At 42.4% G+C, this 144,179-nt stretch overlaps 1 protein-coding gene across 1 annotated transcript; it reads right to left on the minus strand.

Moving 5' to 3' along the window:
• Nucleotides 1-8,169: 8,169 nt before the first annotated feature.
• LOC310989486 (voltage-dependent T-type calcium channel subunit alpha-1I-like) lies at nt 8,170-117,905 on the minus strand (the record flags this gene model as incomplete). The annotated part of the gene is made up of 36 exons (XM_083976557.1): nt 8,170-8,901; nt 9,212-9,357; nt 9,821-10,007; nt 12,979-13,116; nt 18,019-18,168; nt 22,568-23,008; nt 24,320-24,441; nt 25,725-25,803; nt 29,311-29,381; nt 29,811-29,944; nt 33,555-33,664; nt 34,661-34,812; nt 35,319-35,511; nt 35,729-35,818; nt 36,674-36,799; nt 37,159-37,285; nt 37,407-37,585; nt 39,594-39,662; nt 39,885-40,008; nt 41,085-41,185; nt 41,821-42,579; nt 42,983-43,137; nt 44,075-44,165; nt 44,480-44,635; nt 44,782-44,899; nt 46,900-47,085; nt 48,483-48,634; nt 52,703-53,100; nt 53,754-54,078; nt 57,370-57,462; nt 57,803-58,151; nt 63,028-63,187; nt 68,286-68,383; nt 73,469-73,602; nt 79,029-79,174; nt 117,674-117,905. 36 exons carry the CDS (start codon nt 117,903-117,905, stop codon nt 8,170-8,172), a joined length of 7,023 nt encoding a protein of 2,340 aa, XP_083832683.1.
• Nucleotides 117,906-144,179: the final 26,274 nt, after the last annotated feature.

Genomic DNA, 144,179 nt, shown 5'->3' on the forward strand with positions numbered 1-144,179 from the left:
ACTTCATCATAAAATCCACTCAGCACCTCTGGCGTGTTTCATATACAGTACCTTAGCTTACTTGTTTCGCTTCAGCCGGCGTCGGAGAGCAGTAAACGTTTATTGATTAAGGCATCTTTGATAAAAGGACTCTTCAGTTTTACATATTTACAGCATCAAAACATGCTGAGATAAGTAGAAAGCCAGCAAAGCTAAAAGCAGCAGCCCCCTGTTCGCCCACTGCCTCACTTTGAAATAACTTTCATGTACAATTGCTTTGAAGTGCACAGAGATTTTTACAAGGTTGCCATAATTAAAGGTCCAACAAAATATCAAATAAATAGCATCAGTAAAAAAAAAAGTGCTGCCTTTGTTACTGTGGATGCTTCCTGATTTGGAGGGCAAAGCATAAATGTTTTCTATACCGTCATTTCATAGAAGAGCAAACTTTATCACAATTTCAGCAAAGTTGCGTCCGGTGCTATCCAGTAACCTTATGTAACTTTTCTTTAGAGGGCATCATTTTTCTTTGTAGTGTAAAGCCTTTTTGGAGTTATTGTGTTTCAGCCATCATGGTGCTGCAGGTATTTTAATCTGATCTTGGGTATCATATGAAGCATTAAGAGGAGCTGGGTCTTGCCGGTATAGCTACTGTCTAACTCTCACTCATAAAGGAACCACAACAAAACACTGTTCCTTAGTGAACATGCAACCTTGATAGAAAGTCTCTGGTTAATAATACAAACACAACATGCAGCTATCATTAACTTTGAAGCTAATGTGTAACCTGTTTGCGAGCAAATCTAGCAGAGAAATGTTATCATTAATTTGAAACAGTGTTCCTATTCACTTCACAATTTTAAGTCCAATATACACTTTCATCAGTTAGCTAGCTGCTAACAAACGGTGTCTGGTACTCTTTGGCCCCAAACTTGTTTAGGCCTGTTTGAGCTGGAAAAAAGCTGCTGATTGCTACGACTGAAAATGGCAACTACAGGAGCAATACAAGTAAACCAAATAATGAGTTGAAACCAGCTTTAAAACACAGGTAATACTTCTCTACTGCTTAATCTCTGAAAGTGCACCACAATCACATTTTCATACTGACACGTGACACATGACAATAACAAATTTCTTTAAGCTTTTCCCTCTTGTTTTCAGGTGAAATTGGGGTCAGCAACATTTGTTTACTGTCCTGATGCTTTCATCCACTCACTATTCAGCGGTAGCCTAAATGTAATGAGGAGATTTCTCAGAAATACCCGGGAAGTTTAGCCCACCTTCAAAATTGTTTTCACGTTAAGGAAAATTGAAGAGTTTGAAATTCAAACAAAGCAGAGATGTGACAGCTTGAACTGGGATTTTAAAAATCTCTCTGTTGAAAAAACACAGCCCAGCACATAGGAGCTGCTGGAGCTCACTTTGAATAAACCTTTGAAAGCCTAAACCAGTCGCTTGACATTGTTACCGTATTATTTTTCACTATAATCTTACAAAACAGCGGGCAAGGTGTTGAGAAAACCAGTCAATCATCCATCGTGATGAAAGCGCAGCGAGGCTGAAAACTAGCCGTGTCAGCACTGCTCCCAATCTCATGGTTTCAGCTGTCACAGCGTCTCTTTCTCTGCTAATGGCTTTATGCTGAACAGGCAAAGCAGGAGAAACACAGGGAAACCGGGGACTGAAGGAGTGGAAGGGGGGTGGGGGTCCAAAAACGTGCCTCTCAAAAAAAAAAAAACTCTGATATGCAAATAATGTAAAGTTCATAAGCCGCCAATTTGAATTAGAACCAGAGAAACGTGTTTATAACGGCTAAATTTCTCCCATATAAGTCCAAGAAAGTGGGAAGGGAAAGAAATTGAGCTTCTACGTGCAAGTGAGAGGGGAAAAGGTGAAAAAAGATTATAATGGGAAAGAGAGGAAGGGAAGGGCTGAGAGGAGGTGGAGGGGGGGTGAACAACAAAGACACACTAAAGTGAGACAGAATAAATCCTTAGAAGTAGTTTAGATTTCATTTTAAATATCACCTGGAGATTGACAGCCATTTTCCCTGATCTTATATAGTCGGCTCATTTCACTGGCACCTCATTCATCCTTTTGTTGTGCCACCTTCACAGCCTGCCTTTATCTGGCTCTCTCCCTGGAGCCCCTGATACAATCGACGGGGCTGGACAACTCCCTGGGCAGTTAGCCTTGACGGCTGACAGGAGCTGGTTTCCATGCACGGCCTTGATGTATGGTGTGTGTGTGTATGTGTGTGTGCTGGCAGAGACTCAGGTGTGCGGTAAATGTTGTGCAGACTCATGTGATTAAATAAACGAGAAAGAGATAGAGTGAGGGAAGAAGCGACGACACTCTCATTCTCACAATAATAATCCCATTAAACTGCATTAGAAAGTAGAACACAACTCGTGTGTCTTAATTTTCCAGCCCTTTAAAGTGAAGCTACATCGCTTCACAACAACATATGGGACAATTTCCTATGATGCTCACTGACCCTGGCAGAGTGTTACATCCAGATGATAGCTGCTTGAAGTCAGTGTTTGGTGGCCCATGTTCTTCACTTTAAGTGGCTCTCAGGCCACTTCTCCACACATCAAAGAAACTCTGCTAGATTAAGCGACTCATTAGGTGACTGAGCCTTAAAAACTAGCTCCTAATTTACTCACTTCCTGACTAAGAAGCTTTTCAGTTCCCCCGGGAAAAAAGGCAAAAAAAATAAAATATAAGCAACACATCTACAGTATGAAAACAAGTCGATTGTTGTCTGAAGTTTTCGCCCCACCCCCCCTCCTTTTTAGGCCTGGAGACAAACAGTAATGAGACACATCTGTTTAGATTTTGTTTATCAGACTTTTATGTTTGACAAAACTTTGACAGTTTTATGTTTCTCTTGATTTCCTAACTACCTTTTGGCCTGACATCTTTGGCAGACAAAACAGTCTTAACCCACTTCATCTCCATTCAGCCCTTTTCAGAAAAAAAATAAGAAAAGATTATGCTCTTCTGAAGTGTTATAAAACTTAGAGCTGAGTGTGACGACCCTCTCATGGATTTGCAGGCTGACCTGGCAGCCAGTTGAGGGTTGTCAGCTGATTTGCTCCACCCTATAAAAGCTGTGCTCTCTCTCCCACTTGGTTTTGGCTTTTTTCACCTTCAACACCTCCACAGCACACAGACCATTCCACACCTCATTGTACATTTGGTTCATGTATTAGTTACAATAAAGTATTTGTTCTTAGTTAAAAGGGGACATATTATTGAAATATCACTTTTTGAAGGCTCTTTGTTTGGCTTGTCTTCTGGCCCTCAAATTGTGAGAATTAAAAAAAAAAAAATCTGTAATTTGCAGGCTCCTGACGTTGAAATGAATGTGGTTTTACGAGTTGTTCCCTTAGTTGTCATACGATGATGGCATTAGTTTTCAAATTTGCATAATACCACCCCTACCTGTGAGTACCGGTACCGGTAGAGGGGGCGGGGCAAGCAGTGGCTCATTTGCATTTAAAGGGACAGGCACTGAAACCAGCCGTCATGAACAGGGCTGTTTGAGGGGATGAAAAGAGCAGTGATGTTTGATCCTTGGGATATTTTGACAGACATATCTTTAAGACACCTGGGAACTATTTGAATTTGTGGAAAATAAGAATAATATACGGGCTCCCTCCTTGTCACATTCACTGGGCCAGTTTGTGACACTGAGACACAAGCAGTAGGGTTTTCCAGGTGGGGTGAAAAAATGATTTGTAGCCTGGGGAGATGGTCGTCTCAGGGCACTGTGTTGTCATGGAGGTAATCAATCAAATCATAGCACAAGCTCCTCAGAGGCTTAATGCACATTGACCATAGGAGTTTATGTTGCAGGAGGAGGGCACTTGTACTTCAAGTGATGAAAAGCAGAGCAGAGTTAACGCCCCAAAATTTCACGACAGTACACTTCTTTAAAAAGACCTTGCAGATGACTGAAGCAATGACATATCTGCTCACACGTACTTGTTTGTGCTCGCGTCAACACTCACACAAAGTGCACTCACAGTTACCGCTCACCACCCCACATGCTCACACGCTCACGCACACACACACCTTCACCCTCCCTGTGGTGACATTTGAAGGACAAGGGGCCTGCAGGGAGAGCTGGTTTTGAGAGGTTAGATGAGGTGGAGGGCTGGCTGGCTCGCTGGTTGGGGGTGTGAGGTAAACAACACCTCGGAGTTCAGCGTGCATGCCTAATGTGCTCTCTCTCGCACCGGCGGCTCTGCTGGCCAAGGCCGCCTGATGACAAGCTGTCTGGAGAAGTCTCCTGCTCCTGCAGCATCCCGCTACCGCAGTCTCTCACACTGTTGGCTTCACTCTGTCCAGCTGTCCACGTGTCAACTACGTACACTTTACTCTTTTGTGTCTCTGTCCTGTCTTTGGCTTTCTCTTTTAAACATTTTGTCCCTGCTGTCACATCATTTAAATAACTGGTATAAAGATAAAGACAAGGGTGCAGCTTTTTAATTATGCAAAAAATGTGATATTTTATCATTTGTGAAGGATGTACTGTTTTTTTTTTCTTCTTTGTGGATTGGACAGATTATTTTCAGTGGTTTCATGGCAACAGTCAAAAAACACTGGGTCATTCCCTTTTACTTTGTACAATTTTATGAAATCCATACTAATGATATAATCATGGTCACTGGCAGCAATGCACACATGCAGATCAAATACAAAGATATGTACAAATGTGAATTGTACACTCTTAAGGTGTGTTCAGACTGAACACAGAGCAAATTTCAGAGGCGTCGTGATTGCATACAAATTCAAAGTGGATGAGGACACTGGTTTGCTCGAGGCAGGGTGGACTGAAGCGAAAGAGGCGTCTGCACAGGTTGAAAATGCTGAAAGTTGAACAGAAAAGAGGAAGAAGAAAGAAGTGTGTGCTTATCCCAAACTGTTCTTCCATTTCACAAACATACACAGACAAGGAGGGGGAAAAAATGTCTGAAAGGCAAATGATGGAAACAACTTGGGCTCTCTGTAAGTTTTGTCAGTCTGAATCAGAGCTGTAGCACACACGTACTGTACAAAGGCACGCTCTGCTCATACACACACGCACGTCACACACACATACACACACACACTCACAGTTGGGACATTGTTAGCTAGCCTCAGCTAACATCTGGTGTATTTGTAACGTATAAACACGGAGCGTGAAAACACTCCAGTACAATTTGTGTGAGTAAAGCAAGGTGAAAATTTGCTTCACGTTCAGTCTGAGCACACCTTTACAGCTATTTTTTTTCTTATTATTTTTACTAGTGGTTTTTACCCCCTGACCTGAGTTCAATAATCTCATTTGTTTACGTTGTCCAATTGCAGCCCATCTCTCTACTGATTGGTGACGGAGAGGGCAAGAGGTGCTATCTGATCGGTTTGAAGTTCACACAAGTAGAAGCAAAAAAACAAACAAACAAAAACAACCAAAAAACAGACAGTAATGAATACTGTTGTATTCTGAGGAGATAAAAATCACATTGACATCATTTACTCAGGTCATACACATAGAACATTTATTGCTGTGTATTCAGGCTTTAACCTTTGATGCCATAATCATTGACACAAGGATTTGTCTCAGAAAAGATAGGAGGATATATCTTTGAAGCTAAAACAGCCCTTGGTTGCTTCGTGTTTTCCCTCTTCAACCTTTAACCTCACCGTATCCTCACGGACGGAACAGGACACTTCAGGAAAAGGCAATCACTTCACCTGAAGTCATAAACACACACACGTGCGCACACGCGCACACACACACTCATTCATTCATTAATACCCAACACCATGTGATAAAACATAGTCATCAAAGTGATTTTGCATGATAGAAAAGGTGAAACCCTCAAATTTTCTCACATCACCTCTTTTTGAGAAAAAAAAGGTAGGTAATGATCAGAACACTAGGGGTACAACAGTCTACCTCTAGAAATCAGGCTTAAAGATGAGCATCTCCTTTATGGATGGAGCAACTAATCAAGTGGCAGAAGCCAAAATAAGTTTGCATTAAAAGATGCAAAAGTTTTGTTCATTGTTACAGTGTCAGCTTTCGATATCAAACTATGGTGTGTGAAAGGGTTGCTACAACATACTGTCTCTGTGAAGAGATGGGGAAGAGAAGATGAGTGCATCAGGGTCATTTCAAGAAAATAAAAACATACTTTGTATTGCAATCCCAGAACCATGCTCAAGGAACACTAATGTGTCCATAATCGATATGTTGTGGTGTAACTCTCAAATTAAAGCTTTGATAGAAATGGTTTACGCTATTCGTGTTTTTTTTTTTTTTCTTTTTCTTTTTTTTTAGCATAGGTGGCTAGAAAAGCAAACAAAGCTCCCTGTGTGCAGCCAGGAATGTCTGTGAGCTATAAGAGCAATCCTCATGTGCGTGAATATGGCTGTTCCCATCTCTGGTTGTCCTCTGGGACTCCAACAACTGAGGAGAAAAAAAAAAAAAAAAAAAAAAATCCAAGAGGAACCGGTGTTCCCAAAGAGAAATGTGCTGGAGGGAACAATCACTTCAGCGCAAAAAAAAGTTTGTTTGAAATTTTTTGCTTTGTTGTTTTGTACACTGTCCACACCTTAAAAAATGTTATAAAACTGGAAGCCACTGGCAGACAAAAAGTCCTAGACAACGAGTCAAAGAGACCGGATGGGTTGGATTGAACAGGGACAAGGTAAAGGCAACACTTGCACGTGCCTATTCTCTTTTCTACAAAAATAGTGGAATAGAAATCACATGGTTATCACCCAACATTGACATCTTGATACACTTCTGTATATAGATAAAAATCTTGGTTAAATGCAGTTCCATCATGCAGTCAAGGTCCCCTGCAGCTCTTGCGGTTTTGTCCGTTCACCTTAAATCCTTAAGCTTGGTGAGAGGAGGTGGTGTCAAAAGGAGTGTGCTTCAAGTCTCACTCTATTAAGCGGCTGTGAACCATGTTTTTTTGGTGCACACAAGGCTGCCCCAAGCGCACGGTAATGTTTCTTCTCATGGGTTTTTTTTTTGTTTATTTTTTTATTTTTTGTAAAGCTCCATCCACCTTCCGCTCCTTTTCATACTCATTCCTTCATGTTTGAGTGAGCGAGAGACGCCAGAGACAGAAAGAAAAATAACCAATTTCACGAATCACCCCATGCATTGCTATACCTCCGCAAATCTGTCAATTTCTTTTCATTTCCCGCTGCCACTCAAGAGCAAGTTGACGGCGCTCTGATCAGTCAATACCTATCTCCTGTTTTTGTATTTTTCTTGTTTTTTTTTTTAAATACAGAGGTGCAGTGGTGAGGGGATGACAATGATTTAATCCATGCCTTGGATACCTGAGGCAGTGCTCTCTCACACACAAACACACACTATATGAGCGCACACTCTTGAACTCTCCTCCACCTCGCATTTTACTCTGATCTCAGCAGAAGGTCCTGTGCCAGAGTGAGTAGAACCTGTTGTTTCCGTCTGCCAGAACAGATGGACATTAGATCCGCTTTCTACTTTCCCAGCCAAACAAATGACCTGCCTTCTCCTTTTTCCCAGCCTTACTTCCGCTTTGATTTATTCCGCTATCTCTGAGCCTCCGCCCACTTACTTTGCCGCACTGCCTCGGAGACATAAACGAATCAAAACAGTCTCTGTTGGCGTGGATAGCTATTCAGTTTTGGGTACTTCTATTTTTGCATTTTCGACCTCGGTCAACCCGAGATGACACGGAGAAAAGGAAACTAAGCTAGAGCAACAACAAGACTTTTACTTGCGTCTTTGAGTTTAAGCTCTTTTGTCTCTCATCCTACTGACTCCCTGATAAGAATGGGCCTCTTGGTCTTCCAGTGTGAGCAGAGCCTATTACAGCCTCCATTAACAGGTACAGCCCCTAAGAGGGTGTAAGGACCTGTCTTCATCTCTTAAACTCTGCAGGACTTTTCCTCACCAGCAGACCGTAACCAAGACCACTCCCCTAGGTAGCACAGAATAGGACATGGGCTTGTCACAAATGTATAGAAAGGGGGTTAAGGGGGCAAGATGAGGGTTTGGTTTTGGAGTACAGGACATCATGTGTCACTGAGCCTCTCTCTCACTGATGGGAGCAGAGAGAGTGAGAGGGACAGCAATGGGTTTAGATCCAAGGAATGGAGAGACTAAGGAAGAGTAAACAGTAGGTTTCATCTGTTTTTCCGACAAGGCCCTACTGTTGTTTGGCTTGAGCTCTTCCCTTTGAATCCTTGCTCTCCATCTCCTATTTCCCCTCTTCCATCCCCTCTTCTTGTATCAACCAACACCCCCGTCCAGGGGTTGGCCAGGAAGCCCTGGGGGTCCATAAGCTCCAGGCCCAGGATCTCCCTGCGGCCCTCCTTGCCCCGGGACGACAGCAGCATCCCCCCCTGGTCCAGGCTGCCTGTGCTGTTGCACTTCTTGACCGCTCCTCCCGGGTACACCAGGGAGCTGGGCGACAGCAGCGACGTCAGCGACAGGCTGCTCAGCGTCTCTGACAAGTGTTCGCTGTTGCCCGTTTGGCTGGAGCCGCAACCGCCGATGGACGATCCGATGCCTATGCCCAGGTCCTCGTCCGACGGGTCGATGGAGTCGTCGCGGGTGTAGCCCGGGCTGGTGCTGCCCCGCCCGCTGCTCTGGCTCCGCTGGTGGCCCCTGGTGGCCTGGAGGGTGAGAGCCGACGAGGGGCTCGGCCTCGGTCTCAGCGTCTGGACCGGGGAGGAGAGGATAGTCCTGTCTTCAGGCGTCGGGAGCGGGCACGCGAGCGGTAAGGGGGCTGTCGGCAACGGCAGCTCCAGGTTCTGTGGAGGAGAGACGCTGAAGCTCAGTCCCTCTTCCAGGGTGGTCTGCAGGCTGCCCTCAGAGCTGCCCGTAGCCAGGGATGAGTCACTGTGGGAGGGGTACTGGAGAGAGAGCGGAGTGGAGAAAAAAAAGAGTTGCACATAAATCCACCTCTTTTTTTTTCCATTAGGAAATGTAACATTATGCTCAGACCACACTGGCATTTATATTGCATCTTTAATGCTGCTTATAAAACAGTTTTCGTTCATAAATTATCATATTTTGTAAGATACCAAACTTCAGGCCATTTATTTTCCAGATGAGCAAAAAAATAAATACATCTACTCTTTCTACCATCATTTTGTCATGTTCACATTTCTCGCCTAACCTCTTTAGTAAATGCGATTTGCCCTTCTCCCCCCCCCCCCCTACCTGTGTACAGAGCATCTTGCTATGGGTTCCCGGGGAGCGGAGAGAAGCCCAGGAGGCCGGGGAGGTCAGCCTGAGGCCCCTCGTCAACCTCAGGCTCCTGCTGCGCGGAGGCGCTGGGATGACTGCTCCTGCAGGGTGGAAGAACTCTGCAGGGAGATGGAAGAGAGGAGAAATGCCACTGGCCCCTCCCTCTCCTCCATCTTTGTTTCTTTCCTTATTGCTGCTGCTGGACACACCACCTTCAGGAGGGAATACACACTTTCCATTTCTATTCTGATGTCAATACATGAGATATTTCCACACCTCTAGTGACAACTCCTTGCTTGAGGAGGATATTTTTCAGTATGAACTATGTATATACATAAGCTCCTTCTATATTTCCTATTTTTTGGGACTTATACATGTAGATTAACTGACATCTTTTAAAATATTTTTTTCTGAGATTTTTTTTTAAGTTGTTCCTCTTGTTTGGCAAAACCTCTCTATATGGATCACTGAATTTAATTTGTGTGCTAGCCCAAATACAGCTTAAATCTCTAAATTATTTGTGTCTTTCTTTGGAAATGGGCCTGGTAACACAGTGAATGTACCTGCTCTGGGTTTACTCACCCGGGCTGCAGTGCGGTGAGCACAAATGTGGCTGGTGTGTTTGCATCTCCATCTCCTGTAGTCTGGTCTCCATCTCCACGCCGGTGCAGAGGGCCCTGCAGGGCTGGCTCTGTACTACAGTATGAGTCTGGTGGCCTCCAACGCCTCCAGCCTCCTCAGAGCTACGAGAGTCGCTGCTGCACCTTCCCTGTAAGAGAACAGACAACCCCATATTGAAGAGAAAGTGTTTTCTGATAAATATAATAGAACAACGTTTAAAAAAAGAAGAAAATCAATTAGGAAGGCACTCTCAGACTGTAGATCTCTACCAAGGCCAATGTCAAACAACAGACTGAAAAGGGAAAAAAAAAAAAAAAAATCAGATCTGCCACAATATTTAATTGGCTCTTCCCTGGCCCATGTCCCATCCCTCCACCAAGTCCAGGGGAAATCTGAACATCAGTCACAAACAAACAGATTAAGACTTGGGCAAAAACATAACCTCCCTGACATGTATGTTAAACATTCAAAACAAGGCAAACTGTGTTGCTAGAGCTTGTTTATAATCAGTAACATATCTTCAAATTAGCCTGAAACTCTTGAAGGAACAATTAGAGTTTATGATTTGCATTGCACTGTATACTGTAATATGACAATGCCTGGTTCAGACCAAGCCTGATAGAAAATGAGGAGAGAGAAAAAAAAAAGCAGACCCCTTGGGCATCCTGCAGATATCAAACATGGCCTCTCATTCACATCATCCCTCGGGCTTTCCATTTTAGTGCTAGTGAAGGCGTGAGAGCTGATTATGGGCTAAAAGAGCCTGCTATTGTCATGTTAATGTTATATATTGTAACAATAAACGCTTGGTTATAAATTTTTGTGTGTGTGTGTGTGTGTGATGGCTGCAACAGCTGGAAGCTGGAAGCAGGCGGCGGATTAAGGCAGGAGTTCAGCTTTGTAAGCGCTTACCTCGTGTGTTTTAATTATCATCACGTCGGGACTGCAGAATCATTGAGTGTGTGTCCGTGCACGTGTGTATGTGTGGGTGGGTGGGTGAGTGTACTTTTGTGCTTTCATTAGTGTATTGTACCTCGGTCCTAGCCCCCTGAAAAGCCCCCTTTCAAACAGCCACCCACCCACCCACATTCATACAAAACCTCAAACAGCCTTGGCACACATACGTAATGCCACCCTGACGCGCACACACACACACAGCAATTTTTTAACCAAACAATTCCTGACAAATAAAATCCCTAACCTTAGATCCCCCCTCACCTTCTGTCTTTCCCTCTGTCTTTCTCTTTCCCAGCGTCTAATGAGCAGCGGTTCACAGCCATGCTTGGTGACTGGGGGCTTATCTGGCTACCCAGAACCAAGGAGCATTACCCCATTACAGAGGAGGATATCTAGGAAGGACGGATGATAAGGAACGGAGATAGAGGGGCTAGAGGGAGGTGCAGAGAAGGTGTGCAATTACCAGAGGGATAACAGTGAGAAAGGAGAAACATGAAAGATAAAGTCGAAAGGGGGTAGAGTGGGTGCAAGGGAGGGAGGCAGGAGAGCCACCTGGGATAGCAACTAGGGAGAGCCTGGTGGAAAGATTTATTCATGAGAAGGTCTACGGTGGATAGAGACTGTCGATTCTTCAAAGACAAGATAGTTACCACTGATACTCGGAGAGGAAGAGATAAAGGGGCATTTAGAACCTGAGGTTTATATCTGCAATCCACGGGAGAGCCTAAAGCAACGGCTTTAGAAAAAGATTTTATAATGGTCATTTGTTTTGTGAGTAGGCAAAAAAAAAAATCAGGAGTGAGCCTCTGCCATTGTTTGCGCTCATTCCCTTTGGGGAGTAGGAGTAGCAAAGTGCTGGTGTACGGTGCATGTCAAGTACAAAGTGGTGGGCATAGCAGAGGTTAACCACTGTGAATTTTGTGGTGCAATTGGTACTGTATTTTCTCTCAAGCTGTTTTTACACAGGCACAAATGTTAGTTTGCTATGGCTTGCAATAATTTTGTGTAAAGACGACAAATATGCAACTCAACACTGAAGCAGTTTTCCTAGTCTTTCTATCACACATACACGTACTGTCATGCCCAGGAATTCTAGTTGTGTTTAGTTGTTGTCTTGTGTCTATTTTGTGTCATGGCTTCCTGTTTCGTTTTGAAATCTCACTCTCTTCTCGTTTCAGGTGTCTTGCCCCTTCCCCGTAGATGCTCCTGATGGCCTCATTGTCTTCCCCACCCTGATCACAGAAGACCTCTCTCACTCCCTCCACCACCGCTTCCAGCTGCTGCCATCAGGCAAACATTATAAGGTTCCACTGGCTGGAAAAACATCTATACAAAATCTGTCTGCAATAACCACCCTCCTTTTTAGCATGATTGCACTTAAATGTTGTTTTTTAATGCTTGTTTTAAATGTTTTCTATGAGCCTGTCATCTACCTACCTACCTCCCTACCTACCTCCCTACCTACCTCCCTACCTACCTCCCTACCTACCTATCTATCTATCTATCTATCTATCTATCTATCTATCTATCTATCTATCTATCTATCTATCTATCTATCTATCTATCTATCTATCTATCTATCTATCTATCTATCTATCTATCTATCTATCTATCTATCTATCTATCTATCTATCTATCTATCTATCTATCTATCTATCTATCTATCTATCTACCCACCCACCCACCCACCTTGGTCTTTTATCATTTTGACACCTTGTTGGAAGTTTTTTCCCTCGAAAGAGTGTTTTTGATGTGATTGATGTTTGAGTGATTTTCCTTTGGTTATTTGTTTATAAAATATTCTTTATTTTGCACTTTGCCCTCCGAGTTGTGCATTTGGTTCCAGTCCTAGAGTCGTTGTGACACATACACAGGCCCACACTGTTTCTCTGAAATCAAGACCAATTTCCAAATCAAACCTCACATCCAACTTTTCTGACAAGTAAACCAGAAGCTAGAACATGCACGCTGTCATTCATATACTTGGTGTTCCCTTAAATACCTGGCTGCCAGTGTCTGACTTGTGAATCACAATATCTGTGACAACTACATTTTTATTCCTCACTCTGTCTTTCACCTTGGCCTCAAGGAACACACACTTCTGAGGAGTTTTCCAAACCTCCCCTTCCCCTTCCCACTCTTCCCGCTCTGCTTACACCCACCTTGCCCTCCCGTTCCAGCAGCTGGTAGGCCGTATGTTCGTCCAGGCTGAGGTCATCCGGCAGGACAGGGGATGAGGACTTATCTGACAGTTGTTCCGACTTCAGCGACGCCTGCTCAATCTCTGCCATCTTGATCTGCTGCAAGGGATCGGCCTCAGTTATTCATGTCTCAAAACAACATGAATAGTTAAAGGGAACAGCAACAGTTCCTGAACAGTAGTTGAATTAATAGAGCGTGGTCTCATCATTGCTCAGTTTAATGATGTGTGACATTTTCTAGGGCTCATAACAACCATGATTTATGTAGTGCACATATTTGTTAACATGTATAAAACACATAAAAATGAATGATGGATCAGTCTGGTTTGAGCACGTTTATAGGCCAACATGAGCTACACAGACAAGATAAGTAAAACCTCCACCAAGCTTCGATACGCTTCACCAGATGTTGACAATTCAAAGTGGCCATAATGCCGTGGCACCTGTCTGTGAAGAGAGCAGGGTGAGAGATTTCAAGAAGTAATAACATTGCTTTGTCATCATCATCAACTGAACACACGTTTCCCAGTGCCACAAAAAATATGTGAGGAGAGAGGCTGAACGGGAGGCGAGAGGCAGATATCCAAGCAGTGTGCGTGTACAGTGGGTGTATGTGTGAATGTTTTCGTGTATGTGCTGCACACCTGCGGTATCTGTATGTGTGTGTATGTATGTATAAGGCAGAGTGGAGAGATGCTTTTTGTTTCCATCAGGAGACGGAGCTGTAGTGGCACCAGAACCTCATAATTCTGCCCCTATAGAAAACTGTACTTTACATTGAGATGTTGCTGCTGCTGCTGTGTGTGTGTGTGGTAATGCTGTCTCACAGTGCTCGTCATAATCTCACATCCATACACCGACGCTAAAGAGACAACATTACCCAACACAATAATTGGGAACATTTACTTTTAGCAGCTCCCCCTCACATTTGCTCAAGCTATGTTTATTTTCATCACGGCTGCAGGTAACTCAGCCCATATGGTTATTGAAATGGTTTTTAAATTGTCTCTGCATGCAAGCCTCTTCGCTGATGCTCGTTTCTACCCCCCCTAACAGTGCAACACCTTTTTTTCTTTCTTTCTTTCTTTCTTTCTTTCTTTCTTCTTCTTTTTTTTTTTTTTTAGCAAAATTTCAAAACATAGTGCAATCAGTGAGCCGGAGTGGAATTTCAGGGTTCTGGGGCTGCTATGAGGTGCTAAAGCAGCGTGTCTGGAAAGAGACACAGCGATAAATAGCCGGAGAGAGAGACAGAGAGAGAGAGAGGGTGTGTGTTTGTGTGTGTGTGTGTGAGAGAGAGAGAGGAATTAAAAAGGCTACTTAAAAAGAGGCCAAATGAAATTCAATGGAGTGAGGCCTGGTAGCGATACATTAACACATGCCTGTAGATGAGAAAGACAAAGAGATTCATGGCTGATATGCAGCGGTAAATTACCACTGCCAAAGCCCCCGAGGAAGGAGAGAGAGAAAGAGAGAAAGAGAGAGAGAGAGAGAGAGAGAGAGAGAGAGAGAGAGAGAGAGAGAGAGAGAGAAGTGGAGTGAGGCAAGGCAAGGGAGCAAGGCAGAAGCAGAGCAATGCAACTGTTCAACTTAAAGGAACACTTTACAGTTTTTTTCTGTTTCATCGGAAGCTACTGCTGTGTGAGAAAGCGCCATATTTGCTAACTTGTTCTGTGTCTTAGAGGTGAGCTAGTCCTTATGTAAAGGAAACTGCAGCCCCTTTTCCTCCTGTATTCATGGCTGTGCCTTCTGAGACAATATGAAAAAAAAGGCACAGTGGTTACAGAAGAGTTGCTACCCATTTGCTTTCAAGGTAAATGTAGAAACGGTGAAAGCTTCACTAACAAAAAAAGAGATGACTCAGACAAGAACCAACTGAAAGTGTCCTCTGCGGTGAGTTATTCAGCGTCGCTGGGCGGCCACGAGGGGACCGCGCTGGGAGACTGTGCAAAGAAAACAAGCATGACTAGTAGTATGTCATGGCCACATTGCATATGATTCATGCTAGCCAGGAGATTAGTTAGCATGTGCAATATCATTTACGCTAAACATGTGAAGCGGTAGTACCGACAGTCAGATGATAATCTTCAACAAAACTCTCATGCACAAACAGGCACACCTCCTGCCACAGCTTCTTCTTTTTTTTCTCAATACAACCACTAAATCTCTGCCTCCAGAGTCAGAAACACTGTGCTTTGATTTGATAGATATCTTAATGAATGTGTGCATCAAAGCAGTCGCCTTTGCTTGCTACATTATACAACATCAACAAAGCTTAACCTCTGTATCAACCTTCTTCTTCTTCTTCTTCTTAAACTTTCTTAGAAATGTTTTTTGTTGTAATAGATATTATATATACAGTATATACCATGCAGTGAGAAAGACTAGTATGGAATCACAAAAAAAGGTTGCACTTCAACAAAAAGGCTCATTCAAATCAGAATCAAAGACTTAATATGAATCAAAAAACTTGCAAAAAACTTGCAGTGGTAGCACTGCAACACTTGTTTTGTCCTCAAATTTACTAATTAATATGTGCTACCATTGCAAGCTTTTTGACTAGCATGAATGACAAACACCATCTTTGACCACAGTATTTACTGATGCCCATGGATCAACATCACTACCGGTCCTTACTAACTACCGTAAAATATTTTTAATATTATTATGACCTGGTGATTTAGCCTGTTACTCCTCAGGTATCCTTCAGAGCTTTACTTTTAAAATACCATCTAAGACTCTGATGCTGCCTTTCAAGATGGTGCCCTTCCAAAACCACTCTTCTTGCATGCTTGAGGATTGACTGTTTGCTAGAGGCTGAACGAATGCTACAGGCCTCCGCTGCTCCACTGAACTGCTCCCTGCAGATTCACTTGTAGTCGAGCTCAAGCTGCGGCTGATCCCAAAGTCCTTATTCGGCAGTTACTTGATGAATATTTCCACTGTCACACACACACACACACACACACACGCTGTCACACACTGCACCCAGGTGTCCCGCCGTGCTCTCCCGTCCCTTTAAACATAATAACATTGTACGTTAATTCTCGGCACTCAAAGGCTCATCTGTCTGAAAATGGCACACACCCACACACGCACTCTCTCTCTCGCTCGCACACACGCACCCAAACAAACTCACACACGCGTGTCTGAGAACATGGGAAATTAAAAGGAGAACAGCACTGGATCAGATACAGTAAATCAGAAAGAGGTAGTTACATTCGGAGGAGTGGAGGGACAGATGGAAAGAGGAAGCATGTAAAAGAGGGAGGAGAGACTGATGGTTTGACAGCATCTGCAGACAGGCAGAAAGCAAGACTGACAGGTGAGGAGGTGTCGAGCCCAGTTATTGCTTCTTCTGAGCTGACCCGCTGCACTTTGTCACTCTGACTGACAACGCTGGCACAAGACGGTAGATTTGTGAGCGTGTGTTTTTATTCACTATCTCTTGTGTACAAAACAACCCCCCCAAAATACGAGCACAAGTAAAGGCGAGTGTCGCTGCTTGCCTGCATGCATGGATATCGGGAAGGGTGACATTTGTGTAAGCATGCAGAGGGCCTCATTAATCCACAGTTATGCACATATGGAATGTTGACATTATATTGTGTTGATGCTGTGTTTAATTAAGGGCTGAAATTCCCCGTTAGACTGCAACACAATAGCACATACAGTGGTTGAGATGCTTTATAAAGCATCAACAGCACTTTCCATTGAGAGTGCTTTGTGTGATGAATGAAGCCCTGTATGTGTGTGTGTGTGTGTGTGTGTGTGTGTGTGTGTGCAAATGCATGTCCTTGTGTGTGTCCCTGTTCCAAATCTGCATGCATGTAATCTAGTCTGAAACGTCGTGGTTGTGTTCTTGTGTGAGTCTGTGTGCATGAACGTGTTTGTGTGTGTTATAGCTTTAGATGATTTTTCTAATAAAACTAAAAATAAGTGTGTCACCGCTGCACACTCACTAAACAAATAGTCAGACCCAAATGACTGGGGTCTGCATCTAGTGTGAATTTAGCACCAGGGGCCATATTTACCAATCACCTCAAGGAGTCACTCCCACCTTACCTGTTGGGATGTCCAGCAGATGGACAAGGACCAAAAAAAAAGCATGTGATCCAAACCTACACTTTTAAATGTTTTGTCCTCGCTTCTTCTACAAAACTGCGCCTCCACACAAACTGTGTAAAATTGATATGACAACAGCAACAGCAAGGATTTCAATCCCTCATTTCTGTGACTGCGCTGATGCATCTCAAAGTCTCAAAGCTAAACTGTTCCTTCCCCCCTCCGCTACACATGGCGCTGAATCAAGCCTCGGGAAGAAGCCTTGGTTTGCTGAATCATGATGATGAGCACAGCAGGTAAAGCGTGGCATTTTCAAATACCCTATAGATATCCTACCATTTGATTTGTACAGTATTTCAGTGTGGCCAAACGTCACTCACTGAACACAGCTGTCGGCCCACGGAGCCGCAGCAGCAGCAGCAGCAAGCGAGAGAGCGAGAGAGCGAGGAGGACTGCAAATTCACCTGTGACTCTCTTCAAGGGGAAAGCACTCCGCTTGCCCAAAAAATGATTAGATTTGTTGCTACGTTTAGTTTTGCTCAAGGGGTCATAAAAGTGTCACAGTTGCTAAATTAGCAACACTAAGGAGGTGTCTCTTCATAAATAGCTTTTCTACTCTGAGGGAGGAATATCCTTAACTCTAGAAAATACTCTGTGTGGTTAATAGAAGTGATTCTGACATGTTTGATAAATATGGACCTGAGTGGGTACAGCCTGTCACTAATGCTCATTTGAAAAGTGTATCTATGCCTGGTATCCATGGTAATACGTCTGCCTGTGATACTGAAAGGTAGGACAACAAAAAAATGGATCTACGTGGTTCTGTTTGTGTTGTTTTTGAATTTATAGTCTGTGGCTTCTGTTTGTATCAGGCGTGAGTGTGTGTGTGTGTGTGAATTGCATGTATATGTGGGTGCTTATGTGTGTTCAGGGTGGTACCTCTTGTGGGTGGCCCTTGCAGTCTTTGCATATGGGTGGAGGAGAGGAGTAGTGGTGGAAGACAGAACCGGACAGGTTGTCGATCATCAGCATCTCCCCCTCTAATGTATCCTTGATCAGGAGAGATACACTGTCCAGCCACTGGCTCTCCTGGAACACATACACACACGCACGCACGCCACGCACACACACACGTACGCACACACACACGTACGCACGCGCACAGACACATACACACAGGACGCAGGCCGGCAGACCGGTATTGCACGCAGGCGCAAACATGTGCACATGCGGACATGCGAGGACAGAGAACACGCAGGGAAATGCATACACCATTGTGAGGGTTATTAAAAATGCCTGAGTGCACACGCAGGTATGCTTTTACACTTTCTCATCATGTACTCACACACACAACAGTCACATGTGCATATTCACTCACACACGTGTAGACTTTTAACTTTACACAAGTCTTCATTTATAAAAGTTCTCCACAAATAGTAAAAAACAGCATCTCAAACACTTTCACCTTGTCAGAGATCATGTACAAGTAAACCATAACAACCCCCCCCAATACTTTGTCGGCCTTTAGGGCTAAACAGAGTTCTCTTTTGCAAAAAGGCTCCTCAATAATATGACTCCAAACCCTCATTAGCCAAGTAACACATAATTTTACTATCAAAGCCTTGAGAGCACTGAGAGTGCTGCAATTACATTTGATGTATCACCTCAATTAGACTGTTCAATACCTTGTTGAAACAATTTAAGATTTAAGCATTTGCTTTGTGCTCTGGGTATTATTAGGTTTAAAGCAATTTAGACTGAATCAGTCAGGACTTTTTCTTCGACTTAAATGATACCCCCCCACCCCCATTTTTTTTTTTTTTTTTTTTCTTGAATCTCATCTGCCAGATTGGTTTTCCCAGAAACCAATCTGGCAGAAAAAGGAAACTACTGTCAGAAGAAGGAAACTACTTTAAAAATGATTTCTGTGTTTCTTGGCAGGGCGCTGTATTTCACAATGAATTGGATGCATTGTGCCTGTAGCACATTCATAACGGCCAAAATAACTGTATTACATCAGCTAGATATATCCCAAAAGATACTGTGAAACAAGGTCACTCCTCTTCAATCCCCACACAAGCCTATCTTCATAAAACATTTCCACAACATTGCTTATAGCACTATACTTAGGTCAGTTATGCAAACACACATTCCTGACTCACGCTGTTATATTAAAGTCACTCATGGCTCATGTTTTGAAAAACGAGGGGGCTGAGAATTAAAGAAGCAGGTTACTGTACTCCCAGCAATATAAGTGTACCTACATGATGGTGCTTTATGAAACAAGTGTTGCAGTGCCACGTTTTGGCTCAGAGACTGACTGTGCCATGTCCAGCGCTTTGAATACATGCACTTATAAAAACCTGCACTTCTTCTCCTCCCTCTCTCTCTCACACTTTCGCAGGCAGCCCAGTCCCAAGATAGTTCATACCATGTAGGTGGAGAGCTTGATATAAAAATAATGTTTGATTGACTGTGGTGGCCTATGTGCTGGCCTCCATTAATAACTGTATTAGTGGACAACAATAGGGCCCGTCTACAGGGAATGGAAGTTGAGAGAGAAGAGGAGACTGCTGAAATTAATTACTACCTCTATCTGACTGTCACTGGCTCAGCTATTATCTCTCCTCTCGTATTCCTTTACTCTCTCTCTCTCTCCCACTGTATGTGTGTGCGTGTGTGTGTATGTCGACCTTCTACAGTGTCTCCACAAGCCCCTATGCAATACATTACTATCACCAAGTCTTTCACCAGACAGTCAAACATGACTGCTCCGTTGTGTAACATTACAGAATATACTAGTTGTAGCTGCATAATGTCCAGAGTGCAGTCTCTCTACATCATCAAATCTCCACTCCATCCATTTTAAGGACGACTAAAACATTTGTGTGAAGATGTTTCAATATTGTTTTTTTCCTTCCTGACACTGATTCCAATACCTGAACTTGTGTATTGGTCGATACGGAGTACTGATCTGACAAATTTGTTTTAAAATCTGTTATCTTACTGGTGCCACCCCTTGAAATTAAAATGATAAATACTTAATATGTTGCTTTCATTTGGGTAACATTTTGCTAATGACTAACTTTATACCATTTGCCGGTAATTACTTCTTCATTGCTGTAAAAGATTTGTGGCAAATTCCTGTGTAGGCTACGGTGTTAGAACCGCAAGAAGAATTCATTCTGGCTAATTAGAAGGTACTTCATCTCAGAAACATCTGGATATGAAACAATAATGTTTCTCAGTAAATAATGCAGTATTCGATTGGTGCATAGACTCAATGGCTCACCGATGGCAGTATTCTACGTTTCAAATCATATAATTCATGTTTTTATGTTTTTGTTTTTGTTTGTGAATATACAACAGGAAATATAATTACAAGAAAATTAACTGGTAATATCATGGAAATGTATGGAGATTTAGTTTGGAGCTGAAGTCACAGTCTTTGAGTTTGTACAGTTTTTAACATGATCTTTGTTCATTTGCACACACACACACACACACACACACACACACACACACAGACACACAGACACACACACACACACACACACACACACACACACACAGGAACCTGTGTTCTGAATAAATTGCACCGGTCTGCCAGATCCCTTATTGCATCACTTGAGAGGCATAGCATGAGAGAGAGAGAGGCAGATTGAGATGGATAGCGATGGAGGGAGAGAGAGAGAGAGAGAGAGAGAAAGAGAGGGGGAGGATGCTGCCAGTGTGTTCTCCCTGGTCTGCATTAAGTTCCTTTGTCAGCCAACACTGAGCTAAAAATGGCTCCATGAAGCCAAGTTTAGCTCCACAAAGGTGAAACTCCTCATGGCTGCCGATGACTCATCTTCATGTGTATCTCTGCATAGATATCTCAGACTATCATTAGCGATTTCATAATGGAAGCGTGTTGCTCTGCTGTCAGACTCGGAGGGACCATCTACTCTCACACACAGATCGTAGGCAGCGCAATTATCATCTAAAAAATGTAACCTGTGCACTAACTTACACAGTCTCGAGCGAGAAAGGTGAATAAGGCTTAAATTAAAAAAAGGCTAAGTGAGTAAACAATGGAAGGTGCCATTTCGTTGCTGATAACATGGGTTGCCATGACTACAGTAAGAGGAGACTAAAACATAATTCCAAAAGGTAAAATTAAATGACTTTGAATGACTTTCATCAGTCTCATATCACTCTGGCAGTTTGGTTTCATTCTAGAAAATTCCTTTAATTCCACCCCATTGTTATTATATTCATTAGTAATTGGCTTCTTGTTGCCATTAAGGCACAGTTTAGTGTCTCACAAAGAACGAGTGAGTGATGACTCTCTCTGTGTCAGCAGCGCCATTCAAACCCTACTCAGAAATCACTGCCATATTGTTTAACGCCTTTGTAATCTTTGTGGCTTGAGCATCAAATACATGATTTTCTCTGCTTGAGCTGATGCACTGATGCGGCACAAAGAGAAGCAAACTGACAGGCAGCCAGAGCCAGAGGAAGATTCTTTGCAAGTACTTGGATTTCTCCATCTGCATTACATTTTTTTTCTCCCTAATCCCTTAAATATGGTATCTGCTCTGCTGGTTCTGCTGTCCAGTCCAGATTCATATTTACCTGCATAAAGCCTCAGCCTCAGGTATGTTTATGTTAAACTCTTAATTACTGCAACAAATTATATACAGAGGGTTTAGATATGAATCACTATGTAAATGATAATAGGGCCTGCATCCTACATTGCCTGATTTGATCTATATCTTGTTAGGCGCCCTACAGTGTGTTATATAATGATTTTGGAGGGAGGAAGAGAGAAGGAGAGAAAGAGAAAGAGAAAGAGAAAGAGAAAGAGAAAGAGAAAGAGAAAGAGAAAGAGAAAGAGAAAGAGAAAGAGAAACACTACAAATTTGTCTTGCTCCCAATTGCAGAAAAAATACAGAAACTCAATTGCAGATTCCAACTGACAGCAGAACTTTAGAGGCACCACACACCTGGAAATTGAGGTCAAAATGGATGGAAACCATTAAAAAAAAAATTGTTTTTTTCATTTAATTTCGGTGCAACTTTACCAGAAAGTGTTGACCACTGTTGCTCACTCTGTTGTGCATTTGCTTACTGTGCACAACTCGAGGCAAATGGTTCAGTTACACAATGCACAATAAAGAATTAGAGCTAATCCACAGCTTGGTTACATCTAAGATATATATATATGTGTATAAAAAAGGATTAGAAATAGATCTGAATGAATGTGATTGTTTATGTAAACATTTACCAAAAAAAAGAGGAAAAAAAGCCTTGATCCTGCAGACTGGCTCAAGACATCCCAACTTGCAGACACAAACAAACACACAAATCCCACCCACGCACACACAATCAAACACCAATCATACAAAACAGGCCCTTCACTCTACCAGCAAACAAACTTAACAATACACGTGCTCTCTCTCTCTCTCTCTCTTATACACTCACACACAGAAATACAAATACTCACTTGTGCTGGTGAGTACAGGGTCCGACTGGAGTTGCGGGAGCTGTACGGTCCTTGGAGTGCAGTGGCTGCCGCGTGTCGCATCCGTCTCACCCCTTCCCCCCTCTCTCCCCTGGCGTCCACCATGCCTCCGGGCCCGGATCCAGCGGCCGTGACCAGTCCCTTCTCCGCCCCCCCACCCCCGCAACCGGGGGCGCCCATGCAACAGAGGGTGCCCTGGGCCAGCTCCAGCTCAATTTCTGCATCCATCTCCGCCTCCTCTGCGGCCTCCTTGTTGGAGTCGTCCAGGTGCTTCATCAGCACGGCCACCACCACATTGATGAGCACGAACTGGGCGGTGAGCACGAAGGAGACAAAGTACATGGGCGAGATAAACTGAAGGCTCGGATTGCAGGCATAGTCCACATCAGTGCCGTGATCTGGTGGGCATTCCCGCAATGTGTCCTGGTGTCGGAGGAAGGCAGATTTAGGAGGACGGAGGTCAGAACAGTGCAAAAGAAGACGTTTGAAAGACAAAAACAAATCATGGATGCCACATTATTTGTACAACTGTCACTTTATCTGTACATTACACCACTGCACCAACATCTGTATTCACATGAAAATAAGAATAAAATTGATTCGGCTGTCTGCACTTAATTTTTTTTGCCTCTGTGCGAAACAACAGGAAGAGTTATTACAGTGCATTTCCACCTTGGTTAACTTGGTCACAGTGGAGTTCAGTGAGAGCAGAACCAAAGTGACAAGTGTTTTCTGGAGGAAGTACACACATATCTCACCCAGGCTGTGACCACACGTAACCGTTTCAGCCCTCTGAGCTGAAGCTGGTCTTTTCCATAATTTGGCATGACATTTACACACTGTGCTCCTTCACACATCTCCCTTCCCTGCCTTCACTCCCCTTCCACCGTTTTATACACAGTACGTCTGTATATATATATAATTTCTTCTGTTGTTACCCAAATCTCCATTTTTGTCTCAAGCTAAATAAATAACTTTTTACTCCTTCACTGTCCTCTCATCCTTCACTTATCACAGCCAGTGCCTCCTGCCCCCCCCGCTCCCATTGTTTTCTCTCATTCCCATCATCACTGCATGACTAATTACCACTCTGCCTCACCTGCTTCAGACTAAACCAAACCGGGCCCACCTCCCTCACAGCCCAGTTTCTAATTTGACAGCTAACGTGACAGAGATTTACTCAGGAAGGTAGCATCTGTGGCCCTCTGGCTTGCTTCATGGCCCGCTACCATCCACACTGCCTGAGCCCAGCGCATGTGTAATGGTCCACGCCCGACACGCTCCAGCATAATCTCTATTCCCCCTCGCAGCCTAGCTGTTGCGGAGGAGTGGTGATAGCTGCTGGTGGTAGCGAGATGTGTGTTCAGGGGAAAATTGGTGCTTTGTGTATGTGTTTGCACAACGGGGCGCAGTCATTCCCCCACGCAACAGTAAAGAAATCTGTACTGCTGGTGCTGAGCGAGCACATTTCCTTGACATCAGCAGCAACTATCACCGGACTGAAGGATAGGATGCACGAGAAGCAGGAAGAGTCTATCTCATCTCTCTCAGATGTCCTTTCAGTGTTCAATCTTTGCTTTACTTTCAGTTCCTATTTGTGCTCTCTGCGCTATAAAATAAACACCAAACTAAAGCTATGCAGCACACTAAATAGGATTTCTACCTAAGAGGGTGAAACCTTCAAAATGCATTAAATCTGAGTGAGTGAGGATCCAGATGGGTGCAGCTCTGTACCTTCATGATGCCATTCCAGTTGTCGCCCGTGGAGACTTGAAATAAGGTAAGGAAGGCCATGCCAAAGTTCTCAAAAGTAGCGTGACGACTCATACCCTCACATGGGTAGTCTTCATTGCAAACTGAGGATGACAGTGAGGGAGTGGATGGAGCCAGCGAGTGAGTGAGTGAGTGAGTGAGTGAGAGAGCGAGAGAGAGAAAGTTATCAGGTCACAGATAAGAGAGAGGTGAGAGGGTAATAGAGAGAGAAAATGGTACAGAAAGGGCGCAGGGATAAGAAAAGAAGAGGAGACTTGTGAATATGAACACTCAACACTTAACATGTCATCGCTCCAAAAAAGCGCAGAAGCAAGTGCCTTTTCTGTCGCTAAGCTGCTTGGAAGAATTGTCCAAACAAGCCAACTCGGTGTAGACACAGTTTGTTGTCAAATAAGAGGCAACGTGACCAAACACTATTTATCTTTGAGCTTCTATATCCCAAGATAATCTTTGAAATGGCCTCAAGAAGAGCGACACTTGCTTTTGCCACTAATCCGCTCTCCTGCCAAGCTCCAATAGGAAGCGATGTTGCCACTGGCTGCAGCTGCAACACACAAGCGAGATGTGACAGTTTGGGAAGATATCGCCCAACTTCAATGTGGGTATTTTTGGGGACAGTGGTTATGTATCAGAATACTGGAGAGAGTGGGTTGATTCCCTATTGGCTGTCTGGCTGCAGGAGGGAGCTGATGAAAAAGAATTCAGGATATTATTTTCACAATAAAAGTGAAGCAACTCCTTGTGCTTATATGTGCACAAGATAGTGAGTGCACCTAAACTTTAACCCACATTTTTATTCATCTACATTGACACATGCTGATTTTTCATTGCACCCACCGCATAGTTATATGGTCTGTCCACTGTGGACAATATGGTCTTTGATTAGTTGGCATAATCCTTTCATCGTATTACAACATGTATATGATAAAAAAATTAATCCAACTAGTGGAGGAGCGTATGTGCATGACTACATATATGTTGCATATTAAGTTCCATGCCAGAAACATGATAATACGCAGTTCCTCAAAGGTTTTAAGATAAGCTTTGAGATCAAAGAGTAATCCATCCTATGCCAGAGGAAAATCTGTCCAAAACTAAAAAATCTTTGAAGAGATTCTTCTTAGGACAATTCCCTTTGAAGACCTGCCGGAAACTGAGAGTTATGGCTTAACAGAAGTCCCTTTTGTCCTGTATCCAGTTATGTTGGATAAATATTCATAAATTACTCAATATAACGACGTTCATATGTTGAGTCTCTGTAAAGAATTGTATTTAAATAAAAAAAGAAAACCAAAAATATCCAAGAAAAATTTGTTTCATGTGTCATAATCCTTTGTAGCATCACAAGTGGATTTCATGCACTCACCAAGTTCTCCAAAAAGCTCCACTCCTAAGGCGGCGTAGATGAAAAACAGCAGCATGAAGAGCAGGCCCAGGTTACCCACCTGCAACACACACACACACACAGACACACAAGAGGACAACCTCTTATTCTAGCACAAGACTAGTTCCTTTCTGAGTGGGTCACAGAGTTACTGTGTCTTTGCTTTTAAACTCTGCTATTAACAACAAGGAATATATGGTAATATATAATGTAATGTATAATGTGTGGATTAAAGTGGTCACACAGGACTCCAACCTGTTTGTACTGTGCTGCTCCCACATTATGCGGCTCTACAAACTATGGCATAACTCCCTCCCTCTGAGACTCTGATACAATGGAACCCCTGTTGTGAGTTTTTAAGTTTGGGGACATGGCTCGGTTCCACCACAAAACAGCCGTCTGTTAAAACAACTTAATGGCGATGATAATACTGCACGGTAAACAGCCGGGGCAAAATCTAATCCCATTCCAGGGAAACAGAACCTTGTCTCCTATTCACTGTCTTTAACACTCTGCTAACAGCACTGCTCCACTGGGAATGAGGATATGCACTGATAAGTAGTTACTATAAATACAATGTGTTCTACGGAGAGCTTCAGATCACTTCACCTCTCTATTCGGGGAAGCACATGTAGAGTTTTGTATACACTGTATATATCTATGTGAGAGATTACACACAACCCCACATATACACATATAAAGTTTATTAAATGATATTTTGCTGAGATACTTGTGGCTCTATTTGAAGGTGGGATTGGCAGGGCTATAAAGACGTCTTAACCTGACGCACCAGATGGTTTGTTACACAGAACATCTGGGAGGGTTTCATTGGAAACTGTTTGGAAACGGGCAGGTGCTGTTGATGAACCAACCGTCAATCACATGACGTAGTAGAAGACAGCTAAGGAAGAGACACAGCATGTCAGTAGACGTCTCTTTCTGTGTTTTTAAGGACAATCTGTGCTTAAACGTGCTTTCATAGCTCTCTGATTGCTGCCAGAAGTTGCTCCCTCGTAGGAGGCGGATTGGTCCGAGCCACTGTGGTTCAGCTACAACTGAAAAGCTTAAGCCTGGCAAGATGGATTCTTGAATTGAGCTTCTTCAACCTCTCAAGGTTAAAGATGCCTACTTGTACAGGAAAAATCACAGTAAAAAGGAGTTTGAAGGGAAAGCTCTCAGTAAGAAGGAGCCAAGTAAAAAAAAAGGGGGACTGTAATTTAATTTTGGATAAATGAAGCGCTTTTGTTTCTGTGTTGCCCTTCGTAAAACCTCACTGCAGTGATTACTGAGGAGGAACTGATGTCGGCATTTTAAGGCCGCTAAAGACTTTTCCATAAATGGACTAATATTATTCACCTGGTTAGTTTATATTCATACATTCATTAAAATATTAAAATGTACAAACAAAGCCCATTTCATGAAGGACAGCGTGATGAGTCTCTGCAGACTGGAGGTAATGGAGGTCAATGACAAACAATGGCGTGCTGTAATTGTTACAAATGTGACTGTTTTCGGGGATTAACTCAAATCTGTCTCTAAGTTTGTTCTGTCCTACATCTGTGCATCATAATGGCCCCAGTTTTACAGGGAGGTGGCAAATAGTGTATTCTATTCAAATTTATACAACAACTGTTCAGTTGGCTTTACTTATACTGTAAGATTTAATTCACAATTGAAGGTTTGATTTAATTTGGCAAGTGACCACCATTATCTTCTAAACTCTATACAGATTTCATGAGATACTGTACAGCCCTGATTGCCAAAGCCTACTCTGGAGGTTTCTAAGCTTTTCCCAGAGAAATATATAAAACAACTGGCTTGTCTTTAGTACCAACAGGATAGCTATTAGTGTTAGTGAATAGTGTGCTGTAGCCATCTTGCGTCAGTTAGGGAGAAGAGGATAATGGAGGATGCTTGTGGCTAAAATGACTTTGTCTTGCTGTGTTTTTGTAAAGACAAGCCATGAAAATGCACTTCTCTTAGTGTTTCAATGATCTATTAAGCTTACCCATCCGTTTAGTGTAAGTATATGGCTCTCTCATTACATCCCCATGTCCTGCTATGGCCTATTAGATATCTAAACTGCTTATGAAACTTGCAAAGCATCCTCATCAAGTTGAATCTTGTAAGTTATCATTCTAGCCGACATCTGCCCCTGCGAGGCCTGAAAGCACAATTCATACTCCTCGCCTTCTTAAACCTATATGCTTGTTCTTTTGTTCAGTTGTATCCTGAAGCCTTTGTTGAAATGTCAATACTGTCTCGATATCCTATGTGATGTAATGACGAAAAGTTGGCAGCTTGCCATTTCATTTTCACAGTGAAATAAGAGTGCAATATTGCCGCAGGTTAAATCTCTCGCCAGGTGTAACACTTTTGTTCTCACTCGTTCGGTACCTCAATGAGCGCACACACCCATACACACAGTCAGGAACCTCATGGAACTGTTTAATTAGCCCCAGTTTTAATTACCTCCCCTGATGCCCTTGGGATAGAGCAAAGGGCTCAGTGTTAATGAGGGGGGGGATCAATAGAAAAGAAAGACAAGGAATCTGTTCTTCCTCACCTCTGCCTGCCCTCCCTTCACCACACCACCTGTTTCCCTCTGTTTGCTTCATCTTACCTTTGATGGTCAATGGGTCAAACCGTGTGTGTGTGTGTGTGTGTGTGTCTAAGTGCTGTATGTCCATAAATAAGGCTGCACACCTGTTATGCACCAAACCTGTCTGCCAATAAAGCCATCTTTTGTTAAAGGATTTTTTTTAAAAACATTTTAGGAAACACACATATTTCTAAATAGACTGACACCACACTCATGTCTGTATGGAATATACTGAGGCTACATACAGTAGATGTTTGTGCAGATTGAACCCACACACCACAGAGCCACATATCAACACCTTCATCTAAATATTACATATACATAACTTTACATTTGTTTTGTTGTGTCCTATTTTATGTCTTATACATAAAATGATGCAGCAAAGTATAAAGAGAATACTTCCTGTTAGAAAGAACAGCAACCAGAGATGCATTCTGGGATTTTTCATTGTGTCAAATAACTCTCAGTGCACCGGAATGACAGTGACACTGGGACGGTGCGGAGACTGTCTGCCTCTGTGGACAGTTCACCACCAAATGAACTGCAGTCTGGTTTAAGAAGCCCCCGCTGTTTCTAGCACACTGTGGTCGCAGTGGGAGTCTGGGTACTCTCCATGGTACTGAAAGTGAAAATAAGCCAAAGTGTGTGTGTGCTTGTGTATGTGTGTGTGCGCGCATGTGTATGCATGTGTGTGTGCACGTGTGAGCGCCAGTCTACCAGTCTGTGGTATGAATGAGTCATCTCTTAGAACTGCCTACAGGCCAACAGAGGAAGGGAAGGGGAGGGGGGCTCGTACCCCCCTGACTATTGACTGAGATTGGCCAACACTCTCTCTCTGGGAGTGTGCAGTGTGTGTACATGAGGTAAAAAGTGTGTGTGTGTGTGTGTGCATCTGTGTGTGTGCATCTGTGTGTGTGTGTGTGTGTGTGTGTGTGTGTGTGTGTGTGTGTGTGTGTGTGTGCATACCTGAGGCAGGGCTTGGACCACTGTATCCAACAGGGCTCTCATTCCTGTCGCCATCTTCAGTAGCTTCAGCACTGTGTGTGTGTATGTGTGTGATAGTGATGGAGAGAGAGAGAGAGAAAGAAAGAGAGAAAGAGAGAGAGAAAGAAAGAGAGAGAGAGAGAGAGAGAGAGAGAGAGAGAGAGAGAGAGAGAGAGAGAGAGATTTTAAGTGTGGGCATTTAGGGGGAAATCCCTCAGGTTCAATTACAGACTAAATGAGAAACATTAAACTGTGGAAAGGTCAGTGCTTAATTTACACCCTGTGTATCACACACACTCACACATATATACGCATTTGTACATACATGTACACACACTTTAGCCATTAGCTGCTATGCTACATCATATTTTGACAGACAGTAAGACAAAAATCAATGTTTTATTTCACTGAAAGGAAGTGTGGTTGTAAAGGGTGTGTGTGTGCATGTGTATGCGTGTCACACACTAATGTGGCTAATGTACCTCGTGCAATCCTCAAAACTCTCATGATCCTGATGATAGTGGGGTTGATAGGCAGGGCAGCACTGATCTCAATCTCCTCCAAGGTGATGCCCATCACCGACAGAAGCACAATGGCCAAGTCCAACTGGTTCCACCTAGCACAAGCACACACATACAGGATACACACACTCGTATGATGGAGCAAGGCACACGGAGGAATTGACCAGCACGCGCATATTAGGCCTACACACGCACACACACACATAAAGCAAACGTACACACAAAAAATGATGAAAAGACGTAGTGACACTTACAAAGCTGTAGCCGTTCACATGTTGGCGTCGACTGTAAGTACTGCACTAAGGGTTGTTTGAAAAGTTCTCAGCCTCAGGAGGTATGCAGCTAATTATTAGTTACCTCTCAACAAGTTACTCTCATCCTCCTGCGACAGTGCCTCAGCCCCAAAAGCCCTTAATTAATCCATCATGTGTAGCAAAATGGTTGGCAGACAATTTCTCTCTAAGGCTTGAGGACAGATGAGAAACAGATGAAACCAAACCAGATAAGTATAGTTGGAATTCAGTGAGTTCGCAGCCACCATACTCCTTCTGTCCAGTTTTTCAAACTTCCCCACAGTCGTTTATCCTTTTTTACCTCATGCGGTTGCTTCAGGGGGGTCGCGCAGTCCTCATTTATCTGCTGATATTTTGGAAGATGGTCAACAAGTACATGTCTTTCGTGAAATCATCAAGGAGAGCTGGAAATTGCGCAGGTTTTTATGGGAATTGGAAAAATGAGGTGTCACATCTGATCTGGGATCACACAGAAAGGCACCCACAGTAAATATTTGGCACTGCCATTTTATTTGTCAGAATGCTTGCCAAACTCTGTGATTCAAAATGACAGTGACAGCAGTGTATCAATCACGGCCTGTGACTCACTATCACACCCACATGATCCTGTTTCCTTCTATTGTCAGGGCCTGAACGACTGAGGGACTACTCCTTTTTTTGTTGTTCCTGGCTACAAAAGGTTTTGTCAAGTCCCGTCCAAGGTTATGTTTTCTGTTTTCTTCATATTTGCTTTTTTACCTCCCTTCTTATTTTTACTTTTGCCTAATGGTGCATCCCATTCACCTTGGAAGTTGGAATTCAAAGCTGGGAAGGACGCAACATCCACAATTACATTACATAAGTTATGAGCTTGTCAGAAGAAGCAATCATTTTATTAGCTCTTGTTGTTGTTAGCACTGTGAGCTAATACCAGCCGCTAACAACACACTACATGATAGTTTGACCATAAAACAACACAACAACATGTCTACAGGTGTATATTGCACAGTACTGCCGGAACAACTAATTAAATGCCACAAAAAACTAAACTAAGTGGCTGATAAACCGTGTAATATGCCTTTTTTTTTTGCTGTTGACGGATGAAGCAGCCATCTTGGATTGTGAGCTCAGGCTCCTCGAAGTTTCCGAGTTGAAATTCCAACTTGAGGCAACGTTTCTGATGACGTAATCGACTTCATGGGAGCTTGGAAAATCTGACTTTCGGGTCCCAATGGAACAAACCGTTACCTTTTCAGTTGTTTCAGATTTACACTTCCTGCCATCATGTTTCCCTCTCTTGTGACTGTCGACCCTGCACCTGTGTCTCATTGTCTTTCCCTCCTAGCGTCAGGTGTGAGCTCCCTGTCTTCTGTGTCACTTTGTCTTCATTACCAGTATCAAGTGTCCTGGCATTTACTGTGTTTAGCCTGTGTGTATACTTACTTACACTTACTTCACTTATCAAGCCTTTTGCCTCACCCCTTGGATTTGTTTGCCACACCAGACTGACTTCCTGTGTACTGAGTTTATATATGAGAGACTCTGCCTCTGATTGCTGTTTCTTGCATCGTCCTCTGTGGTTTAAGATTGAGGACAGCAGCACAAACAGTAAGGCATCCTGTTCCTCAATCGCTTAAATGCATCAAAGCCACGGAGGCAATCTCAAGCATACAACACAGGGGCAAGTTACACATCTAAAGGTTGAATTAAATGAGTTGGGTAATTTTACAGCAAATGTAGTTCGGCTGGTGGAACACGTGGAAGTGTGTTTGTGTTACCTGCTACTCCAGTGGCCCAGTTGTAAAGCTGGACTGAGACTCAACCCGGATTATAAATCACACTATGCACAACGCCTGCTCATGGCTGTTGCTGACACTACATAAAAAGAGACAAAGTGCCAGCTGATAACTGTGTGATAAATTCTGTCTCTATCCGTCCATCTCTTTCTCTTTCTCCATTCATCACTCATTTGTCCGCTTCCTTTTTTGTCTTCCATCAGCCCAACTTTCCCTTTTATATTTTATCTTTCTCTTTCCTGTGTGTCTCTATTTCCCACCGCTCTAACCCTTTCTCTGTATCCCATCTCTCTCCTCTTTTGCTTCACCAACTAAAATAGGTCAATTACATTATAGTACCATCAGTGTATAATAAGACACTAAATCTGTTTCTGCCTTTAATTACTCACCACGTGTCCCTGAAAAGAATAAGACATCAGTCTCATCACCGCACACACGATGAGTGACAAATCAATTAATCTGAGCTCTGAATGAATTAATGTGGGAGTGAGTGTGGGAGTGAACCCACCGGTGATAAGGTGTGTTCCCTGCAGAGGTCACATAAAGGTCTTTACAGTAGGTTGGAGAAATGGGAAGTGCAGCATCACATGCATAGAACTAATAGACAATTAGGTTCTGTTGAGCAGAATAATGGAGTATTTAAATATTTTTTTTCTCTAATTAGATGGACATTAGTTCACTCAAATTAATACAATGAAAAACTCTCATTATGGAAGGACTGTCATATTGAGATGAAATTAAAGTTTTAATTAAATAACTGAGTTACTGTTAATATTAGCATTGTGGAAAAACTTGATGGAATAAGGGAGCCAAAGATTGATTGGTTGATGTCCAAAAAAAAAGAGAGAGAGAAAAAATACTATTATATATATATATGTATATATATATATATATATATATATATATATATATATATATATATATATATATATATATATATATATATATATATATATAACTATAAATAGTTGCAAACTAATACAGGACATTCCTGTTTATTCATTCATAACAGTGATGATGTGTGATAATTGTCATGAAATCAGTATCTGCACCACAGTGTGGCTTAGTCAACTTAACAACAGAACACATCAGAGCCAGCTGACATATTTAAACATATTTCATAATCCTCTATCACGTTAAAGCTGCTATTCGTTCTTCCATTTATAATGATCAAAGCAAAAGGCGGATTTGTTCAGCTATTACACTTTGAACTAAATAACTGTTATTGTGGCACTATTTATATTATATGTTAATTCAAGAGATTATCGCATGTGTCTAGAGCCATGTTAGACACTTTCATGTTTTTTTTCACATCAAATATGTGATAAGTGACTTAGCTGAATAGACAAAAACACTATTCAGCACTGTGACACTGTCATTCCCCGGGGAGTGAAATCTCCACTTTAAAAGATGATTGACAGTCACCATACCACTCTCCTTCAGGTACAGTACAGATCGGACCAGTCTATTTCAAAAAAGAAAAGAAAGGAGGAGCCAGTCTATGGTAAGCACAGAAGATGAACAAATCTACATGTGTACAAAGAGGGACGGATAAGTTGACAGATAGACTTAGATGCAGACAGAAGAGGAAACACTCTCATATACAACCACACATAAGGCACGAATATAAACTGTACCTTTCTTTGAAGAAGCGGCGAACGCCAAAGGCAATGAGTTTGAGTATGGATTCCAGCACAAAAGTGGAGGTAAAGAAATAGTTGCAGTACTTCAGGGCAAGATCCAGAGACTGGAAAGAAAGAGTAAAAAACATGTGTGTGTGTTTTTTTTGTGTGTGTCTGAAGCTGTAGAACTGAAATTGCTCCCATTGTTTGCAGAGTAAAATCAAGCACGCCAGAGGAAAAACAGAGCATCCTCCATTCACAGCACCATAGATACACACAGTACGTCCCCTGACAAACATATTTTTTAAGCTAAAGAACATTCGCCCAGTATTCAAATATTCCACAGGCAAGCATGTTTTAATTGTCTTAACATCAAGTCCACTGCAGAGACTGGAAATTACTTTGCTCACTGTTTCCTCTTTCCATCAATACAGTCGTAGCTTCTAGCAAGTGGGAGGCTGCCAAATGTCAGGAGCAACAGCTGACAAATACAACCAAGACCTGTGATATTTATCTGATGCTCGGTCAGTTTGAGAAAGCTTGCTCCATTTTAAAGGTCAGATGGGCATCTTATCTCAAGGATAATCACTTTTCTCTCCCTCACAAAAAAAACGCTATCAGGCTTTTGAACCTCTGTTCATCGCACAGGTGCTGACAGATATACGCGCTGGGAAGCTAACAGCACTCTGACAGCTGGCCGACGTCAAATCAGCCGTGCAATCACAGCTCTTTGTATGAACTGCAGCTATACTCACAACACACGCTACAGCTTCAGAGCCTGGATACAGTTTCAAGGTGGCAGACCAGTCAGTGTCTTTTTAAGATGCTGATTGATGTAGTGCAGAAAAACAACTACAAAATTGATAGAAGCTAGTAGTCTGCATAAAAAAACAAGTGTTAGTTTGTCCTCCTGAGAATTGAGCTTGTAGGAAAACGCAGATTTTTTTGTCCATATTTTGTGGAAAATGTGCTTTAGGCGAAGTGAGAGTAAAGCTAACGTAACTCCACATTTTTACATGAATGCGACAACAAGAACAAAACACGACTGGAGATGCGCCCCTGTGCAAACTTTTAAAGGCACATATTTGCACACACAGGTAATGTAAACATGTTCTTCTTACACGAGGTTGGTTGTAGTGCTCTAGGGACATGGTGATGACGTTGATGCAGATGATGAAGGTGATGATGAGGTCCAGGTAGTGGTTTGTGCACAGTGTGTGGATCATCAGGCGCATGTGACCGTAGCTGGAATAGTAGGGCAGCTTCTGGGCTTCTGTTGGTAGAAACACATGTTAAGTTTTTAAAAGGTCTGTCTCAGATGTGATAGCAAAAAAAAAAAAGAGTATAATGCGTCCTCTGCAGTGATTTAAAAATACTTCCTTAATGATATATGTTTAAATGCGTATGCTATTAGAATTTGTATTTACATAGATATTTATGTGAATGCTAAACAACGTGTTTGCAGAATCAGATGATTTCTATCATATGGTGGAGAGGTATTTTCCACAGAAGACTTGATCCACACTGAGCGCTTTGAAATGCAAAATTCATGAGCTTTGATCAAGCTGGTATTACTATCAACAGGAAATAAATCTTTTACTTTCTGGCTCTTTGTATGTAGCTTCAATGTGTCCTGTATTTTTTAGGCCATTAAGCTCCTTCCTGCATCTACTTTTTTTTTATCAGTCCCCTTGTTTCTATCCTCTGTCACTCTACTGCTGTCTCCTCCTCCTCCTCCTCTCTGTTTGTGGCCTCTCTCTTGTCAGTTCTCCCCCTTACTCCTCCTTTTCTTTTCCATGCGCCGCTGACGCTTCTCCTCTCGCCTCTTGGCCTCCTCCACCTCCTGGTGCTGGCGGCACTTGTGGAAGTTCTCCACCACCACACCGACAAACATGTTGAGGACGAAGAAGCTGACGATGAGAAGGAAGGAGATGAAATAGAGCAGCATCCACGGGTTGTTGTTGATCACCGGCTGGGATTGAGATGGCGTGTTTGTACGTGAAGTTGATTTTTGATATAAAACAACATGATGTGAGATGAGGAGGTGAGAAACAAATTGGAGATGAGAGAGAAGGAGAAAAAGGAGTTAGTCAGGGGAAAATGTAAGATTTCCTTTTTAGATGAGGAATAAAAGATGAATATTTTTTTGTTTATGAAGAACTATAGTTGCACAGCTTATATGTGGGTACCTGTTGGTCCACAGCCACAGCATCCAGGCCGTGATACATGATGTTAACCCAGCCATCTTTAGAGGCGAGAACAAACAGGGACATCAGAGCCTGGATAACAAAAGGTAGAGGACAGAAAGGAAAGATGGTATGTTTATTTTATGGATTAAAAAAAAATGGCAACACTTTATTTGACGCCTATCTCTATAACACATTATAACCATACTTATAATGAATTATAAGGCAGTTATAACACTGTAAAACTATAGTTATAAACATTCATAAATGATCATAATGCAGTTATAACACTGTAAAACTATAGTTATAAACATTCATAAATGATCATAATGCTTTATAACAATAATCATAACACACTATAAAGCATTTTATCATGACTTATAAGGTCAGGTATTATAATACGTTATAATTGTTAGTGACTTGCTGACAATGCCCACATCAATAATGCAGTATAAATATAGTTAGAATGTGTTATAATTGTTTTATAACAATAAGCATAGCACATCATAGAGCATTTTATAATTGCTTATAATGTCAAGTTTTATAATAGAGTTATAGTGCTCTATAATGTTTATGAGTGTTTATAATGATAGTTATAAACGTTCATAAGACAATTATAACACATTATAACTATATTTATAATGCATTATTGATGTAGCCATTGTCATCGAGTTACTAACAATTATAACGTATTACCTGATCTTGAAAGTCATGATAAAATGCTTTATAGTGTGTTATTATTGTTATAAGGAATTACGATAAATTATGAGTGTTTATAACTATAGTTATACGGTGCTATAACTGCATTATAACTCATTATAAGTATGGTTATAATGCGTTATAGAGATAGGCGTCAAATAAAGTGTTACCAAAAATGTAATTACTCTCTGTTTTGCATTCCTATAAGAAACCTCTTGCACATGTCAAGAAAACACAAGTGACACTTACCTGCCCCAGGTTGTCAAAGTTGTACTTATGGTGAACCCACTTGTAGTTGGCTTGCAGACAGTCAGACTTGTTGGTGATGTTTTTGACATCAGGGCCCAAGCAGTAGAAGAACTTGCCTTTAAAGAGCTGTCAGGAGAAGAACAGTCACACAGAGTTTTTGATGCAGTCCAGCTTACTCAGAAGAAGACAGATAAGTAAGCTTTCACAGAGGCGTCTGATGAGATGAAAGGATGCTCGAGTGAAATAATGAGCTGGTCAAAGATCCCAACAACTGAAAATGTTGCGCAGTGATGAAAGGAGTGGGGAGACAATGGGCGTTTACTTAAGAGAAAGAAATATAAAAATACATGAGCATATGTGCTTCAAAGTTGTTACGACTGAAGGGAAGGGAGAGGAACAGACTTGAAAAAAAATCATGCTAATGGGGAGAGTACGCAAATGGGTTATTTAAAAACACATCTGTGCAAATAATATGCGCTTCCTACCTGTACCCCAAGAATGCCAAATATGATGAAGAAAGCGCAGCAGATGAGGACAATGTTGCCGATGGGTTTGAGAGAAGTGATGAGCGTCTCCACCACCAGCTTCAGACCCGGAGCTCTGCTGATCACCCTGGAGAAAAGAGAGGAGCAAGAAAAAAAAACAAGTACATGAAGCAGCAGGAATGAAAACTGAAAAAGATAACGACTGCCAAGGGATTGCTTGTCTGCTTAACTCAACTTAAAGCTTATACCTGAGGGGGCGCAATGTTCTCAGTAGTCTGAGCACTCGAAGAACGCCCAGGATCTTGGCCCCTCCCGCCATGGACACGACGATGTCAATCAAAGACACAAAAACCAGGAAGCCATCCAGAATGTTCCAGCTGCTCCGGAGATAAGAATGTTCGCCCACGTACAGACCCATGGACACCACCTGAGGATGAGAGGGGGAAAAGCGGTGAAGCAGCATATTAGAGCATGGACTACACTTGTAGTTACAAGACATTAGTACACTGAGAGTGTCTCTACCAGCTCTGCAACATTGGGAAACAGTGAAAAGAACAATGTGCTGCACCGAAGGATATCAGAGTGAAACCAAAGGATGAGAGATGATGTGAAGGTAAAAAAAATAAAAAGCAATCAGCAGGTGTAGGACTAACACATTAAAAACATGTTCTCACCTGGCAGAAATAACAATGTGCCTGACAAGCAGACACACACACACACACACACAAACACACACACACACACACACACACACACACACACACACACACACACACACACACACACACACACACACACACACACACACACACACACACACACACACACACACACACACACACACACACACACACACACACACACACACACACACACATTTATTCAGATGTATGTACACACCTCTTCAAACAACACCTGCTTTGCCTAGAGAGCAGCCAGAGCGGATGGTGACTTTATCTGTCACACATACACTATTCACACACACACTCACATGACTAATTAGAAAAATTAAAAGAGACCACTCTCACACACACTGGCGCAACTGACACACACTCTGGCGCACACACACACATGCACAGGTACCAGTGTGTTTGATATCCAGGGCTACAGGAATAAAGCCCCAATGCCCCCTGCCTTCGCCTTGTAAAACAATTACTTGACATATAATGGTGCTTTACTCCTCTGTGAGTTCAACACAGGGAGGTGTATGCTGTGTAGACATTGCATTACACATGCACAGAGCTGGATTCAGTGTTTGGCTAAGCGGCAGCAGCAGCAGCAGCAGTGGGAGCACAGGGCCTGTGAAAAAAAAAAAAAAAAAAATCTGCCACTGACATTTGAGAATGTTTGCCAAGTGTCCGGCAAATCTTCAGAGGAAGTGTGTGTGTGGGTGTGGGTGGAGGGAGTGGGGGTGTTTGGCGTGCAAACATATCAAGATGGTTGACAGATCAGTGCCTGGAAAACATTTTAAGCCTAAATGCCAAATTGTAGACTGAATGTACAATAGTCCAAAACAAACACAAAAAGTGTAATCTTTGTGTTTGTGTTGAGAAATAGTACAGGAAACAGCATTTCTTATTATAGCAGCATACAACTACGGCCATTAGACCTTGAAGATGTATTTCGGAGCATGCTTCGCTGGGCTTGAAGCTGCTTCGTGAAATAACTCTCTGAAAAGTTGAGCATCGCTCCGACCCATCCCTGAGTCCCGCTGTGCCGTGCTTTTTATTTGGCCACATCTTGTACACAGCATCAAACCCGCTGGTGGAAACTCCTATAGAGAGATTGATGCTACACAATCAAGCGCACACCGACACAAATTATGCAGCCACACAAGGCCGAGACAGACAGAGACATGGAGGGAGACATGTACGGCTCGGCCAGGGGGCTGACAAGTCTGTGGCTCATTGACGGGCTGAGATTGGTTAATAATTGATTGTGGGAGTGCATAATTGATGGCCCACTTGTGCCAGAGCCTTTCGCAGAGCACACAGAGACAGTGGCAGAGGGAGGGAGGGAGGAAGGCAGGGAGGGAGAGCAAATAAAATAAAGGAAGGACCGAGACACAAGACAGGCCGAGAGCCTGAAAAGGGACTTGATGAGAACAGAGGGACCCTAAGGAAGTGGAAACACAGACTTTAAAAAAAGAAGCAGTCAACATCGGAGTGCTGAAGATAGACCACGTCCATAAGAGAGGACCAGCCACTAATTAATGACATTGGTTAATTGCTCTATTCTCCAAAGGAACATGGGAACTGCCATGAAAGAAGGGAAAGGGAAGGGAAGGGAAGGGGTCAAACCGTGGGAGGACTGAGGCAAAGTCAATTCAGCGATAGAGACGAACAGGAGGAGACAGACGGACAGAAAAAGATGCCTCTGTGCGCGGCCACAAACTCACAGGCAGATACAGAGACAGACAGGCTGTAAAACGTTACCTTGAGTGTCATCTCGCTCACAAAGATCGCAGTAAAGATGTAGTTGGAGATGGTTAGAAAGACTCTCTCCTGGACAGAAACAAACAGGAGGAGGGGGCAGAGAGAGGTTGGCAGTCAGGAAGAGGAGATGGGGGCAATTAGGGGCAGTAAAAGCTTACTTACTGCACCTTTTAGATAATAAAACTGAATTTATCCTCAGAGAATACAAGAGAGCTACCACACAGAAACTGCAGAGAGGAGCTGCAGCTTCTCACACACACACACACACACACACACATCAGATGGATTTACCAAGCTGCCCTGTAATATCTTGGGTCTCTCCAGAGCTACCGTGATGCAGTTGGAGAAGATGAAGGCCAGCACCACATAGTCAAACAGCTTATGAGCGATGATGGACTGACAGATCTGTCTGAACCTGGAACAAGAGGAGAGAGACGTGAGGAGGGGTTGGGGGACGGGGGACGCCACACTCTGTCCAAAACACAATTTAAAAACAAAGTCTCCTTCCATCCAATCAGAGCCGGAGCCAAGTTCCCTGACAGTGCACGGGAGCTCCCTCGAATCTTGGTGAGTAAATAGCCTCGTTCAGCCCCCTGTTTACATCACTCCTAATTCAAAACAAATTACATTAACAACACTCTCTGAAGCACTAGACTCCTGAGTACAGTGCTCTGCTGGGAAAACAGAAGAGAGAGATGAGAGAGAGAAACAAACAGAAAGCAAAAAGAGAGAGAGAGAGAGAGAGAGAGAGAGAGAGAGAGAGAGAGAGAGAGAGAGAGAGAGAGAGAGAGACAGGACATACAAATACTGAATATGCATTTCAAAACTTAGCATGTGACACTGTGTACTGCCAAAAAGCAATTAAATATCTTCGCCGCAGTGTTTATTGGAACGGATGAAAAGAAGCAGAATGAATCAACTGGGAGAGGGATCGAATTTATTCTAAACTATTTTGGAACACACATTGAGACATTTTAAATGCCTTTTATTTGAACACACGACTGTGTCTATTCGAACCTTTCCTCCGCAGATTGCGACACAACGTCACCAAATGTTAATGCCAGCTGTAATGAATGAGCAGCCTATGGTATTAAATTTACCCCCCAGCGCCACCGTTTCTTTTGTCCGACAGAAGGGGACAGGGTGGGAAATGTTGTTTTGTTATTTGCAAGGTGCGGCGATCAATACTCTAATGTAGTCTCTCTCTCTGTGGAAGCTTGGCAACCTGTCCCTTCCTATTGATGAGGTGGGGGAACAGAAATCTTTCCACCACCACATCCTTGATATTGCTTTGGTGAGATATGTCCTGCGGCCAGGTCATAATGTGTGTGTGCAAGAGAGAGAGAGAGACACTGTCCACATTTTGAGTCAAGGCACTTTTGATGCAGTCAATCACTCCAGCACTAAAAGCGCCGCGCTGCGATACAACGCATTAGATTAAAAAAGAAAAGAAAAAAAGAAAAAGCAGAGCCGGGGATAACGGTGACTCACTTGTTCTGTGGGGAGAAAAGGAAGATAGACCAATCCTCTCTGCTCTCGCACCAGTCGGGTCTATACGCCTCTAACATCTTCTGGATGCGGAAGCACAGGCTCTGCAGTGAAAACATACATCGGCACACGTCAAGCAGAGCCTGTAAAAAAGCATGGCACCGGCAGCAAACACTAAAAGACACACGGAGAAACTTCCTGTTTTCGACTCCCTGTCTGAATTATTTACGAAATTGCAACACTTCTATAGCAATAGCTGCGAGCATCTTCCAGCATTACCATCTGTATAGCTCTCTCCCCCGCTGTCTAAATAGTCCTTTCTAATTAACCTTGTTTCTCTCGCACACAGGCTTGTTTACAATGAAAACAATTGGACTCCCATGAGGCCCAGGTGATGGAGAGAGCAGGCTTTGCACAAAGTATTTGAGGATACTACACGAGAGAGCCGGAGATTACTGCATGTGTAAACTCTTCTACTTTAACACAAAAGCTAATGATTCGGTTATTGAGAATCACAAGGCTAGATTGTGCGTCTTTGTTCTTTTATTTTCCCCCCCGTTACACACAGTTTTACTTATGTTTATCTGTATCTCTGGAAGTAGACTGCGTGTCATAGGAAAGTAGTAGGATTACATAACCTTACTTCACTTACTCACCAGGCTTGTCCTAATGCTGTAACTGTTTAATTCCCTCCCTCCCACACACACACACACACACATACAGTAACAGAGTAACCTACATAGTCAATGTCGTCATCCAGGTCCTCCCTGTCCTTGCTGCGTGGGTTCACTTGAGGGAAGACGTCGGCCATCAGCTGGCTCTGGGGATTGGCCCCCCCTCCAGCCTGCTCAGTCTGTGGTCTAGGAGGGGGCTGGAGGAGCTGAGACAGGGGGGTCTTTCCATTACAGTCTTGGTGGACTCCTCCTAAGACGCCCAGACTGTCCAGTCCTCCACCTCCACCACCGATCACCACCCCTCCAGAGAAGCTCTTCTTCCTGTGGTGAGCGGCGTGGAGCGTCATGGGGGGCACCGGGTGAAGCGGCGGCGGCGGAGGGTGGGGGAGTCCGGGGACCTGCAGCAGGTGGGGCAGCTCTAGCGACAGAGCTCTGCGGTCCCTCCTGGGCACGAAGTGACCCGGGAGCATGGGATGGGGAAGGTGGAGCTGGGCGATGGGGGGAGGAGGGGTGACGACGGCAGGAGGGGAGAGAAGAGACTCCTCCTCGTCCGGGTGGACGTGCTGGAGGTGCCGGTGCGGGGACGAGGAGGCACGGGGGCCGCGGATACGGAGGCTTCCTCCAACCACCCCTCCCAGACTGCCCAGGCCGTAACCGTAGAAGGGCCTGGCGGAGGCGGGGTGGAAGGCCGGACTCGCGGAGGGAGAGGAGGAAGAGCAGGGGCGGCCGCTTCCCAGGCTGTTCCAGCTGGAACGACGAGCCCACAAGGCCTGAGGGTGGGGAGACACTGGACGTCCCCAGTTGTGGTAACCCCGACCTGGAAACTGAGTGAGACAGAGATGGAGATTTTATTCATGTCCTGTCATTCTGACTGATATCCTGTCTGGTTTACTAACAAATATCCCATGATAATGAAATGAAGAAGGATAAATGTAATCATCTGCTACTGATTATATAATACACGTGGCGCTTCTGTGAAAGGATCCCCTCCTTAAAGTTGCAGAAAATATTAGCATATCATTGTCCTTGAAATCAAAGGGACAAGGAAAATTGATTCAATGTCATTATGGTATCTATGAATGTAGTTATGACCTGACACATGATTTTCAGAGCCATAATATTCCTGTCTCTCTGTCAGCAGCGGGCCAGCCAGTCAACCAACAAGGAGCAAACAGCCCAGCAGCTATGTACTTTCCAGCCTCTCTCATTACAGTTATTTCCACTTACCACAGCCCTCTGCTCCAGGTTGGCCCTGCCAAGAGAAATAACACTGTTCTTCCTGGAGCCAAGAGCAAAGGTTAACCTCTCTCCTGGAAACAGACCAGCGGGCAGCGAGGAGAGGTCCAGGTGCCCATTTGGGGTCAGTGTGCAGATCTTTGGATCTGTAGGAAACAGGGAGTGGAGAGAGGGAGATATAAGAAAGGGGGAGAATTAAGATGGATGGATGGATGAAAGAACATCAGACAAGACTCTCTTTGTTTGCTCATTTTCTGGCGATGCTATTTTCCATCGAAGTACGCCATAAATGTCCTGAAACAACGTTAAGGGCTCAGACAGAGGAAGGTTTGATTTACACTAAATTGCCTCGCAGAAGCCGGAGAGGAGCTTGTAAAAAATGAAGAATTTCTGCCAGGGGTGTGTGTGTGTGTGTGTGTGACCATTCTTACACATATATTTTAGTTAGAACAGGCCTGAAGAAACAATACCAATTTCAAAGTTTCATTCAAGTAAACTGACATTTAAAAAGGGAGAGCTACGGTCAGACGCAATCAGAGGCCTCCCTAATGTGCTGCTAAATGCTGCTCTATACTGCACGATGCTTTGGCCGGGTTCTGATGAATTCACGTTTGTTATGCCCACAGGGAGAAGGAGGGGAGAGGAGTGGATGCACAAGTGGCGTCGGACATGCATCATTTAAACTTTGCTCTGGTTACATCTCAGACGGATGCTTAGAAATGTTTGTTATGGAAATCGTACAACGCCCTGCCCGGGGCGGAACGAAACAGCTGATAACTCTCCGTGACGCTGAAAGGTCAGGAGATCGGTTACACGGTGGCACCTCAGCCAATCAGATCGAAGTATTTACTAAGGTAATGGTGTGGGCTAATGGCAACTCCAGGGTAAAATTTAAAAGCATGCAATTTTCTTTTATAATGCAGTTGTAAAGTTTTAATTATTGTAATTGTCAAGTCATAAATATACATTAGTACACACTTGCCATGCCACAAACCACTTCTAGGGGTGAGGCGGTCATATAATTTCAGAGGTGAGAAAATCAATCTTTATCAGAGAGAACATGCTGTTAATGGCGTTTAATACCTGAGAGATGCAGGGAGTCTTTCTGTTTATCATTCTCCTCGAAATTACAGGAAGACCTGTCATCGTCTGAGTAAGAACGGTTTGCATCACCCTGTATTGGGGATAGTAAAAGAAAATTAATGGGGGAGAAAGAGAGCGAGAGAGCAAGAGAGAGAAGGACAGGGCGGGCATGGTAAGATATTAGAAGAGGGGAAGAAGCAAAATAAAAAAAAGAGTGAAAATCATAGAGAATCATCTCCTTAACATCAACCATACTGTATGATTTTGATCACATTTGATTTTGCTGATTTGCTGTTTGAAAAGTGTAAAAACTGTCCAGAGCTGCACAACATCTACAATGAATGACAATACATCAATCAGGAAATCAATCAGGAAATCAAACCAGGATTGTTACCCACGTCTTACCTCAGCTTGAAAACCCTCAACCAAGATGGCAACCAGTAAATTGAAGAGCACATAGTTTCCAAATGTCATTAGAGCCACAAAATAGAGCGCAGCAAAGGGCGATGTGGAGGCCATGCCGTTGTACAGAACCATGTTCCAGTCCTCCTGAGTCAGAATCTGCAGCACAAAGACACATACATATGATACAGACACACACAGATGTGGATAGAGGTATGATACTGTAAATGTGTACAGTCACAATCACATCTGTTCAGGCTGAGGTTGTTGAAAGTGAGCGCGTGGTTTAAATCTAATATTTGTACCTGAAAGACGGTGACGATGGCCCAGAGCAGGGAGTCAAAGTTCTTCCTGTCGGGCACCGTGTCTCCTGCCTCTGTTTTCAGACTGAACTTACAACCAAATATGTGCATCCCCAGGATACTGCAACACACACACACACACACACATACACTGTCACACATACACTGCCACATACACTGTCATTGAAAAACACAATGTGATTGTTTGTGTGACTGAATTGTGCACTGAAATGACTCGGGGGGCTTAAGTGTGTCAAGGGCTCTGAGTGAAGATTCACTGACAATATGCTCAAAGTTGAAATAAAAAAGAATTACTATTCATTTAGTAAAGCAGATGCAAACACAAAATTGCAAACACGGTGAGCTGTCAGAGATTGAAATACACAACAGATACACAACTATGGTCTAAACCTGCAACATACGTTTATACATTCAGATCTGACACATGTAAGGATGGACACATATACAAAAACATATCACCGTTACAATCCTTTATCATCCCTGTTTCATTTCAAAGTCTACTTTCTTTCACTCTGTTCTTCCATTAGCTGCCGTCACAACACTGTATACACAGTCAGTCTCATTCGTTCTCTCATTCATCACTGGCTTCTTCAGAGCAATTACAGAGAGGTTTTAAAAGTTAGAGTCTCACTGAGTGGCGCTGTACATTAACTGGCTACATGTACAAACCAAATGCCACTGGCTCAGGATGGCATTAGCTGACTAAAAGCTCTGAAGCCATCTGTCTGGCCAGTGGCCACACTTGTTTTCGATTGCTGTGCTGCGAGGTTTGGCCAGTGCAGGTAAACACACACACGAGGGGGGGGGTGATACAGTAGTATTATGCTGCTGCAGAACTCATTTACTGTGTAAAAATGATTTAACTTGGAACAATTAGGACAAATTATTCACATAACAATAATTGTGTTAATATCATCTAGAGAGGTGAATTTAGAAGGAAAACAGAGCAGTGACATGTGTGTTTGGGGGTTTATGTGTGTCTATCTGTGTGTGTTTGTGTGTGTCCTGGGGAATATTACCAAGAGGTGCGATTAGGCCGAATCATAATGTTTCTGAAAATTACCGTTTTCAGTATCCACATCGCAATGGTGCAATGTAAATGCTGCATTTCATATTGAATTGTTAAGTGGATAATTTTGAAAATTATTAGGACTCAACCTTTCCATTACTTAGATTTTACACTCGGCCTAGTGAAATGATTGGTATGATTGTGGGCTGAATTCATGTAAAGGAAAAGTGCTGCTAATGGAGCACTACCAACAATTTTTTTTACAGTTTTGAATTAAAGCAATATTACTGTGTAATAATTTCAAAATTAGTCTCTAGCTGTTAGTTTAAGAGTTACAGTTTATTGTTATCACTGCTCTTTGGCCCAAGGTCTGTCGGTCTTATTTTAATGGAATTTCAAATGTTGTGCAGGGACATGCACAGCTGACTGACAACTGAGGTGAGGTAGCTACTCGTAACCGTCATGGTGATGGTGGAGGTAATGCTGGAGAGGGAGGCAGGTCAAAAGAAAATCATTGATGCTATGGTTTGGGCAGAAATGGGGTAGATTATAATAATTGGAAGATAATCCTATTATTTTAAACACACTGTGCAGGCTTTAGGCTATGGCTGCCTGGACTGTGCTTAACTATTATATTTTCTGTGAGCATCCAAAACAAACTGTCTTTGGCTCACAGTGCATCCTGTACACCAGTGGTTCTGAAACTTTTTTACATCAAGGACCCCTAAACTGACACAAATTAGACTACGGACCCCCCCCTCATTGAACAAAATTTTGAAACAAACACCAGAAATACACAAATATTTGTTCTGAGACTGAATAACGCCACTTTTTTAGTCAATGTAAGTTCAAGTAGGGCCAATGGCTTGAATTTTTGGAAACATTATAGAGAAATTTCTGGAAAAAAATGAAATATTTCTAGAATTTTTTTTTGTAATTCTAGAAAAAAGTGGAAGTGGAAAAACTGTACACACACTCGCCTCTTCTCACATTCTTATTTACACTTGTCTTCCCCCCGACGGAATTTTTTTCTATTTCTTTTGTGTGTCGTATACAGTGTACAAGTGCACACCCCTCTGCCCCTGTGTTACCTGAAGATGAAGATGAAGAGCATGAGCAGCATGCAGAAAGTGGCCACGTTGTCCATCGTCTTCATCAGTACCACCAGCTGCCGCCTCAACGCAGGCATGAACCTCACCAGCTTAATGACCCTCAGCAGCCTGAAGGTCCTCAGCACTGACAGACCGCCGTCTGCCTGGCCGATTATCTCGCACACACTGGGGTGTGTCGGACACACGTGCACATGTGTGTATGACAGTGTGAAATGGAGAGGAAGTGAGGAATTAAGAGGATAAGGAGAAATGTAGAGGGGAAATATGTGTATTACCATAATGAAGGAATGTAGGGAGAGTTGAAAATAATACAACACAAAGGAGAGACCAGAAAAAAGAAGATTAGATAAGAGAACAGGTTAGTGTTTTGTACTTAACAACACTACTGCACATTTTCAAGATACAGAAAGCCTGTGACAATACATAATCCATACTGGTGTGATAAAGAATATTGCTGTATTTAACATAGTTTATCCCTGAGGTGCTGAATAGTTCCTATATTAAACATTTGTCACATAAAAGAAACTGTGTAGCTTCGCGACAGGGCCTGATAGCAAAAAAAAGCCTTTATGGATTTTTTGAATGGATGCAACAGCCCGCAAGGAATTGTCCTGTTTTGACCAGTGGCCATTTCAACTGTGTCTGTTCTTGTTCTAGCAGCGCTGCAGAGACTGGGTGCTCAGTACATCAAGGTTTACAGCTACAGTACTGTCTCCAAATTCCCTGATGCTGGGGACCAGTGTGGGAGAGGTCAACTGAGGCCCTGCAGGAGTAAGCACACTGGCAGAAACCCTGGACGAGAAGAGGCATTACATGTTTGTTTTGAGGCAAACAGTGGAACTATGAATGCCAGGCTCTGAATTTGATTAAGGATATACTTTTTATAGATCAGAAATGATGGGTTGGTTAGGTGATCAACAGGGTTAGGGTTAAGGTTAAAACTAATTTGTGAAAAGATATATTTTGGCCATTCATGTCTTACTGAGAGATAGACAGGAAGTGAGAGAGAGAGGGGATGAAGGACGGTGAGTCAGACTGGAGCATATGGCCGCTGTGGTTAGGACCATGTCCATATGGTGCACACTCTACCAGGTGAGCCGCTGAGGCACAGCTGATCTACGGTCATTCTGATAAGAGAGGTTATCATATCCCTGTATTTCTCATGCGGGGATTTTGAAATATCTTCAGAGTTTGGACTGTTGATCCACCATTTTTCGCTGGTTTCTAATATTTTATGGCTGCACCCATAATTAAAAATGCAATAAGCTCAAGTGCAATATCCAAATCAAGTGTAATGTTGCTATGAAGACACTCCGGCTAACAAATCATAATCTATACGTAGATATAAAAGGGACATGTTTGTTTGGTACAAGACCAAACAAAAAAATCACATCATTAATTTAACATTTGTAAGTGAGTAAGAAAGATAAGAAATGACCACTCCAATTGAAAATGAATTGAGATTTCTACCCATATAATCACAATATGATATTTATCACATTTCATGGACAAATTTCATTGATCAAATTCTATTTTATATATTATATATATAGATCACAGACCTAATGATGACGATGATGCCATCAAAGATGTTGTAGGGGTTCCTCAGGTATTCAAAGAAGCCAAAAGCAGTCAGCTTGAGGATCATCTCCAGCGTGAACATGCTGGTGAAGACAATGTTGCAGATCTCCAGGACGTTGGTCAGCTCCTCGGGCTGGGTAGAGAAGGAGTCGCAGAAAAAAAAGAAGGGGAAATTAGAAGAGTGTGTAAGATGTGGGAGCGGGTGTATAGAGAGCGGCACAAAGAACGGTAGGTAAAAGATAAGAGAGGTTAAAAACAGAGCAGTGATAGACAGAGGGAGGCAGGTGCAGACAAAAAGATAAAAACCTGGTTGATATTAAACCACTGCTTTGCAATCACAGCTACCTCAACAAAAGATACCGCGCTGCACTGCAAAAGGAAACAACCGCGCACAGATCACTTTCCTCCGCCTGTGTGGAAAGCGCTGTCACTCAACCTGTCAGTCACTTGAAGAGAGAGCTCTCCCTACATGGCAAATAAAATTAAAGCACACGCCTTATCTTAGATAGGCAGCAGACAGAGAGGCAGGGAGGAGACTGCATGGGAACAAATTGTTGTTGTTTTTTTTATCTCTATCTTCAACGATTTAAGTGAAACTGTAAAGAAAAAAAAACTTACATCAGCAAATATGAACAAGGGGAATGAAGAGTGTGTAGTGTCTTATCTAGTGTGTGTTATCTGGAACAGGAAAAGGAACACAGACAAATAGGAACTGTAAAAAAATAAATCCATACTCATGCTCCAGTCAGCCCTGAGTTTATTTGCATTTCTATGTACATGTGCATAAGCAGACTCACATTATACAAGTACAGAGTGTATTTTTGTATGTGCTGTCCTGTGTGTGTATTATGCACAATATAGATCAGATGCCTTTCTGATACCCCCTGTGATTTTCACTCTCAAGGCCAGCAGAGAAATAGCCAGCTAGCCCTGCCAAAGTTAGCAAACCGTGGCAGAGAAAAACACACTCTCAAGCCACCCAACCCCTCCGCCCCCACCCCCACCTCCTCTAATCCGCTTTCTCTCCCAATCTATCTCCCCCCTAGTTCTCCATCCCTCTGTCTTTCTCTTTCGGAGTCTCATTATCAGGCAGACCCATCTCTTCCCAATCAATATCCTCCCGTCAATCAGAGGAGGGTAGAGAGCGGGAGAGGGAGAGCACTGGCTGGAGGAGAGAGGGAACAGGGAGGGGGGAGGGAGGGGGCAGCAGAGGGGTTGTTTGGGAGTAGATGATGACATGATGGGTGAGGAGGAGAAGAGTGGGGAGAATAATATTTGATCAGAGGCGAGGAAGAGAACGAATGATAAAAGGAAAACGGGAACAAAGGAAATAAGCTGAAAAAACCAGCCTTAAATCTCATGAGCTGGGTTTTAACTACGACATGCCAGTCTGCTGAGACTCATTTGAGTTCAGTATCAGGAAACGGGACCAATCACAGGACTGGAGACTGGTTTTACATTTAGTTTTACCTTGAAAGGAGTCGGAATAGGATGAAACAATGGTAATAAAAGCACAAGAGCAACTTTTATCTCTTCACAGTAAGCTCTAACCTTGACCTATGGCTCCCTCGCTGGTCCAAAATCCAAACGCAGGATATGAGATTTATTGCTATTGACAGAACCATCACATCCCTTGACATCACAGTTTAACTCAGACAAAATACCATCACTCCACCCTCTCCTCGCCTCCTCCCACCTCTCTGCTTGCTTTCTTCTTGCTCCAATACCTTTCAGTCCCTAACCATGTCTCTCCTCATATTCCTCTGCCCGTGTTCTCCCATGTTACTTGTCCTGGTACAGTATTTCTTTTCTTTTTTTCCCCAGCTCCACACAAACGTGTCCTCTTTCTGTTTCTTTCTCCAAATATGACCTCAGTCAGCCTCTGAGTGCTGCTCAAACATGAATGAAAAGAGCTACAACTTCCAAGCCTGAATTCTAATGTGCCATTTTCCCCCCCCCCCCCCGCTCCACTTCCCCCCAAAAAAACATCCAGACAAGCACGCACATAAAATGAATGCAAATAGGCAGATTGGCTTTTTAACTTGCTAATGTGCCATGTCACCCATCATCACAAGATCACAATCAAAAATTGCAAGGTCATGTATTTATATAACGATATGCATTTTGTGATGTGAATGTTTTTCCCTAACTGCGGCACGGTGCAAACAAGGCAGCTTTGTTGTTTATCGTCGGTTTTCAGGGAGAGACGCGCATCAGCTCCACAGTTCCTGTTTTAGAATCAAATTGCATGAGGTAAGACTTTTCTACTGCGGAACAGAGACACACACACTTGTGCTGCTGCTGCTGCTGCTGCCTGTGTGCCAGCCTGTGGAAATTGCAGAGGGAGAAAGACTCAAAAGACAGACAGACAAAACCTCTGCGAGTTTGTGCATGCAAATGTGTACTTGTGTTTCTCAATACACGCCCACTTTGAAACGCACACACACACACACACACACACACACACTCACACTCCTGCACAGAATCACACAGGGAATTGAGCTGAAAACTGCTGTGTAACCGGCGTCTGCCTCGCTCTTCCTCTCGCACTCTCCCTCCAACCCCCCCACCACCACCACCACCACCATCACCATCTCCCCCCCCCCCTGCAACCCTCGTTTATTTTTAGAGTCTTTGGAGAAGAGAGAAAGCAGCTACTCTGTACACTGTCAAAGACTGCGTGGGTGGATGAGAGAAGAGAGAGAGACACACGGAGGGGAAAGTGGGGAGACGGCGATGGAGGTAAAAACCGAGGCACAGAATGTAGATGAGACACTTGGGGTAAAGGGGGAAAGATGGGAGGAAGGGAGAAGGGGGGGGGGGGGGAAGGCAGCGGGGGAACAGAGGAACAAGTGGGGGTACATACATGCAAAAGGAGAGGTGCGCAAAGGGATTTACGGAGAAAATAAGGAGAGAGAAGTGGAAGTAAAATTAGCAGGGGAGAGGAGGGGGGAGAAAGTGAGGAGAGGAAACAGAATGACAAGAGTTGAGAGACGGAGAGAGAGAGATGAAGAAATAAGAAAAAGCTGTTTTATGTAACAGCTTGTGAGTGTATGTTCCTGCATGTGTTCCTGCTGCTGCATGCGCAAAATAAAAACAAAACAAAAACAAAACAGTATTTGCTTATGTGCATGCACACACACACAGGACACAAATGAATGTGTATTGCGTGCGTGTGTGTGTTTGCGTGCATGCATGTGTTTGTGTGTGCGTGTGCACTCTTGGCATGCCTCTCCCACTCTCGCTCCCAGACACCTGCCTTGTCTGCCTCTGAGGAGCCTGGCCAATGTTAAAAGCCAGCTCGGTTTTGTCTACCGCTAGGCTAAATGTTTACACCTCTGTCAGGGAGCTGCATGGCAGCGATGCTCCACTCCCACTCTCATCCCTCTGAACGTCATCTGCTATTAGAACATTTCTAGCAGCGATGCTTCATCAGCGGTGATGCTGCTTCATCTGCTGAGGCTGTGGTGATTTGTGGGAGTGAGAGGGGAGAGAGAAATGATTATGCCAGCACACACCACTGACACTGTCGTATGGCAAGCAATGCAACGCTACACAACGATGATAACGATCATTACCAATTTACAAAATAATCACTATAATAAGCACACACACACATACGCACACATTTATTTATATTGTATAGAATTACTGCCACCATAGATTTGTTTCAGGTTACATCCCTGTTTATCCACATGTGTGATATTAACCATTTGTGTGAAATGATATTTAGTCTTATATTGTATACATTTACATAAAAGTATTTTAGGTCTGATTTTCTCTTAATAGGTGTTTTTCCACTCCCTTTGATTATCGCTGAAAATCGATCGTTTCTGCTGTTCTTTCTAGGTATGAACCTGACGGGAATGAAATGCAGCGCTCTGCGGCAATTTCAAAATAAACTTAAGAAGATTACAGCTTCTGAATCACTGGTATGCTTTTATGAAACACGTGGATGACGTGAGTTTGGTTTTCAGCCCTGAACAACACAGCAACAGACAGAAAGTCAGGCACAAATCGAAGCACACACTCAAATGTGATCAAATACATTTCCAAAAAATAATCAAACGTCGTTATTAGTATATCAAACAGTTAGGCCTAGATCTCTGCTATTTGAAATATGTATGTACAGTATTGGTGGTATACAAACAAAAATTGATTTGACTTGAAACAATATTTGTGTGATAGCCTGTGACTTTACCTGGTTATGATGCTCGATGCCCATGCTGATGGTGTTGATGAGAATAGCGATCATGATGCCCCTGCTGAAGTACTTGCTCTCCACGATGCCCCAGAGCTTCCTCCTCATGTCGGTCCAAAAATCCCGGCACTGACCGAAACACGACCTCTTCTTCTTCTTCTTCTTCCTCTCCCCATCCTCCTTCTCCTCCAGGTGGTTCTCCTCCTTGCCCGTCTCCTTGACGGCATCCTCCTCGTCCTCCTCCTCGTTGGCAGGATCCCCCGCGGCTCTTGCCCCCTCTTTCAGTGACAGTTTACATATGGGGCAGTCCTCGGGATTCTGAGGGACGGACAGGCTGATGGAGTTGGCCAGCGGCTGAGGGCCGTGGTCTTGCTTGTTTTGGTGCGGACAGTGAGACACTGGAGAGGTGCAGAGACAGGGGAGTAGGAAGAATATGAGATGCACTTGAGTTTCAGATTTAATGTTTTTTCCCATGATGAAAAATGTATAAGATTAAAGTAGACATTTAGAAACTGAATTAGAAGATACACAAAATATCTGTTTGTGGATGAATTGCACCATTTCAAGCTGTTAAAGGGATAGTTTAACAGCTTGGCCCATTGCCATAATCGCTATAGTCATAGCAGTAGGTTCGTTACCTTTACTATACCTTATACTGTACCTTAAACTCATCAAATACACAATCCAACAACTCTCGTGGACAAGTTGTGACCTGCACATTCACCACGCTATGAGATAATAACAGAACGTTACAAGAGTTGTTTTCGAGGTAAACTCATGCAAAACCACTCATGCGCGTTCCTGACGAGGGCAGTTTTTCAGCAAGCAGTCTCTGCATTTTGTTCACGGCTCGGCTCCACCGTTCTAAAAATAGCTCACACCAACAATTAAAGGTAACAAACCTACTGCTATGACTATAGAGATTATGGCAATGGGCCAATTTGCCAAAATGTTGAACTATCCCTTTAAACGACATTCAATCCTGATTGTTCCACAAATGTTACATAATAAGACACATTCAGATGTCATCTTCGGAGGCCCTCTTACTCACATTTCGTGCGCCTTGAATGATGTCGCTCTCCGTTCACATTCCCACCAGCGCGCCTGTTCCCCCTGCCTCCACCAGCTGGCGGGGGCTTGCCCCTCAGCGTGTAGTAGAGAGCCGCCGATCTCCTCTTAGCCTTGCGGAGGACATGGCAGACCAGCTGGAAGAGCTCCTCGTAGCAGTCTCCCGGCTCAGCCATGCTGGCCAGGGTGGAGGAGGATAGGCACTGTGCCCTCTGCTCCTGCATCAGCTGGTGCTCCCGCTGTTTGGTCTCTGAGAACTGGGTGGCTATGACCACCAGGCACAGGTTGATCATGAAGAATGATCCAATCTGGGTGGACGTGGAACACCAGTCAGAAAAGTTAGAAAAATGGGCGAGTGAGTTGAGATATACAGTACATGAAGTCAGATTAAGCTGGTGCAACTAATGGGAAATTACTGCAGGGAACACAGAGTTAATCTTGCATGTATTTTGCCCCAAAGAATAAACTGTGCTGTGGAAAATAAAAGGGACTAAAGAAGCAAAACCTAAATAAAACAAGAGACAGCACAACGATCAGCAAAACTTGTCAATTGGTGAGGAGGAAGTTGCTCATTTAGGGAGAAATCCTATGCGTGCAGATGTGTCTATCCAGACTTGTTTCTCATCAAGCTCACACACTTGCAGATTCTCATAACGTGTGCCATTCTCCCTGTAGAAATGTTAGCCTGCATGCTAAAGGTCTCCGAGTGCTGGCGTCCTACCAAACCAAGGCTGATTGGAGCAGACAGACAGAGCCAACATATGCCCAGAGCACACTTCAGCATCTGGCTATCTTTCTTTTTCTCTTCTTTTCAACGCAGGCTCTGACCTGACTTAATTATCCCTCCCACCCCTACTCCAACTCAATATCTCTCTTTACTTTTCACTTTTCTCATGCAACATGTGCCCATCATTTACAGCACATGGCCACATTGTATATTTCCTCACCAATCACTACCTATTTTTTTATTTTATTCTATTTTTTCCCCCACAAAAGAGCTTTCATTTTCTTATCAGGCGTCAAAAAGTGAGGGTTCGAGCGGGGGGAGTGCATTGTGAATGATACGTGCTGGCTGACCCTTTTAGTGGCAGTAATGGGAATCACTACAGGACTGCTGAAATGGCTTTTATTGGACTACTCCGAGCTGGTTACGGAACAATGATCAGATCAATAATGGCTAATGCTGAACAACTCAAAAACCAGACTGCTGGATGGATAGAGCAGCTTGTAGCAGAGCGTTGGTTTTGTTCATTACAAATCTGAACATGTATCGCTCTCTCTCCTTGGATAAGGCTCTGAGACAGATAGAAAAACACACACAGACATCCATACACACACACACACACACACACACAAATAAGGCTAAAACATCAAGAGGAGGAACACTCACAGAACATCCACAGATATATGAAAAATCCAAACTTCTACCTATAGACCTTCATCTACAGTGATTAAAGATGCAGGACGAGGTGAAGGAGAGAGATGAAGTGGGGAGGAAGGAAAAAGGAGACACCACAGAGACGTTCACTCATAGAAAGAGAGGGGAAACATGTACAGGATGTACCTGTGTGTGTGTGTGTGTGTGTGTGTGTGTGTGTGTGTGTGTGTGTGTGTGTGTGTGTGTGTGTGTGTGTGTGTGTGTGTGTGTGTGTGTGTGTGTCTATGGGAGGAGAAGGAGGAGAGATGCCCATCTGTGGCCTGTGGGTCAAAGCAGGTCTGCAGGTGTGTGAGGCTTTGATTTCCCTCCCGGCTTGCATCTCTATGTGTGTGTGTGTGTGTGTGTGTGTGTGTGTGTGTGTGTGTCTATTCGGTGATTCTGATCAGTAGACAGCTTTCTGCATAATCAGGGATGGCAGCCCAGTATCACGCATTCAGACACACAAATTAACATGGCAGACTGAGCTCACAAATGATTGTATGTGTCTATGTGCCTCAGCGCAGCAGCTGTCGCAGACTGCACATCTATGTGTTTACATGGTCTCCCAATAATCACCCCCTTGGTAGCCTTTTGCTCTAAGACACACGATCCATTACCTCATATACACTTCAATGTCACACAGATGGACACTTAGGTGAAGCACATGACAGTAGTCCCGTATGAAGTAGCAAGCAGGTAGAGGTGAGATTCAAACACGTGTTAAAGGACATGGTGCTTAAGAGCTTAATGACAACAAACACACACACACTAAAAAAACTGGAAAAGTAAAGAAAAGAAAAAGGAAAGAAGAAAAGAACAAGAGAGAGGACTGCAGCTGTAAAGAAAGAGAGCGTCAAGGTGACCCTGAGTGTGTGAACAGCACCTTAGGGGCCAATAAAAGTGCCTAACTGCAAACTTCTCCTAGTGTCAACACCACTCCCGAGGCATCCATTAGAAGCTCTCACGTACTAACAAGGTGCCAATCAATCATGTACCACGATGTGATTGTCTAGCTGTTAGGCGTCGCATAAGCCTCTGAGCTCTACAGTGTGTATTGAACCTGAGAGCGAATTAGCTTGTTTGTTTTTTTGTGCGGTCACTTTCTTTAGCGGAAGCTTGTTGAGTCGCATTGGAAGTAGTATAATACGGTCTATATGGCTGCGGGCTGTGATCCGTGGAGCAGCATATACCGGGCTAAAGTGATTACACTGTAATGTGACACCATGTCAACTATCTTCCAAAAGGTGCTTACACTCACAGAGCCAACCTCAGGTCAAATCTGCCAAAAAACAGGATGAGATTTACAGCCAGTGTGTGTGTGTGTGTGTGTGTGTGTGTGTGAAGCGAAGCAGCAGACAAACGCTTTGTAAGGTCGTCCTTACACTCTTAAGTCGTGCAGAAGTGAGTGTGATTGTGACTGATTGGTGTTTGTGTTTGCGTCTTCATTTCTATCCTCTCTTGCAGCTGTCCTCTCTCGTCTCCTTTCATCTCCTCTGTTGTTTTCTTGATATCGCGTTCCAGCTTTTGCAAAAGCCTGTGTGCGTCTGTGTTTTATTGTGTTCACCTGCTGGTGGGAAAGTGCAACATCTGGGACTTCTGTCGTTTCACGTCTGCTGCTATACTCTGAGTGACTGAATGCGGTTTGCCAGCGGCACATGAATGCGGAAATCAAACATCATTCTTTGCGCTGCCACCTGGCAGCACATGCTGAAAAGCTGACCCAGCTCCTGCACGCAGTGTACATTCAGTACTTTTTCACTTTTGGAAAGACTGGTCTAGTTCAGCTGTCTTTGCTCCTCTCCTCTCCCCTTTCTCTTCCTCACCACCAAAAGATAAATTTATGTAACATCCACCTCCTTCCATCCCTCCTGCAGATATTGATTGTTGACGGCCCTTTATGCGACTATTGATTTTCACAAGTCTATTAACACAATTCACCACTCAGGAAAATATCCACCTTCAATGTATCGACAGCAGGAGACCCCTGATGTCCACATACAGTATATTGAAAATGTTATTAAGGATTTTTTTCTTTTCTTTTTTATCTACAGCACCCCTGCTACATTTCACTCTTTAGTTATTCATGGTTTAATCAACAAATCACACTTCACAGTGAATGAGTCAGCTGGAAGGAATGAAGAGTAGTAATAATTCAGTGAAAGTAATAATAAATGTTACTTACAATGATGAGTAATATGAAGTAGATGAAGTTGTAGAAGGAATGGGCGTCCATTACATAATACATGATCTCTACCCAGCCCTCCAGTGTGATCACCTAAGGAAACATTAGACTGAAATTTACCATTTACAGGTTAACAACAGCTTTACTTGCAACCAAATATTTACCTATAGTGCAGCATGGTTCATGTAAGACGCTTTAATCCAATGCACTCTTCTGAGTTTGTCAATATAACATAACTAAAACTTAACATATAAAAGAGTATAAAATACAGATTTAGATAAATAGCATTGGATAAACCAGATTTGCATTGTTCAAAGTAGAACCAGCCTAAATTTAACATATCAACAAATATAAATACATCTTTTAGTAACAAAAACACTATAATATCTATTTAGAAAAATAATTTTAAAGGATTGACAGATCACACTCATACCTGAAAAATTACGATCCAGGCGTAGACGATGTTGTCAAAGTTGATGGCACCTTTGTGGGGGTTGCTATTTCCCGTGTGGCAGCGGGTGTAATACTGGTTCCAGTTGATGCACAGACCCATCGCTTCACCAGCCCCGCTCCCGTTGGCCAGTGGCTCGGGACTCAGGCCCAGAGCCTGTCTGTGGAGCGCGTCCTCTCTGTCCAGGCAGCACGTGCGGCCTCCTTCGCGTCTCGCCGGCACGTCGGTACACGACATGATTCCGTTATCGGACGCCAGGGAGCAGATGAAGGGCCGCTCGTCGTCCTCCTCCGGCTGATAGTACGGAGCCGGCAGCGCCATACCTGAAGATCTGGATGGATGAGACGGTAAGAAACTCAGTTAATTGGTTATGGAACAGAAACTGCGCACATGATGTAGGTCATAATGGATTTCCATCATGTTTCATTACCTCAATTGGGGGAATTTTTCACGAGGATTTCAATGAAAGAGGGAGAGTCAAGAGGGAGTAAGAGGCGAGAATGTAAAATGAGAGATGTTATATAGCGCAGTCATTTAAGTAAATCCCTGGAAGTACTCCACCAAACCTGCAGGATAAACGCATCATTGAAAGCATGCAAGAGCATAAGGAAATGCAAATGATCCTCCATGTACAGGCAGCATAGCACCCTCTCTTCTCTTCTCAGTCTCACATATACACAAGTACTATATCCTTAGATTACACAGCATACTGTATATACATACACTCCTTTTTAATTTTCTCCTACATGCCTCTCTCTTCTTTAACCCCTTTTTCACCAATATAGTATAAATGAAGCAGTTTAAGTTACGAGGAAAATAAAGTATGACGCTGTAGGTCAGGGGTGTCAAACTCATTTTAGTTCAGGGGCCACAAACAGTGTAATTTGATCTCAAGTGGGCCGGACCAGTGAAATAATAAGACAATAACCTATAAATTAAAAGAACTTAGGAACTTTGTTTTAGTACATTATTAAGATGTTTACAGTTAATGAACTATTACAATACATTATGAACAACCTGACATTTCTTGATAAAAAAAAAAAGTACAACTTCAGGCAATATTATGCCTCTTCTGTCTTCTGTAATTTTTTCCTGAGGGCCGGATCGGACCCTCTGCCGCAACGGCTTCGGCCTGTGGGCCGCACGTTTGACACCCCTGCTGTAGGTGGTGTGTGTGTGCGTGTGTGTGCGTGTGTGTGAGAAAAGCCTGATCTAGCAGTGAACTAGCGAACACTGCCTAGAGCTAGTGAAGACAGGTGTGGAAAACAGGGTGGGGTCATGAGTTGGTCAGGACACGACATAATGAGAGTCCTGAGGAGAAATCAAGCAGCGCCCGACACATCACATTCACTCACAGGTGATCCTTCATGTATCTGTGTGAGGAAGAAAAGCAGGGGACTCGGGAGTTTGGGAACTACTCTGTTTAGTGTGAGTCAGACATCCATGGAGTTAGAATTAATTTAGTGCTATTTGCTGTCGTCCTTGCCAAAGAGGAGGCTCCATGAATCCTACAGCTTAGTTTGTATTTTGTTTGCTCTCGTCTAGTTTCAGGTCACAGGTTAAAAACACGGAGGAGCCCTGGTGAGAGAGTTCCAAACAGCAACAAGAGCTTTATGGGAGTTATTTTACTCCATTTACATTCAAATCTTTGCCTTTAAGGTCTGAAAACAACTAAAACAAGATGGAAAGAACTACATCCCAACAAACTCTACCAATGTTTCTCTCAGTGCTGCTCCATTTCCCTAAAAAGTAAAACTAAATGAAGGCAACAATTTGCTAGAAGCTGGCAGCAGCACTGACCGTGATCCGAGTTTTCAACTGGGGAATCAGGGTTAGGTTTGTTATTTGGCAGCAACAAGCTCCACTCCTACAAGGCCTTGCAAGTAAATAATTGGTCTGGTCTTGACAAAGCAGAAATAACAGGTGTGTTCTGCCATTTGAAACAGGGGCAGTTCCGCGCCGCTGCCCTGATTACCCTGCTGAAAGCTGGGCCTAATTTGACTGGGACTGTGATAGGTGAAGATAATCCTGCATCACAATCTGAGATGCAACACGTTCAGAAGTGTAGGATTTTAATGAGAGCCGAGAGGTCAGTGGAGGGCAGATGAACTGATAGATGAACATCCGTATATTTCCTAAAGGAGAAACAACATGTATTGTAATCTCGACACTGTTTTTGTTATTCTCATAAAAAATGAAGCTCATCACGATCTTTATTAAATGTCCTGATATAGAAGCAACGATTATATCATTTGCCATGAAACATGCAGGCAAAACAAAATGATTTCCTAAGCTAACTAACCAACTGACAGGCACATCATTGGAGATAAGTGTGTTGAGCGCCAGACAACAACTTTAATCATGTAAACGAAGTCATGTGGAAAGTGTATGTGAGATAATGTGCATGTGTGTGTCCTAGCATGAAATCATTAGAAAAACAGATCACGCTCTCTTCATGCACGTCGTACACACACACACACACCTTCAATTAAATAACTCCTTCCTTATTGGTGGGTGGGTGAGAGTGAGCGGTGTCTTTGGCTGATTCCCACCGATCTTGATGACACATGTGAATCCAACTGATTGCCACTATCTTGAAGCACCTTATCATTTCCAGAGATGTCAACCACACGTCTCAGTTTTAATGGAAGCGTGCCAAAGAGTCTGGTTTTTCACTTTGTGTCCACCTGGGAGCGACTCACACTTATCAGTCACTGTGCATTTTTAGGTGAGTGCAGGGTGTGTGTGTGGATGCTCATCTCGAGGTCTGGGGCTCGGAGTAAACAAAACTAGACCCTCTCTATCAACAGACCCATTACTGAGCACGTACATTCAGGGTCACTCGACCTACAGGATTTACTCATTGTATGCTGTTGTTATGCTTTTCCCCACATTTCGACACAAAACCATCTCTCTGTTTTTATCAGTGTTTCTTATTTTCTGCATGGGGACAGGCTAGACAAATGATATGTAATGCACACACTGCTCAGCCAAATCTACTCACACACACCTCAAAGAATATACATTAGATGTCCGAAGTACAGCCTTGCTTTAAAGTGCATTTAACACCTGAGCTTGTTCGCTCCCTCTTTATTTATCTTGTGTTTCTCTTATATCCTCTTTGATTCTCTCTTTCGCTGCCTTCTCTCTCTTCTGCTCCTTTGCCCTCCTTTCCAGTCTACTTTGCCCCTCCTTTAATTCCCCGTCTTCTTTCTTCTCTCTTTAAGATTGACCCAACTCATCCCCCCCTTCTTCTCCTCTCTAAATCTCTTGATGCTACCCCGTCTCCTCCAGTCAATATCGTTATAGATAGTGCTGACATATATAGCAGGAGAATTTCTCCTTTTTCCTCGACCACAAAGCCATCACACAACACACACGCATGAGCACTAATTCCAGGATCAATAGTTACAGTGACTGTATCAGTCTATACTGTCTTCCATTGAGAGTGGCTTGGAAAAACCATGCATTGACTTGATGGCACAACAAAGTTTGCAGGTACGCACAGATGCTCACAGCACATCAGAGTTTATCCAGTTCAATGGAGGACACAAAGGATCGACAACAGAGATGGTCATAAAGAGTATGGAGAGAGGCCGTGGGTGGCGTTCAAACCTGCGCTTTACTCACAGCGTTAAAGCGGAGAGAAGGGTAAAAACTTAGGAAACAGACAGAGTGAAAGAAAGTTAAAAGAGATGGGGGAAAAAAACGACCCCTGTCAGAGTAGTGGAGCATGAATGAAGGCTGTTGCCCCCCCCTGCTGATGACTTGGCATTGCACAGCGTGGCACAGCAAAACCTGGCATCACACTGAGAAAACACCTGCCAATGGAGAGCAAGATGGAGGGAAGAATCAAGGCTCACAGAGCAGAAGAGAAAAGAGACGCTTCGCCGCAACGTTACCAAGTGAGATTCTGGGACAGCTGCGGAGGGAAGACTGGTTTTGAAGGAGCACAGATAACATATTAAAATAGACCAACCCACATGATCTTGCTTTGAAAGTGCATGGGATAAATTCTCCTTCATAATAAAAATGTCCTTTGAAGCACTGTTGGGCTGCTCTCTGGAGGCAACAGTGCAGGATGTGTGCAGCTTAGAGGTGCTAATGTGTCTCTACCGCAAATTGCCCAAGGTCTTCATGTAATATTTTCACCTTGATGCGCAGAAACAAATAAGGATTAGAAGAAAAGGAAAGGGGGCTGCATAGGGTTAAATTATTGAGAGGGGCAGTAGGCGGGATAATTGGAGACTTGGTTAGAAATAAAATAATAAAACATGAAGACAAGAATAAGGTGGATTAAGGCATGAGAAAGAGATCAAAAGAGAGAGGGTGTAAAATGCCAAAGCGAATGCTGCACTTGACTGCGACACTTAGCCCACTCCATTATAACCTCTCAGAGAGCTAATGTTAGCCCTTTACTTAGCATAATAGTCCTCAAGCGCTAACTCACAGGACCTTCCTAATTAACTACTCAAGCACCTTTACTAACCTGCATGAAATGTTAACACAATGCTTTAGAATAATATGCAACAATACTACTTTGCTTAAATAACAAGCAACACTCAATTTTGATGTGGGATCACAGCTGAAAGCCTACAGCTGCACTGATCAGCAAATGTGGGAGTTGAGAGTGTACATGGCAGGAAATTGTTTTTCTAAAGTTAGATTAAAACACAGTAAAACTCTGATCCCTCAGATACAGTAGAAAATGAAATCTAAACAGGAAATCTTAGTGTGTAGTGGTCCTCAGTTTGTCCTGCTATTTGCTCTTTCATTTAAGATCTAAGCTGCTGAAGATAGAGTAAGGTATTTAAAAAAAAAAAAGCATAGCCAAAGTAACTTTGTGATTAATGTAGAGGTTGTTAGGGTAAATGTTTCTGAAGTTTAAGAGGAGGACAAAGCAGACAGGACATGTGTCCCCTTTCATCCGGCCATTAGATCTGTCATTAGTATACGCTGTGTCAGCACAACCAATGCACAGAGGCACAGAGTGGTATATATGACTCATTTACATAGACACACATCAGAGGCTTGTGTCTTTCCAGCCGGCTGACGCCAGCATAAAAACTGTAAGTAAAACTGAGACAACATCATGAAACCAAACACTGAACACTGAATGTTACTCTCACTCTCTCTCTCTCTAACACACACACCAACAACTTTCAATCTGTGGCCCGTTAACTTCACGTTTACACTGATTAACTCACAGGGTGAAGTTCTCCTCAAGATAGCAGCGGTTCCTCAGTAGCCCCGCCCACAGCTGCACGCCGATAATGCCGAAGATGAAGAAGACGAAGAAGCAGAGCAGCAGCACATTGCCCAGCATGGGAAGAGTGTCCAGCAGCAGGTTCACCAGGATTCGCATACCTGTATATTCCAGCAGGTCAATCAATCAGTAACAGATTATCACAGGTTTACACTATTGATTAAAAAAAGACAACAACAAGGGATTTACTATTTGCATACAGATTGCTTCAGTGACTGATCGTTTACCTCATGAATACTTCTACTGAATATAGTAATACGCCTACTAATGAAAAGTGTCCCTGTCTCACAAAAAAACACTTTGTTAAAGGAAAAAACGATCAATGTCTTTATTATGTTCATCACATCTTGTTTTGAGTTCAGGATGCACATTTTTATTCCATTAAGGGAGGTGATCAGGGTGCATCGTAGGCTTTTAAATAGAAGGACTATAGTTGTGACCTGAGTTTTACGTTTCTAAATGATGTTGGTTAATGTCAGAGAAAGATTGTGTTTTTGGTAGATAATGAAAAAAGTAGGGATTGACCGTTATGTTTATTTGTTTTAGGGCCGATACCGATACCGATTATCAGTAGTGAAGGAAACTGATATTTAGAACCAATATTCATTTGCAGTAAAATTGAAAATTTAGAATAACACGCCTGACTGAATACTGTACTGTATCACTTGTGCTGTGTTAGTGGGGACTGTGGGGGGGGGGGGGGGGGGGACACTGTTACACAGCCAAGAGTGGTGAACTATGCAAGTCGGGTCGCTTTTCCACAGTTTTGCTAACCCTCCTCCTGACCACGTGCATTTGTTTACAACGAAGTCAGCGAGAAATCAATCAATAGAGTGATAGATAACGTTATATATCATATATGATGTTACGTTGTGTATATTTGTGTAGTTTAATCTGTCATAAACAAGAGATTACGGGTTACGGGGCGCATTCGTGTCGCATTGCGCACAGACGAGAGATGACTCTGGGTGGAAGGTAGAGAGCCTCCATTCAGGAGTTACATGTCATTTACTAAACCATGAAATACATTTATTTGATCAGTTATTGGTGAAAAAATAAAACGGCCGAAAAAATGCTGAATATCAGCCTATATTATTGGCCATGCCGATAATCAGTGGACCCCCTAGAATGAAGTAAACACATTCTATCAGTCCTGAGATTTTCAATACTTAACCAAACCCTTCATTGTTGTCATATTTCAGCCAATTTCATTGCTAAATATTATATGATCTGAGAGTGACCCTTTCAAATATATTAATAGTAATTGTGCATCACTTTCAGAAGACAGAAGAGTTGCTTCAAAGCATTCCCACCACTGTTGGGTATTTATGTGTAACAACCACAACAGTGGTTCAATTTCTGCTTTTGACAGCAAAATGACTTGACAGCACAGCTCAAGAACAACGTAGAAGTGGAGGGAAAAGACACATGGAGTTGCACACACACATACATACAGGCAAAGAGTTCAGCAGTGGAAGTGTGGAGCAGTAAGATACAAATCTGAGGCAGTAGTGGGAGATCAAATTAGGCGTGTTGTACAATTACTGTTCTCAAACACATCAAGAGCTCTAAAGGTAGAATATCACAAAAACAGCCACATGCACAGACACAAATCTGTTAACCACCGTCCACCACATGAACGCACAAGCATAGTTGGGCTACGTGAGGCCCCATTCATGATTAGATGAAACCGAACTGCAGAAACACAAGCTTGTCCCCTGTCGAATAATGATGACCTCATCCCCCGTGGCTGGGTCTGTCCCGCAGTGATGACATATTGAGACGGTGATTAGCGGAACATGATGACAGCTGATTGGGCTAACGAGAGAGAGAAGTGAGACCCACTGATGAGATCACAGCAACCCTGAACAACTGAGAGGTGTGTGTGTGTGTGTGTGTGTAAGTGTGATTATCACTGTGTGTGTGTGTGGGTGTCTACTCTACTTATCTGATGCTGTGTTTTGCAGTGCCACACTGGGATCCGTGAATGACAACTCACCAGTAGGTTAATGTGTCATAAACACAACAGTGCGTCTAAACTGCCAACAGACTGAATGACAGGAGAGAGGCTGACAGAGAGAGAGAGAGAGTAATGAGGATGATGTTCCTACATGCAGACAGTATTTACGGGTGAGGGGGCAAATACCTGTAGTTTGCAATTGCTACCAAAACACAAAATCATGTTAACACAAATATTGGCAGTAAAGAAATCAAATATTAAACCTCATTAAAGAAGGTTTTTCTATTCTCTAATGGCTGATCACTGTCTCTTTTGATTTCTACTCAGTCTAAATTATGTTTGTACTCATATATGCCTGTCTGCATGTGGAATTAACTTTGATTCAATTGATTTCCTGTCCCGCGGTAAGAAAAGTTCAACAGGACAATTATGTGTGGATTTAATCTTTATTACATAAGAAAGTTTGAAAAAAAAAGTGTGGGTATTTTATCTCAACACTGCAAAAGGAAAGACTTTCTCCAGAGGTGGTTGTGCTCTTTTCTTCTCCTCTGTTAATTCATCTCGTCAACTGGTATTAAATGGAAAGCAGTCGCGTTGCTGGTGAGTATGTGTCTCTGGTGGCGACTGGAGGCGAGTCTAAATGTGTTTGTTCCCCAGGGTTCTTGTCATTAGGCCACCGTTCCATTAGGCCTAATTGGGTGAAGAGAGGGAGATGGATGGAGGGAGGGAGGGACGGGGGTAGAACAAGGATGAGACAGGGCCCGAGGGCATGCTGAAAAATAGGGAGTGCCAAAATAAGAAAGAACAGAAAGAAAGAAAGAAAGAAAGTCAGGAAGACAGAAACTAAGAAAGAAAGAAAGTCAGGAAGAAAGAAAGAAAAAAGAAAGAAAGAAATAACACATATATTCAAAGGGAAGAAAATGAAACGGACTACAGAGAAAAGAAACAATATGGTATCACAGTCTTTTTCTCATTCTCTCTCTCCCCCTCTACCTGCCTCCATCGCTCTCCCCTCCTGGTGGCTCTACCAGTTTGCCAGCTCCTGCTGTACCCAGATAAAGATGGATGCCTCCCCTTGGGCCACAGAGGAAACACATTTACAGCTACCTGCCTGTGCTATTCACCACAGACCAGAGGAGTCCTCTTGTCTTTCCCTCTCCTCTTTTTTCCTTGTTTAAGTTTCCATGCTGTTTATTCCTCTTTCCCACCCCGGCTCTGTGTAGCGTTTCCTCTATCTCGATCCAATTTCATCAAAAAGTCTAAACACAACAGCACACACACACGCAGACACACACAGCAGAGGGCTATTATCTGCCATTTTGTCGGAGGGTTACAAATTGAGATGTGTGAGGGGTCAGGATGCGCCCGTGCTCCCTGTGTATCGCAGCGATCCAACAAAACAAGGAACAAATAGCTTCCTCCCCATGTTTCCTCACCTCTAATGGGGTCGGGGATAGGGGGACGTAATCAGGGCACCACACACTCATTACACACTCCTGACTGAAAACAACATAAACAACACACAACTGAAAACCACCGTATGGACAACTATTTAAAAAAACATATACGCATACATCTGCTGTATCAAATATGCATATGCTAACAAACCCGTGGATAAGGAGACTCTTGCTATGATGCATAATCACCTCCAGAAAAAGCTGATTTGTTTACAATCTGTGCACTTGTCCCTGAAACACATACACACACATACACACTGGGCTGTACACAATATCTTCTAATCACACCACTTGAAGAGTAATGCAGTTAAAACATCCACATTCTCAGACTGAAATATGAGGCTGAGTGGGCTCCTTGATGACGGCTCCACCTGAAATGTAACTTGTCCTTGTCCAAAACATTGAAAACTGAAGGCAATTCAGGCAGGAGACTTTTTTTTTCAGGTAATTACACTAAACACGAAGAATCTGCCGTGATGGGACGTTTAGAGGGATGAGCAAAAGTTGCTCAGGGGTGGAGGGAGAGCTATCATTTTAGATTTGTGTGCATGTATCTGCTTTTAAAAAAACAACAACAACAAAAGAGGAGTTTCAGAGTGAGTTGTTGGAAGCAGAGAAATAAACTAGAGGATTTATGAGCTACAAAGGTTGCATAATACATTGGGGTGAAAAAGACGATGTAAACACTGTAGAGATAACGCAAAGGAGGCTAACCTTGTGGGCAGAAGTGTTGTGGTAGCGTGTGGACGTGCAGTCGCCACAGCAACAGTTCATGTGTATATCGCATGCACACAAAAAGATATCTATTCTATCGGCCGTCCACAGCGTGGTACCCTTATACAGTATCTTTAAAAAGATTTAAAATTCGCTGTCCAAAGTCACTGGAAACGTTTCTTTCTCCTACAGTATCTGTCCCCAAGGTCCAAACTGAATCAGGCAACAGGGCTTTTATGAAATCAGCTCCATCTGCTGCAGACTCATTTCATGCTTATTTAAAAGTGGAAGAGACAGTCTCTCTCAGTGAGCTTTAGATACTGAGGGAAAAGTTTCTACATTTACGTGCTTTGTTTATCCAAAGGTTTTCTGCAGGGTGGACAAACTGCAGGCCGTTCGATAAGGACAGGAGCCAACTGTCCTGTATATTCTGTATTTATTTAATGAGAAAAGGACAAGGCAGCATGTGTTATTTGCCACTTATAGTACTTTTAAGACAAAGATAAAAAATAATAATAAAAAAAAGTAAATATTTTTCATCAGCACATTGAAGGGGTTTCTAAATACAATTCTTAAACTTACCTACAATAAGCACTAGCTGATAATACTAAAACCAAGGGAGACCAGTCTGAGTTTAGCTCAGCAGGCTAATTGGTGCTTACAATGATTAAAAGCTGGCTCATATAGCAGCGACACGAAGAAATCAATAGAAGTTAAAAAGTTTGGCCAAGAGCTGAGTTTTAGATGAAAGAGATGTGGTTATGGTCACGGACTGATCAGTGAAGCAGCATTAATGGATGGTTTGTAAATCTGATAAAGCTGTGACTCAGGGCCTGAATGGGCTGTGTGATTAAGCATAAGATGAATGTTTAATGATTCCCGTAGGGAACAGGTGGCATGAGGATCCACAAAAAAGCCAGCGATGCAGACGCATTATGTGGACTGACAGAAGCACATAGGCACAAAGAGGAACGTCAAGCGCAGGCAGACAGGAAGCGGGCTACGCTGTCACTTACTTACAAATGTGACACACATACAAAAACACACAAACATTTTAAACGTTCTCACTTGGCACTCTGTTGATGGCTTTGAGAGGTCGGAGGACCCGCACCGTCCGGATGGCCGACAGGTTGATGTTCTGCAAGTCCAGTGAGTATTCTACCATCCTGAATAAACAGACAGAGAGAGGAGGAGAGAATGATAATTCAGAAAGAGGGAAAAACTATAATTTGACGTTGCTGTAGTTACATGGAGGGCCACATGTTCAAAATCTAACAGAAAAAGGGCTTCAGCTGGACGACAGAGAGCCCTGATCACGATTCAACAACAGTGGTCATTTTCTGTGTGTGTGTGTTTCTAGTCTCACCTGTCCCCTCCTGGAGCTGTGTGAGCATCGACAGAAAAAAAAAAAAGCACTGCACAGAGTGGAAGGGATAAAGTAACAAAGCATCAAAAGGGGAGAATAACATGAAAAAGAGGCGAGGAAGAGAAAGAGAGAAAGGGGAAAAAAAAGAGGGATTCATTCTATTCTAAGTGTTGCCTGCAGGATGTTGTGGCTCAGTCAGAGCCTGGCATCTGTTAGCAAGTCATTTCCACAGCATGGCTAAGCTGTTTGTGCCCCCAAACCCAAACCACTTTCACAGGAGAATGGCCACATTTTGCCATACAGTGTATGTGTGTGTGTGTGTATGTTCGAATGTGCCAAGGTGCGTGACCGTGATCGTTGACACAGAGAAAGCTCAAGTGAGTGAACGGGTGTGAAAATGTATGTGTGATAAATGAAAGCATAAAGGCGACTGTGCAAATGGTGTACATTATGTAATAGCAGTTAAGTGAGTTTGTGTTCAAATTGATGAGCCCTGGGCTACAGCAGTGTTGGGACAGCATGACATCTACACCACCACCACTACCGCCGTCACCGCAAGCTACAGTAACAACACCCAAAGCTACAGCTACTGGCTTCGACAAAACAAGCCAAAGTTCACAGTCTCTCTCTGGCGTAGACAGACTTACGAATCACTATTTACAATAATGTACTTTATTGATCCCACAGGGAAGCTCTCTCCATTCGCCCTTCACCACAGCACAGAGTTGTCAACACGGCTCACACTTGAGTGGGATGACTTGTTCTAACAAGGGTTTGAACTGCTCTACAGCTGTCATGCTCTAACCGCTGACAATTTATTCATGAAGTAGTAAAATATTCAAAACCACTATACATTTGTAGGCACATGAGGGTGCTGGATCACGCTTTGAGGTGAAATGCTGCTTACCTCACTTTTTTCAATGTGTGGTAACTGTCTAATTCTATTGTTCTTATACTGTTAAAGCTCAGGAGTACCACACTGGGAAAGAAAAGTGCACGTCTTTGTGAGGATGTATGGGCTGCCTGTCGCAGACCAATTTTCTATTCCCAGTGTAGTCGAAAGTGCACAAATGCCACACAGCAGCTTGATGAAAATGTCACAGTATAGAGAAGAGCAGAACAGCTGTTTTTGGGGCCAGAGTTAGTTTTTTTTCTCTCCAAGAATGGTAATAATGGTGTTATTACAACCTGTTTCAAACATAATAGTGGTAAAAGCAATTAAAACATACATCATGCTCCCTTCCTAGTGAGCTTTAGGGCACAAACTTGATGTTTTTTTTATGTTTCTTGATCATGTTTGAAGGGTGAGTGATAACTGCTGTGATACACCTACAAATAACATCATCATTAATGGATACGGCACAGGCGCTGTTTCATTTGCATCTGGATGATAGACAGAGCAGCAAATCCAGTGAAAGAGAGAACACAGGACCACAGATGTGCCTGCACAAGTGTGTGTGTGTGTGTGTGTGTGTGTGTGTGTGCGTCTTTGGACATGTGTGTCTTTGTGAGCGTCTGGCACGCGCATACGCATGTGCGCGCTCTACACAAGTGACTCCTCCTCTACACATCAATCAGGACGCTGTGTTTGGGAGGGTAATTAGTGGACCGCCGCAAGCATCCTTTCTATGATTGTTTTCTATTTTTTCCACATTCCCTTTTTTGCTCGTGACACCTTCATCTCATTCAGGCTTTTATGTGAGTAGTGTGTTTGTGTGCGTGTGTGCATCTGTTTTACCAGTCTGCACGGCACCTAGCAGATCACTCTCAGTCCAAACAGAGAGACAGTTGGCAAACTTGCATGGGGGAGGGGGCACGTCAGGGCAGCCCGGCATGGACTGCTGCCCCTGTGACCCATACATGGAGAGGCTATAGAATATGGAGGGGTGGAACATTTTGATACAAGCCTAATCAGTCTCTCAGACCAAAGAGTGTGTCCTGTCTCGCTCGACACTTTCCTTGGAGTGCTTTTACACTTTTTCTGACTATGCATAAGTGTCATCACAAGTGGAGCATTAATTAATTCACAATATTCACTCTCAGTCAGCAGGAGGAGGCGTGGAGAAACAGCAGTTTATTTCAGCTCCGTCTCGCTTTCTCTGTCTGACTGTCCTAGAATTTTTATTTACAATCTTAAAAAGCAGCAGGCGAAGAACCAAACTAAGTGTTCTGTCGTCTGTCGATCTCCTCTGCTCTCATTAAACACAGCAGCGCTTCATTGACAATCAGCGGGTCGGAGTGTTTGCGTGCGTGTGTGCGCGTGTTTTATATGGAGCGGTGGCAAACATTGATGAAACCTTACTTTTAAAATCCTGTTTTCATTTCTCATTATGTGCAGTACTTGGGAATTATCCTTGAAATCATTGAGTAACAGGCTTCCAACAGTCATTTTTGTCCTCTAGTGTCCAGCTGCTATTGTCTTCACATGTTCTGCAATGTTGTGAAATATCTCATTTTGACATCTTGTGTGGCTCTTTGTGATTTGGACAAACTCACAGTCACGCCCCCTTCTCACACACCCACTTACAGTTACAAATCTTTCCTGCAGTCTCTAGGTAAACGCTATTTTTTAAAATTATTTTTATTTTATTTCTCGTTATATTTGCGCATATTTTATTGACTTGTTCATTATTTAATTCATTTCTATTTATTTTCTTATTCTTTCACAGACTTTTTATTTTCTATGACTCCATAGTGAGGACCTGCTGAAATTCAACACCTGCAGTGCTGTCTTGTTCAGTCCTGTTTAATTATGTATTACAGCCAAGCTACTGGAAGGGCAGGTCCACAAACTGCAATCAGCTCTTTGTTTCTTTGCATACAGGATGCCTGAAAAGATGTTTCAGGTATGTCAGCCAGGTTGAGGAGAGATATTCTCATTAATTTTGATATAAACTTCAGTTGGTCTTTCTCAGCAGCAGAAACTCTTTTATCATTTTTTTTGGACCTGGTAGATTTTTCCAGCTGTCGTAGGCATGCATTAGAATAAATATGAAAGGCAAGACTGGATTCATGGCTGGATCAAGAAGCGCAATGGACAAACACAAGGGGATGTCCTGCGATTTTTCCGTTTACTGCGGCAGATACCAGGAGATAAGCCTCAGTGCAGTGGATTTGGAGAAAATAAAATATATACAGCATATAAACTCCAGACAGCTAGGCACTTTATGTGTGTGGCAGCGTTATGGAGCAGAGGAACGAAGCCCCCTTTCACAGCCTGCTCATTCGAGCGTGCGGAAAAGAAAAGAAAGAGAGAGGGAGGGCGGAGGAAGGTGAGAGAGCAACGCGGTGCCCGTGGGTAAGAGACATGGAGCTTATAGCAGACTGTCGGCTGTGATTTGGCCTGGCAAGGCTGGCACTGCCCTCTGCAATTAGCCTCGACGCTAATCTAATGGATGCTGCCAGGAGGAAAAGGAAGACCGAGGCGTTCACACAAATGCCTACACAAGCACAGATTGCGCACATACACAGATTAAACAAACTCTAAATGCAGAAGCCGACAGACTGTAATCTCTGTGTGAGATTCTGTGTTTCACACACACACACATGCCCGCACACACACAGACTATGAGCTTCCACTGGGTATAAACTGCTTCAGCTCAAATGAAGATAAATGTCCCAGCACCTACTCTGGCAAGTCTGTTGCTCTACCTTTCTTTGTATGCTATTATACCAGCCACTCTCCCTATCCATCTCTCTCACACACAGTCTCACACACACACACACACACACACACTTTTTTTTATCACCCACGTCTGAGCCTCTCATTTCACTTTGTTCACAGCAGGTGTTGGAGCAGGTGTGCTTTGCTTTTGTTTGCATCCATCCATCGTGTGTGAATGTGTGCATGTGTGTGTCTATATAGATGTGAAAGCTTTTGTGGGCATGTGTTACAAATGTTGTTGTAAGTTGACAGTGTCTCTCACAAACCCGTCTGTCTACCAAACTATTTACTTGGCAGATTAGCCACATATGCAAGAGTCACCCCATAAACAACTGTGTGAACAGCAAAGGCCTAGATTTGTATTGTATGAACTTTCTTGTAGATTTGTATTGTATGAATGCAAATTAGCGGATTAAGAATGTGAGTGACAATGTGTTATTCTCTTCTGTAGCTCACTTCCCCCAGCTTTTCACTTCTAGCCTGTTTAGTGTTCACACTCATGTTCTCCAACCTTGAAACATGTTACAAACATGTTGCATGGACTGACAGGTTACTCATACATTAGACAGTTTTCGTGACCTGTCATCCTGCATCACCAGCACCGCCCAGACTCGCAAGGAGAAAATGTTAAAATGTCCGGAGTGAATGAAAATCATGTTGCATTTAACAGCACTTGACAGCGTTTTGGAGGTTAGAAAACCAATGCACGAATAGTCGTCGATGATATGCTTCAGATTGTTTCAGAGCAGGTAAAAAAACAACTCATTATAGAAAAGTTCACATACAGAACTCAAAGGGTCTTTCAGACGGACACGGTTCTGGTTCTGGCTCTGGCTCCGTTCTGAAGTCTCAGAACCTTGGTGCTTTCTGACGACGCAGCCTAGAATATCACACGCCCACTGATGATGTCACAGTTCGCAGGGAAGAACCAACTATTTCTTGGTTCCCTTGAGAATCGACTTTTCAGGTTAGGAACCTGTTATTTTTTCGGCCTGAACATGCTGGCTGGTTCAAAATTGGGTTTGGGAACCGGAACTGGCATGGAGCCCTGCCAGTGTGCAACTCTAACCAAAAGTTAACCAATTCAGTGACAAACTTTAGTTTATGATGGCACAAAGTAAAATGTTCACTTATTTTACCCCCACGCCTTCATTTTGACAAACTTCCCTGAAGCTTATGACATAGAAGCTTTGCCTGATTCACATTGGTAACGTAGCTTACCCAGCCATGACGATGAAGAAGTCCAGCCTGTTCCAGGTGTCCCCCAGGTAACAGCGTTGGCCAAATATCCCAAGAGCCACCATCTTGACCACCATCTCCAATGCAAAGAAGATGTAGATGAAAGCATCAAATGCCTGCAGGAAGACAGAGGGAGATAAAGATGCAAGAAAGTGTGAGCAAAAGAAGATGCATTTGATATATTTTTGCTTGAAACACATGAGCCAGACATCTGTTCTCTCTCGTGTGCTCATGAAATTAGTAGGCTCAAGATGTTGCATATTTTTCCACCCAACTCAGTTTCTTAGTGAATGAGAAGAACTTGTAATCTCTGCTGAAAACATGTTGCCTTGACAAAAAATAAAACTATTTAGTTGTTAACAGTAGGGCTTTAGATAAAGGAAAAAAACTATTACGTACTGTACCGCACCGCAGCACACACTGAGAGACGGCCTGAAGCACACACGCAAGCTTCTCAAATCTAAAGCCAACTTTTGAGTCTGACCTTGAATGTATTATAAAACCTGTATCCATTCAAACACCTTTAACCAATCATTGAACTATTTTTCATATTTAAAAAGACAGTCTTTCACATGTTAAATTAATTAGCAAATTAGTTATTTTCCAACATTTTACAGGAAACAAGTGAAGTTTGCTGTTAAAAGCACACCATCATAAGGACATGTGGAGTTCAAGGCCAATTTGTGTGCTTGTGTGTGTGCCTGCGTGAAGTTTGCTGTTGTGATATGAAAGGCTTAAAACAAGCAAATGTCTCCTTGTGCACAGCCACATTATTTGTAACTTTGCCAAAGTAACACCACACAAAACCACACGGTGTTCAATGTGAACCGACCCACAATTCAGCAGTTGAATCAAAGGAGAAGTAAGACGTGAACAGATACTGTAAAAAAAAAAGAAAAGAAAAGAAAAAAAAGAAGGTAAGATAGATCCAGGTCAAACCTCAGAGAAAACAAAAAGATGGAGAGAGACGAGACAGTGAGAGATAAATGAAGAGAGAGTCATATAAGCCAAAATCTCTGCCATGTCCTGCTTGCGTTATTATGTTCAGATCACTAGCTAAACCTCCAATTGTATTTTGGGAACAAAACTCTTTCCCAGTGCTTTGCCCTAGGCTGTATGACTGCGTTCGCTCGCCTTGTTACGGATTCCTACCACATATAACTCAAGCTGCTTCCTCTTGACACAGAGACTTTCAAGGTCTGGAAATTCAAAATGAAGCTATGGCTGCTGATTAATAAGTCGTTGGTCATAATTTGGCTTTTTGATGATGACAAGGGTTCTTTGCTCTAAAACTGTCAACCAGTGTGATATCCCTGCACTAACATGGTGCTTCACTCTTCCAAATTGGATACTGTCATATCTCCGAGTGGAGCAAGTATGAAACGAATGAAAGAATGTTCACCCATGTAAATTACTTTTCAAACAATATGTGGTAGAGGTTAAAGCCCTGTTAAAGTCTCAAGGCTACAATGTATTATAAGGCAAACATGCCATGGCATTCAACTAGAGTTGTCAAAGTTAACACAATAAACACAGATTCCTTTTAACACAGCTATTTTTTGGACACACAGTTAAGAGTCTGTTCTGTTACTTCAGCCATAGTTTTAATCAGTTGTCAGTGTTACACCAAGATGTATGTAGTCTGACATATGACCACAAATGCCCCGTTGGACATTTGTTTGGTCGACAGCGAGCCAGAAGAAGAGCCTGTACGTAATCGGTGTAAACTACTCTAACTCAGGTCGACATGTTGGTGGTGCATGAAAACTCACCTCCTGAGTCAGCCGTCTGGAGAGGGAGCTAATGACCACAAGAAGCGCCACCCTCGAGTTATTCACATTAGCCGGTTGTAGGGATTCGGTCTGTCAGCTACATGGACGCTGAGGCTCATGGTTCTCTTGCATTTGTTTCACAGTAGAATTGACTTATGATTTTAGTGTCCACCAAGGCTGAATAATGAATGAATCAGCTCGCATTCACAAGATAAACCATCTCTCGTTAACATCCAGATGGCACCATCATGTTTTTTTTAATGCCAAATACAGTGAGGCATTTGAGTGTTTCTGGACAATATCTGTCGTTGTTTTCGGTTAATGTATAATGAACTTACATTTGCATGATGCAAGCATATCTGTCCATCATTAAACACCTAAAAAATACAAATTTAAGGTACAATTTGAACAAATTAAATGGACACTATGACCATGGACACCCATGCAATTGATCACAATTAAATATTCCAGTAGATTGATAGCCCTAATTCAAATATAACTGGTTCAAGCAACTGAATTCACAGATAAATAAGAAGCAGGTTTTCACTAGGACTCTCGAGCTGAATGGTGCTCTAAGCTGCTAAAACACAGTAACTATGCCCTGACAATAAGAGTCTGTGCACTCACACAAATCACATACCACCAACCAATACACATACTGCAATGGGAAAACAATTCTCCACAAGTGCTTTAAGGTTATTACCTTTTTCGGGTTTCAGGCAAAAGTTAAATGTCAAACTAGAGACTCAACAATAACCCACAGCAGGCTAGAAAACACTGATATGTGGTGCGTTTGGGGCAACCAGGAGTAATAAACGTCAGCTAGAGAGGAGCACTGATGAACAATTGTGGGATGCTGCTTTCATCTATAGACCACATTCAATGAGACAAATGGTGTGTGAAATTTTGGGGATTTATTCATGCACTAGCACCTTTTTTGTTCAGAAATAGCTTGAGTAAAGAGATGGATGTTCCACACCATTTGTTATCTGTAGGGATTGAATCTTTAACAGCAGAAAGCAAATTTGTGCACTTGTGACGGTGTGAGGAAAAACTGTAAATGTATAAAACTGTGATTTGTGGGTTTTTTTTTTTCTAAAGTGCGCATGTGTGGACATGACCCTGTGCTGTAATGTACTGTATTTGAAGGAGACATACAGACACACACACACACACACACACACACACACACACACACACACACACACACACACACAAGCATGAGTTCACACACAGCCAGCATACAGTGCTGGCAGCGGGCAAAGGGAACCGTGAGACGATCAGTCTCACATGCTGTTTAAATGATGTTTTGATAAATAATGCAGGCTGCACGCTTCACATGTAATCCGACATTGGCTGCACCAGTCGGATCCCTGTTGCGCTCTGCGCTGACTGAAAGGGGAATGAATTCATCATTGTTATTTGTCACCACCGCCAGCTTGCTCTTCAGTCAGCCTATCAGGTTTCATCGTCAACATGATTTGTAAAGAGGTTGAGGCCGTCTTGTGATGGGCCCTTTCATGATTTGAAATAGGAGCTGTGGTGGAAACTACTTCATATGCTGTCACCGTGCTGCTTATTTGGCAGGAGGAGAGGACGTGGTAAGTAGGCCATCAGGATTGTAATGGTACCATTTAAAATAAAATAATGCATGTGCCTCCTCCTCTACTTGTGGAACCACTGACTGACGTGATTAATCAGTGTATCAAACTGAAGGCAGCGCGAGGACAAATGTTCATTTCCCAGTGAGAGACAAATACGACAGAAGAAATACCTGACAGAGTCTTTCTACAAAGTGTCAGTGAGTTTTCTGAAGCTCTGTTAAGAGGCTTGAACAGCTCCTGATTTAAAGGTATAATAAGTCCCATCCCATCCGAGTCCAGTTCAGGTAGAATAACAACTTTCCATTTGCAAGAAATGACTATGCAAATACAGACAGGAAGTAAATTGGGGCCGACTGGAGAGGACCTTCACTGCCTTAGGTACAATTTCCATCCTAAACCGCAGCTTCTGGCAGTAAGTTTAACTTTGATTGTATTTTAAATTATTGACCAAGGTGTAGCAAATCATGGTCTACCACATGGACCCAAGTCCCCTGCACCCCTAGGCTTTTAATCCCTGAGGTCCAGGGCTCCAAATCCCAATTTAACTCCTGCAAGATTCCTTGACAGCCATCTGAGCTGATCCTGCAGTGGATGTATACATTGTTTGTGGTTATTACTGCGTCTCTTTTTGCTCCAGGAAGTGAGGCGGGGGTTCTGTATTTCAAAGAGGGCCAGGGAGGCATGTGAGGGCCACTCTAACTATCTAAGCCCTGTCAGCAAAATCCCTCCTGTTACCATTAGCAACCACCAGAACAGGACCCCTCACACTACCTGGGGAGACAATATGCTTGTTAGAGAGACAAAGAGTGGAGGAAGGGAAAGAGAGAGAGAAAGAGAGAGAGAATGTGTAGGATTGGAGAACAGGAACATAGGGAGGAGGAAGATGGTGCTGGAAAAGAAGGTAGGATGAGAGACAGAGACGAAGAAGACATGTCACACAGTTTTTTTTAAGAGCACCGAGTCCTTTTTTGAAATCTCTGCACAGTCAAGAGAAAATCTGAGATAAATAAACCTATTATAGTTTGGTCTAAGGGGATTTATTTGATATTATAATCCACCCTAATGTGCTGTAGGCAAGTGAGATACAGCAGCACAGTGAGTCAACACAGCGACAGCACATGAGGAAAAAAACTATAGCGACAGAAACCTCCCATGCAGGTAGGTAGCCGTAGAGTCGGACTTTCAATGTCAGCGGACATTAAACAAATCACAAACAAAAAGCGTGGGAGGCAGAATTAGGTCATTCTTGTCACACCTGGAATTGAGCCTGCCAAATTTTCCTTCAATGAAAAATAATTACAATCCCAGAGGTACACACCACGTCCTCGGCCAGTTGGCAAATCACCCAGTCAGCAACACATAACCCACATCAGCCCAACACGGCTTACAAACAGAAACAAAGGGAAAACATTAGCAATTTGGCAAAAAAAAATTGGTAATGTTTACTATTATATGTATAGGCGCAGATTGTAAAAAGAGCTCAACTTGTTATGGTAATAACACCTTTGGATCAATCAACTCCACAAGCAGCTGGTGAAATTTGAAAAGATGGACCTGAGAAGATTTTGTCACCTTCTAAACAAGGTGCACTGTTTCCTCTTATATGAAAGCTTTGATAATGAGAAATATCACACCTATGCGCAGATACAGTATAGAGCTAATTGTCTGGGGACAGCTATGGGGAAGGGAGGAATATTGAATGAATTCAAAATGAAATTCTTCATCGACACATAACCAGAGTCGGTGATTTAAATCACAAATTGCAGCTAAATTAGCATAAAGAGCCTGTGGGTGAAGCTTCAGTGGCCATCATGACCACAGTTTAATCTGCTGGCACCTGTCAAATGCATTCTCATCATCAAGTGGGAACATCACATGTGGCTCTGCTAGACTGTATTAAAACAAACTTAGTCTCAATTCCCTGTTCAGAGAGCAGGAGGAAATATAAACCTTCCAGGAGGGATATAATGGAGCCGCAGTGCGCCTGCATCGCAGCTTGAGGAACAGTGACAAGAAGAGTGGTGAGCCGCTCTGAGTTTGTGTCATATAATTGATCATTCTGTCCTATCTTTTCATCAGTGCACTGACATGTTGTTGCACACACACACACACACACACACACACACACACACACACGCGCGCGCGCGTGCACCGACACACACTTACCTGCAGTATCTGGCAGCGGTCTGAGGTGCAGTCGATGTTCTCACAGGGCTGGTACATGCCCAGTGTCACACAGTTGAGCAGGATCACCATGATGCTAATCCTCTCGAACCACGTAGAAACAGGATCGGGGTTAAGGAGCAATGCAGCTGAGAAGAAATACACAGCTATACAACAAACACTGTATGTGTTTCAAAAAGAGCCACAGAGACCTGAGTTTACCTCCGCTGATGAACACATCTGGATTAAACCAAACACAATTAGCATGGTTTTCACTTTACATCAATGTTTGGAATAAAACTGAACCCACACTATGTTTAAACCCAAAGGGATTTGACTCATACTCATTTTATCGAAACGGACACCTGTCAATTTTGCTGTATTGTTTTAAACTGATGTAAAAAAATAAAATAAACTGTTTAAGTACTAAATAATTTTTCAATCATTCCCTTTGAATTAGTTTAGTTCAACACTTCAGTCTCAGCGTGTCTCTGCATCACTCCTGGGGATCAGCTCCTGCGTTGGCACTGAATCGTTTCTTTTCTTTATCTTTTTTTGTATCTCTTTTCCACCTTTATCTTTCTTCTTTAAATCTTAAAATCAGTTGTGAAGACAGAAACATCTCCACTCTGGTGGCCCTGGATTTTCCTTCACTTTCACCCATCTATCATTTTCCTCACCCTGCCTTCACTCTGGAAAAAAAAAGATCTTAAAATTCTGATGGCACATGGAGCAGTGCTTTAACTTTAAGACCGATAACAGTCGTTGAAAAGCAGGTGCCTGACATAGTGTTTACAGTTGGCATTCAAGGTAACATTAAAGACAGGATTTGGGTAAAGTAACTGCACTGTAAAACACCTTTAAACTCAACTCAACTTACTGTATTCTGTGGTCTTAACATTTACTTGATAACAGGGCCGTTGCTAGGAATTCTGGGCCCCTGAAAGAATACTAAAGTGGGCCCCTACCCCCTAACTTTTCCAGTTTTTTTTCTTAGACTACATATGTATTATCATTTTTTATTTAGCCTACTTTGTTTTGATGCTAATGCAGCATTACTATGAGTATTAGTCAGGGTCTTATGCAGAATAAATCAGTCATACAAAGATTAGACTGGGGTTTTTTGTGGGCCCCACTGGGTACTGGGCCCCAATAATTATCATCACCTTTCTCCCCTATACTGTACAACGGCCCTGCTTGATTAATAAGATTTGAATGCAGCATGTTTCACGGTGTTACTCAGTTACTGTATGTTCCTGAATCTCTGATACTTACAGGACCCTTTGCAAATGACTTCAACCTGTGTTAATGTCTGCCAAAAAGTGTGTGTGTGTGTGTGTGTGTGTGTGTGTGTGTGTGTGTGTGTGTGTGTGTGTGTGTGTGTGTGTGTGTGTGTGTGTGTGTGTGTGTGTGTGTGTGTGTGTGTGTGTGTGTGTGTGTAAATTCCATGGGGACAGTGAGAGAGTGACAGGAGAGCTGGGAGGAGAGAGAGTAGATGACAAGCAGTTCGAGAACCCACGACCGCTGCAGTAATGACTGAGTCTGGGTGTGATCACTTGTGACACGCGCACACAGCATGTGTAGTGTTAACAGGACACAGTGGCGCTAACATGAATATAACGTCCCAGTACAGAGTTAATAAACTTGTAAAATCGGTAAACAGCTCTGTAACGCCGTATTATGTAATAATGACGCATTATGTAATAATGTAATAAATCTTCACGTCATTATGTAATAACGCCGCATTTTGTAATAATCTGCCGCATTTTGTAATAAAAATCTTGAACGCAATATGTAATAAACTTTGCCGCATTTTGTAATAAGTTGTTACATTTTGCATCACTTATTACATATTGCGGGTGTTACACTTTTTTATGAAAAAAATGTAATAATTTGGTGCATTATGTAATAAACCACCAAAATGGATGTCTTAATTAGAAAAAAACATTAACAATAATACACGCTGCTCCTCCTCCCCGCTGAGCAGAGCGGTCGGGGTCCGCCCGCTATTCAGACATCCCGCTATTCCGACATGTCACTATTTAGACATCCCGCTATTACGACATCCCTCTATCTAGACATGCCGGTAGTCCGACACTTTTTGATACCGCTATTCCGACACGTCTTTTTTTTTTTTTTTTTTTTACATCTGCGATACCCAGGCGCGTCTCTCTCTCTCTTTTCTTTTCAGCATGTCTATCACCGGTTTGATGAGGGAGTGATGTTCTTAATCTCAACAACTAAACTATCAAGTCGCAAACAAAACTGACACATATGATAAACAAACAGAACTATGCTGCAGTTTGTTTGTCAAGTTAACCTGTCACCTTCAGCACCACGGACAGCGCCGCGGATGAGCCGCGGAGCTGCAGCTGTGAGCGTCTGGGCTCTGGGCTTATGGCCTGGGGCCTCATTTATCAAAACTGTAAGTTAGCAGTGTAAAACTGCTGCTACTAAATGTTTTGCTTAGGCCTACGGCGAAAAGACACCCAACATATTTACACCTTTTTCAGATCTATCAAACTGTGCGTGCACAACTCTGCACCTCAACTTTGATAACTGGATCCAAGAATGGTGCGCAGTTGCGCACGTGAACACACCTCCGTCCCCGGAATGCCTACACAACCATATATGGTCAGCACGTGCATATTAATTAGCCATGTGCGCTCTGTGGAGCGACAACAAAGTGACAACGAAGACAACGGGCGGAGGGAGGGGGAAAGAAAGCGAGATACATGGCATCGGGCAATAAATCAGGCAAAAACCTCCCAAATCTCAACAAAAGGGAGCAGAAAAAAGAATACTCTTATGTAATCTGCCCCTTTATTCCAGACAATCTTTTTTTTCTTCTTTTACCTATGTTAAAACAATGTAAAGCAGCAGGATAAACTCAGGTGACTGAATAATAACAGTCTCAGTAGCTGCAGATCAGTGTGCGCTGCCGCCGGTGTGTTTTTAAACTTGGAGGGTTTGTTTTTTCTTCTCTAATAGGCCAATGTATTTGTGTATGAGAAACAGTGTCTCAGATGAAAAAATAAAAATAAATCAGAAGGACACGTCTGACTATAACGTAATCAATCAATGTCGGAAAAGCGGAATGTTTGAAAAATAGTAAAGTGCCGCTACTCCGACAATGAAAAAAAAAATGTCGGAATAGTGGGACGCTTAAAAAATAATGTTAATGCCGCTATTCCGACAATTAGAAGTCAATGTCGAAATAGCGGCATGTCTGAATAGCAGCATGTAACCAGAGCGGTCTCCTCCGACAGCGGGTCCCACGCGGATGGTAACCGCTCCGCGTCTCTCCCTCCCCCCTTGTCCACCGACAATAATACGCCCGGGTCATGTTCGTCTGTGGAGGGATGACATGGACCACGGTCCGACTGGAGCTCCAGGCCGGGTCCAGCTCTGCTCCAGCAGCGGCAGGGGCGGCTGGGATCGCCGCCCCCGGAGCCGCAGCTGGGGCGAGCTGGGGGGGGTCGAGCTGTGGGATTTCATCGGGCTGATGATGCTGGAAGTGATTTTGCCTCTGATTTTCACCAGATTTAACATTTTATCAAAATTTGCCCAGCTGATCCAGGCTGTGCCAGGCTCGTGCTCTGCAGCGATTTGTTTATTCATCTTAACAGAGCGCGAGCGAGATTTAACACACACATTCACACAGGCGACACACACATACGGGCTACACATGATACACATACCCACACACACACACATCTGAGGGGCCGAGGCGCCTGCCGAGCGGCACGGAGAAAAGCGCATCTGGTGGCGTGCCCCTCAGGGAGCACCCAGAGCGGAGCGGTGGGATAGATAGATAGATAGTTAGATTTGACCGTCCTACTGGTTTTAGAAATTAATTCATATTTATGATTCATGCATGCTGGTATGCTTAAAGTCAGTGTTATTCTGATGGTCCTAATGTCTTTTTTTTCTAATTAAGACATCCATTTTGGTGGTTTATTACATAATGCACCAAATTATTACATTTTTTTCATAAAAAAGTGTAACACCCGCAATATGTAATAAGTGATGCAAAATGTAACAACTTATTACAAAATGCGGCAAAGTTTATTACATATTGCGTTCAAGATTTTTATTACAAAATGCGGCAGATTATTACAAAATGCGGCGTTATTACATAATGACGTGAAGATTTATTACATTATTACATAATGCGTCATTATTACATAATACGGCGTTACAAGCTCCAAACACGGCCGTGGTTTCAAACAAATGCAGACGTTCCCACTGTGTGAACCCTGTCATGAGTTTAAACACATGTTCCCTAATTAGTACTTCTAAAAAATAAGAGTGTACAGTCAGCACAACAGTTATTTTGCTAGTCAACAACTTAATTATGGTTTCTATTCTATTATCCAATAATAATAATAATAAATAACAATAATAAATACAAATTTTGATATGACTTTGATTGTTTTAAAAAGGTTTGTCCTCACACGACCGCAGGGTTTTTTTCTACAACAATTTTGAATTTCAAAATGGGAAAAATCAATCATCACCATGTTCAAAAATACTGTGAATTTATGGCTCTGCACCAAACTATGAATAAGTAGAGAAGCAGACATTCATATCACTATCAGGATCAGTCTATGCTTACAGTATCTGACTCACTCATACTGCATGTACGCTACACATCATGCAAGCCAAGAGGTCAGGCAGCTGCAACATAGCCTGTGAACAATTTATCAATGAAAAGGAAGATCAGAATTAGTTTTACTAGTTTTCCAAGCTATTTCTGTTGCATGGCTGTGTGAGTCACAAAAACAGCCTCAGAGATGCTGAAGCCTCAGTGCGCCAAGGGATAGAACAACTTTTTCATGTTTATTTGAAAAGATGAAAGGTACAATGGGTAGAGAAAGATATTACCAAATTCAAAACAGTGCCAATGAAAGCTTAAGCCTTTATTTTCGCAAGAATAATGTTTGATTTACAACCCGTTCATCTTAAAAGATTAAGATTAAAATTAAAAAGTAAAAAACAAACAAATGTTTTTTTGAAAATAAATATAAACTTTGGTAAAATCCCCATAAAAGATAATTTCAGTCTGTTCATCCGTTCAATTCAATTCAACATTTAAGAAATGACTGATGTTTTTTACTTAAATGTACTATACGAAATAATATGAAGCGATAACCTGTATTACTTTTTTACTGCCAATGTGTGAATGGATTGTAGTGTATCTATAATGAGAGCTTCCACTGATTTCCTCAGTCGCCTGGAACAGCCTGTGGGTTGTTCTTTGTGCAAAGGACACACTCTCTGGCAAAATCCCAAGAATTGATGTTTATGTGCGATCCCGAGTGCCTTGCCTCTCTGACTCCCTCCGCTCCCCGACAGCGCTAATAGTGTGCAACACTGGCTAACGTTAGATCAGAAATGGACTCCATTAACATCAGCAATCGACTGGCTCCCAGCACAAGACGGATGTCGGCATGAACTTGTATTAACGTGTAAGCACAAGAAAAATAACAACGGATAGAAAACAACACTGGGGAAAACATGAGTAACATCAGCTGTAAATGATTTTATACTTTATGAATCCTATTACAAAAACACATGTTAGTTGGTCAAACTACAGTCCTGCCAGGCCAGACCTATCTACACACTATTTGAGTCATTGTCAAACATCCAGCAGGTCTGACTGCTGCTCCTGCATGGTGACCTTTCCATACATCCATACAGTCATACAGACTGCAGTTTCCCAACAGCTAATCATGTGATCAATAACAAGGGTTTTCTGAATGTTACATACAGTACATGTACAAACACTTTAAATGTCATGAGATCTCTAAGTATTGTTACGTTTTTAAATAACTAGACACTTCGAAACATTAGTTAATTCATAATCTATTATGCTATACTATAACTGCAGCATGAATGTACATATACGAATGAAAATATAATCCTAATTATAAACCATATTATACATGTCCATATTAATTGAGTCAAACATTTATGTTTTATCCTATTAAATACAATTTCTGAATGAATGGATGTGTTTATAAATTACATACCAATTTGTATGAAAGAATGCACTATAAATAATGAATTTAAGTATTTAATATTGATTAACTAATGCTTTGTTCGTATAGTATTTATTTTTAAGTGTTACACTGAGTTCCTTTCAAAATTAAAAAAGAGGGATGAAATGCCACTGAATCCCACTACAACTATATAATAATAACAACATTGAGGAGACAGTTCACTGTCAGCTGTATGACATCCTTGTGGGTAACCTCTCGCTGAACCTGCCATGTGCTAAGACACACTTAATTTATAACTCAACCCAAGTCATGAGGAGAAAAAAATCAAAACCAAAGTTATTTGAAGTGATTTTCTGCAGCTCATGTATCTTCTAAAGAAATCTTAAAGTGTACTTTTAAGAAGGTCGATGCCTGTGCAATACACACACACACACACAAACATTTAAAATTTCCTTTCATTCAGGGATTATGTGGTTGCAAACATCTTTGTTATTCTATGTCTCTCTCCTGCACACACAGAGGGTCTGTACTCTCTATTAATCTGTATGTCTCTCCACTGTGACTGCCATCTCTTTAGCACTGCTCTCTGAGGGTAAGGCAGTGAAATGGGGAGAAATAATGTCACAGTGATGAGTGGAGAAAATACTTTTATTAAGTCTCTCTGCCTTCTCTTATTTTCCTTATCTAAGCACAAACCCTCTTCTTTGAAATGAGGGCCTTACCCCCTTTGGGTTAGTGTTTTTTCTTTCTTTCTTTTTTTCTGTGACTCTTTTACCTCAGTACCATTTCAATTTCCCAGGTGTCACCTCTCCTACCTTCTCCTTCTATCTCAGCCTTTCATTCATTCCCAGGTGCGATAGCACAAACGATGGACAGTTTTGCCCTCCAAGCAAAAACAAACGCAAACACTTTGGGACACATTATGCCTCAACAGGCAATGGAAAATCAATCAGGCCATTGTGCGTATGTGTGTGTGTGTGTGTGTGTGTGTGTGTAAACCTGTGTGCCTGAGTGTGTGTAAAGCCCTGCTGTTGTACAACTAGAGAACCTGCCCTGAGGTTCTGTCTTAGCAAAGCAGAGAGCCAAGAACAGAGGCACGGCGTGAACTCATAGAGAAAGGAGTGACACAGACAGGCTGAGAGAAAGAAGAAAAGAGAGAGAATAGATAAACACGCATGACCCCAAAGTGTGGCGGAAAATGTGTTTGAGACTTAGCTATGAACGCAATTGACAGATGCTTTCGCAGTTGAACGGTGCACGTTTAGAACGTTACATTCAAAACACTGCCTGCCCTCCTCCTTCCCCTCGCTCCCCCAATGGACTCCTCACTCACCTCCAACCCATCAAAGACAACAAAACAAAAACCGTGTTAACGCCGTCTGCGCTGACATGTGAAGTGAATCAGTGCTGGTTTGAGTTCAGTTTCTCTGTCATACTGACCCCCAAACCCTTCCCTCCGCAGGGGGAAGCAGCAGCAGGCGGCTGACTCACGCACAGCTGATTCCAGAGCGCTAGCTGATGGAGGGTCATGTCACTCCCCAGTCATGTCGGGAGGATGCTAACCGAATCTGACACTAAGGATGCTTTGAGGAGAAAGGAAGGCCAGTCGTGCTGTTACAGAGATTTGGTATTTAATTTGATTGTTCTTTTAGAGGGATTTCTAGTGGCATATTTACTGTTAAAATAAGCTTCCTTTTCTCTCTCTCTCTCTCTCTCTCTGCCTCTTCCCTCCTCTCTACACTCCTGTTTGTCTAATCTTCTTAGGATGCGGACAGGGTCTCCTCTTTTCATCTTTTCCCTCTTCCTCCTCTCTACCTCTACCTCTATCTCTTTATGCCTGTCCCTCCGCATCAATGCAGATTTGGTCAGACACTTGCCCTCCTCTTTCTTTCCTATTTGTGGCTTTTCAACTTTATCAAGCTCTCCGTTTCCCTCTGCAACAAAACATTTAAGGATCTTCCCCTTGAGTCACTGATTTCTCTTTTCATCTACTTACGTATCTGCGTCTGCGATGCATGCAAGTAGTGAGAGCTGAGGAGCCCCACTTTGACCTTATTTTCCACACCTTCACTTGGAAAACATCCTCAGAAAATAAACAAATTATTCCAATCATTAAAATGTAAAAATTGAGGGCTCCGGTGCAAAAACCAATTTATTACCTGAGTGCTTTTTTATTTATTTATTTTGTCCAAACACAAACTGCAGTCCCTGCTGAATGCAGCACAGAAACATTTTACAGGAGACGTCTTAGAACTGAGATTTAGTATAATGTGCTTAGTATTTAACCTTTGCACCCCAATTTTGCTTGTTTTGCCCCCTTTAAGTTCCCGGCTCATTGGGCTGACATGGCCAGCTACTGTATACAGTACATGAGTAAATGGCAGTGCCGTTGTATAGGGGAGAAAGGTGATGATAATTCTAGGGGCCCAGCGCCCAGTGGGGCCCACAAAAAACCCCAGTCTAATCTTTTTATGACTGATTTATTCTGCATAAGACCTGACTAATACTCATAGTAATGCTGCATTAGCATCAAAACAAAGTAGGCTAAATAATAAATGATAATACATACGTAGTCTAAGAAAAAAAAACTGGATAAGTTAGGGGGTAGGGGTCCACTTTAATATTCTTTAAGGGGGCCCAGAATTCCTGTCAACGGCCCTGGTAAATGGTGTAGCCTTAATATGTGGTAGCTAATAATACAAGTAACTAAGATCTTAATCAGAAATTACATAATTTCTTGGTAATAGTTCACTAAATATTATCATAAGACATAGCACAGTGCACAGCATAAAGCACAAACATTATTGGCTCCATTTCAGCAGACATCCAGAAGCAGCTGACTACGCATACCGACTGCTAGTCGGTTAAGTTAAGGACTTCTAACTTACAGTTCTTTCAGTCTCAGCTTCTATTCCTTTCTTTTTTCCGTCACGTGTAATGATGACTGCTCCACATAGACTGAGCCGGAGGATGAGAACCATCACAAGTCGACTGCAAAACAAAAAATTGGCTCCCTATTTGTGTAAATAATTTAAGAACCAAAATCTATTTCGGTATGATTCTTTTCGCTTCTGTAAAATAGCAAAAGGAGTGTGTGTGTGTGCGTGCGTGCATGTGTGTGTGTGTGGTAGGTGGTTGGGGGGGGGGGGGGGGGGGGGGGCATTTATGTAATCCATGGAAAATGTAGGACTGACTCTATTAAATGGATGCGCCAAATCAACAACTGTGTGTCTGTGTGTTTGTTAAGAACAGGATGACTCATGACTGAATGAGATCTCTGTACTTTACAATGAGGATTTTCGACAGAGCTCGTCTCCTTAGCGCCCGCACGTGCGTGTGTGCGTCCATATGTGTAAGTGTATGTGTGTGTGCATGCGTGTGTGACTTCTTGTGAAAACCCTCAGGATCAGTCTCATTCAGAGTGAATCAAAATGATATTGTGGCACTGTCTCCTCTCCCAGTGAGAACACACCACGATAGGTCACACACTGTTGCACATACACACACACACACACGCATGTTTAGTCCTAGTAAACTAGAGCAGTGTTCCTATCCTTACCAACACACACACACACACACAAACACACACCCTGCTGCCTGCAATGCCAATTTTGTGACAACCGCTGTCCCATCTAGTTGGTTGTGTTTTCGGCTTCTCTGTCTTGAGGAAGATGCACAGTTGTGGCGTGTGTCACGGTGTCAGCTGTTGAGCGTGACACGGAGAGAAAGGTCCCAGCTGCCGGAGGAAGGGATCCGTCAGTGTGACTGAGTGACGTCCAGGTGAATCCGTGTTGGAGCCGATGCAGAGCGTGTCTCTGCGCCGTCCTTGGCATCGGACAGTCACATTTTTGTTTTGACTCTGTAACTGCTGCACTGTGCCCTTGCTTCTCGCCCTGTCAGTCCCCGTCTCCCTGTCCCTCTCTCCACGATAAAGGAGTGTGGCGTGCTGCCAGGGATCTCCCCATCTACCTACCCTTGCTCGCATTATACCTCTTCTCATCCCGCCTAATTTCCCTCATACCTTGTGGGAAAACTGATCAATGAGTCTCTTTGGGTGGCTCATATAGCTTTGCTCTGTCTGGCCTCATTTTCCGTTGGTCCACCAAGGCTTCTCTGTCCATCCTCTCATAATATCCACCCACTCTAATATTCCCCAATATGCCTGATCTCTATCATTTCATGTTTCATACACTCCGGATTTCACCTTTTCATAGCGTGAATAGTCATTTGCTAAAATACAACTGAGAAACTTGTGGGCCAATTAAAATGTGCCGACCTCTCACTATCTATGCAACCAGCTGTGCAAGTACCTCGAGTTAACCTTTAATAATGACGGAAGGCGATGCCAAAGCGTTCATAATGTTCTCAACAAAGCCTTCGCCTCTACAGGAGAGGAGCAAAAGCTCTCCAGCCAAAGGAACACACACACACACGCGATGGAAAACCTAGTGTAACAAGTAAACCAGCGCCTTAAAAGCCTCAAGCAGACTCTTATACAGTATGTTCTATAAGTGCAGCAATGCTTGTCTCAGCAAATGTAACTTTCACTTTTCCAGCTCCAGAATATGTTGTGTTATAAGAATATACTCGCCCCTCCCATCCACAACACTATTTCAAATTTGAGGGATTATGTTTTTGCATATTTCCGCGGCACTAAAATCCGTCTTTGCTCAATAACAATGTTGGCAGTGTTTAAGATAAGACCTTCCTCAAAATATAAGGGCTTTTTTGAAAAGAGTGTGTCATGCTATGGCTAAAATGTTGAAGAAATACATACAGTATTTGCCTTTCAATGCTATTAAAATAATAGTAGATACTGTATGCACATTATAAATGTAGTGCCATGTAGTGTCATACAACATAACAGGGTGCAGAGTGCATGGCATGACTCTTACTGAATGTAACATTAAAAAAAACTAAAATTAAGAGGCATTTTTGGTGTGATTGCCATAATTGCTAAGATCAAACAATACACTCCCTTTTCAGTATGGAGCAATCAAAGCTGACAAGTGCACTGCCAACAGCCTGACACCTGTCACATCACACAGCGGAAACAGCTTTTTAACTATTAGCACTTGGAGTCACAAATTACAGTACATGATAAAAACTGTTGTATTATTGAATATTGAAAAATGAGGGGAGAAATTTACACAATAAAGGTAAAGGAGGAGTGAACCAATTCAAACGTTTTGCTAAAAAGTCGCTTGATTTCATTGTGTGAGCATTTACACTGGCACATTATGTGAATAATAGCATAGAGCCAAGCATCTGTGTAACTTGATAGACTCTCCTCTTTTGGTTGGTTTAACACTGGTTTAAAGTGGTTTCTCTCATTACTCCTTTAGACCCTCTAGCTGTTAAAACTGAATGAAAAGCCAGTCAATGCCATTACTCACGATAGAGCGCGAGTGCTATACCTGAAGACATTAATGATTAGAGTCACTTCTGGGTTGTTGATTTTTTTTGTCTGGCACAAAAATAAATGAATGATACGATGAAAGAACGACTAAGTGCAGAGTTGTGACGAAAAGTTTAATCAAGGCAGTTTTTTTTATTAGATTCTGCCTTTATCAACTTAAGTTTGCATTTCATTAAATTACCCAAGTCTTCAAAACAAGATAAAACTTAAGAAAGTTAATCAAGTCAATTTACTTTGATCAGTGTTCTCTGTAATGTAATTTATCTGAGTTCCACCTCTCACACAAGGACTTGTGAAGATTAGTATTCAGTATAAATTCCTAAAAGATAAATGAAAGCATCAGTGGGCTGCTCACTCTGCAGTAAAACAGCGCACACAATGCCGTGTCAGCCCGTGCTCAGCATTATGGAGACATGTAAGCTGTGTGTGTGTGTGTGTGTGTGTTTGTCAATTTAAATATAAAAGTGGAACACAAAGTTTGGTTTAATCTTGGCATTGATGGCGGTCAATATAGGACAACAAAGGAGGGGAGATGTATGTTCTTTATCATTTTCTGTGAATGGTCCACTGACAACACTGGTCTGATTGGAGATTGGGAAAGGCTGCAAATATTCATTGTTTTCAATAGCTCCAAGTGCTGTGCACAAAAATCTGGCCCCAATTTAGTCTTACAAATGATAAACACTTTCAACAGCATTCCTGCCTGTAAGACAATTTCAGCATCCTCTTGAAAGCTGCACATAATGGAGTGGTCTCATTACACAATCCAAGAAACTGCTGCGTAATTTGATAACGGCAATCCCTTATACTCGAGTGCACAGATGCGCACGCAGACGCACATATGGCAACAACAGAAAGAGACAGAGACAGACGGACACACACTGCCAACCACACAGCCTGACATGGCAGGCAGAGACCTGGAGCACCTCTCAAGACAAGCCTACAGTATGGCCTGTAACCAAGGCAACGGGAGCAGACGGGTTGCCTCCAGCCACCGAGACAACGCAAACTGTGTGTGTCAATACTCGTGTATTAGACAACACATTTATATGTGGGTAAATGTGAAAACACAGGACTATGTAGTTTGTAATTGTGTAAGTTTCTAGTTATGTACAGCGCCTGCATTCACAGACAGAGGGTTATTACATTTCCCATCCATATTTGAGCCTTTGAAGGCTCATGGTGTGTGTGTGTGTGTGTGTGTGTGTGTGTGTGTGTGCTTGTGTGCGGCTGTGTATCTGTCGTTCTTCTCATATCAGCTCAGCACAGCAGGTGCCTTGCTCCAGTACATTGCTGCCGCTAGTGAAGCTGAATGTATTGCAGACACCATGGGAAATATAAGCCAATACTTTCTGACTTTCTGCACTTGTGTGTGTGTGTGTGTGTGCGTGCGTGTGAGGAAGAGAGAGAGAGACAGAGAGAGAACGACATGACTCAGTGAGACGGAAAGGAGGAAACTGAAAGACAGACAGAAGGAGACCAATATAAACTGAGCGTGCAGAGGCGAGTCGGGGGTGAAAAAAGGAAGTCGGTAAAAATGAGCGTGAAAAAATGCGAAAAAAGGCATTGCACGGGGAAAAATAGAAAGGTGGGAAGGGGATGGGAAATAGATAAAGACTAGAGAGTTTTTTGGGGGGTTAGTGGATAGCAGCACATGCAGTGTACTCAAAAACCATTAGGTCAGAGTATCGGAAACGGGCGTGAGGAGGGGGAGAGGAGGAGAAAGAGACGCGATGACAGGACTATGCTGCTGACATCTGCAGTGACCAGTCAGACTCTGATGTGACAAGCGACCATCCTCACCAGCTCTCAGCCAACTGCCCCCCCTCTCTCTGTCCGTAATCTATTCTCATCTCTTGTCATAAGTAAAAACATCGCCTTAGTAAAAACCACAAAAAGAAAAAAACAACAACTAAAAGTCAGCCATTACACTGTGAGTGCTCATCAAGGAACACTAATGACAATCGTGTGCGCCTCCAAATGCGAGAACTATCGGGGCCCCTATTGGTGCTTCATCGCAACTCGACTGGTGGCATGTGGTGACGCCATCTGCTCCGTGATCTCTCCGCCGAGTTCCCACCTCCTTGCAGCCGCTATAGGACAAGCGAGGGGATGTCAAGAGAGGAGCAAAGCTGGACATTGTCTGCTCCAAAAAGTACTTGGTTGTCTTCAGCACTATTAGCGCTCAGAGAGAGAGAGAGAGAGAGAGAGAGAGAGAGAGAGAGGGCAAACAAGAAAAAAGCATTTCCAACGGGTCAATTGTTGCCATTAAATGGACTGACAATCCTATTAGAGCTTGGCACATATCTCCCACCGCCTCTCACCCCCTTTTTTCGTCTGTGGGTCTCTGCGCTCGACTAATTTGGTCGCAGCATGTGGAGCACGGCCACAGATTGACTAGAAGCTTTTGTCCCAAATCAGCGGCTGGATAAAAAAAAAGAAAAGGAAACTCACCTCAGGATGTAAATAACTTCACTGTGGTTTTCAGCAGTTCTAGCAGAAGTTATATGGATGAAGTATTTATGCATTAAGCTACAGTTTCCCAAACCCCATCCCATAATACAAGCTATCTCTACCATTGTTATTCCTACTATGTCTGCATTTATTTATTTATTATAATTATAATAATATTTATTATAATAATAATTTGTTGTTGTTCTTGACATATTTCTGATTTTATAGTGCTGTTATGGAAACTCAACATCTGTGCTTCTTCTGTCTAGCACCTTTTAATTCATCTTTTGCTCGACGGCTACATTGTACATGAGGTCTCTGTCTCAACAATATGTATTCTTGTGTTAAAATAAAGGTTGAATGAAATATTGAATCCATCCATCCATTCATTGTCTATAGATTCCTCTTATCCGCAGGGTCTGGACAGGTCCCCAGTCTATTGCAGGACCACATATAGAGACAAACAGTCCACACCAAAATCGCATTCACACCCTATGGGCAATCAACCTAGTGTGAATGTGTTGGACTGTGGGAGGAGGAAGCGAGGAGACCAGGTGTGAACCCACACAGACATGGGGAGAACATGAATACTCCACCCAGGGAGGACCCAGGCCCAGGAATCAAACCCAGAAGCTTCTTGCTGAGAGGCGGGTGTAACCACTGTGCCACTGAGAAAATGACAAAATTTGGGTTATAACAGTTAAGGATTAACAGCAAGATATGATACCATCACCTATATGTGTATGACAGTTATTATCTCCACTATTACAATTAACAATCCTTTGTATGTACTGCAATTTGTAGTCTCTTCCTCTCCTGCCTCTTTCTCCTCTGGTTGAGGCAGACGTCCGGCCACACTGAGCCTGATCCTTTTGGAGGTTTCTCTCAATTAACAGGGAGTTCTTCCTCCTCTGTCACAAAGTGCTTGCTTTCTATGGGAACTGTGCGGTTTCGCTCTATAAAAAAGCAAGGACTTGATCTTACCCTGTAAAGGCCCCTGAGCTACAGTAATGCATATAATGATTTGGTGCGATGCAAATAAAATTGATTTGAATTGAATAGGTAGCCTTTAGGTGTTTTGTTGATTGTAAGAAACCTCCTGACATTTGTTTTTGGAGAGTGATGCCTCATTGCACAAAACAGTGATTTTCTTGAGGCTCATTTGATAAAAGAGGTGAAAGTTCACCTGCTTTTCTGCACATTATAATTACCTGCGCTATGCAATTAACAAAAAAAAGGACGGAAAACAGCCTGATAGAAGATGATACAAACGGAGGAGTGACCAGTCAAACAGTTGATCTGCTGCGCCTGCATCTGTTCCAACATCTTTACATGTAAATCAGCCCCTTTTCCATTTGTTCTATTCACAACAATGCAAGTAGCACAGCCACGGCAGTGATTCTGGATGAGTAGCGGAAAGTCTTTCTGGGAAGCTTGTCGCTTACACATCTCCTCGGGGGCCACATAATGCGACACAAGTCAGTGTGGAAATCTGCCCATATGGTATCATAATCTCTGCTCTCAGTTTTGAAAGCTGTGATTAATTTACTCGCCTGTGTTCTTTCACTGACTGCCTGCAGCACATTTTCATCATATTACTCAAGATGGACTGGACAAACCAGAACTAAGATATTGTAATTAAATAATCCAAGTCTGAGCCGGGGCGATCTCGCTTTATTTACAACGTCTGATGAAAGAAAGGAACATCTTAACGGGGGGGGAGGATGCATGTATGGAGTCAGCACGTTAGGAAATTAATTAGATGTTTCCTTGGGAGAACGCATGCGATATGTGAACCATGTTGAATTTCAGGTTTCCCCCCCTGGGTAGTACACAAACAACACCCTCATCACTCTCTGAACCGACAGAGGGAAGTGAGGATAACAGAGATCAGAGGGAGGAGACGGGGATGAGGGGGATCTGGTTGAGAAGAGAACTATAAGCCCTCATCTCTCTCTCATCTCTTCATCCATATTTCAACAGGGGTCTAATGGGCTGACATGATCCCTTGTTACAGAGGGAGGAAGGGGACTGAGGGCTCAGTAAGAGAAGGAAACAAGAGAGATGGGTTCAGCTGATAGCGGCGGGATATGACATCTTGTTCTTTTCTTTGCAAATTTCACCCGATTTTGATATTTACATGCGTTACACACAATTGTGCCACACCTCACATGATGAAATGTAATTGTAGGAAACGTATTTTGACTAAAAAAGTCTTTCGGAGCAAGTCTGCATGAGCTCTCTCATTCATACACGGGCGCGGTTGCCTGCTCTTCAGACCACAGGGATACACTTGAACTTTCAGATTTTTCTCGTCACTTTTCACTTTACCGTTTTATCTCTCTGACAATCGATTTCCTCATGATTGGTTGCAGGCTCCCCGAGCGTATGCCTCTAATTGCAGGCATGGCGAGTGGATCCCAGAGCTTCACAGGTGTTTCATGAAAGGGGAACAAACAAGCCGAGAGTAGCACGGCGGATGAATGAGGCGACGCAGAGTGGGAGTGGAGTGTGAGAGTCAGTGAGACAGAGGCAGAAGAGACACTAAGAACAAAAAGAATTATTAATAGGCTGTGATCCAGCCATTTGCCATGCTAATTTTCCAGCAGAAAAGGTGAAGGTCTCTCTGTCTTTATTTGTCTCTCACCCATTCTTTGTTTACTGTTTTTTTTTTTACATGCGGGTATTGCAGATGCATAAATAGCTTCTTGTAGTATCACATAAGTTTTAGGTGAACTTGAATCAAGTTGTGACCAGAATAGAAAATGATATGGATCCCTGATGTTATGTTAAGCTTTAGTCCCCACAGTTTTTATTATAGTAAAGGTATGCCAACCAAAGGTATGTCAAAATAAATGGCACTATATGTCTTCAACGCAGATTGGAGGCTACAGTGACTTCCTGGACAGGCTGAGCCCAGCTAGCATGCTAATATCAAAAGAGGAAAAGACGTGAAAGAGTTGACATTGGTGCGGCTTTCCACTGCTGGAAACAGGTCTTGGAAAGTACAATAGATGAAGCTGAATATTTCTTCTAGACTGGCAAGTAAATATCTGATAATGCTAATGTTCACTATGTAGCAATAGCAAAACTGACTAAATCTCTTTTAAGTTTTGTTTTTATCGTGACCATATAAACCTCAGTTTGCCCTTGAGCCTATGTTACAGATTTAGTGAGTTTCCTCTTGCCATTAAATAATGCAAAATGTGTCCAGAGGACGATTCTGTCTTTGACAGTCTGGCACAGCTCGTACTGGCTCTGAGAAGATGTTCAAGATGTGCAAACATGTTTTGTCAAAGCCACATCCCGGAGGCGGAGATGAATGACTTGCCAAAAAAAAGGGTGGGATTTAACAGCAGGTTGGTTTCTCTGCATGAACTATGTGTATACAAAAGTATGATAATTAATTGCTTTTCACTTGAATATCTAAGTTTCCTCTCAAATAAGTAACCCCTGAGAATAGTGTACTCTATCACAGTCTCACACACACAAATGCTGGCATGTACAGTTGTGTGCTCCACATGCTTTATTGTAAACCAACAGAGGCTACTGTGGACTCTAGCTGATGCCAAAGCACTGAGGTTCGATGGCCTAAATTTCATCCCAGGTTCAGTAGAGCTGCTGTGACAGCTTTCTCTCTGCTGCCGTTCTTGCAGTAGTTTTCTCCACCAGCCCCCCTCCCTCAAAAAAAAAAAAAAAAAACCCAAAACAAAGCAGTCAGTTCCGTCTCCCAAAGTATAAGCCACGAGGCACGCTGGCTCTGGGATACAGAGTGACTGACAGCTATCATGACTGACAGGAACAACGCCTTCATAGCTGAATGGAATAAAGCTCCTCAGTCCTGGGAAATATACAGTAACATGAAAGTAGCTTTAACTTTGAAACTGCAGAAGTGAGACGTTTGTTTATCCCCCAACATGATCTGATAAGAAAAGCCACTATTCATTCACTCATTCATACATTATGCGTTGTGCCTCAGTTTATCTAAGTTTGAAAGCTACTGTGCAGGTTTTCAGTCATTATTGCTAAAAGTGTCTGCAGCCGATGTAAAATCTTCAAATTGAATATTAAAGGATGAAGGACAAGGAGGAAGAGAAATGATGCACACATAAACAAAAGGCAGTACATCATTTCTAATTTCCCTGTCCTTGTTTTCTTTGCCCTTGTTTTTCTGTTCTCTATTTTCTTTCTCACTGTGTGTGAAGGGGTGACTCTGTGACCTTATAATCTGTCTGTAAAGGATGTGGAAACAAACATTTTGAGAAACCTTTTTCCTCAGTCTTCAACCAGACATCCTTTACCTGCTATTTAGTAGAGAAAATAGTGTGTGAAAATTTAAAACACACATACAAACAGCCATGTTTATCTATTTAAAACACAAAGGGAATACCGCATGATAGTAGTACAACATAGTGTTTGATTGTACATTGGCTCAGTGTTTCATGTTATCAAAACAATGAGGGGAAAAAATGAATTGCTATAGCCGCAAACTCCACATTACAACTAAATGAAAAGAAAACCCTAATCTTTATTTCCTCACTGTGAAATGTTATTGCTGCTTCTTCTTCTACAAGACACAACAAGGATATCTGGTCCGTTGAAAGCAGGTGTATGCACTCACACACACACACACACATATATACAGAAACACCGATTTCCTCACCACCTGTATCACCAAAAAACAGAATTTTCTATTATATTTTCCTCAGTTTGTTCACTTCAGAGAATTCTGATTGCTTCTGTTGCAGCGAGTGTGCGGCAAACACAGCCGGGTCAGTGGTTAGTTCACGGGAAGCGCTGAACCCTGCAAGTTCACGTCCCGTTAAGTGGTTTCGCCCTGACGCGCCTTTCTAATTTGTTTGCAAGGTAACTTTCTTGAGAAAGAGCTCATGGGGGGGGTGAGTAAAGTATTTCACCCATTTTTTAAGTCGACACACCCTATTCTCTCTGGCTCTCTCCGGGCAAATCCTTCATTTTTTTTTTGTCCTTATCAGACTACTACAATATTAATTCACATGTGCTGAAAGACTGAAATGAAGTAGAAGAAGGGACTCAATAATGCATAGCACCCTCTTCAGTACCGCTAGCTTCAGGTGAAGCTTGTACAAAATTAGGACATTGAAATGAAGAGCAAGCTTGACTGGCTATGAGGTCCAAGTTTACGCATTAACTGCAGGAGAAAGTTTTAAGCTTGGCGCACTTGGTCGGAATAACTTTGTCTTTATCTGCAGCGTGTGTGTATGTGTGTGAATGTTTGCACTGGTGGCAGGGCCCTTGTAGGCATGTCAGCACAGCAGGAAAGCCAATGTTCCTGTCTTTATTAATTACTACCTGACACACACACACATACTTTGCTCACACAAACACACACAGTGGCCTGCGCGTACATACCCAGACCTCAAAACACACGCAAGTACACAGATTCAAAACACACACCTGTCACCAACAGCATCTCACACACACATACATTCATAGTAGCAAAAGGAACCTAGTAATTTGTCCCATATCCCCCCCTGCACTTCTACTTACTCATGCCTGGTTAGGCCAAAAAGGGCACTGAAGAAGCAGATGAAGCAGAATGACGAGCCAAGCTGCTAGCCGCAACTGGAGGCTGCTAGCATGACCCAGCAAAAAAAACCTCAGAGAGCTAAAACCAATGACAATACACGACATGCAATATTCATACGAATCAGATTTGTTCCTCTTTTTTTTTTCTCTGTGGGGCCACAAAGCAACATTTCTGTGCCAAAGGAAGCAAAAATACATGTCAAACGGTTGTTTAGCTCTGCATTATTCATCCGCCTTGCTTAGCGATGGCATTGCCCACTGTATGTTGCTCCCAGCTCTCATAACTACCATTTGTAATGCGTCCAAAGCTTCTCCACAGGGCTGACCCATACTCTCATTTTCATTGCCATCATTATAAGAGTCAAACAGTCATTCCCTCATTTTAATGTGCCACATAATCAGCCTACTTGTGAAGGGCACAATGTGAGCACAGCTGCCAAGTCTCGCCGCCAGAATGCTAACTAAAACAATATGATAAAAAATAAAAAAAAAAGAGGAGGGCAGGACACTCGCCAATGGGTTTACATACCAAATATTAAGACTAAACATTATGGTGCAATAACAATGAGTCATTTCAACATCAGTGGTTTGTCAGCGAGTCCTTGGGGCAGGCAGGGAAGGCTTGGCAGGGAACGTGGATGCAAGATGCTCTAAAGTCTCTGAGCCATCAAGGTGCCCTTGTACAAGGCATGTAAACCTCAACAGCTCCAGTGGTCCTGTTAGTTATTGGCACAAGAGTGTGTTTGTGCTGGGCAACGCAAATGTGTGAGTATGCAGCTTTCAAATTATAAAGTAAAACAATACTGACAAATGCCTGCATGCTCCAAAAACTGACATAATAAACATGTTCTATTTATTATTAATCTTCTGTGATGATTATTCCACCACTGATGTCAAAAATCACCTGTCTGATATTAAAAACGATAAAAAAAAAGATGAGGGATTGTTGTAAGGCGTGACAAAAATTGGTTGGAAATGAGAGGGTCCACCTTTTGCCAACCATTTCAATGAGAATAACAAGGCTCATCTTTAATCTCATATTGCAGCTTCAAATGTGGCATCAAGTGCGAAAAGCCCATTGAAGTTCAAAACGCAGTGACACAAAAATGAACATGAAGGAATAAAAGAACTTTTTGCTTCTCGTCTTCTCATTCCATTTGTTTAAACAGGAGCAGTTTTCAGTCGTGGTATTGCTTTATGTTTCTTTCTTTCTCTCTCCCCCTCTCTCAGGAAGTTTCGTCTTTCTCTCACTGTGCCGGGGCTAAAGTCTCCCTTGAGGGGATGTCAGAGTTCAGTCTAGAGACAAGCTGTGTGTGCGTGGGTGTGTGTCAGCATCTAAAAATGAAACGATGGTAAATTTTGAAAAGCAGTCATTTGCGACCATCATTTTTCAGGTCTCATTGGGTAAATGATGTGGAGCAATGGTGAGGCCAGAAACGCTGTCCTGCTTTCAACTAGTTTTAAGGAGTTAATACAAATATAATACACATGCACATGAAAAGTAAGAGTTGTCATTTGCATTACAAATCAGTGATATGTGAATAAAATTAAAAGAGTGGACAACTCCTAGACGAAGAAAAGATAGCACTGTTGTAAAGGTGACGTTACCTCACTGGTTAGCTACAGAAAAACTAAGACATTCATTGCAGCTCAACTGGTTACAATTGATATTAATAGGCGCTGGCAGTGACTGCACCCTGTGGGATTACATCTCTGCAGGTTTACAGTCTCAAGTATGGGCGAGCACACACACACGCACACCAAGACATGCACATGTATTAGTGCACAATGTGGCAGACATGCACGGACTTTAAGCTTATGTACTATGTCAGTTCATACATGTTTCCATGTGCAAACACAGGCAAAAGATGCAATAAGTCATTTAACCATCACAATTACTCCGAAGCTGTTCAATTAAGGTAAAAGTCTTGCGTAGTTCTTCTTTAATTTATATTTTTAACAAAGTTTATTTATTTTGTTCACACAAACTACCACTTGACTCTAGATTCTCACAGAAAGTGAGTTAGAAAATACTCCACACCTTCTCCAGTTTGATTCCAGTAACACTGCAAACACTATATCACCAATACCCAGAGCAAAAGAAGAATTTCATCATGTTTATGAAGCAAAAAATGTAAAAGTGATCTAAAAAAAGAAAGAAAGAAAAAAGAAATCGGTTTTAGAAACGACATTAAAATTCAGTCACAAGTTCACCACATGTTTTACATTGTTATTCTAATGAGGAGCTCCCTGAAATTAACTGACAAGTCTAAACCTCAGGTGTGTTGGCAAGAGTGACGAGAGAAAAAAAAGCAACTTTAAAGGCAAATGTTGCTGAAATAATCTGACAGCTACAAATTAAAGGCAGCTCAGTGTAGCTCTTCGCCACCAAGGCGGTTACAGCCGAATGAGGATTGGCAGCGTGTTGTTAACCTTCAACTGAGCAGCGGTCTGAGTGGACAAATAAACTCTGCCTCATCATGTTGACTTTGCTTACTTGTTATCATTTGTGCATAGTAGTTCTGGTTTCTAATCTTAGCACAATTTCACTCATGCTAACAACCTTTCCAACCCTGTCCTAAAATTGCCTATATGACATGACGGAAATGGAGGAAATTACACCCACTCAATACCAGTGTTGGCCCAATTTACCATGACATCTGCTCGCTGACTTGCCTACGGCTCTGTGAATGATGTCTGTCACACTGACACTCTCTGTCCCTTTTTTTCCTGTTATACTCTATTCCATCTGCTTAACTTTGTCTTACAGATCAGTTGATGAAACTGTAACTCAAAGAAGCACAGAGAGAAAGAGAGAAAGAGAGAGAGAGAGCCAGGATAGAAGAGTGACAAACCTGGGCGAGCGATAAAGAAGAGATAGGAACACTATTAATCACATGTGGCAAGGAAGCAGATTCAGCACATTCCTGGGAGTAACTGGCACATCAGCAGCAACTCGATCCTCTAATTAATGTCCGACTAAAGAAATATCTCCATTACTGAATCCTTTGTGTTGAGGCTTCAGAGCGAAATTACACCAATACTATTGATTACGTTACCTTATTATACCATCAATGTGCATTTTTTGTTTGGGTAGCTCATATGGATGAGACAAAATATGTATAGATGAAGGGTAAAGGAACACAAAATGCTTGAAAATCAATGGGAATTCTATCAGATCAAAAATAATGCACACAAACCAGCAGAGGCATACAATAAAAACACACAATAGTACACCCTGAGTAGGAAACCTGTCTATGGTCCATTGTAACAGGCACTCACACACCAGTGCCGGCCTTGGGACTGTACAGGTTCCTGTAGTACTGTAGGCATATTCTGATCAATAAATTATTGAAGATGAGGGGCATTGCCTGAGTGATGTTAGATAGGATGTAGGTGTGTATGTGGTTAAGCGTCATAGTTTCTTTCATGCAAATTATAAAGTGCTTTTCTATCTTTACAACCACTAAAAGTGCTTTACCCTACAGTCACATTCACATACATATCCATATTCTATATATCTATCTAACCATTTACACATCGGGGGCAAACTGGGGGTTTAGTATCTTGCCCAAGGGTACATCAACACGTGGAATGGAGGAGCTGGGGATCAAACCACCGACCTTCTGGTTAATGGAAAACCTGCTCTACCTCGTGAATCACAGCCGCCCAACAATAAATACATGTGGATGAAATGAGTACAAGAGTGGCCACAATTACACATAAGAAATAAATAATAGCCAGTGCAATATTTATAGTGACATATTGAGTGAGAAAAATAATAATAATGAAGAGGGTGAGGGAGAGGAAGTGAGAGAATGCACGGGTGAAAAAAAGATGGAGTGGAAACAAATGTTTTGTGATAACGTCATTTAAACAGTGCTTGGCTCTCTGCGGGCCCTGGCTGTCTTTACACTCGCGCTCACACTCGTTTGACTGGGAAAATGGCCAAAAGGATGGGCCAAAAGGACACGCACTCTTTCTCTCTCCCTCTCTCTCTTTCTCTCTCTCTCTCTCTCTCACACACACACACACACTTCACTCCCCCCCCCCCCCCCCCCCCCCCCCCCCCCCACTTCCCCCTCTCTTGCCCCTGCCAAGAGACTAAATTGTACAAAATTGTGCTGTCAAGTCTTATTTGTGGGAGAACTAGCGCGCTGGGTATTACTTGAAGACAGCAGGTTGTTTGGTGAGTTCTGACGAATCATCTTATTTCTGTGTATGTAGGTTCAGTTCATAATGTGTGCAGTCTTAGTTGAAGGGCGGTGGGAGAATGTGTGTGAATGTGGTTGCCCTGAAACATCATGTGTGGAAAGATGTGCTGGAGGTCGGTATGTGCGTATCTGCGCATGATACAGCACCAATATGAAGCACTCAACCAAACATAATTGACCCGAATAGGAACTCTAATTGAGGCCATCAGTGGTCTTTATACAGTAGGTTGCAATGCGAATAGAAAGAAGAGATGTGTTGGCCATTTTGCCCTCACTAAAATGTTCTTTCTTTAATATTTATTAGCTTCCGCACTGTCCACACCAGTCTTCCTTTAGTCCACGCATAATAACAGCAAATAAAACAATCATTACATTAACACTAACTATATACAGACAAAACATCACCTCTTCCTCTTTTAGTGTCATAAACATTCACAAAATGGTTTGAAACGACAGGGTATGCCACCAGTCTATACTGTAGTGGAACCAGTGTGCGAAATACGGGGGGGGTCCGACCCCCCCGATTAACCCATGAGACACCCTGAAATCCCCCCGAATATTGACGGGCATTTCGCACTTTGTGCTATTGACAATGAACCATCATCTATCCTCATCTATATCACTATGTTAATAACACATAAATATGAACAACAACAACAAAAAAAAAGTTTTTAAAATTGAATTTGAATTTTGTTCAAGTAGTGTCTTGAAAAAATAAAATCTGCTCTTGAAAACTGTTTTACTAGTTTTCCGACAAATAATTTAACTTTTACTGTTATGCTATGATACTGCTATGATGATCAGTAATGTGAATCTAATCTAACCCAACTAAAGTTAATGTGCATTTCCTCTCAAGCTTGTGGTTCACAGTTTCACATTTCTGTCATGGAGCTCATGGCTGCCAACTCCTCTGTTGGCCTGGGGAGGGTGTAAAATGCCTTGTGTTCACCCCCTACCAAACAAACACACACACACACACACTCCCCAGACAAGGAGAATTATCACCATGAGAGTTTAACACAGCAATTTCCCTCCTTCCCTTAGGAGGTGCCCTGGCAATATAGGAATCTGGTGTAAAGACATGATCCCCTGCTGGCTTCCCACCTGCAGCTGTAGATTGATCCCCCTCATCTGCTTCTCAAGCATTTTTTTTTTCCAATTTGTTGACTAGCCATTTTATCTAGACAGCAGGTGAAAATGGCAGCATTTCCCATGTTACCACATTGCTGCATCTATTACTCCTCTATACCTCCTCTAACTCCCCCTATTTCCCCCCACTCCCTCCTCCTCCTCCTCCTCCTCCTCCCCCTCTGAACAGCGTGTCCCTCTGTGGGCTGATATCACTTCAGCTTGTTGAGGTAATGTCAGTGACTCCGGCGCTGATTCTGTTACATGACACTCTATAGAGTTTTAGAGGAAACTTACCAACTCAGCTTCTTGGGGAGAACATCAAAACGGTTGTGCGTGTGTGTGTGTGTCTGTATGTGTGTGTGTGTGTGTCTGCTAGTAAGTTTAAAGCTGATATTTAATGACCTAAGCCCCAAGGCTCATTTGAGCTGCAGATACCAGCAGTCAACTTATGTCCAAACATCTGGGTGGTCAGACACACAAATACGCAAGTGTACGCACACACTCATACACGAGGGCTGAGCTTTTATCATTGGCCAGAGGAAGGGTTTTAGTATCCGCCCTGACAGATGCCGCCCACACATCAACAAATACACCACAGCCGGTGGAAAAACACTGGAGAAGGATTGAGGCAGAGTATGATCCATACATGTGTAACATATATCTGACAGCTGGGATTATGTGTATATATGAGAGAGGGCAAAGTGGGAGAGAGTTGTACGTGTTTGTGTGTTTATGTGTGTGTGAATGCGAGACAGTGACAAAGCAGGGCCATTTCGGTAGGTCCCTGGTGGTCACTAACTCTTTCCTCTCCCTTTGTCACCTCTCTCTGTCTTTTTTTTTCTCCCTCTGTCTTAAGCTCCACTCTGTTTTTGTATCTCGCCTTCTCTGCAGTCAACCATCCCCCTCTTCCCATCCTGTTTCTGTCTCTCTCTCTCTCTCCTTCTAGAGCTGACAGAGCGATAAAGGAACGCGCCCAGGAGACAGAGAGGGTCACTGGACGGAAGTCAGGGAAATGTCGTGGGTCAGTGTTGAAACAGAGGCGGTATGGATCTATCATCTTTCCACCAGTTCAAGGTGCGCAAAAATAAAAACCACTACATCACCGCTCAGCACGCTCTCTACAAAACACAACATCCGCCCCTTCTACGAAACACACATCTCATCTCACTTCAAGGCAGGGAAGGAGGTGTAGATGAGCCGGGGAGGGGGGGGGGGTCGGACATATTCAAAAATGTTAATTTGCTGAATATTTTTGCATTTTCATTACTTTTGTTCCAGTAGTCATTCACGCTTTGGCATTGCACTGCACCTCATTTTTTTTCCACTGTAATGCCTGCGAAGTTTGGTCAGAGACACTTTTCATCAAGGAACCAACCAGTTATATAACGACAGAAACTAGTTCCTCTCTCCATATAAATAATAAAGATATAAAGATATTGCTATTATCAGCCAATATAACATGTTTTTCCCACAATTTTTGGATCAGGCCTTGTGCCCCACCACCACTGACTTTGCTGGCAGGTGGAACACAACAGTGCATGCCAAGACATTTAGCATCGGAAGAAACAGTGGATCAGACACAGGTGAGTCTGTTGTGACCGTACTAATGGGAATGGTTAGCTTACTTTGCAACTTTGAATTGTTTACGCTATTTTTTGGGTTTGTAACCGGCTGCGGCTAAACACAGTGTTATGCTAATGCAAACTTCAACGCTTTCTGCACACAACTTGATGGGGTTCATTGGGTTACACAGCATAAACATTGGCTGCCTGTATTAGGGCTGCACAATACGCCAAACCCATCATATTGTGATTATATGGGCAGATTGCAATTTTGATATGCATCGCAATTTCAGTTGGAAAGGTCATTTTAGCTTTTCATAATCACTTAAAAAAAAAAAATAGAATTTATGATGTGATTTTGGATACTGCACTGGACTGCTATATTACAAGACTATCTTCACTGCTTATTTTACCCACAATACTGTATGTATTGTATTGTATACAAAAAAAACTCTAAAACTCTAAATGGATATGTTAACAAGGTCAAATACTTCCATCATTGTGTTTGGTGTCCCTTGCTGAAGTCTACTTGACCTCCTCACTCTGCAGAATTTGACACTCTGTTATAACATTACCTTTCTTCCTCGTATTTCTCTCATCATAAAACAGCGGCTGGGTGAGGCTTTGTTACGACGACTCGTGTTGTCGTTCTTCGAGGGAGAGTCTCATTTTATGTCTTTGTGCCCTGTGCGATTTCCGTTATCCGTCTGAGGATTTCCGCGCACTGCTCAGTTAAAACTTCATTTAGTCTCTCTTCCTGTTACGAAGACCTTTTGTCTTTTTTTTGTCCTGATGTCAGTGTTACTCTGCTCTCCCTCCCACTCTCCGTCTCTCTCCCCCTTTCACTGTGGAAGGGGTCTGAAGTTGCAGTCACCAGAGCAATTAGAGACTTCATGTTCCTCCTCACTGTCAAGAGAAGGCAAGGATACACACATACACACATGACACACACTCACGCACACGCACGCACGCACGCACACGCTGTCCTCTGTCGTCCTCTGTACTGACATACACTGGGCAAAAGTTCACTCTGGCACAGTGCTAACTATCTCCCTTTCTTTTCCTCCTTCCTTTTCCTCCTTCACACTGTCTCCTTCTCACACTCTGCCTTTTCAAGAAAAGTGCTAACTAGCAATCTCTCACTTCTTCCCCTTCTCTCACTGCCCGCCTCTCCAAGGGCTACCATCCTTTTTCTTTCGTCTCCATCTCTTTTCTTCCTCCTTTCATCTGCCTCTCAGAGAAACGTTACAAGCCTGTCCTTCACTCAGCGTTTCACTTTTGTGCCTCCAACTAATTTCCAGTCCCTCCCTGGGAATCAGCACAATAATTACCCCTTCCCATCGAACCAGCTCCATCTTCCTCTCCCCTCTCAGCTAGTTATTTGCTTATTGATCATACTTATTTTCCTTCGTTTTCAGAGGGTTTCATACAGTATGTTTACAGTGAAACGGCATGCATCTGCACAGCCGTCTTGGCAAACTCTAACATCTTGTGACATGGAGTTGAGTCAGTGCACAAATATATGCAATATCCAGCATACATGTATATATATATCTACTCTGTAAAAAAAAAAAAAAAAAAAAAGACTTTACAAGAGTACAAACTTTGAAAGGGAAGATGATGGTACATGTCAAGGAAAATTCAGAATAAACTATTTTATTAAGGCATATTACTGTAGATCAACAACAACGGCCTCATCCTCCTCCTTCAAAAAAATAAAAATCTCCTTGACTTGAGTGGTCATCTTCAACTTTTCTCCACCTATTAAGCCGTGCCACATTGTAATATCTGAGTGCCTTGGAGAAATGAAATTCCTCCATCTGTCTGCCGGTGAAACTCACTTTGATCTCTCCCAGGTGAACACCGGCTTGGCCATAAGCCTCCTTCTCTCTTTTCATCAGGGGAGACTTCCAGTGCCAATCTTAGAGCACGGCCATTGTGGTCTTGTGGGCAGTTGTATGTCATCCATCTTCTGTGAAGTGCACTAAGGAGACCATACACACCAGCTTTTTTTTTTGTTTTTTTTGCGTGTGTGTCCAGATACTACGTCACGCAAACTGCGTCCCAGACTGTGTGCAGTGACGCAGCCAGGATCTAGTGAATGAAACTCAGCGTTTGACCACCTGAGAGGTTTCTACGACTTTACCTCCGATGTATAAAGGACACGTCCGTGGGGGTGAGGGTTGGGGAGGGCACATCTGAGCTTGGTATAATTGTGACCCATGAATTTGCAACGCGACGCTCACGCCTCATATAGCATGGGCACAAAGACAGAACCTCTACTCAAAGGCACTAAAAGGGCATGTGATCTGCTGCTCTCCTTGATATTGTAATGAATCTTCTTGGTCTGCTAATGTGCTCATAAGTATTCATTACCGAGGGGTAGACCTCAAAGCCTGCACAGCAAGTGGGCAAATGGTTCATGTGGAAACATACTGACGATCAATCAAAAAGCAGAATATTCATAAACATCCCTTAGTGACTCACGCCATCCTCACACTTCCTACAAACATACTAAACCGGACTGGAAATGTTCTCTTGGTTCATAATAGCTGTTCCTTTCTGAAACATTATGTTCTTTGACACAATCTCTACAGAGCCACCTTCATAATTATCTCAAGTTATTCTACCTTCCAAAGTAAGAGTCAAAAATGAACTCACATTACTTCCTCACATGTCATGAATCATTGCGGTTGGAGGTTTTGCTCCCGCTATATAAATCCTGGATGTCTCATCCAAGAACAAATCTCCTCAAATATAAGTAAGATGTACATATATATGTATACCAGCAGCCTGTTTAAACATGCAGCTAGAATTTGTTTTTACAGCATTCACCATTGGCAAAACACAGTAGAACATGTAATGAAAAGATAAAATGTATTCTGTAAAAAAAACTTTGAGCTGTCATATAATTTATTAGTAATTCTGTCTGCTGGCTCTTTAGCTTTCTCCAATAATAAGACAAGAATATTTGGACTACAATAATTATTGCTTTGCTTATCTGTAGCTGTCTTTCCAGCTGCCTCTGGTAATAACTATGGATTTCATATTCAGACTAATAACATGTGAGCTTTTGTTGCTGTTTCCTTCTGTTTTAAGGACAGTGCCATGGAGAGTTGCGCTTCTGTTCTGACGAAGCACAAGAAGCAAAATACAAGTCAGAGTGCTTATTACATATTTCATTTTAAGACATGGAGCATCTTTAACTCGAGGCTGAGCACTGGCCTGTGACTTCTCTATTTCCATATTGCAGTTAGTAAATTCTACCGTAGCATTCATTTTTACCAGAAAAAATGCACTTGCATATAACATTTTGTTTGTTATCAGTGTATGAAATTTAGCATTCAGTGCGGTTCATCCGCGCTTTTGTATACACACACGCACACACACAGTCATTCTCATTCTGCACCAGTACTCCTGAATCTCCACCGAGGAACCAGACTCCAAACTAAGAGTACCAGAGGTTCAATTTTTGCTAGACTGATTTATTTTATTGTGAAAAGGAAGAAATATATGATAGTTTTGAGAGCTATAACAGTAGATTTAAAGCAAATATGCAGGCATGACTGGAGAGCAGCTCATTTTAGGAACATTAAACTGTTCTCCTCACATTTTTCTGTCTGCATGCTCACTTTTTCATCACGGGTTCATGTTGTGATGGATGGGATGTGGAGCTATATACGCACAGTCCAAAACATCATGAAGATGCAGACTGATAAACATGCGTTTGAACAGAGGTTGGGTGGTGGGCGTGTGTTGACTTACATTAGCAGAGATATGGAGAAGTTGTTGGCCTCATATTGAACTTCTGAGCTTCTTCGTGACTGACGACCAGTGATGGTCTGGTTCCTAACTTGATCAGGCACCGTTGCTTCATTTGATTATTGGGCACACTTTCATTTTTGTAAATCATATATTCATGTTTTTTAAGAAAAACTGTATCTGAAAAATTCACATCTGTTCAAGAGAGTTTTAGGTAGGTCGGAAGCAAAGAACAGACTCACTGCAGTGCAGAATGACTCATACAATTTATATAGCACTTTGTGGATAATAGATGAGAAATAGCAAACTACAAAGCACTCACTTGGATAAAATGTACCCTGCAGTTAGTGGTGATGGAGCCATTAAATGACTTATTAAATTCTCTCAAGAGTCCCAGTTTGTGTAAAGCAATACTTCTGAGTTGAGCTGACATAAAAAGGAAGACATGATTCTTTTATAAGTTAAAAAAATAAGGCAACGAGGATGCGATGATGACAGGCGGAAAACAAAAAGATGGTAAAAAAAAAAAAGTATTTGTTCATGCTTGTGTGCGTGTAAGTGTATGTTTACATGTTTGTGAGTGTGTGTGTGTTCGAGTGCCAGTACGCGTACGCCTTTTCTTTTTATGCACCTCTGACATTTATCTGTGCGGTTTATCCAAAAGCAATCTGCCCTGCTGTTACTGAGTTCAGACAAACAGCCGCTGCTGTTTAAAGTATTGCTGCCATAGAAAGCAGACTGTATAGCTCAACACAATGCCATAGCAGTTTGTGGATAATGTTGGCCAGTCATCCGGATGTAATTCTCTTCAAAGAATGTGACACTGAACTAAACCATAACACAGTTATGGGCTGCAATTCAAGAATAGCGTGTACATAATCCATAATCCAATAGTGGCGGATTGCGATAACACACACAAGCCCGTTTGTACATATGGATGTATGCATATGTACACACAAACACCAGCAAAACTATTAAACACATGTAAATAACAATCATATACCCGCCCGCTTTTCTATATAAACAGCAAGACTAAGATTAGAAATAAGATTCGTCGGAGGCATCTGAGGCTAACTGTTCACATACACACCAACAAGTTTCCTCAATAGCATTACTAGCAAATCTGAAAAGTGGATGAGGCCTAAACCACACACATACTAATTCTCCATTTCCATGACAGCGGATGCACAGAGCTGCAGATGACTGTGACTGTTCACAAATGCACTGCATGTCAATGAGGGATCACACCCATGATGACAAAATATTGTCAGAAGGCGGCAGGTTAAGAAAATGTTATGAGCAGTCCAATCTACTCTTGAATTTAATTCAGAGATTCTTGGAAAATCATTGCTTCATTTCTGAGAAATGTTTGTGTCCTTCAGAATAAAAAGCAATTAAACAAACAAAGTGGGATGTGTGAGTAACATAATGTGGCGTTGCACATCGTCTGTTAGTGTTTCTCCTTATCTTTTAACATTTAAAAAAAACATGAACCTCAAGCTGCAGTCATATAAAAAGCACATGTTCAGTGCAACCTAACTACTATGGAAGAGTAATGCATGTGAAAGAGGTCACACAGAGTGTGTATGCACCGAGGTTTGGTACTACAGTAGTCATTAGAGTCACTTTAAGCCCTTCATCTCTTCCTCTCTCATCTCTTCTTCCTCTCTCAGACAGCACAGGCACTAATGGAGTTTAGACTAGACCTGAGGGAGAAGAGGGAGGAGGAGGAGGGGAAAGAAGGAAAGAAGGAGGGAGGAAAGACAAAGTGAGAAGGAGTGATGAGTGGGTGGATCGGTAGAATCAGTATTGGTGGTTACACTGTGATTTATGTTACGAAGCATAAGCATTCTAATACGTTTTAATTTATCCTTAATGGAGGTATGTCTCATTAACGTTTGCTACTCTTTTATAAAGGAGACTTACCCTGTGGTAAAAGGACAACAGTTCATATCTGAAGCACAGTCTCATTAAAATAAGTGGAACACTCTTATTATCTACAAGACTAACGTATAAATGGAAATTATAAGACAGATGACATCTTAAGGAAGGTGTGGGGGGGGGGAGTTGCAAGTCGAAAGGACTGAATGAATCTGAGAGAAGGAAGAAGCGAGAGAAAGCAAAAAAAGAGAAAAGAGACAGGAGAACAAGCATAAGATAAAAGAGAGACACAACGACACAGTTGTCGTAGTGAATTAAAGACAGGATCTTGATGTCCTTTAATAAAACATTTGTCAAAACATGAGACACAACCATTCAACATCTACACACACACACCCATCAAGTGGCACACCTCACAGCGTTGTGTCACCGTGAGAGAAAATACAAAAGAAAAAAGAAAAAATCCACGACGTAGCCCCGCTGCAACTTTTTCTAACTAGATCTGCAAAACGCAGAAAGACAAAGAGCAAAAGTTGGGAGAGAGCAAAAAAAAAAAAAAAACACTAAGAAAACCACAGAGAGAGAAAGTGAGAAGGTGAGGAAGAGAAGGTGATGTGTCCCAGGTGTGTGCTCTATCCTCAGCAGTAGTTAAGAACAAGGCACGGCAACGCCTCTGCCATCCGTCACCATGGAGATAACAAGCTGTCAGGGCCAGAGAGGATCATGGGCCACAGAGGCCGGTCACTCTGCCTGAACACCACAGGAGCCAATCAGAGCAGAAGAGGAGAGGGGGAGATAAAGTGAAGAGAAGCGTAGTTACTGGTGTTGGGTGGGTGGGTGGGTGGCGGGACCAACTGCAAAGAATTGACAGTCAGAGAAGAGGATGACAAGAGAGGTCAAAAAAGCAAAGAAAAGGCTAATTTCAGAGAGAGAGAAAGGCAGAGTGGAAGGGAAGCGAACGTCTAGTGAAGTGCATGCAAGTGTTATGATGTTTGGATGTGTAAAAGACAAAGCACGATGCCCATAGCCATAATGTACATCAATCAATGCTTTGCTTTGAAACAACTCATCCGCACATCCCGGCACATGCACTCTCTCTCAGAAATGCTGTATACTGCAAGTAATTACCTATTTCACTTTGGAAGTAGAGCCTAAAAAAAATCACTATTCAGTGTGCCTACTTTGCAATTATAACTGCAGTTTAGGAGTCTGGAACAAGCAGTGCATAAAAAAAAACACACAACAGTAGATCCTATTTGTCCTATCCTATTAGAAAAGAAAAAATAGAGATTATTGCTCTTAAAGATGCAGCATGTTATCATTTGTGTTTATCATCTATGCAGGTTTAAACTCAACAGAAGGCACTGTACCTTCAGGTAAGTCAGTACATGACATTTGCTATGAACTGCTACTGTCTGTGCTCCTCTGTGTTTCCAGCATGAGCAAGCGTCGACAGGTCAGGCTTCGCTGAATGCAGCTGATTGCGGAGTGTGACTGACCTGACATGATCTCATCTTGATCTGAAGAATAAAGCATTAATGAGAGTTAATCTTCCCTATGGGTAACTGAGACGCACAGTGCAGCCGACTGACTGGGTATAATCCACTGCCTGTATGGAATTATGGCATGTTCTTTCTACTCGGGACAATGACCAAGTAAAAGCAATGACCCCTTAATTATTTTGCCGGTTAAATCCACTGCAGCCCAGGGGAGATGCTGAGGAGGTGAGGAGAGCTGAAGAACAGCTTGAGCTATACAGATTCTTTAAATGCGTATAGTGTAACATTGAGAAGGGTTAGGGTTGCTAGTGTCACCTTTTTAGGACTGGATGTGCTTCTCTCCCTGTGCATATCTATCTCAGTGGAAGAATCTCTATCTCAGTGGAATAATTACTCAGCTCCTTTGGTAAATTTAGTTCATTAAAAGTAGACACTTCATTATAGAAACAGTGTTGCAAGTCCTGCATTTAAAATGTTGGTTCAATAAAAGTGTTTTCATCAACTTGCCTCAATATACTCAAATTATAAAAAAAAAAAAAAAAAAACACTGCATGGAATGGCTCATTTCAGAATAAAAATATAGAACAAAATAATACTGGCTAGAATATCAGTACTAGTAATTCGAGCTCAGAGCTGTGTCAGCTGTGACTGGCCCCGGCCCCTTGTGACCCTGCATGGATAAGCAGTATAGCTGATGGGTGGGAAACAATATGAACTTGCAGAGTAGCCTGTAACCCATAACCCATGGTGTAGCGCGGGGTCTATGCAAGCATTCAGCGCATAGCAATGTATTTTTCAGCCCACACTGTGTATCCATAGGTTTAACCGTGAGTAGTGATGATTGGAAACACCGTGCCTTGCTTTAAGTTAAACATGTCTTCATAGGCATGTGGCGGGTCACTACTGTTTGTGAACTGCCAATTGCAAAATACATGTTTTAATGCTGGCACACTTGCAGCACTATATAGCTGTTCCAAGAGACAGTTCATTAGAGAAACCACTGGGGAACTGAGTACTTGCTATAGGTGAGAGAACATCGTGTTTTTGTGAATGAATAATTACGTAATTGGTTCAGCAGCCTATAGTCTGTTCGTCAGCAACAACTGCAGAATCTCTTCTGTGGCTGCTGTTAAAGAAGTCTGAAGCACCTTACAATCAAATTAATTCTGTAAAGACCAAGTACCTCACAACAGTCCTTCAGTGCATGCATTTGGTTGTTGACATGTACAATATAAAATGTCCTCAAATGCACTATAAACAAGACGAGTAGGACTGGACTGGATCATACATCTGATCTGCTCAATCACAGTACATGAGCTTGCAGAGGAGATTTAGCACACATTCATACATGTGTCCATCTGTGTTACTGTAATACGTATGTAAAAAGAGAGAGAAGGTGATGTGAATAAAAGAGTTTAAAAACAATGAGAGAGGAAGTAGGCTTTATCTATATTGTATGATAAATACAGAGTGGAAGTGTGCACTCTGAAGAGAAAGAAAAACAGAGAGAGGCAGAAGAAGTGTGTGGGGTGCAATATAGAGAGGTGCTCTAGGCTCTCTGCTGCAGGCAAGCGTGGGAAAACATCATTGTGTGTGCGTGCGTGTATGCGTGTGTGCGTGTGTGTGTGTGTCACTGAAGGCCTTTTCCCAGCTGCTGAGTGCTGGACAGGATTATTGATCTGAAAAGAGATGGTGAAACAACTACTTCTTGCCCCCACTACACACACACACATACACACAGAGGAAAAAACACACACACCAAAATTCACTTCAGGTACACCCATGACGTGAAATGAGGCCATCACTAGTGTGTATTTCATGTTCAAACAAACAGAAATGTGCTGTCTTTTTTATCATCTCAGCACATGAGCAAACCAAAATCATCTAGATATAAACCATCCACAAAACATCGTTCCGCTGCATCACACATCAAACATCCAAACCCTCCAGTTCAAGTCCCACACACACACACACAAACACACACACACTCATCCTTGTAAATCTATCTTTCTGAGGACATGTCATTGACATAATGTATTCCCTAGCCCCTTACCCTAACCTTAACCATCCAAAACAAATTCCTAAACTTAACCATTACTCTAAACCTAATTTAAGCCTAATTATAACCTAAAGTCTTAACCCTCAAACAGCCCGGCCGGCCAAAATGTCCTCACTTCCCAAAAATGTCCTCACTCTGTGGGTTAAAAACTTGTTCCAGTCCTCACAATGTAGCATGTACAAGAACACACACACACACACACACACACACACACACACACACACACACACACACACACACACACACACACACACACACAAACACACACACACACACACACACACACACACACACACACACACACACACACACACACACACACACACACACACACACACACACACACACACAGATCCTCCTAGTTCTATAAAGTAAAGGCACAAAGCCTGTGCACACATCAGCACCATCACACGTGCGCTTCAGCAAGCTTCAAAACTGTCAATACTCACACAGTCACAGTGGGCAAAAGTTACACCTCGCAAGCCGCCATGGTCAGCGAGGCGTGTGCATACGTGTGTGTGTGTGTGTGTTTTGTAGTCTCTTTATCTGATTCCATCTGAGGAAACTCACCTCAACTGCACCAAATACAACATTCCCTGCAACCACCACACACACTTCACTTTATATTTTTCTCACACATTCTACTTTTCTCTCGAGCACGCACACACACACTAACACACGCGGATGTGTCTCACTGTGTTATAACATGCTTACAGTTTCAGCCACCATGGGTGTCCAGCGACCAATGAGCTGCGATAGAAGCTCAGGCGATGTGAAATAAGATTTGGAGTGTATGCGTGGGGGGAGGGTGTGTGTGTGTGTGTGTGTATGCACCTGCATGTTTGTACCCTGTGGCATGGGGCCAACTGAGAGTAGCAGAGCTCAGCCATTAGTAAGCAGTGTAAAATCCTTCTGAAGCCTGTTTTCCCTCCAACATCAAAGATGGAGTCTGAAAGGCAAACAGAAAGTCTTGCTGTCTAGTTTTGTACATGTGACTGGAACACTCTCCCTGTTACTCCTGATTTCTCTGGTCACCCACCACAACCACAATCTGTCTCGGCCTGACCTTTGGTTCGGGTGAAAACTTTGGCGTCACCACTTCAAAATACTTACATATATCAGGAAGAAAAGTGACCTAAATCAAACTATTGACTACGAATTATCAGTTATGTTAAACACAAAGTGAGTCAAGTGGAAATTGTGAACATATGCATTAGGGGTGGGAATCTTTTACTATCTCACGATTAGATTCGATTCTGATTTTTGGGGCTACGATTAGATTCAAAATTGATTTTCGATTCAAAATGATTTGATTCGTAATGATTTCTGCTTCAGTCTATCGGTGTGCAAAGGATCGTCATGATCTACTCCAGTCTGCTTTGCAAGACAGAATGACTAAAATGTCTTTTTCACATTTATTGAGTTTTAAACATTTATCCATGCTTGCTTAGATGGAATTGTTGAAACTGTTGCATAAAAGCAATATCTTGCTTAAGTAACAAAATTAAAAGTGCCTCTTTATTAAAAAAAAAATAGTGCAGTTAAACATGCTGTTCTCAAATTCTAAGGAAATGGAGGCCGACAGCCAGCAGATTTGTTTCATTTTTAATGTTTTTAAATCGATTTTGGGACATTTTATATCGATTCTGAATCGTATTAAATGAGAATAGTGATTCTTATGTGAATCGATTTTTTGGCACACCCCTAGTATGCATACATTATTTCATTCACTAAATTCCCAATATATATCTATGGGGGGTTAACAATATACAGTATTATCATGGGGGTGCAGCTCGTGGCTAACGGGCCTAACTGCAGTAGCCCACTTCTATTCTGACCCGCAGCCCTTTGCTGCATATCATCCTGCCTCACTCTCTCCCAGCCATCCTGTCTATTTGTCTTTTTATTAAAAAGAAGAAAAAAAGAAAGCCATATGTTTACAGTGCGTACATTAGTGTAATAGAGAAACCAGAAAACCAGACATTTTCTAAGTATGACTCAAGTGGTATGCTTGAAGCTACTGACAGTATAATATGTAAATAAAATCATCTGGATGCTGCTGAATGACCTGAGGCCAAACATTAAACACTACAGCTGATTAATATAAAAAAAAAAACAGTCTGCAGGGCAGAGTTGTTTGAAAAGAACACATCTGCTCAATAAAGTCGTTTAAAGTGAAAAAATACCTTTTAAAATGCACCATTATCTTAATGGCAGTGAAGGAAAAGGTGGTGTAAACGCCTGGCCTATAAACATATTGCAGTCGAATGTACACACTCACACACACATTTGTGCAGCAGTGTGGTCTTGTCTGTCCCTGTTGTGAAAGGATCATCCTTAGTCCCACTGCCACTGTCAGTGTAGTCAGCAAACATACAACTGCTTGTTCTGGACACAAGCATACATACACAATACAGACACACGCACACACACATACAAATGTATGCGTTCAATTGCTCAAGCAGTAAAATGCTGATCACTGCAGTCATGGTTGTATAAGGATGTCAAACACACTTACTTTGAGAAGATTCTGGGTTGTCTGCTGCACTGTGGTAGCAAATCCACCAGATAAAGAAGCGAGGGTGGATGGGAGGAGGATGAGGAGGAGGAGGAGGGGGCGTCGGAGTCAAGATGGATGAAAATGTATCAAAAGAACACAAAACAGAGACGGAATATATCACAAAGAAGAGAAATTGTGACTGTGCAAAAGAGGGAGCAGGATAGCCAGAGAAAAAAAGGCTATACAGAAAGAAAAGGCTGGATACAGAGGGAGAGGGAGAAGCAGTTTTGGATAAAGAGATGAAAGGAGAAGGTGGAGGAATGAGAGGGAATAAATGCTGTGTGAAAGGTGTACCAACGAACAGAAGACGCTATGAATGATGGGTGTGATTTAAAGGAGATGGGGATTAATGAAGCTTAGGGACTTTAAAGAAGAAAAAAAACTGAGGGAAGCGCTGATGTTTTTGATAACAGATGAGGACAGGTGAATAATTGAGGTGATTGATGAAAATTACGGGATAAAGCGAAGGTTATCTTTAAAGCCAGAGGAGCCACTTCTACCAGTGAATGAAAGGATATGGGCTGGAGACCATACGGATGCACCAGCTGCGAGGACAGGTGGTCTGCTTAAGGCAGAAAAAGACCACGGGCGCCAGCTCCGGGAAGGGCACCACCAGAGTGCTCAGGTCACTGCCGATGCTGACATCGTCGCCCGGACCCACTTCCTCGATGATGTCATCAGCCTGCGCCGAGCCGTACTCCTCGCTCTGCCCTGGCACTGCTGAGGAGATGCTCCCCAGCCGCACAGGACACTCCTCGCTCGTCATGGCAACCCAGCCGAGATCTGAAAAACAACATGAGTGGACACTGGGATTAGAGACAAACAACAAAACACGCCTGGGCACAAAAAAAAATGTGCATTTGTTTATTGGTAGAAATTGAGGAGGGCACGTTTACCAATTGTATGGTAAACTGTGTTATAAACTGTTTTCTTGTTGTTACGGTCACTTTCGTAGGTGAGAAGGGGGGCTGCCATATTGTGTAATGTTTTGATTGGTTGCCTGGTTACCTGTCCGCTTAAGTCTGACGTGAGCGGAAGGAGCAAGGAATGCTGGGAAAACGCCAAAGTGAGAGCCGTGTGGAGACGAGGCTGCAGCCCCGCTGAGTAGTCAAGAGAAGTTGACGATGAGAAAGGACCCGTTTCACCTCAAGATTCCTTAACTGTAAAACTTAACTTGCCAGGGTGGCGTATGGTCGTGACATTGTCTGTAACAACATCTATTGCACGTCTGCCCGTCCTGGGTGAAGGATCCCTCCTCTGTTGCTCACCCTGAGGTTTCTCCAATTTTTCCCTGTTAAAAGGGTTTTCTATGGAGTTTTTCCTCAGTCGATGTGAGGGTCTAAGGGCAGAGGATGTTATGATGTCATGTAAAGCCCTTTGAGACAAACTGTTTGTAAAAACAGGCTATACAAATATAATTGCCTTGCCTTGCCTATGGTGTTGAATAGGAAAGTAAAGTGAAATCCCCAACTGTGAGCACTTTTAAATCCAGGTTAAAACATTTCTCTTTTCATGTGCTTATAGCTGAGCTCTTTTTAAGAACTTTAAACTTGATTTTCTTTTATTCTACTTTTTTTTATTCTTCTTTGCTCCTGCTTTTAACTCTGTTTAATGTTAACATTTTTTTTTTTCATTTTTAAAAAATGGTTTGTTTTTATGCTGTTTTTGCTGTTCTTTTTAAATGTTTTGTCTTTATGTAAAGCACATTGAGTTGCCTTGGTATGAAATGTGCTACATGAATAAAGATGCCTTGTCTTGCCTGTATATGCCTGTTTTGATTTGTGTTTAGTATGTGTTTTTTTTTTTTTTTGCATGAAAGTTGCCCTAACAGCTTTTGGCTACTCAGTCACTCCCAAAGACAGCTTAATCACCCCTGTGTCATAACATCAACTCACATCTCACAGATACATGTATTAAATAGTTGTTGTTTTCCAGCCCCGAAGGCCCATTAGTCTGCTGCTCTCTCTTTTTCCCCCCGCGGAATCAAATGTTCTTATCGTAAACTCACTTGTCTGCATAACAGAACGCCGAGCTCACTGATAGCAATCACCTCTCACAATCAAAGACACACACAGAGGGTTACGACAGCCGAGAGTAAATCAATGTCAACAGTCATTGCAGATTCATTGATGATTCATTTAGCCCTATCGCAGCGTTGAGGGAGAGGAAATGGCTTTCCATCTCCTAACACTTAGCTCATGAATAGATTCACTTTTATCTTGGAATATGGAAACACACACACACACACACATAAAATTAAGACTGCATCACTGGAATCATTGTCTAAGTTAGACCCCCTTTCCACCAAAACTAGGAGGCGGAAGAGGGTTTTCTAAAATGCAAGTAAACCCACTAATAAAATCCAATTGACCCCTTTTCCACTGGCAGCTTCCTCTTTCTGTTCAGATTGAGGACACACACAACTGCTGCTAGCCAGCATGCAAACTGGTAAAAAGGTTATGTCATATTGTCTGCAAGGAGCCTTGAAGACTTTATGATGGGATGCTTCTGTTTTTCATGCTTCCACACTCTTTCATGCCAGTTAAAATTAGCAGGTTCACCCTGGTATTGTGTTAACATCGACACTACCCGGGTTTGAACAGTGACTGGATACTTTTCCATTGGTGGCAAAAGCCTAAACGTCAGCAGGTCTTAAGCTGTATGTTTTTTTTGACCAGTGAAAGAGCTTTACTGTTTCAAAACATACTACCTGCCTGTTTGATCTTGTATCTAAAGCTCAAGCTAGCTAGCTGAAGTCGTTTTCTGGGAGAATTTAACTCTTAACACACCTCACACCACAGGATAATCTCATAGGATAATCTCATAGGATAATCTTGAGAGCCATAAAATAATTGGACGATTTTTGTCCTTGGTCGGAAGGGGGAAAATCGGGGCAAAGTCAGACAGATTATCTTTATTTGTGTGGCAGGCTTTAGTAATGAAACTCATTTCCACTGATACACTGATGATACATTTCTTAAACTGTATAATTAGCAGCCTGTTTGACTCAATGTTTAAAAATGTCCTGCTCCTCAGTAGAGATTAAACTGAGGTGCTGGTCACTGGCCAGGCCTGACATAGACACCAATCTAATCAAGCAAGAAAAACCCTAACAAGTGTGATTTCTCAAAGTATGACAGCCAGGAACCTCGCTGGTCTGTTTGATCCTTTCATGTATGTAAAATGATTAATATTCTGTCTTTTCTGTCTGTGGCAGATGCTGATTCTGACCCGAATTCACACTTTTGTGTTAGCCACACTATTTTTCTGCTTGAACTGAGACCACTTGAATGTTTTTGAATGCTGTAACAAAAAATGTGACCACATTACATCAACATCTTTCTATCTGTTTCACATCAGGCGGTAGGGTGCTTTAAATCAGTGGCAAAATTATATATGGGTAGGCCTGGTCATTCCTGTCCGATCTCCTTAAACCATGCACTGTATTTCATCCTGTGCTCTCCATTCTCAGACTGCAGGGCTCCTGCTGACACCAGACTGTCTGACTGTGCAGAGGAATTTTAATCCATACTTAAACCTCATCTTTCAGCCTTAACATTTAGTTAGCAGATTATTCTTTGATTACTCATAATACCTGCTATATTGTCCATGTTGTCCTGCACATGCTCTCACTGCAAACTATCTCTCTGAGCCACAGTTTGTTTATTCACAAACACAAGTGTCCGAGCTGTGTCCGAGCAGTCTCTCCCTCTCTCTCTGTCCTCTCTTTTCAGTCAGGCTCTCTGCGCTGGACCATGAATCGTCTAGGGACTTCTCTCCCTCTCTTGGCTGTCCGTGCCTCATTCCTGATGTTTTGGATCTGGATCGCCATCCTCGGGGGGGGGGGGGTCTCTGCCTTCTGCTTCTGTGTTGATTTCCTTCTCCTGGACTTGTCAATGATGTGCTTGGTTTTGCCTCTGTGTGTGCAGTATGTCCTATTTTCACGATGCAGCTCAGGTCTTGTCTGTTGGCAGCACCTGGAAGTGTCGTCCCAGATCAGATCATATCCTTCATTAAAATCTATACTCTTGTCACCCCAAATGTCCATACAGCTCATCTACCCCGTTGCTCTATTCTGTACGCATGACATCTATTGCATGTCCTGGAGGATGGATCGCTCCTCTGCTGCTCTTGATGAGGTTCCTTCCCTGTGCCTGTTAAGGTGTTTTCAAGTGTTTTTCAAGTGTTTTCTATTATGATAAGTGGGTCTAAGGAAAGATCTGCTGTACATCTCTTATGTGATATTTGTGATATTGTCAAAATATAAAATTAACCCTCCTGTTGTCCTTCTGGGTCAAATTGACCCAATCTGTTTCCTTCCTTCTTTTCCTTCCTGGCCTTCTCCCTTCCTTCTTTCCACAATCCTTTTTCCCTTCCTTCCCTTCGTCCTTATTTCTACTTCCTCTTTTGATTCAATTGACATGATGTGTTCCCTATATACCTCCTTCTTTCTTTCCTTCCCTTTTCCCTTCCTTCTTACCTCCCTTCTTCCTTCCTCCTTATTCCTTCCTTGAACAAATCTGTTCCCTCCCTCCAACTTGCTTTACTTCCCTTTTCCCTTCCTTCTTTCCACAATCCTTTTTCCCTCCCTTCCTTCCCTCTTCCTTGAACGAATCTGTTCCCTTCCTCTATCTTTCTTTACTTCCTTTTTCCGTTCCTTCTTTCCACAATCCTTTTTCCCTTCCTTCCTTCCTTCTCTTCGTCCTTACTTCTTCCTTCCTTTTTGACTCAATTGACCCAATCTGTTCCCTCCCTGCTTCTATCTTTCCTTCCTTTTTCCCTACAGTAAGTTCCTTCTTTCCTTCCTTCCTTCTTTCCCTTCGTCCTTCCTTCCTTGACCCAGGAGGACAACAGGAGGGTTAAATTTGACACACAGAAGCAAAAAGTCCAAATCCAAATCTACAGGTTTACATCTACGTATATATATTTCTTCAAAGTTACAATTCTTTACAGCAGCTCCCCACTGCATATAACTTATTTATTGTAATGAAAGGCTTGGAGTCAATCAGCTCATGTTAAAAACAGGGAAACAAAAATAATTGAGGATTTAAAGGCAAACTGAAAACAAACAAACAATGCATGACAGCCAGCTTTCATCAAGCATGTATCAAATTAGTAAACTAGCCAACAAGTAGCAGTAGCAGCCAAAGTGAACGGAGAATATCAAATGGATTTAGGAGGACATTCACACAGCCCTGCGTACCTCCTCCCTCCTTCCCACCTCCACACATACACACACACACACACACACACACACACACACACACACACACACACACACACACACACACACACACACACACACACACACACACACACACACACACACACACACACACACACACACACAAAACCTCTGCCCTTTATATCCACATAGGCCGTAAACTACGCAAAGTATGAGTGTAAATGTTCGTCTTTAATATCACTAATGCGATTTTTTCATGTATGTCTACACAACAAACATAAGAAAATGACAACAAACATGCATGTGTAGGTGTGGTTTCCTTTATGTATGTGTGTGTGTGCCTGTGTGTGTGTGTGGACTAGTGTTTGTTTGCACTAAATCCTCCAGGATTAAGAGCCAGTGGGAGAGCAGACTTTATTTTTACAGGGTAACGATATTAAAGGCTATTCATTACAAGCTAAGAAAATAGGGCACTGGTGATTTAGTAGCTGGTATCTCTCACAGCTCTGAAGCTAATCCTCTGACAAGGTGTTAAACCAGGTGGAGATATCAAAAAACATTAGAATGAAGAACGACACCCACCACACACACACAGCTACGCACAGATATGTTCTAAGTCTCTCTCTCTCTCTCTCTCTCTGTGTAATAATCATCTATTAGTGTGCTGATGTATCCATTTATTATCCCAGTACGTACAAATAGATACTGTCTCTAAAACCAGGCCATTGTGCGTTGCTTTTCCATAACTGGCCTTTTAAATTAGCTTTACCATAGCAACAGCAGCTTCCTGTGGAGGCAGGAAGTTTATTCTTACTCTGCTGTGTTTTATTTCCCATGACAAAGCTTCTTAGAGAGACCCTGCAGCTATTACCGGCGACTACAATTAAGCAGGAGACAGCTTTGCAGAAATGGTTGGAAGGAGTGTGCTCTTTGCATTCTGTGTAGGACTATTGTCTGTGTGTATGTGTGTGTCTGTGTGTGTGTGTGTGTGTGTGTGTGTGTGTGTGTGTGTGTGTGTGTGTGTGTGTGTGTGTGTGTGTGTGTGTGTGTGTGTGTGTGTGTGTGTAGTTCATTCTCTGCACCATAATATCTGCTCCTTTTCCTTACTCTCTTTTCGCAATATTCTTGTATAATGGTTAAGCTTCCTCTGAATGTTTTTATTTTATCATTATTATTTTCTTGTTTCATGATGATGATTGATTAATGTGTGTGAGTGAAAGAGAGAGAGAGGCTATCCACAAGGCTCTCACTTCGGTTTTACCAGTGACAAACAAACACATCGACAAACACACACACATCACACTATCTCAACATGCACACTCTCCTCACACATTAACACCTTTAATTGGGGGAGCGGATACACAGTCACCCATTTAGCTGCACTATGAGCTAAAGGCTGTGATGAGCCATGGAAAAAACTTGCTTTGCCCCTCCCACACACACTCACTGCGACAGTCTGAGACAGACATAGGAAGAGGCTGGACTGTGTGTGTGTGTGTGTGTGTGTGTGTGTGCGTGCGTGTCAGAGAGAGAGAGGGAGGCTTTCAATGAGATCAAAAATCTGACATATCTTAACGAAGGGAAACAAGTAACGACTGCTCGCCTCCATGAAGCCAAAAGCAATCCTTTTGGCACATTAAAATTACAGCATAGATGATGGTGCATCAAGTGCATCTGTGAAGTGTATTAAAATGTAATTGGCTGATCAGGAATGTGAATAAATCATTGATCTGATGAAGTTGGGCAGAGGTGGCACTGTGCCTTGGCCGAGGTGAAGCACATGTGCACATGGTTTACAGCTTCCTTCCCCTTTTAGCTGCTTCAGCGTCACGGTCATTTTAACTGTCCATCCCAGCTGATTGTCACAAGATCACAGCTCATACACAGGTTTTGTGTTCTCAAATAAGTGAGGACAAAGATGTAGAATAATCACTATGATGTCATTCTAGCTTACATTGTACATGGATGCATTTAGGGAGTAAAGTGACTGGACACCTGTGGAATTCCTACTGTATGGAGTCATTTGCATTGTGATACCCATCTTTGCATTACCACATGCTGCTCTTTGATGGGCTGTGTTGGTTCAGTCTGACCAACATGACACATATTCCTACTATAACAGCATTGAAAAGTCTAGTGCTAACTAACCCATTCCACGTATTTACAAAAAGACAAAAGAAATCAGAAACCACCAATGGGAAGAACTGGGTTAAAATTACAGATGCCCTATTCATATAGATATTAGACTTAAAGCCCCTGTACTGACTTTTCATTTAGTGTTGGTTTTGGCGGCCCCTGTGGATGAAAGCGGTGGTGGTTTGCCGGAATGAAGACTGCATTTCCCATTTCCCCGGCGCGTGTAGATTTGTTTTGGAAACGTCGGAAAGAAGACAGGACTTACTTCTTTTTTCTTTTCTTTTTTTAGCAGCATAATGTATCTATTCGTATAATTTCTTCAGTGGTCTGACCCGACCATGCCTACCAGAGGTATAGAATTAGACTACTTAGAAATAGCGTATCTTCACACTGATGGGCTCATTTGCTGTTGTAGGTAACAGAGACACAACAGCAGAAACCAGAGACTTTTGCGTATCCAGTTAAAAGCTCCGTAAAGGGGCTTTAAGTACGGTTAGCATGTTAAATCTCTGCTGTTTAAACATACCAACCACAATTTCTGGGTATACAGCAGCTGTACATATCTGCACACAATGTGCACACACAGAGTTTGGATTCTGATATCTAATCATACTTAGTCATCTTTGAACTTTTGAACTATGTTGGTCAGTTATGGTTTAATTCATTTGGGGAACGTGTGTTATGCTCTATGAAATATTTGTATTACAGCAATACTTACCTTGGATGACGTTTCAGAGGGGGAAGATTTTCATGTCACGGCACAATTATTGCATAACAACCAATGAAAAAGTAAAATGCTGTGTTCCATTATGCTATCCCAATGTTTAAAGTCAGTTGTGTGGCTTTGGAAGAGAGCCCAGCCCTACTGTGAAAAATCAGGACATCTGGGAAAGAACTGATACTGCATCTGACACAATGTGGCACATAATCCTCAGTTCCTACAGGGAAAATTTATTACAAAGTGCCTCCCCGTAATGTTGCATTATGAATTTCAGAAGTTTTAGAAATTGGTGTGGAAAGTTACAGGGGAAGGATTTTCTTTTTTCTCTGTTTTTAAATTTATTTTCCTTCAGCGAGAAATACAGCTGGGTTGGAAGAGCGCGATGCACGATGCGGGACAATGCTGAGCCCAGCACAGTCCGCATAGACAGCCAGGGAAATGACTGTCACACCAACTTAACACAGCACCCGCTCTTCACATCTCTTTAAATTCCTTCTCTCTCTCTCTGAGTCAAAACACAATATTATCACTTGAGAACACACATATACACAAGTGTGCGCACAGTTGCGTGTGACTGGGCCGAAAAATAAGCAAGAACATTGAGCATTATGAGAAAACATACAGTAGGGCAGATCCCCGATGATTGGTGCTGTCCCAGGTGTGTGTGTGTGTGTGTGTATGTGTGTGTCAGAAGAAACATAATGCACCACTGGACCATTCAGACACAGACAGTGGCTAATGCTATTAGAATCACTTCAGGCCAGGGGTCTCTCGACAACACAACAAGCTACACACCCTGTGCACAATCACTACACACACACACGTATATAAAACACACTCCCTGTCTCATCAGTTATGTCAAGCAATGCTTCATCCAGTGACCTGAGACAAACCAGCTTTGGCACCTATTGCTGAGTGATCAAAACAGTACATTACTCTGTTATTGAGACTATCAATATATTCAGTGAGAGTCTAATGTATTTATAAACTAGCCACTGACAGGGGAGCCAGCGGTGAATAAGACGGCTGGCTTTTTGACAGCACCATAAAATAGCCTTCGAAAATATGATAAATGCGATTCTTGCAAAATGAAGAGGAACATAATTCTCACTCGACAACATTACCTTGCCAAGTAAACCCTTATATGTCTAGTTTAGGGGCTATTGTTAAATACGTCATCCTAAATGGACTTTCAAGCACTGTTACTGCCCAATCTAAAAGGGTTATGCTAAACTTTACAGGACGGTTCAGATGAATTAGGGCCTTGCTGGTTTAGATTCATTGCTCATTATAAAATTCTGCATCACTGCATCATTGTTTTATTCTCAGTTGTGCCACTTGTCCGCTTCTTAAATTACACCAGCCTGTTTTCATGGCACCACAAAATGAGGATCCATGTGATTTACTCAGAATAACCCTTAAGAGATCTAAAGAGGAGGCGGAAAAAAATGCTAAACTAAATCAGAGCAACTGTCTAGCTCAGCCACTGTTCCTAGAGCAGTGCGCCTAGATTATTTCTCTTAAGACAGTAAATGAGGCACAGGATGCTGCATCAACACTAATGCTATCTGTGACAGGCTGTCGCAGGGCAGCATGCAGAGGCTGCAGTCATCTGAAGGCTTTTGTGGTTCGGCAGATTTTTAGTCACAATCGGAGCGTGACATGCGACATCAACACAGCTGAGTGTCACATTTCTGGCGAATTTGAGTCACACAAAAATAAATTAAACCGAGCTGAACTAAAGATGGTAGTATATTAATGCTAAAGGTTTTTTAGGGATATTCCAAAATCCACTGTATTTTGTTTAAAAACTATGCTAAGATTTAGATGAGCAAAGCTGAGCCCTCCGAAAGCCTCTTATACATTTTACTGTTCTTCATTGGCTTATGGTGGAATAATAATGAAGGAGGCTTCTGGGAAATGTCACTCTGAACACTGCTGGTGCCACTTAGCTTCATTTTATAATAAAAGAAAAACGGAGTCCTCCATGTGCACAAAGCATTACCCCACCAAATCTAAAGCTTGGAGATATCCCAAAATTGCATACAACGCCCAGTTGACTTTCTTTAAAGAGCATCTTTTTCTTCTTTATTATCTTTATCTTCTTTAGATAAATTAACTTCAATGCAAGGCAACATATGATTTAACACAAAAGCAGGATTAGTTCCACTATTCCACACTTCTCAAAATCCTGCATCACCGTTACCACAGTGTTGTGCGGTATATGTTTGGTGTAGTTTAGATTCCTGACTTGCAATAGGTTAAAATACCACAACCACTGCAGTGAAATGTCACTGCAGTGGTGACACCTAAAGGTATTTCAGTTGGTAGGTGACATATGGCTGACAGTCCCATCTCCTGCTTCCAGCACCATTATCCTGACTCGGCAGAATATCCAGATTGGCCCTGACATTTGTTATGGATCACAGACCAGCCGAGTGGGCAGATTTACCCCCTAACAGCCATATGCTTTGTGAAAATGACATCCATCCACTCTGAAATGACAAGTTGCAAAAAAATAAAGTATCTTGGGTATTTGACAAGTTGTTACATTGATTAATTCAAAAGCAATTACTGTAATTTGTACATGATATTTCATACCACCAGTTAATCTATGGCTCCTGCTGGATGTTGATCCTATTGCTACTGAAAATTAACACCCAACTCTCTGCAGCCATCACTCACTTTGAGCTCTTTTCTCAACAAGCTAAATAAAACATGATATAGGCTTTATCTGAAAAACAAGTTATATCAAATGTTTGGCTTCATACAGTAGCAACTTCAGTTGCAATAACAATTTGCTTTAATCCAGTGAAAACCTGATACTTTGCATTTTAAAAGAAAATCTTATTTGTCTACCAACTAGGCCACAATGAATATGTAGGAATCAAAACTTTTGATTTTGTGTTCTTTCTGTATCAAATTTTGTGTTTCCTCCGTTAACAGAAAAAAAAAGAAATCCGCAGGTTTTTCCTTAAATACTGTTAGTTGCTAATGACTGCCATAACCAAAAGAAATCCACTTCATATAAAACAGTATGTGGCTACATCCAGCACAGCAAGAGGAGGGAAGCAGACCGGCTAAAACTATTTAGCAAGGGGAAATAACTTCTGTCCGTTCATAGCCCCTGCCTGCTTTCATGCATAAACAGTAAATGTATCATCCTCTGAGCTAAAACAGTTGACATATTGAAGCTCTGGAGGGAACTGACAGCTCTGCTGTGTATGTTGTCAAATCTAGTTTTTGGTCTTCAAAGCAATTAACTTTTTGATCTGAGAAACAGATGAAAGATTTCCTTTGATTCTTCTTTAATCTCATATCTTCCTTTTGGAATTTTAAATTTACGGTTTCCATTTGCGTTTCTTAATCTGTCTTGATTTCTACCATCCTCGCCATCCACTTTTTCTTATACTTTTTTTTGTCCTCTCTGTTGCCCCTTTAACTTGCACTCCCTTTCTATCCACATCTCTCTTATTACATCCCTATACTGTAGCTCTTTCTCTTTTTCTTTAATACTCTCTCACTCTGTCTCTCTCTCTCTCTCTGTGATGAAGAGGATACTGAGCTGTGTCAGAAATCATCTTCAGAGAGAGGCTGCCAATGGATTACACTGAAGCAGTGGCCCCATCGGCCTAATCTGTTTTAACAGCATTAGCTCGAGCCAAGTAGCCAAGTTGATCGTTGTACATCCACAGTTTGTGTGGAGATTGAGAGCATCTTTGTGTCTTTCACTCAGCACGAGTGCTCTGTTGTGTAAATCCTTCCTCAGCACTGTGACATGCTGAGGCTAATACCATTCTTTGCACTTCAAAGGGGCTCAGAACTATTATCATTAGCATAGTGCTAACTGTTAGCTTTTAGAGTTTGTGGCAAGCTAAATTTTGTGTGTATGAAATATGAATTCATACTCATTTCACTAATTTAAATAATAAAAATAATAGTTCTTCCATTGGTCTGTTATAACTAATCTTTTTATGTGTTGATCATGTGCATCGTTGTCACTTTAGCTTGGAGTAGAAAAAATTATACAGATGAACCTCATGGGCCTTTTAGTTAAGTTAAATTAAGTTTAAATGTGTAGTAGAATATAATCTCACAACAAGATACATATCTAAAGGCTGCCCAGTGCCCACTTTTGGGAGGAGAGGAGTGACAGGTGCACACAAGAATTCAGCTACTCTTACATTATACACTGTTGCCCATAAGTTGGATAAAAAATTTAAAAAAAGTTCTTCTCATGAAATGATTGTGACAATGTGATTTATTCTTAATAGATGAAGTGTATACCTTTCAAAACAACTGGGACCCAGTATGTAATCATTGCACCTGGTCAAAGGTGATTACCGATGTGTATAAATAGGAATAAAAAGAGGAATGTGTCTGAAAACCAAATTAGTCCAACTTTATGGGCACTGTGTGTCAGTGTAAGAGGTGTGTGCAAGGTATGGGGGATTTGTGCTTCCAGGCTTTGTGGAAGTTTGTGTGCACACAATCCTGTGCATTATTGACTGATTCATAACTGTATATTTATAACAGACTGCCTCCCAACACAAATCCATACCAGCAAGGGAGAGGACGTCCAGTAATGCTGCCGATGATTTACTATTAGACCTCTCGCCGTCATTCTTTCACCCTGATAAATGTCATGTGTGAGGCAGAGGGAGCTCACACTGGTAGGCGTGCCAAATAAAACAAACGGTCAATCTTACAGGCTGACGTGCGAGTGCATCTACAGCAGACTGCCAAATTTGGCAAGTGTGTCTAAATGTGCGTACGTGTGTGTGTGTGTGTGTGTGTGTGTGTGTGTGTGTGTGTGTGTGTGTGTGTGTGTGTGTGTGTGTTTGTGTGTGTGTGTGTGTGTGTGTGTGTGTGTGTGTGTGTGTGTGTGTATGAGTGATCAAGCAGTTGTCTCTTCTTTGCTGACTACACCGGCAGTGGCAGAGGGACGGAGGACAATCAATTCACATTAGGGACACACTGCTGCACAGCTGCAGGTGTTCATATAATGTGTAGTTTGTTGGCAGGCATGTGTGTTTGGTGCATGTGCGTGAGAGAGAGAAAGAGAGAGGGAGAGAGAGAGAGAGAGAGAGAGAGAGAGAGAGAGAGAGAGAGAGAGAGAGAGAGAGAGAGAGAGATCCTGCGTTCCATCAAATTTTGTGCTTTTCCACAACATTGTCCATCCTCCATCCTGCTCTCCTCTGCTTCTCACACACACACACATCCACACACACACACACTCAGTCTAGGTAGCTAGTAAGTAACAGTAATGAGGACGGTGGGCGCCATCATTGTCACAGGTGTTCCTTAATTGGCGTGAAGCATTATTATCTTCCCAATTTAAAACATTAGAGGAAGTGAGATTGTACTGCAGTGACTTTGTGGTTTAGTGTTATTGTGCAGCCCTCAGCCACGCTCTCTAACTTGAAGTTGGACTCAGACTTACTTGTTACCATGTGGCGGTTTGGATTTTGCAGCTCAGCGTCTGTTAGCAGCTGTAACTCCATTATGTTGCATTCTGTTCTATTCCATTTCAAGTTACCTAAAAGCTGCGATGCCTTAAGATCAAAGGGAAGAAGTCAATTCTGTTTAACTTTACAAGGCAAAACAAGAAGGGGAGGAGAAGAACAGAGAGTGGGAGGGGGGGGGGGGGGGTGGTGGAGGAGGAGGAGAAGTAACGACAGATCCATTCCTCCTTCTCTCCTCTGTGGGGCAAAAAGCGTTGAGTTGAACATCTGTCAGCACTCCTTATCTCCTCACCCCCCGTCTCTCCACTGTCTCTTCCTCTCCTTTTTTTTAAAAAAAATTCTAACCCCGTTGCTTTCATTCCCTGACAGGAAACTGCCATCCAAAGTTTGAAAACTCTGGAAGAAATGGCATGAGGCAACGTGCGTGTGTGCAGGCATGTGTTTGTTAGAGCTTTGTGTGTGTGTGTGCGCGAGAGAGCGAGTGAGGGCCCGAGACAAAGAGAGCGCAGTAAGAGAGCAGACAAAAGCCTTGATATCAAGCCTGAGGAGGCAAGTGTGAGGAATGAGGGCTGTCTTGACAGTGCATGTATGTGAGCTCATGTCCGTGTGTGTGTGTGTGAGGTCTCATTATGCATGCTTCGTGCACCATCACTGTAAAATACAGTGTACGCACCCTCAAATGTTTGGGTGTTTGTTCATTTGCGTGGAACTGAGCGTCTGATTAGTGATAGCTCACAATCTGAAGCAAGAGAAGGAAATAGCAATGATAAAGACAAAACATGCAACAACAGAAGAAGAGGAGGGAAAAACAGAGGAGAGAAAAACAGAGGAGAGGGGAAAACAGTTTTAAAAAAAGAGGATGAACATTTGGGGAAAATGTAGATGAAAGAAAGACGGAAATAAGTTGGAGGACCGGGGCGAAGGAGGTGGGGGAGAGGTGACTGAGGGGAGGGAGACAGGAGAGACAGAAACAGAGAGAGACAACGTTGCAAGAGGGAAGCCTGTAAGCCATGGTGACAGAGAGAAGGTAGGAGATGAGAGGAGATGAGAGAGCTGAGGAGGAGGAGGAGGAGGAAGAAGAGGAAAACAGACAGACAGGATGGGAAAATAGAAAAACAGAGCTCAAGTGTTTCTGGACAGCTGTGGCTGCATCTCCTGCAAAAACAGTTATGGAAATATTCACTGCGCACACACAAACATGTGATGGTTTAAAGTGAATATGTGATAACCTATGGGTGTGTAATGCTGATACAGAGACATACATTGCACACTCATGCATGCTTTCAAACAAACAAAACACCAAAAGCCTGAATACTGATCCGTCCACTTCCCTCTTTCCTGTCTTCACACCTCTCTCCAAACCTTAAAGCTCGGAGGAAGCCGAACAGCTTCCTAATTACCTCATTTGCATAAACATGCACACTGTGCACGAGAGAAGGAAGTGGGCTGTGGTTCGCGGAGAAGGAGCAGGAGAGCGCTTCACCTGGAGAGAAGAGGAAGGAGTATAATTTTGGAAATAGAGGAGAGACGCTTGCTGACAGTGAGAAAAGCGTCAAAACTTGTCCTCCTTCTCTAGGCTGATGACACTCTGCTCTCTCGCCCCTCTTTTTTCTCATCCCATCTTCTTTTTCCATCCTCCTCTTCTTCCCTTTTTAGAATTGGCTCTGTACTACTCATTCTTTGCTCCATGCCTCCCTCCCCCCCTCTTTTTTTTGCTCCCTTTGCCATACTGTAGGTAGCTCACTGCCAACAGCCATTATTCTCCTCCTCTCCCACGTCGTGTCCCTCGCTCTCCTCCTCCACTTTCAGCGCTGTCTTTGCCATCACTTCCCTTCCCATCTCTCACTTTCCCTCCCTTTTGCTAGCCCTTCTCATTCTCCCCCCTCTATTTCTCTTCCTCTCCTCCTTTTCTTCCAGAGTGCTGTGTCAGGTCTTTTCACCCTCAGCAGTGTGAAATGAGATTTGAATATGGCTCTTGGAGCGTTTTCGGCTCGCCTAAACCCCCCCCACCCACCCGCGTCCGCGCACGCATAAAGCGAAGGCCACTCGTAAAAGATAAAGGATTGTGACGCTACTTGAGTGCATACTCACATGTCAAGGGAGGGGGAGAAGGAGAGCGGAGGGATGATGGGAGGAAGCTGGAGGAGACAGGAAGGTGAGGAGAGGACATGGTGAGTGGGGAGATGTGGAAGGCAGAGGAGAAGCAGAACGGTTAAAAATAAACAAATGTAAAGAAGAAGGACTCGGCAAAGGAGAGAAACTGAAAAGCGATGAAAGCGAAACACAGATAAGGATCAAGTGGAGAACAAATGGAGAGACTTTTATCTAAATGCGTTAACCTTCTTGTTCGCCCCTTTCTTTGCATTTTGAATGGAAAACCTCCACTGAGAGAGAGAGCGAGAGAGGGAAGGAATGAGAAGACAGCCAAACTGAGCCGAGCATAAAATGGCCATGATGTGTCAAGTGCTGGCCTCTCTCCAGAGAAAAACAAGGGGGAGACAGCGAGGGGATAGGTTTACTGGATTCATAAGGTCTGAAATTCCACTATACTACAGGTTTAGTGGAGTAAGGGGCTAGGGACTGTTAATGCCAATAATGCTTCCCAATGAATAGAATAAAACAATGTATATATATATAGTACTGTATGTGAGTTCCCATGTATGTCTCCAAGATAATACCTTAGACCTAAGCTGGCAGATTTCAGAACATGTTGCTGTGACGGTTTGTCAGACAGCTTGTCAAACCTTGAGCGTTTCATTTCTCATAATTGCCCTCCACCCACGCAATCACAAAATCATGCCACTGTGAGATGACAAACAAAAGCAATTAAGTACATTGAAACAAACAGACGGCGATTTCATTTCATACATTAATTCTTTAAAGCATATCACATTGGGATTGTAAATGCTACCCATGCAGGAGGGTTAACCAGGCGTACGTGAAGGCTTATCCTCAGTCCACTCTCTCCTTCCACACGTCTATGATGTGGACAAAAGAACTAAAGTCTGCAGTTATTCTAACCCTTGACCTTGTGTGTGATGCTGTTGTTTTTGGAGTGGACATCGAAGCATAAATGATCATATTAAATCGACAATTTGAATAGCTGATTTCTGTTATTCTGAGTGTCTTTTTTGTTCAATTTAATGTTTGATGGTAGAAGACAAAGGATGCTTGGACGATGAAGTTTTATAGGTAAACTCCAGACTAAAAAAATGAATAAACAATTAAACAAGTTTCATGGAAATCTACTGTCGCCTCTGAGCTGAAACAAAAGGAGAAGACGGGTAACACCCTGGTACGTACACCAGGAATAGAACAGTTGTGATCACTTCACACTTCGCTTCTGATCATCTTGCTGCTTTTTTCGCCGTCGGGCTTGGCTCTGTGGCAACCTGTCGTAGTTTTGCACTTAATTTCAAAATGTTCACCTTTTTTTTTTTTTCCACGAGCCAGAAGCAACATTTCCTTTGTCTACACGTGCAATCTTTATTTTAATAAGGCAAGTCAAAAGCAACTGAACGGAGAATGCCTCAGAATTTTTTGCCCATAATCACAATTTCATATTTTGAAGATTTTCTACAACTTTTGAGTAACCTGGCAGATAGCAGTGTTCTCTAAACTTGTACAGAAAAAGCATGCATCAGAGTTTTGTTTCGCATAAACCTTGGGCTCTAGCCAAGAGTCTCTACACCCTTTTTTAACTTAAAAGTTTCACTTAGTCTAGTGGTAACTTCCAATGTGATCTTTAAAGTAGGAACTGGTGATGCATTGAATAAAGATGCCATGGCTTCTGATTGAAAGATCATATTGATCAATAAATTAATTCAATTAATTATTTCATTCTGAGGATGGTGCCATTTATTGATGAGGGTTTTTACTCATAAAATTGTATTATTCACGCTACAGGAGGAAGGATGGAGCAAGAACAAAAGGACGTGGTTGGTACACACACATAAATGGTCAAAATGTGCAGACCTGCATACGATGATAACTTGAACACATCAGCGGAACAATGCGGCTCCTTACACACAGTTACACACATTCACACTTGAGAACACACTGAACAAAAGCCTGAAATTTATCTCTCAGAAAGGGGGAAGTACAAGCGCCATTAGATTAAAACCATGGAAGGAGTGCATTTCATTTCAAAAGGAATAACATCTTAATTTTTTAATGCATATTTCTCCGAGGAGCCGTCCTACCTCTTACAGCCTTCCTGGCTTCTGCAGCGTTTTAGGGGAAGGCTGCAGAGTGCTGGCTGACCAGTTAATTTACTTGAGTTAGGTCTACATGTAGGAGTTGGAGGAGGCATTTTAGTGGGAGTGCTTTCCATTGCAAACAATTACTATTATTAATACTGTTCCTCCATTCCCTAGTTTTTCTATGAACTTCTATTGCTTATTGTACGTGTACGACTATTTTCTTTAGTTTTCAATACCTCACAGATTACAGTAATTGTTATACTTTATGTGTGGCTATCATGGTGTGATCCCCACTGTGAACTTTACTTAAAATATTGGTATTGTTATTCTGGTGAATTTCTATTTCCACTGTTTATCCGTATTTGTTTCTGCCTGTTAAGGAGAAGTAACTCAGTCTTCAGTTGGTGTCTGAAAGAATATTTTTAAACTTATGTAGCTCCCACAATTTGAACACTGTACTCATATTTCATATTACCATGTTCAGGCTTCACTGCCATCATTTACGGCACATTTTCTTTCAGTGCTCTATACTATACCTATACTGGAATAGTTTTCTCTGGGAAAATGTATTCTTCTTTTGAAACTCATCTTATCCAGTGCAGCCTCAGTTTAAATTGTATTGCAGAGATTTCTGGTGGAATGTCTGAGATAATTTGTGATTAATCATGTTTAATCACCAACAGTGACTCATACGACTCAAAATGTTCAGCATGAATAATCTCCCATCAGAGAATCACAGCGCACGGAGCACTGGCAGAAAAACAGCAAAGCTACTGTACTGTATATTTATCACATCTAGTCTTTCAGGGGGTTAGGGCTAGGGTACACTCTTACATTTCAACCATCTCACGTAATAGAACGTTCAAAGCCATTCATAAACTTGGCATCGCCACTGTGTGTTTGGATGCATGCATGAAATGTAAATAATTGTGTGTGCACATGCTTTTCTGAGTGCACAGTGTAGGTCTCCTAACTTTTTTCACAAGGAGAACAGTGGCCCTTAAAATATAAGGAGCGCAAGCAGAAAATAAGGGGCACACTGTAAATCAACTTGCAAAGCAAATATTCACATTTCCTTTTCATTCATGATCTTCAAACACATTCACCTGACACCTGTAATGACAGATTCCAGATTCTTTGAGTCGAACCTTCTATATTTCAGGGGGGGGGGTTGTTTTGTTTTTTAAAGCAAATTTACTGGTTGCACATGTGCAAGTAGATGAAAACTTTACAAAATGCCCCCATTTAGGGGCAGTCTGGAGCCCCGACTGTAGTCTAAGCATGAAGCAGAATAAAGCTACAGTGGGAAAGTAAACTTTTCTGTGTTATCCTTAAATATTTTATCGTTTGTATTGTGTTCAAGACTTGAGGTAATCCTAAAGGACTCTGGAAATTTGAATGCTTTATTGAATCAACAATGTTCTAGTCTAATCCGACAGCTGGTCCACTGAAACTAACACAACCTGAACAAAGCCTAAACAACAACAACATTTAACAGTAAATATTCTGCTTATTATCATGACCAGCTAAATCTCTGTAAAACTTTACTGTGGCTTAAAGGAGCTTTCTAAGAGTCATTTCCATGTTTTGGAACTGAAGTTGGAGAATAAACTAACCACTTTCTACCTCTGGCAAAATGCTGAAACCCATGCTGTCTTTGCCAGCGAGACATCGTTTAGGTTTTGCTTGGCTAGTCTTTCATTTGAGCTGATGTGATTTGGATGTCTACCTTTGGTGCTGAGGTCATACTGGTGTTAATGCAGTGTGCAGGTGGGATGCAAGAGTACACTAGTCCTGTCAGCAACAAATTGACTTTAATGTTCCCATCTTCCCCCCTAATCCCAACCCCAAATTTAACCGCTCCTATTCACATACACTGAATTATTTACAACCCCTCTCTCCCTCTCTCCAATCATTACTGTACACATCTCTGGGTTTTGTTCCCCTCCCACTCAGCTTTTAGTGGTCTCTACCTCTCACCTCATTTTACTTCCTCTCTCGTCTGTCTCTCTCTCGCTCGCTCGCTCGCTCGCTCTCTCCCTCTCCCTTCTTTAATTAAAACTCTATTCGTCTTTCTCTGCCAAAGGTTGCTTTTCAATTACGAATCAAGTGAATGGGAAGTTTCCTGGAATCAGATCACAGTGGGTAGGCTGTCTAACTTTTTTTTTGCGTTTCTTTAAAATGTGCAGTCTTGGTTATTGCTCGCCTAATTAATCATGATTATTTCCTTTTATAATTATTTCTTTATGAAGTAATAATCTTCTCCCAAGAATTTTTCTTATGACTCACAACGGAAAGTTGTTCTTTATGTCACATTCTCTCATTTTTATTCAAAGCAAGAAAGTCAAAGTCATCCAGCTCTGCAAGGCTGCACAGAACACTCACTATAATAATTTGTCCAAGCGTCCATAAACACTGCAGTTACTCAGATGTTAGTATGGATGGAAGGTTTGATGGTAGTTGTAACTGCTGGCGAGCCTTTTCACAAATGTCAGCTGTGCAGCAAAAATGTCATGAGGCACCACATGAGTTTAGTGACGATATTGTTATGAATTATAAGAAATAAAATACCTCAAATGTGTCAAACTTCTCATCATAAGACACAGGGTCTTCTTACTTCTCACTCTGTCATCCTGTTGCCTATGCAGGTATTTTTCTACACCTGACTATAATGAGCTGTCTGTCTGGGATCGCTCTGCCTCACTATGCAGCTTTAAAAATGCTGAACAAAATATCTGTGTCTCGTCTCGTGGACTAAAGATACATTAACTTGCTAATTAGCTAAAGCAGATAAATCTGCTAAAATGCTAATCCCACTAAATCCAAAGTGTTGTTTGCTCTCACAGAGGTAGGTAGCAGGAAGCTGGAGTCTTCCAAGAGGAGACTGAAGGTCAAACTGAGGTGGAAGAGAGACAGAGAGAGACAGAAAGGAGTTGAAGAAAGATGGAGATGAGGGATCGCAAGGACTCACAAGAGAGCAGGATCAAAAGCAGTGTGCCATATCATGGAGTGAAAAAAATACTAGATATAAGAGACAGGGGGAAACTGTGAGACACACTCAAAGTGAATGGATGGAGCACAGCTTGTGGGACTAAGAGAGGACATTAGAGGCTTCAAAAACACTTATGAACCAAGCCTATTCAATAAGGTTTATGTCACTGACACCAGCACTGCAAGTTGAATACATGAACCAGCCCGTTTCCCTCCTCAGCTGTAGCTCAGAATGTAAACACTCTTTATACCGTATAGTCGCTCATAAACTGTTTGTTGAACTGTTTTAGCACTGATGATGAAAAGTAGAGAAAGTAGACTTTATATACATTTTTGTTTTTTTGTTTTTAATGGCAAAATTATGCAAAATTGAGCCATTAATAGCCTCTGTTGTCAGTCATTCAGTACCACCTCACTGTTAAGCAGCACATAAGACAGTCTGGCAGAAATCCTTCTTACTGAGTGATTCATTATTATGTGCGATATATGTAACTTTCATCTGTTTCCTCTAACATAATGCCATCTAACTTTTACTAAGCCTTGATGCAGGTGCTCATTGAGATGAATCATCTTTATCCTGCTTGCTGTGTGTGTGTGTGTGTGTGTGTGCGCGTGTATGTTACATAACTCCAGTAATAGAAAGGCTGCTATGGATGTTCAAATAGAAGGACTCAGAGTGAGATTCACAGAGTGTTTCTGCAGTGCCGATGAGCTGAACATTTTAGTCCCACACAATTATTCCAGCTCATCGTTGTCAAATTGACCAAACCTCAGAACTGTGCAACAAAGAAGCAGCCCGTCATAAAACATTCACGTCTAGTAGTAATTAACTTTCTCCTCTTTAAACAAATAGAAGGAACAGTGGAATAGGGGAAGAGATGAAGAATAAAGAAAATGAATCTAGTGTCATGGTATGAGTTTCTTTTTTAGTTTATTTTATTCAAATGAAGCAATTAAAATTTAAAAGGGGTCATAAGCTTAACAATCAATCTTTAATAGGTTTAATCTAACTTTATTAGTTCAACACTTTTCATACAGTTTAATGTAGTTCAAAGTAATTCATAGATGACTGATAAGATAAAAAGAAAAGGACAAACCAAGCAAAAAGCTGCAGCAAATGAGTAGTACTTATTTTTTTTATAAATATGAATCATTTCACTTATTCTGAGCTGGACTGGTATATGTCATTCTATTTTGACTTAAATAAATCAACTTCGGTCTGTGTTTATCCTTGTAATATTATGAACTTTTTTTGTTTGTTTTTTACCATATGTTTTACACACGTTTCCAGCTAAATCAACCCAGTTATTGTCATTTTTTGTCCCTCTTACTTCTGAAGGTTTCCTGCTGCTTTCAGTTGCTAAAACGACCCAATTCATCCGATGGAATGATTCAGATTTAAACTTTAAGCGCCACAGGACAGGAGAACAGAGAGAGGCAGACCAAGTGACAGCAACAAAAGGATAAGGACAGTCGGCTGGAAAGGAGAGTTTAAAGAAATCAAGAAAAAGAGGAAAAGTTTTAAAGGAAGGGAATGAAAATAAAATGAAAAAAAGGAAGGGGGAGAGATATTGTGACAGCGGGCCGAGAGAGCTGCTCTGCACTGTCAGGCATCAGCTCCCTCAGGAGTGGTTAAATGCATTAGGGCTGTCCACCGGGAAGCAGTCAAGTGATTAGCTGTACTTCAGCTTCAGGACGGAAACTGGCCAGGACTCAGGATGCACAGATACATACAAACAACTGTAGCATGTGCAGATCAGACTGAATTAGATAAAACGGAGATGAGGAGCAGCTGAAATGACTAATCACTGTAGAAAATTACACACATATTGGAGCTAGTGTTGTGAGATTGCACCATAGAGGCCACATTGAGCTACATGAGACTCCAACAAAGGCATTCAGACAGCGCTATTTTATCTCTTTGAGGTGTTCTGTTGACCAGTGAGTTTCATTCAGAGATGAAGAGAAGCAGACGTGCGAAGGTCACACATCAAAGGGTTCCAAATACTGCTCAGTCTCTTCAACCTTGGATGACACACTCAAGCTCCTTCATCCAGCTAAACAAGTCAGATAAGTTATGCCAACAGTAAAGACTACCAAATAGAGCAGAAAGAGTATGGTAGAAAAAAAATCTATAGAAATATCAATATCGAGAACCCGAGGCAAGTGAAGGAAAAACAGGGGTAGAAGTATTCTGGCCACTCAGTATTGAAACCACATTATCATAAACACATATGTCATTTATTATTGATCATCGGCGTACCCTCTCAGCTTGCACTCACTTCGACACGGTAGACTTAGGCACCTGTGTGTGTGTGCTCTCCAAGCCCTGTAAGCAATGGATGGCTGTAGGCAACACAGCATCCAAAATTCAATTACCGCAGACCTGGCAGAGAAAGCTGTTGAGCAATGACCTTACATAAATGTCAAACTGAATGTATGCGCTTTAATTTTACATAATACTGAAATCACACTGAAGACTAAATTTATCATGCAGCCTACTTGTCAAAAAGCCCATTGAGTGGCCTAAGTGTACACTTGATGAGAAAAATATGATATAAAAATAATAAGTATCGTAAAAGGTTCCCTAAAATGCGATGTTTATGTTTTAATTGCAACCTGAGCTACACCGCTAACGTAACAACAACAACGGCGGCCCCATAATATTTGGAGTTAGTTTTGTTGTTTGTTTTCGTTCCACTCTTCTTCTCTGTTGGTGTATTTGTGTGGCAGTGTTACAGCACCACTACAGGCCTGGCATAGTACTACAGCTGTTAAGTCGTTTTCAGAAAGGGTTAAAGTCAATATCTCATCACGATATTGATCAGTGTCAACGCACATCAGACATTTTGCTGATATTGTGCAGGCCTAATGTAGTATTTGTAAGAGAGACAGGTGTAGTCCTAGCATGAAGAAACTAATTAAAAATGGCTATACATGGTGTTTAGCTCAGTTGGCAGAGCACCCGCTCCATGTGTTGAGGCTATAGTCCTCACTGCAGGCGACACCGGTTCGAATCCCATGTCGACTGGCCCTATGCGTGTCATAGCCTCTGCTTCCGATTTCCTGTCTCTCTCAACTATCCTGACGATTAAAGGCGAAAAAGCCCCAAAAATATATTATTAAAGTCACTACATTTTAACATATATTCATTGTTTTCATTGTTTTGATGGTGTTTTGCAAGTAAGACCCCAGGCTAGACAAGCTATTATCCCTATCACTTTGAGGCCCTCTTTAAGTACTCATGTCTGAAGTGCTGTAATATTAAACTAATGTGGTTTCTCTAAGTGAATGAGAATGCATTCGTTTCAATGGAGTTATGGTGAGTCAATGCTTTGGCCTGCAGCCTAGCTTTGTGACCTGAAGCTGTATCGAACCCTGTCAATCATCAGTAGACACATGCTGCCAGTTGATGGCTGCAGAGTCTGCAGCGCATCGATCACTGTAGGTGTTGGGCCAGTCCGAGATGCCACTCCACCCCCTTGTCAAAGTAGATTTGTCCGGCTAGGTGAACACAAACGCACACACACAAGGACGGGATTTACTGTATGTATTATATGTACATGTCAAAAGTAATTCTCAAAATGCACACACTTGTACGGCTTAATCCAGTGTGACTGTGTCAAATCATCCGCAAAGAAATAAGCTTTGAGGTTTCCCAAAGGGCGCACATTAGTCCCCTATATGTCACGCTGTTCTTTGACTTGATGGTCGCAGCGACACATGCGAAAAGAGACTGACACATGATGACACACATACTGCACACACGTATGGCAACACGGTAGACGTCTTGGCTTGACACGCGGTTCTCCCTGTATTCAATCCGACAAGTGGTTGAATTTTTTCCGCCTCTGTTCCGTAAAGAATTTTTGTTATTGTTCGTCGTTGTGCGTGTTTGGTTTGCGTTTATATCATGTAGTAGCAGACGACGTTCAGCCCTGAGCACATGGTTGTAATGTGTCCCAGATTACAAAGGGGGGGAAAGAGACAAGCACATGCAAGCACAGTGTACACACACACACACACACACACACAGAGAAAGAGACACAGACAAACACCTTTGCTGAGTGCCACAATGAAAAGCCGACGCTATTATCAAAGGAATGATTCACCTGCTGATCTTCAAAGGTCTCCCGTCATTTCAATGCATCTCTCATTTCTCTCCCCCTCTGCATCTCAACCTCTCAATTCATCTGTCACTTCTGATGTCTCTCCCTCCTTTCTCTGTCTCACAATCTATCCCATCTTTTTTCTTTTCTGTCTCCTTTGTCTTTTTCGCTCGCAACGCTCAGTGTGATAGCTTTTTTGCATCTTGGTAAGGTTTACTTTTCAATACGCAGCAGACGGATGCAATTAATACTGTTGCCAGCTATCGCTCCTTCAGAAGAGAGGTACAGTGAAGAAAGAAAGAAAAAACTGATATCACTTTTCAGCGTCTCTTTATGCAGCCTCCCACTGCACCTTCCTGCTGCAGCCTCTACCACATCTTCCTGTTGTCTCTGTCACTCCTTTAAGCTTCTTTCTTAGCCTGTTATTTTCTTCTCCCTACTTCACCAAGCCTACAAGTGAAGTAAGAGGAAGAAAAGGTGCAGTATTGCTTTACTGTATTTAAAAAAAAAGAAAAACAAAGGAAAATATTTGACTTCTCTTATAGACTCACTAAGCATGAGCCTCAGTTTGAATGCTTCCATGTCTAACAGACTGTTGCAAAGACACGGTTTACAAATCCATCATTAATCTAACATGATTAAACTATACAAGGCCAGCAGAGGATGAAATGTCATGCAAAATTTAAAAATATCATATTAAAATATTATGTCCTAGCTGACATTAGGGGACAAGTCGGCAGTCTATCACAGGGACTTACAGAGGCAAACAACCTCAGATACTCATGCATGTGAATCACCATTTTGTAACCCTAACCCATCCAGGCACGGGGAGAACATGCAAACTCACACACAGACAGGCCTGATGATCAAATTCTATTATCACTGTAATATCTTTTTATAAGAATGTGTGCACATACTGTATGTATGATCAAATGACTGTGTAGTGTGAGAGTCACTCGCAATTACGAACGACGCTGACGACACACAAGCTTGTTTTTGTTCTCTCTCTGAAGTTTTCACCCTCTCTCTCTTCCTGTCACCCCAGCTACCCCCCAACCCCCACCCCCCTCCTCTGCAGTTCTCCCCTAACAAGCGGCGCAGACTAAAAGGCAGAGCGAGAGAGAACTTACCATTCACAAAACACCCTGTTTTCTGTGAAGCTAACGGGGCTAAAAATACTAATGCTTCTCTGCTCCATCTCATTACTCAGTAGGTCTCCAGATGCAGGCACATGCACGCACGCACACAAGTTGAGCATCAGGATCAAGAAAATATCGACAGAATAAGTAAAAGGACTTGCTTCTTTTTCTTTATGAACATTGTCTGTTACATATCTTTGTAGCTTGATGTGATGTCTCATTGTTCTGGAGAGTGACCTTTGTCTTTTTTAGAGTAAGGCCCATGTCAAATCACATTAAACTTTCTTCTCACAGGGGCATTTTTCTATATGTCAAAGGCTGTTGTCGTTGTTCCTCATTGTTGTGTGAGAGCCGTGCGTTGTCACTTAAGCTTTCTTGACTTGGTATATGAGTCACGTCACAGAGCACTTTTCCGTTTGTTTTGCAGTGCGTGTATGAGAGTAAATTTCAACTGCAGCATTTTCAACCCCTGCAAAGTTAAACATGTGATGCATGTCAGGCACCATTGCCTGTATGGAACCATCCCTGTAGGGGTATGTGACTTATGTAAGTATGTGTGGCTCCGTATCAAGGCTTACATGATCAGAGTAATTCCAGCATGAGCGAGAGATAGATAGAGATAGACAAGAGATAGATAAAAAGTAGGGCTGTCAATGTTACCACATTAACGCATGTGATTAATCTGGAAACAATCAAAGAAAAATTAACGCACACATCAGTTTAGTCAGATGTACGGATGTTTCAGGAGGACAACACTCTGCATTCATAATAAAGCCTATGATTTGATTTGTTTATGAATGTTGAGGTGTGCAGTCGGATACATGGGCATTTGTTTAATATACTAATCAAAATATAGTGCTCATGTGAAAAACAGTGTTTTTATTTTTCACCATCTGTAAAATTGATTCCTTAAATTCTAATGGATTCACTGTAGGTACATTAAATGCATCCTTCAATACTTTATAAGACAGAATAGAAGAAAACACAAGCAATATTAGTTTATACTGGTATAATATTTCGTATTTTAATCATGATTAATCACGATTAATCAGAGTAGTATTGTGATTAATCATGCTATTTTTTTAATTGTTT

This window comes from Trachurus trachurus (assembly GCF_905171665.1).
Source record: "Trachurus trachurus genome assembly, chromosome: 8".
Lineage (NCBI taxonomy): Eukaryota > Metazoa > Chordata > Actinopteri > Carangiformes > Carangidae > Trachurus > Trachurus trachurus.